At 45.7% G+C, this 144,179-nt stretch overlaps 1 protein-coding gene across 2 annotated transcripts; it reads left to right on the top strand.

The window, feature by feature from the left end:
• Positions 1–40,882: 40,882 nt before the first annotated feature.
• Positions 40,883–138,585, top strand: SEZ6L2 (seizure related 6 homolog like 2). Of its 2 annotated transcripts, none has more exons than XM_068243790.1 (18): positions 40,883–41,270; positions 85,040–85,189; positions 86,379–86,633; positions 89,805–89,938; positions 91,675–91,867; positions 93,949–94,134; positions 98,527–98,692; positions 102,095–102,258; positions 105,876–106,070; positions 111,336–111,474; positions 113,590–113,786; positions 116,822–117,016; positions 118,519–118,710; positions 125,760–125,951; positions 132,325–132,363; positions 132,625–132,742; positions 134,783–134,885; positions 137,242–138,585. In XM_068243790.1, the coding sequence occupies exons 1-18, from the start codon at positions 41,207–41,209 to the stop codon at positions 137,269–137,271; spliced, it is 2,712 nt and encodes a 903-aa protein (XP_068099891.1). In that variant the 5' UTR covers positions 40,883–41,206; the 3' UTR covers positions 137,272–138,585. The 2 variants fall into 2 exon arrangements, with proteins under 2 accessions (XP_068099891.1, XP_068099890.1); XM_068243789.1 differs by having other exon boundaries at positions 98,524–98,692.
• Positions 138,586–144,179: the final 5,594 nt, after the last annotated feature.

Genomic DNA, 144,179 nt, shown 5'->3' with positions numbered 1-144,179 from the left:
TCATCCTCCCCCTCCGCAAACATGTCCTGCTGGGATGACCCCACAAACTCCCCTTCTGCATGCATGGGCTGATGGACACTCACCACTGTCTGACTGTCCAAAGTATCATCCCCCAAAGTGCCCATCAGCATTTCTTCCTCCTCCAATTCTGCCGCAACAGCACTCCATACCCTCACTGTGCTTGGGGATAAGAAGGTGCTGAGTGACAGGGTGCTGGTGTTGCCCGCTGGGGCTGGAGAACTGCACTCCTCCTCCCCAGGCAGTGCTGGGCGGCTGCTGCTGCTCTCGCGAACAGGAGTGGTGGCGGGGGTGGAGGACTCGGTTCCAGAGCTAATGGTGGCCTGCTCATCCACTATCAGTTCCACCACAGAGTCTGCGTCCTTCTCCTCAATAGGACGGCTACGACCTGGCGGTGGGAGGAACATCTGCGCCACACGCTGCTGCTGTGTCTCTGCAGCGTGACTCCCAGCTGTTGGGCGGCCAAGGCGTCCACGGCCAGTGGCTAATGGCGGAATAGCCACTGGTGCAGACGCAGAACTGCGCATGGTGGTGGTGGTGGCGCGGCTGCCACGACCTCCTCTCTTGCCGATGCCCTTGCTGCCCTTGCTGCCCCTGCCCAAACCGCGGCTGCCAGTGCCAGACATCGTATATTTTTAAGATTATACAAATAAAAAAAAAAGTTATGCATGTAAAGGCGGGTGGGACAAGTGGGGTACTTTAGAATAGAATAGAAAATCTTTATTGTCATTGTGTCAGGAATATATTGGGGTGCTGATGCTGTTAAGGATAATACAGTAATATATTTTCATTTTCCCATTTTTATATCTGCTGTGGTATGTCAAAGGTGTAGATATGCAGGCTAGATTCATGGACTGTTCATGTATTTGTGTGGGTGGGTCACCAGACCTACATTTGCATCTAAAGAGGACTTCAGTGAATAGTGCTTCAGTAATCAGACAATGGCAGAAGTGAAGTGTTGAAGTCCTTGACCCTTGAAACATTTACACTTCTGTTAAGGAAGTGAAGAACTCTAGACTAAGTCAGGAAGAGTCGCTGCACCAAAAGTTGACATGTGTGTTAAACACTATTTCATTGTGAGGAAATTGAATTATTGGTGGAGGTGCAAACTATACCCTGTAAATCACATCTATGGGAAGGGGGTGGAAATCTCTGCAGACTTTAAAAACGGAGACAGGAAAAAGCCTTAATCAAGTTTCCACCTGGAGTTGAAAGCCTCACTTCACAATCTTTTGATGTATAGACTTTTACCTGGAAATGGAATATGTCTGAGATTTAATTAAAAACTAGTTCCTCCCCTCCCCAAGGAAGTTGCAACCTCCAGGCATATCTCACAGTATAAGACAGCAGCTAGGATAATCACATCTTGTAGTTCTTGGAGGTAGCACACACGGCTAGAACTAACCTGGTTCCTGACCAGAAGTGCGTACTCCCGCAACAACGCCAGATCGATACGCTGGTATGTTTATTTCCCCGTTTATTTTGGTAAGCAAAATCGCTTTGTGTGTATTTTTGTAACTTGTATTTTTGCAACTTTTATCTTTGTAACTTTTTTACTTTGATTTTGTACATCTCTTGTATAAATTAAGTTCTGCATTGTTCCATGTTTTTTTATGGAATGTTAAATCGTTATTTAATAAGCTTGACTTCTGCTGTACCTAACTAACACTCATAGCCTAGAAGAGATTGAAGTGTGTATAAGTCCATGCCTAATTGTATGCTTGAGCAACACTACCATATGAAATTGTAATTGCATTGTGTGTGGGGGCGTTTGTCATACGTTGGCCTAAAGCGCGCAGCTGACCCAACGTACGAAAAACGCCAGTGCGAGTAGCGACAGCAGAGTGGCTAACAGTATCATTCGGAACGACTGTTAGTGGTTTTTTGCTTCACTACAGTGTAAGATTGCAACTGTGTGTGTGTGTGGGTGCGTGGCGTTCCCATATTCGGCCTAAGCGCAAAGCTGACCCGAATACGAAAACGCAGAGTGCGCGCTGAGGACTCGACAGCAGAGTGGAAGTGTCTAGCGAACAGCTAGTGGTGGCAGTGAGAGGTGTTCTGAGGGGTCCCAGCCTTGTTTTAGCTCGAATAAGGCTGCTCCCCGCTTGATCTGGTCAAACCCGCAGTCGGGATCCGTATACGCAGGCGTGCCGCGGGCCGGTTCCTGACATAATTGGTGGTAATTATGATCAGCGCAGAAGTGCCTCATACACACAATGCAATTACAATCTTATATGGTAGTGTTGCTCAAGCGTACAATTAGGCATGAAACTTATACACGGTTACACTTCAGTCTCTTCTAGGCTATGAGTGTTAGTTTAGTACAGCAGAAGTCAGGCTTCTGGAAAAAAGGTGGAACAATGCAGAACAGAATATATACAAAAGATTACAAAAAAAACAAAATAAAAAGTTACAAAAGTAAAAGTTACAGATCTGGGACAATTAAAGGACCACTATTGCGAAAAAAAGTAGGCAGTTAAAATCTGACAGAACCAACAGATTTAGGGCCAGTCCATCTCCTCATGGGGGATTCTTTCTTTGTTTTCAACAGCATTTCCTGAACAGCAGTTTAACTGCCAAAATAGTAAGATACCAGCCAGCTTCCCTACTCACTTGCACACTATTTTGTCAGATAGACTTTGCAACTGCTGTTCAGGAAATGCTGTTGAAAACAAAACAAAAATCCTGAGAATCCCCCATGAGGAGACGGACTAGCCCAAAACCTGACGGTTCTGTCAGATTTTGACTGCCTATGTTTTTTGCAATAGTGGTCCTTTAAGTGACAAGACTATGTACTCTGTACAGCGCCGCGGAAGATGTTGGCACTAAATAATAATAAATAATAATATTGGCCACACGGGCTGTGTCCATTGCAGGGTCAGCTGCATTTTGGTCTGATCATACTGAAATCTATACAGACTACTTTGTGACTGCAAATACACTTTAAAGAGGAACTCCAGTGAAAATAATGTAATAAAAAAGTGCTCAATTTTTACAATAATTATGTATAAATAATTTAGTCAGTGTTTGCCCATTGTAAAATCTTTCCTCCCCCTTATTTACATTTTGACATTTATCACATGGTGACATTTTTACTGTCGGCAGGTGATGTCACTGGAAGGAGATGCTGTTTGCTTTTTTGGCATTTAGAAACAGCTGTTATTTCCCACAATGCAACACGGCTGCCACAGTGTGATGTCAGTACCTCTGTACTCTACCTGTATAGGCAGGGCTGTCATTATTCTTGCTGCACAAGTACCTTATGTCACAGGACCCCTGAAGTGAGAAGGATATGGAGGCGGACATATTTTATTCCATTTTAAACAAAGCACATTGCCTGGCTGTCCTGCTGATCCTCTGCCTCTAATATGTTTAGCCATAGATTCTGAACAAGCATGCAGATCAGGTGCTCTGACTGAAGTGTGACTGCATCTGCTGCACGACACTACTGCAGCCACATAGATCAGCAGGGCTGCCAGGCAACTGGCATTGTTTTAAAGTAAATAAATATGGCAGCCTCCATATCTTCTCACTTCAGGTTCCTTTTAAGCGCATACTCATCATTGAAAGCATATTTAAAGGGGAGCTTCAGCCTAAACAAACATACTGTCATTAAGTTACATCAGTTATGTTAATTAAAATAGATAGGTAATATAATCTCTTACCCACCCTGTTTTAAAAGAACAGGCAAATGTTTGTGATTTCATGGGGCAGCCATCTTTTTGGTTGAAAGGAGGTGACAGTGAGCATAAGACAGTTCCAACTGTCCTGTGTCCTGATCACCCCTGCCAGCTACACATGCTAGGCTTCAAATATCAAATTCAAAATTTAAAAAAAAATTGCACCAAAACAGCAAAAGGAGAACAACAACACCATAAATCCCATCATGCTTTGCACAACATCAGGGGAAAAATGCCCAGGCAGTTTTCTTCTGTGCAGCTAAAAATGAGGCTTGGGTAAGAAAAACAAAGTTCTGATGCTGTGAAACTGTTAAAGAAACACCAATCCTTTTTGAGTGCTGCTGAGTAGGTTGTTAGTCTGGAGGTTCACTTTAAAGCGGATCCGAGATGAAAAACTAACTATAACAAGTAACTTGTCTATATAGCTTATCTAAAGTTTAGATAGTTTACACAGCAAATCTAGCTGCAAACAGCTTTAATAGAATAAGAGCGAGAAGAATATTTCTTCCTGTGATACAATGACAGCAGCCATGTTGTTTGTAAACATTACACAGAGGCAGGCTTATCTGCATCTTGAGCAAAAAAAACGAATCCCTCCTCTGTTATAATTTAAGTAGGCCTCAGTTATTTGGGACTGAGTTAGTCAAAAAGGCTTAGAGTGCAGATCGGCCCTTTAAGGGGATTTTCTCTGAGAGAGATAATCTGCAGTTCTGTCAGCAGAACTAGAACCTACCAAGAAGCTGTTCTGTGGACAAGGCCGCAGGTCTCCCTGACCTGGGCATGTACCGCCACTAGAACAATAAACATCAGCCATGTTTTGTAAATATCCACATTCCTGCATATAGGTCAGAAGCCTCCTTGAATATTAATCGAGTAGGTGTGTATGATGACACCACAAGTGGGTCCACCAATAGACTGATATAGGGGATGGCGAAGATGATGTCATATTTAACTCTTTCCTAGTCGGTATTAAACCCGGAGTGAGCGATGGAGAGGGCATTCTGCTTCTTACTTCCGCACTAGCTCGCAAGGCTGACTGGGACCTCTAAGTATGTTCTTCCTTTCTGTAATCTGATATAATGTATGCTGTACATAGGTAGTTTAGTGTAACGTAGTTAGGAAGAAGGTACCTGATTGACTTCAGCAGGAAGTCTAATCAAGAGCTTGTAACGCAACATGAAGATTGGCATGGCTAGGATATGATGAATGTATCTATCTGTATTTCTGTTTCCTGAATAAACTACATAAACATTGAAGAAGCCTGAGAAAAGTCTATCTCCTGCTTGCTGTGTGGAGAGTCAAGTGATCTCACAGTCTGTGAGACGCAACTGTAAGAAGTTAATGGTGTCGAAGCAAGGTGATATAGAACAGTTTATAACAATGGTGCCGAAACCCGGGAGGGAGGAGGGGCTGGGGCATCCACGTCACGTCAGGCTGTGCTCGCGGCTCCGGGCAGAGCAGCTGAAAGGGAGGGGGAAACATTTCCTATCCGTGACCATGCTAGTCTTACAGTAATAGCTTGGTGCACGTATTCTGGCATTCCCCCCTCCCTTTCAGCTGCTCTGCCCGGAGCCGCGAGCACAGCCTGACGTGACGTGGATCCCCCAGCCCCTCCTCCCTGGTGCCGAAAGCCGGGACCTTTAGGCACCGCCACTTCCTTAGTTCCCACCTCAACACATGTCTTACACCATGACCTGAGAGGTCAAACTTTTTTGGTGCTAGACGGGGAGGTGAAACGAGTAGAGTTGTCCTCATGCGGGCAATTCTCACAGAGGTACCTGTGTTTGCCGGGGCAAATTTAGTGAAGAAGCCTGCAGGCTCCATAACGCAGAAGGCGAGGCCCCCATTCAAAAGATCCACCCTGAAGCCCAACCGATAGTTCCGGTGGCTGAAGGAAAGGTTTGTTTTTTTAACATAGTGTCTAATGATACATTCAAGGTATATTCTCATAATTGTTCCGATAATGGGGATTTTCCAAGGGGAACATATTGTGTGAGTGGAGATCCCATATGGATCCAGTCATCCAGGTTGGATGACGTTGTTTCTCAAATTGTTAAGAGAACTCTAAAGGTCAAAGGTTCACGGGTAGTTCCCGTCCTAAAAGAGAACACAACATGGGACGAAGGGGAACAGGGGTTGATCCAAGACGACCACACGTTGATACAACGGTTAAACAAACAGTACACTAAGTTAGAGGTAAGATTTCACCATGATACAGGTGATCTTAACGAGGTAGAACACAAAAATAAGCAGGTGAGTTCCAGTCTGACCTGGTGGAAAAGGTTTCCGGTGATGTTCCAGGGACACTCGGACTGGGCCTCTGCAGTTCCAAAGTTCTTTCTACACCCACTGGTCGTCTGGATGGGGATGACAACTTTAGGCATCATTATCCAGGTGAGGTTGTGTGTCAAATTACGCAAAACAAATTAACCTGGTCAAGAGATTGGTGCCTCATAAACAATCTCCTGAACCAATATTTCCAAATTAAGGGATATACAGGGTTACGGGTATAGGTTTAGTAGTACCGGTGATGGAGCTGATTGTATAAAGGCGCTCTTTTAGAAGGCACCTGGCACTGCTCCATTGTGTAACAACCAAACAAGTTTCACTTTTCTGTGGTCATGCAAGTTTGTGAGTGATACGCAAGTGACGCAAATGCTGAGCATGTGGTATAGAGGGATTTAGAAGTAGGGCCTACCCAGAGAGCCTGGTTACAGGAAGACCAAGAGGTCTTGCTCTCTCTTCCAGGGATAACCGCCGAGAGCAGAGAAGTTGTGTGAGCACGAACATCGAAAAGTAAAACATAAAGGAAAGAAACCAGGTACGATTAGGTTCATAAATTGGGATCTGCGGATCAAGCCTTTTTAGGGGGGATTGTTATAATTTAAGTAGGCCTCAGTTATTTGGGACTGAGTTAGTCAAAAAGGCTTGGAGTGCAGATCGGCCCTTTAAGGGGATTTTCTCTGAGAGAGAAAATCTGCAGTTCTGTCAGCAGAACTAGAACCTACCAAGAAGCTGTTCTGTGGACAAGGCCGCAGGTCTCCCTGACCTGGGCATGTACCGCCACTAGAACAATAAACATCAGCCATGTTTTGTAAATATCCACATTCCTGCATATAGGTCAGAAGCCTCCTTGAATATTAATCGAGTAGGTGTGTATGATGACACCACAAGTGGGTCCACCAATAGACTGATATAGGGGATGGCGAAGATGATGTCATATTTAACTCTTTCCTAGTCGGTATTAAACCCGGAGTGAGCGATGGAGAGGGCATTCTGCTTCTTACTTCCGCACTAGCTCGCAAGGCTGACTGGGACCTCTAAGTATGTTCTTCCTTTCTGTAATCTGATATAATGTATGCTGTACATAGGTAGTTTAGTGTAACGTAGTTAGGAAGAAGGTACCTGATTGACTTCAGCAGGAAGTCTAATCAAGAGCTTGTAACGCAACATGAAGATTGGCATGGCTAGGATATGATGAATGTATCTATCTGTATTTCTGTTTCCTGAATAAACTACGTAAACATTGAAGACGCCTGACAAAAGTCTATCTCCTGCTTGCTGTGTGGAGAGTCAAGTGATCTCACAGTCTGTGAGACGCAACTGTAAGAAGTTAATGGTGTCGAAGCAAGGTGATATAGAACAGTTTATAACACCCTCCTCCTGCCTCCTCCCCTCTGGCTCTGAAATCTCTGGCTAGTAATTCCTCCCCCTCCTCCTGCCCAGGCTGAGCTCCATGAGCCCTTGCTACTGTCTGAAAGTGCCTTGGCTCTCTGAAAACCTGTGGGCGTGGCTTATTTACTTTATAGGGAATTAGAGCATTAAAACAAAAACAAAAAAGTATTTGGCTTGAGGAATGCCCTATAAACAATAGAAAAAGGAACACAATTATGCAATGAGTAAAAGTTCATCTCGGATCCACTTTAAAGGGGAACTGAAGAGAGAGGTATATGGAGGCTGCCATGTTTATATCCTTTTAAGCAATACCAGTTGCCTGGCAATCCTGCTGATCCTCTGCCTCTAATATTATTAGCCATAGCCCCTGAACAAGCATGCAGCAGATCAGGTGTTTCTGACTTGAAAGTCAGATCTGACAAGACTAGCTGCATGCTTGTTTCTGGTGTTATTCAGATACTACTGCAGAGAAATAGACCAGCAGGCCTGCCAGGCAACCTGTATTTATTAAAAGGAAATAAATATGGCAGCCTCTGTATACCTCTCACTTCAGTTCCCCTTTAAGTCACAGGTGAAATGGCTTTGCTTCTGTGTACCTAAAACTAGACATCCGTCAGACGTCTACCTGCCTCTGTTCAGAGGAAGAAGGCATCTGATGCTCTTATCTGGGTGAACTACAAGTACCAGAGACCCGCATTTTCATATTTTCATGAATCATTCATTACCAGTAACAAATGCTAAGCAAGAGTGACATCTGCTGGCTGAAAATAAGTATTGTTAAAATCACTAATGATCTATACATAATTCATACAGTATGTATTTGAGTTAGTTACTTAGGACTGGTTTACACTGATTGAGTTGTAACTTGACGAACAACTGAAGTGAAGGAAATGTCCATATTTCCTAATGGTTCATTCCCCATCTACGCATTATAAAGGGCAACTGAAGCAAGAAGTATTTGGAGGCTGCCATATTTGTTTCCTTTTAAACAATTCCAGTTCCCTGGCTATCTGATCTGCTGCATGCTTGTTCAGGGTATCATCAGTCGGGGTTCAGTCTGGGTCTTCTGCACATGCGCAGACCTCCCGGCGGGACTGAGCCAGTTATGGCTGAACAGCAGACCGCCGGAGGACAGCGAGGGACTCACACGTGTTCATGCTGCTGGCGGAAGCCGCGGGTGAGTATCAAATCTTCTTTTTATGACAGCTCTGGTTTACTTTAAGTATAGGATAGAACACACAATATACATCAAAACACCATGTCGCATATAAAGATAACAAGGTGGCATAATACACAAACGCAGCAATTTAAAGGACAACTGTAGTGAGAGGTATATGGAGGCTGCCATATTTATTTCCTTTTAGGCAATACCAGTTGCCTGGCTATCCTGCTGATCCTCTGCCTCTAATACTTTTAGCCATAGACCCTGAACAAGCATGCAGTAGATCAGGCGTTTCGAACATTATTGTCATATCTGACAAGATTAGCTGCATGCTTGTTTCTGGCCTTATTCAGACACTACTGCAGCCAAACAGATCAGCAGGGCTGCCAGGCAACTGGTATTGTTTAAAAGGAAATAAATATATGGCAGCCTCCATATCCCTCTGATTACAGTTGTCCGTTCCTCTCCCCGGGCCACCCTCTGTGTTCCCCTCTCCGATGCAGAGTAATGCGCAGCAGGGAAAACCGGCGGCGATTGGAACGCAGGGAGGTGAGTTCCTGTATACAGCGCTTCCCTGCTTCGCATTAATCTGCATCGGAGGGGAGAGCATGGAGGGCTGCCCGGGGAGAGGAAGGGAGGGAGAGGTCGGGCTGCTCTCCCCGCGGCTGCGGCTCCCCCTCTATTATGAGGGAGGGGGGGCACTTTACCTACCTATCTATCTAACCGTCACTGGGGGGGTACCTACCTACCTAACCTATACTGGGGGACAGCTACCTACTTAACCTATACTGGGGGAAGCTACCTACCTAACCTATACTAGGGGGCACCTACCTACCTAACGTAGACTGGGGGGCACCTACCTAATGTAGACTGGGGGGCACCTACCTACCTAACGTAGACTGGGGGGCACCTACCTACCTAACCTATACTGGGGGACACCTACCTACCTAACGTAGACTGGGGGACAGCTACCTACCTAACCTAGACTGGGGGGCAGCTACCTATCTAACCTATACTGGGGGGCACCTACCTACCTAACCTATACTGGGGGGCACCTACCTAATCTAACCTATACTGGGGGGCAGCTACCTATCTAACCTATACTAGAGGGGACCTAACTAATCTAACTTAAACTAGGGGGCAGCTACCTATCTAGCATATACTGGGGGGCAGCTACCAATCTAACCTATACTGGAGGCACCTACCTATCTAACCTATACTGGGGGCACCTACCTATTCTAACCTATACTGGGGGGCAGTTACCTATCTAACCTGTATTGGGGGCACCTACCTACCTAGCCTTTACTGGTGTCAACTATACTGGCTACCTACATTGGAGGCACCTACCTAACTAACCTATACTGGGGGCACCTACCTATCTAACCTATGCTGGGGCCTGGGGGCAACTGTTCTGGCTACCCATTTTAGAGGCACCCACCTAGCTATCCTGTACTGGGGGCACCTGCCTATCTAACCTATACTGGGGGCACCTGCCTATCTAACCTATACTGGGGGCACCTACCTATTCTAACCTATACTGGGGGGCAGCTACCTATCTAACCTGTATTAGGGGCACCTACCTACCTAGCCTTTACTGGTGTCAACTATACTGGCTACCAATATTGGAGGCACCTACCTAGCTATCCTGTACTGGGGCACCTACCTATCTAACTTATACTGGGGGCACCTGCCTATCTAACCTATACTGGGGGGCAACTATACTGGGGCACCTATGCCTGGCTACCTATACTGGGGGAACCTATAGCTGGCTACCTATACTGAGTGCAACTAGACCTGGCTAACCTATACTGCAGGCACCTATACCTGGCTCCATGGGGGGGGGCAATTTTTCACCCTCGCCCTGGGTGCATTTTAGCCTAGAATCTGCGGTGTGTGTGTGTGTGTGTGGTGTGTTTGTATGTATAGTGTGTGTATGTATGTATAGTGTGTGTGTGTGTGTGTGTGTGTGTGTATATGTATGTATAGTGTGTACGTGTGTGTGTGTGTGTGTTTGTATGTATAGTGTGTGTATGTATGTATGTATGTATGTATGTATGTATGTATGTATGTATGTATGTATGTATAGTGTGTGTGTGTGTGGTGTGTGTGTATAGTGTGTGTAGGTGTGTGTATGTGTGTGTGTGTGTGTGTCTGGTGTGTGGTGTGTGTGTGCATGTATAGTGTGTGTGTGGTGTGTGTATGTATGTATAGTGTGTGTGTGTGTGTGTGTGTGTGTGTGTGTGTGTGTGTGTGTGTGTGTGGAGTGTGTATGTGTGTGCCTGGTGTGTGGTGTGTGTGTATAGTGTGTGTGTGGTGTGTGTATGTATGTATAGTGTGTGTGTGTGTGTGTCTGGTGTGTGTGTGTGTGTCTGGTGTGTGTGTGTATGTATAGTGTGTGTGGTGTGTGTATGTATGTATAGTGTGTGTGTGTGTGTCTGGTATATGTGTCTGGTGTGTGTGTATGTATGTATAGTGTGTGTGTGTGTGTGTGTGTGTGTGTGTGTGTGTGTGTGTGTGTGTGTGTGTGTGTGTGAGACTGGTGTGTGTGTCTGGCATGTGTGTATGTATAGTGTGTGTATGTATGTATAGTGTGTGTGTGTGTGTGTGTGTGTGTGTGTGTGTGTGTGTGTATGAATGTATGTATAGTTTGTGTGTATGTATGTATTGTGTGTGTGTGTGTGTATGTATATATGTATAGTGTGTGTGTGTGTGTGTATATGTATGCATAGTGTGTGTGTATGTATAGTGTGTATGTATGTATACTGTGTGTGTGTATGTATGTGTGTGGGTGGTGTGTGTGTGTGTGGTGTGTGTGTGTGTGGTGTGTGTGTGTGTGGGTGGTGTGTGTGGGGGTGGTGTGTGTGGGTGGTGTGTGTGGGTGGTGTGTGTGTGTGTGGTGTGGGTGTGTGTGGTTTGTGTGTGTGTCTGTGTGTGGTGTGTGTGTGTGTGTGTGGATGTATGTATAGTGTAGTGTGTGTGTGTGTGTGTGGATGTATGTATGTATAGTGTGTTTGTGCGTCTGGTGTGTGTGTGTATGTGTGTGTGTATGCGTATTTATGTATATTGTGTGTGTGCGTGTGGTATGTGTGTGTGTGTGTGTGTGTGTGTATGTATGTATGTATAGTGTGTGTGTGTATGTATGTATAGCGTGTGGTGTATGTGTGTATATGTATGTATAGTGTGTGTCTGTATGTATAGTGTTTGTGTGTCTATATGTATAGTGTGCGTGTGTGTCTGTATGTATAGTGTGTGTGTATGTACAGTATGTATAGTGTGTGTGTGTGTATGTATGTATAGTGTGTGTGGTGTGTGTGTGTATGTATGTATGTATAGTGTGTGTGTGTGTATGTATGTATAGTGTGTGTATATATGTATGTATGTATAGTGTGTGTGTGTATGTATGTATGTATGTATGTATGTATGTATGTACAGTATGTATAGTGTGTGTGTATGTATGTATAGTGTGTGTGTCTACTGTATGTATAGTGTGTGGTGTGTGTGTGTGTGTATGCATGTATAGTGTGTGTGTGTATGTATGCATGTATAGTGTGTGTGTGTGTGTGTGTGTGTGTGTGTGTATGTCTGTATGTATGTATAGTGTGTGTGTGTCTGTATATATAGTGTGTGTGTGTGTATGTATGTATAGTGTGTGTGTGTGGGTGAGTGTGTGGTGTGTGTCTGTATGTATAGTGTGAGTGTGTCTGTATGTATAGTGTCAGTGTGTGTGTCTGTATGTATAGTGTGAGTATGTTTGTGTGTGTGGTGGGTGACTGTATGTACAGTGTGTGTGTGTGGTGTGTGTCTGTATGTATAGTGTGTAATGTGTTTGTGTGTGATGTGTGTGTGTGTGTGTGTGTGTGGTGTGTGTGTGTGTGTGGTGTGTGTGTGTGTGGTGTGGTGTGGTGTGTGTGTGTGTGTGTGTGTGTGTGTGTGTGTGGTGTGTGTGTGTGTGTGGTGTGTGTGGTGTGTGTGTGGTGTGGTGTGTGTGTGGTGTGTGTGTGTGTGTGGTGTGTGTGTGTGTGTGGTGTGTGCGCGCTCACGCTGAGGAGGGTGGGGGGAGGGGTCTCCCCCACCACCTCCCTCATGCAATATTCTGTGATAATAATGCTAATATTGATTACATGTGCTCTCCCCCTCCTCCCAGTAACCACTGAAGCCTGCAATGCAGTGCACAGGGAAGAGGGAGGAGGGGGAGGGGAGGAGGGAGGGGGGCACAGAGACAACACAGAGCGGGGAGGAGACATCTTACATCTGTTTCAGAGAGAAGACAGGAGCAGCGCTTGAGGAACTACAGGGCCCAGCATTCCCGTCTGACCATCAAAATTCTAAATTCTCTTCCTGAAAATGTGCTCTCCCTGCCAATTGTAAAGCTAGCAAAATGTAAAGAGAACCCTGTAGTGACATATAGCAGAATGCAGTAAAGAGGCCCTGTAGTGACATATAGCAGAATGCAGTAAAGAGGCCCTGTAGTGACAAATAGCAGAATGCAGTAAAGAGGCCCTGTAGTGACATATAGCAGAGTGCAGTAAAGAGGCCCTGTAGTGACAAATAGCAGAATGCAGTAAAGAGGCCCTGTAGTGACATATAGCAGAATGCAGTAAAGAGGCCTTGTAGTGACAAATAGCAGAATGCAGTAAAGAGGCCCTGTAGTGACAAATAGCAGAATGCAGTAAAGAGGCCCTGTAGTGACAAATAGCAGAATGCAGTAAAGAGGCCCTGTAGTGACATATAGTAGAATGCAGTAAAGAGGCCCTGTAGTGACATATAGCAGAATGCAGTAAAGAGGCCCTGTAGTGACATATAGCAGAATGCAGTAAAGAGGCCCTGTAGTGACATAGCAGAATGCAGTAAAGAGGCCCTGTAGTGACGTATAGCAGAATGCAGTAAAGAGGCCCTGTAGTGACATATAGCAGAATGCAGTAAAGAGGCCCTGTAGTGACATATAGCAGAATGCAGTAAAGAGGCCCTGTAGTGACATATAGCAGAATGCAGTAAAGAGGCCCTGTAGTGACATATAGCAGAATGCAGTAAGAGGCCCTGTAGTGACATATAGCAGAATGCAGTAAAGAGGCCCTGTAGTGACATATAGCAGAATGCAGTAAAGAGGCCCTGTAGTGACAAATAGCAGAATGCAGTAAAGAGGCCCTGTAGTGACATATAGCAGAAAGCAGTAAATTACTCAGGAGACCCGCTTTAAAATCATTTATACTGGTTTCAGCATCCGAAACCCTTCCTATATCTACAGTATATATTGCTTTATGTTGGAATCTAACTCCGCCCTCCCACCAAGGCTCCCACTAGGCTATTATGTGGAATTCTTCCCCCTTCCCGAGCAGGGCCGGTTTAAGCAACAATAGGGCCCCATGGCAAAATAAACCTGGGGCCCCCCCCCCCCAACATATACCCCGGAACAAAAATCGGCATTAGGGGACCTTTTTTGCATCTGGTATAGTCAGGGTGTGAAGTCGCAATCGGTCGGAGCTCCACATTCTGGCTATCCCAGCCTGCATGGGGGACAAGGGGTTAAAAAGTATCAGGAGGGGGGACCCCACATAATTTTTTTTCAAAAAAAATTTCCCACACTCTAAACATAAAAAAAAAATTGGGAAAATAGGAACAAATGCCAGGGATCTTCATGCAGCTATATTGCGGCTGTACAGCGATCCCTGGCCAAAGCGCTGCGGCTGCGTATGGACCCCCTGGAAACCCCCCCAGGAAATTTATTGCTTTCTTTTGATGCATGTAAAATTACACTACCGTTAGGTTTGCTACTAAAAGTGACATTTACTGCATTTAAAGGTATACTTTTTTCCTCAGAAACTTTAAAATCGATTTTCTCAAAAACTATAAGGTCTTTTTGAAAAATTGTTTTTTCCTCTTATTCCTAATGATCTCCTTAACATATCCTGCAAATTTAGGGTTTCTAGCATTTAAGGTGGATTTGCTATTAACCATTAAAGTCGGCAGGTTTTTAAATGTGTATTTTTTTTTTCCTTTGAATCTTTAAAATCGATTTTCTCAAAAACTATAAGGCTGATTTGAATTTTTTTTCCCTCTTGTAGCCACTGGGGGCCCCTACAAGCTCTGGGGCCCTGGGGCAGCTGCCTCCTTTGCCTTAATGGTAGCGCCGGCCCTGTTCCCGAGAATTCTGGGAGACCACAGATCTAATCTACTGGATTTAGAACTCTCAGTAAGGCCGGATCCACACTATAAGCGCTTTTGTGAGTGCTTACGTTTGGTTAGGAAAGACAGGAAAGATGTTACAATGGGCAAACACTGACTAAATCATTTATAAATTAATATTGTAAAAAGAAAAAAAAAAGCTACTTTATTCAGGATGTTGTTTTCACTACAATTCATCTTTACGTAAACAAATGTGACTTGGCTCTTGCGGCCTGTTCTGTACTCAGGGGCGTATCTGGGTAATATAGCGCCTATAGCAAACAATGAAATTGCGCCCCCCCCCCCCTCCACAGTCAGAGCCCCCTTCCCCTCTAAAAATAGCATCATTTCTCATGTACATGTGTTATGGTTGCTTTTGTTTTTTGGCTCAGGATATTGCTGAGGTTACTTTTTTGGAAATAGCTCTTATTATTCACTCTCTGTCCTCTGTTCTAACACTAAGCCAAGTGCGCTCTACATGCATAAGTTAAGTAGCCATGTTCCCCAGATAACAGCATTAATCTGATCTGAGGTCTGAATGACAGGGAGGCATGGAGGAAGGCAGGCTGGTGCAGCACAGGGGCAGGCATGGCGCCCGTGTCACAAGCCATGCCTGCACCCCTCTAGATACGCCTACTGCAGGCGTTTGGTCCCAGTGACTCTCCCTAGAACTGGATCACCCCAGCCCTGCTTTTGCTTTGCAGAGCGGACCGGCGGACACGCAGAACAGACTCCACGTTTTCCTCCTTCGTACGCGTTTGCCTGCATCATGTTCGGGTTTATGCACTGTGTTTCTGCATTGCACAAACCTGATGCTTTTGGACAGTGGATGCATCATCAATGCAGCGACAATTTCCTCCTAATAAATGCAAGGTCATTTCTTGTTGTGGACGCCGCAGTGACTGCAACTCTAATTCACTGATGACTCAGGGCTAGAAGCCACTACAGCGATTTTTTGAGCGTTTAGGGAGCGTGAGAAATCGCTAGCGATTTCCCTAAACGCTCTGCCAATGTAAATGGATGGTGCAAATTCCACAGAAGCGATTGCGATTAGCAAAATCTCAAACGCAGGACATGCAGCATTTTGTTAGCGTTAGCGCTTCAATGTAAAGTATATAATCGCTGGCGTAATCGCTCATCAAAACTTGCACGGAGCGATTTTACTAGCGTTTTGAAGTTAATGTACACTGTAACAAAATTAAAATTAATAGAAAGGACCAATCACACTTTAAATCGCTAATCGCTACACAACCGCTAGCAAATTGATACACTTTTTAAAACCGCTCCCTAAAACGCTCACGGAATCGCTTACAAACTGCTCATACGAAACGCTAGCGATTGCGATTACCGATTGCGTTTTGCAGTGGGTTCCAGGCCTCAATCATTATTATGTTCTGATACGACCCCTGTGGGGCCTGCAATCTTTATCCACCTAATATAATTTTTATTGTTTTATAACGTATACCATTGTCTATATTATTATGTTCCCCATGGTTGTTTCTTACTTTGTACAGTAACACAGCATATGTTGGCACTTTACAAATCAATAACAATAATGGTGTTAAAGTTGTATTATACCCAAATATCACCTATGGTCTAAAACACAGCACGGCATGGCATTAAAGGATACCCAAACTGACATGTGACATGATGAGATAGACGTGTGTATGTACTGTGCCTAGCACACTAATAACTGTGCTGTGTTCCTTTTTTTCTTTCTCTGCCTGAAAGAGTTAAATATCAGGTATGCAAGTGGCTGACTCAGTCCTGACTCAGACAGGAAGTGACTACTGTGTGACCCTCACTGATAAGAAATTCCAACTATAAAACACTTTCCTAGCAGAAAATGGCTTCTGAGAGCAAGAAAGAGGTAAAAAAGGGGAATGTCACTTCGGGTATCCTTTAACCACAACATAAAAATAACAGCTAAACCCATCTGACTGCTTTCAAGGTACTAGAAGGGATAAGGCTGAAAGTGTAGCTGAACTCTTGCACAGGACAGAAGGAAAACAGAGAGGAATGCACCCTGTATGTATTTAGAGAGTTTAGCCTTCTAATTCCTTCTCATCTGTGACTAAGCACAAGTGTAATTTTATCTCTCAGCTGGTTCAGCTCAGGAATCTCCTCTGCCTCGGCAGAGCAGCTAATTTGTAAACGCAGGATGTTAACAATATGTTTCCATGAGAGCAGGAAGTAGACACACTTCAGATTTATTGCAGGATTTGTATCAGCTGTAACAAAGAAATGTTTTTCATTAAAAGTGATTATGCTGTTGCCTATCTTTTAGAGCAGAGAGGAAGTTCTGAGTTCAGGTCTACTTGAAGCATTTCACCACATTTAGCTACTAATTAATAAGCTTACCTTTGCCCACCAGACTTATCAGATTTTGTTGGAAGTGTAATAAACTGTGTAATAAGGCAGAAAAGTTCCTGCTGTATCCAGGGAGTAAGCAGAGAACTTTCTCTCCTTTATTTGCTCAGTATTTACTCAGGACTCTCAGGAGTCAATCTGATAAATGATGTCAGTCATCTTTGTGTAAATATGCATTCAAAAGACATCAAAGCAGTCTTAAAGTGTTTTATATTTATTTTTACTGTGTTTAATGCATTAGAGCGAAAATGTAATTTTGAGTATAATCCCACTTTAAATAAAATCCAGTCCAGGTTTTGCCCTCTCCCTGATTTCCACAGCATTAGTGAATTTAGTATCCATCTCTCTATCTTCCTGTGCTTTCTCTAGGGGGCGCTGTGTACTATACATCTTGTGCTTGCCCAACACTAAACCGACATAGGAAGATCGATTGATTTCAGACAATGCGCAACATCAGCAGTTGTCAGTAAACCGATTGAAAGTGAAGGATGAATTGATCATTCATCTAGTGGCTGGAAGGGCTCTGCCTCTGACACGGGAGACCTGTGTTTGAATCTCGTCTCTGTCTGTTCAGTAAGCCAGCACCTATTCAGTAGGAGACCTTGGGCAAAACTCCCTAACACTGCTACTGCCTATAGAGTGTGTCCTAGTGGCTGCAGCTCTGGCGCTTTGAGTCCGCCAGGAGAAAAGTGCAATATAAATGTTGGTACTTATCCGTTAGCCGGGCGCATCCTCTAGGTGGCGACAAAACTCCACCAGAGTTACATCTTTCCCTACTATCCATGTCGGCCTGGAGGGGGAATAGTAATTAGCGCCACCTGCCGGATGCGCCCTGCTAACGGATAAGTACCTAAATGTTATTTGTTTGTTAGTGTGTTTCCATTTTTGATTTTTCATTGATTGTGACAGTCCAATCTGTTATAAAACAATGATGGAAAGGATTTTTCTACAATCAATCTGCTCTTTTGGACTATTGATTCTTTAACAGGGGATCAAAATGTTCCCATATATACATCATAACTTATCAATTGGGACATTAATTCGTATAGGTAATCATGTTATCGATTTGATTGTAAAATTGATTGTAAGTACAATTTCGTGTTGTGTACGGCTGCTATATTGGAACTCATTGATAGAGTTTTTCAGTTTGATTCCATACTTTGATATGATATTTTGATAAAATTGTTTGGGAAAAGATTTGCTCGACTCGGTCGATAAAACAATCATTTAATTGATCGAATGCTCTCCCCAGCATCATTCTTCCATCCATTGTGATTGGATGAAATGATAATTTGTATTTTGGGTAGCAAAAATTTTAAAAAGTAATGTTTCAGGCACCGCCATAGGCGTCCATTGAAATAGTGGCATTGAGGGCTAATTTGGGAGGCCAAACTATTTATTGTTTGGCGCAAATTTTCCCTCATTACTGCTATTTCAATAAGTGCCTATGCCACTGCCCAAATTTTCTCCACTAGCGGGCGCCCCACTGCCTGCTTCGCCGTTCTCCAGCTGTCAGTCCCGGTAACTGAACCTGCACAGTTACAAGCCTTAACTACTGCACCTGTGCAGGGCCGGTCCGCCCATGAGGCGGGGTGAAACAAATGCCTCAGGCAGCACTTTCGGGGGGACGGCACCCGTCTGTCCGTGGGTACGGGAGGGGGGAGCGGCCGCCGAGCTCGAGGGGTAGCGGGCAGGAAAGGGGTATTGGGCACAGCGGTGGGGGAGGGGTCGGACTCGGACCCCCTCCTCCCTCGCCTAGGTCCCCTGATCTGCGCTCCCCCTCCAGCTTTTAAATAAGCAACAGCCCCTATTAGTAAGAGGCAGCGGGCGGGGATGACTCACCTCTTCCGCGTTCCAGCATGCATTCCACTGTCGTCCCTTCCTGCAATGCCGCACACTTATAATACAGTGGGCGGCATTGCAGGAAGTGACGACAGTGGAACACACACTGGAACGCAAAAGTGGTGAGTCATCCCCGCCCGCTGCCTCTTACTAATAGCGGCCGGGCTGCTGCTTATTTAAAAGCTGGAGGGGGAGCGCAGATCGGGGGACCCAAGCGAGCCTCCCCGCCGCTGTGCCCAATACCCCCTTCCTGCCCGCTACCCCCTCCAGCTCAGCGGCCCCCCATCCATGGCTTTGGGGGGGGGAGATTTCTCCAAAGTTTGCCTCAGACGGCAAAAAGTCTAGCGTTAAATTCAAAATTGGCTTAAAGCAAACCCAAACTCAGAACTTCCTCTCTGCTCTAAAAGATAAGTAACAGCATAATAAACTTTAAAGAAAAACATTTCTTTGTTACAGCTGATACAAATCCTGTAATAAATCTGCAGTGTGTCTACTTCCTGCTTTCATGGAGACATAGACAGAGTTAACATCCTGCATCTACCAATTAGCTGCTCTGCAGAGGCAGCCAGCTGACACAGATGTGAGATCAAATTACAGTGGTGATTAGTCACAGATGATTTGGAATTAGACAGGCTAAACTCTTTAAATACACACAGGGTGCATTTCTCTGTGTTTCCCATCTGCTTTGTGCAAATGTTCAGGTCCACTTTAAAATCACCAGAAATCGCTCCGGAAAACACTGATAAAATCGTTACAAAAAGCGTTTAGCGATTGCGTTTTGCCATTTCTAGTGGGCCCCACCCTAACCCATAATTCAGATATAAGCATAAGCAATGGTTATAAGACAAGATAGAAGTAGTAATATTTTTGTAATAATAATAATAATAATAATAATAATAATAATAATAATAATACAATTAAAATATATCACAGTAAACCATAGAAACTAGATGTCAAGCTACTATAGAAACCAGTTTTATATTTTCTATAATATGAAAATAAAAAACAAAAAAAACATTATTCATTGGATGCCATGCCTACTGATCTTCTCGCTGTACTTTACTAATAAACTCCAATTATTTTATAATTCCAGAAGGGTCTTTGTCTGACTACAATCCCGTATTGCACTGTCTATGCCAAGCAACCAATCAGCTTCTCTTGTTTTGTGGTCTAGCCTGTCCTAGCAACAGTCAATGGAGGAGCTGATTAATTTGGTTGCTAGGAGGAAAGCACAGACATCTGATTGGTCAGACTCTACACACACCAGTCTGAAAGTGATTACAGGGCCTCGTAGCCTAGCAACCAACCATCGGTCACCTCACACTGATTTGATACTGCTTCCTGATTACTGCTGAGGTCTTGTTGCCATGGGATACAGCATCATAATGTTCTGTGTGCTGCCCGATTGTTACCTATGCTGTCTACAGTCTCATTCTTCAACATACAGTAGGGCAGGGCCGAGGCAGAGGCTGGAGAGGCTCCAGCCTCAGGGCGCAGTGTAGGAGGGGGCGCACAATTCATTCAGCTGTCATTCCCAATTGTGTTTGAAGCAGAAAGAAATAAGAAAAGGGGATACATGGCAGTGACTGCAAGCCATATAACTAGATATTAGGGTGTTGGGGAGGTTGGGGGCCCTGTGGCCCTCTTAGTCTAATAGCAATCAGTGTGTGACGGCCGGGGTGGGAGGGATGGAGGGGCGCACTTTGCTGTCTCAGCCTTGGGTGCTGAAGGACCTTGTCCCGCCTCTGCGTACAACATAGGGGGGTATGTATGGGCCTGTAGGCAATACCTCCCCCCCCCCCCCCAAACACTTATCTTAACACAACTAATTAATGACAATAAACGAGACTCCAGAGCTGGCATTTCAAAGGCTGTGGCCAATTTTATTTGGTAACTATAAGGTAATCCTACTAATATAATAAATGGGAAAGTTCGGATGTTTGGATGTTTGTTACTCGATCACACAAAAATGGCTGAACGGATTTGAATGAAATTTGGCACACACATAGTACATTACCTGGAATAAAGTATAGGATACTTTTTTATTCCCATAACCAAAAAGGGGGCGGAGACAAATACAAATTTCACTGGAAAATGAAAATTGCAGCCATTCTTACACTGTTAATGGCAGGGTTCTCACACTTTGCACAGTTGGTCACTGGGTGACTGGGATTAATATTCAGAAAAGAGGGTGGAGCCTACAAAAGACAATCCAAATTCATTTATTGCTTTTCAAGGGTAGTATTCAATTGCTGCCATTCCTGCACTGTTAATGGCATAAGCCTCAATCTTGGTACAGTTGATCATTGGGTGACTGGGGTTCAATTTCAGAAAGGGGGTGGAGCCACAAATAGCCAATTAGATTTGTTTAATTTCAATGCAAATTATTGATGCCAAACACCGCAAAGATCACACACTTGGTAATTGATTAATTGTGTGTTAGGGTTAGAAAAGTGGGCACAGCCAACACCAGCCAAATACATAAGCAGGCAACGCCGGGTCATAAGTGGGCGGAGACAAATAAAAATTTTACTGGTAAAATGTAAACAGCAGTCATTCTTACACTGTTAATGGTAGGGTTCTCAAACTTTGCACAGTTGGTCACTGGGGGACGGGGATTAATATTCAGAAAAGTGGGTGGAGTCTAGAAAAGCCAATCAAAATTAACCTATTGATTTTCTAGGGGAATATTTACATTGCTGCCGTTCATGCACTGTTAATGCCACAAGCCTCAAACCTGGTACAGTTGGTCATTGGGTGACTGGGGTTCAATTTCAAAAAGGGGGTGGAGCCACAAACAGCCAATTAGATTTGTTTCATTCCAATGCAAATTATTGATGCCAAACACCGCAAAGCTCAAAAACTTGGTAATTGAGTAATTGATTAATTTTGCGTTAGGGTTAGAAAAGTGGGCACAGCCAACACCAGCCAAATACATAAGCGGGCAACGCCGGGTCATAACTGGGTGGAGACAAATACAAATTTTACTGGGAAAATGTAAACAGCAGCCATTCTTACACTATTAATGGTAGGGTTCTCAAACTTTGCACAGTTGGTTACTGGGTGACTGACATTAATATTCAGAAAAGTGGGTGGAGCCTACAAAAGGCAATCAAAAATTACCTATTGATTTTTCAGGGGAATATTTCATTGCTGCCATTCTTGCACTGTTAATGGCACAAGCCTCAAACCTGGTACAGAGAATCATTGCGTGACTGGGGTTTACATTCATAAAACAGGGTGGAGCCACACACAGCCAATATGATTTGTTTAATTTTAATGCAGGTTATTGATGCCAAAGACCACAAAGCTCACAAACTTGGTCATTGAGTAATTGATTAGTTGTGTGTTAGGGTTAGGAAAAGTGGGCGCAGACAGCACCTGCAAAATACATAATCAGGCAATGCCGGGTCATCAGTAGGTGGAGACAAATGCAAATTTCACTGAGAAAATGTAAACTGCAGCAATTCTTACACTTTTAATGGTAGGGTTCTCAAACTTTGCACAATTGGTCACTGGGTGACTGGGATTAATATTCAGAAAAGTGGGTGGAGCCTACAAAAGCCAATCAAAATTCACCTATTGATTTTCAAGGGGAATATGTAATTGCTACCATTCTTGCACTGTTAATGGCACAAGTCTTAAAGAGAATCTGTATTGTTAAAATCGCACAAAAGTAAACATACCAGTGCGTTAGGGGACATCTCCTATTACCCTCTGTCACAATTTTGCCTTTCCCCGCCGCATTAAAAGTGGTTAAAAACAGTTTTAAAAAGTTTGTTTATAAACAAACAAAATGGCCACCAAAACAGGAAGTAGGTTGATGTACAGTATGTCCACACATAGAAAATACATCCATACACAAGCAGGCTGTATACACCCTTCCTTTTGAATCTCAAGAGATCATTGTGTGTTTCTTTCCCCCTGCAGTTCTCATGCACTGAAGCTTCAGGCTGCTCGTTTCTTCCTGCAAACAGCTTTGCCCTTGTCTAATTCCTCAGTATGTGAAAGCCCAGCCAGCTCAGAGGACGATTTATCCAGCTTGTAAAAGATAAGAGAGAAGAGAGAAGCTGCCCTAATCTAAATAATACACAGGCAGTGTGCAGAGAGGGGCCTGGAAGGTGGAGTTCATAGCAGAACCACAACACTGAAAAACTTGGCAGCCTTCCAGACACAGGCTGACAAGTCTGACAGGGGAGAGATACATTGATTTATTACAGAGACTGTGATAGTAGAAAGTGCTGCAGTAAGCCAGAACAAATTAGAATAGCTTTTGGAACTTGTAGGATGATAAAAAACAGGATGCAATTTTTGTTACGGAGTCTCTTTAAACCTGGTACAGTTGGTCATTGGGTGGCTGGGGTTCAAATTCAGACAAAGGGGTGGAGCCACAAACAGCCAATAAGATTTGTTTAATCTCAATGCAAATTATTGATGCCAAAGACCGCAAAGCTCACAAACTTGGTTATTGAGTAATTGTGTGTTAGGGTTAGAAATAGTAGGCTGAGCCAACGCCAGCCAAATACATACCTGAACAATGTTAGGAAATAAGTGGGTGGAGAAAAATACAAATTTCATTGTGCAAATGTAAACTGCAGCCATTCTTACACTGTTAATGGTAGGGTTCTCAAACTTTGCACAGTTGGTCACTGGGTGACTGGGTTTAATATTCAGAAAAGTGGGTGGAGCCTATAAAAGCCAATCAAAATTCACCTATTGATTTTTTAAGAGGAATATTTAATTGCTGCCATTCTTGCACTGTTAATCACCTGTACCTGGTACAGTTGGCCATTGGGTGTTTGGGGTTCAAATTCAGAAAAGGGGTGGAGCCACAGCCAATCAGATTCATTTTATTTCATTGCAAATTATTGATGCCAAAGACCGCAAAGCTCACATACTTGGTCATTAAGTAATTGTGTGTTAGGGTTAGGAAAAGTGGGCAGAGCCAACACCAGCCAAATACATACCCGGGCAACGCCAGGCGTCCAGCTAGTAATAAATAAATAAATAATTGAGGTCGTTAACCAACTTTATTAAAACTACACTTATCGCAAAAAACACAAAATACCATATTTTGCATATCTAACTACTACAGTTCACATATGATCTTTTCACCAACAAAAAACAAGACCCCAATAACTTGTCTTCATGCTTAAACTTCTCCAAATAAACTTGACCACGACAAATCCACGCAGAGAAGAGGGGATACTTCTGGGCATACTTCATTATAGCAAATTTTGACAATAAAGAAATTAAATCATATAAAAGATGGAGACCCAGGAATCGCAGGGTAAATCAGCCCTGCAACTTCGTTCCCTTCCCAAGGTGCTTAAAGGGAACCTGAAGCGAGTAAAACGATTTAATATAAACACATGACGTAGCAGCAAATGAATATTACATACTAACCTCACCGTCAGTTCCTCTCAGAAGCTCACCATTTTCTTCTTACAGTGATCCCTTCCAGTTCTGACAAGATTTTGTCAGAACTGCAATATACCAGTTGCTGTCAGTTACAACTGAATGTGCAAGGTAATGTCCATGTTTCCCTGTGGCTCAAGTAGGCGATATTACAGTTTAACAGTGTGCTGGCCAGGAAGCTGTTATGGGATAATGGCCATTTTCAAAATGGAGGACGGAGAATTCCATTGATCACAGTGGACAAACAGGACGCAGGAGAGGAGAAAGAGTATGAGGAGTAGACTACACAGGAGGTAAGTATGATGTGTGTATGGTTATTTTGACTTTTCATTTTCAGTTCAGGTTCTCTTTAAAGTGCACCTAAACAGAGGGATATGGGTGTTTCCTGTTAAACAATACCAGTTGCCTGGCAGTCCTGCTGATCTCTTTGGCTGCAGTAGTGGCTGAATCACACCCCTGAAACAAGCATGCAGCTAATCCAGTCTGACTTCAGTCAGAGCACCTGATCTGCATGCTTGTTCAGGGGCTCTGGCTAAAAGTATTAGAAACACAGGACCAGCAGGAGAGTCAGGCAACTGGTATTCTTTAAAAGGAAAAAGCCATATCCTTCTCAGTTTAGGTTCCCTTTAAAAGACCGCTCCAGCGAAAAAAGTAACCAATTAAAATATGTCAGAACCAACAGGGTTTGGAATAGCCAATCTCCTCATGGGGGATTTTTAAGGGTTTCTTTGTTTTCAAAAGCATTTCCTGAATGTCAGTTTAACTGTCAAAATAGTAAGATACTAGCCAGCCTTCCTACTCACCTGCACACTATTTTAGCAGGAAATGCTTTTGAAAACAAAGAAAACCTTGACAATCCTCCATGAGGAAATGGATTAGTCCAAAACCTGTCAGTTCTGTCAGATTACTTTTTTTGATGATGCAGATGACACACTAGGCTGGGGCCCACTGTAAATCACGATTTGCAATCATAATCGCTGAGCGCCTTTGGTAGCGATTTTGATGAGTTTTCCAAAGTGATTTCCAGTACTTTTAAAGTGTCTCTTTATTTTCTTGCTGGCAATTTTTACAGCGATTATGATTTTTTTCTCTTAGTTCTGAGCAGTAAAATCGCTGCAAAATCGCTTTGTACAAGTGACTGAAAAGTGATTTTGCAGCGTTCCAATACTTTGTGTTGAAGCGCAATTGCTACAAAAATGGTGCAGAACCCGCGATTGGGATTTAGAGAAATCGCAATCGCCCCTGTGGACTTTCATTAGGATAGCGCTTTTGGAATTTTAAAGCATGGCTGAAACAGTTCCTATGGGTCCTCGCCCCAGAGGCTTGCAATCAAAGCTGTGTTCGTTTAATTGTTGTTATGATTATTATTTAATTAAAGTAATAATATTAAAATAAAGATATGGAAAGCTTGCAGTTGGAAATGAGTAGGGGCTGATACGCCAAACTGAAGTGGTTACACCTAGTAACTAGTCAGGCCCTTAAAGAGGAACTCCAGCGAAAATAATGTAACAAAAAAGTGCTTAATTTTTACAATAATGATGTACAACCAGGGGCGCAGCAATAGGGGTTGCAGCGGTAGCGACCGCATCGGGGCCCTTGGGCCAGAGGGGCCCCAAAGGGCCCTCCCTCAAATTCAGTATTAGCTCTCTATTGGTCCTGTGCTGATAATAATCACTTCTATAGACACTTTGAATAGTGGTAATAATTAACAAGCTGTTCCCAATCCCCTTCTTGCACCTCTGACACTGTAGTTGCTATTGGCAGGTTTTGGTGCGCCGTATCAATTATGTATAGAGTGCTTAGGGAGCCCCAATGTAAAACTTGCATCGGGGCCCACAGCTCCAAAGCTACGCCACTGTGTACAAATGGCAAAATTAGTCAGCGTTTGCCCATTGTAAAATCTTCACTTTCACAGATTTACATTGTGACATTTATCACATGGTGACGTTTTTTTTACTGCTGGCAGGTGATGTCAGTGGAAGGAGATGCTGCTTACTTTTTTGGCAGTTGGAAACAGCTGTAAACAGCCATTATATCCCACAATGCAACAAGGCTCCCACAGTGGGATGTCAGAACCAGGGTCCTGACATCACACTGTGGGAGGGATTTCACCACAATATCAGCCATACAGACCCTCCTGATGATCCGTTTGAGAAAAGGAATAGATTTCTCATGGGAAAGGGGGTATCAGCTACTGATTGGGATAAAGTTCAATTCTTGGTTACGGTTTCTCTTTAAAAGATGAATCCTGATTGGTTGCTGTGGGTAACAGTTTTTCAATGTGGTTGTCAACAGCAACCAGTGAGATGATATGGTTGGCAAAAGCAGCCAGTGAGATGTCTGTTCACAATGTCTAACCTGCATTATAAATCTGACATGGGATTGGCTGCTACAGAAGTATTTCTCATTCTCAGCATTATTTTTTATCTTGCAGCGTCGCCTGTCAGCAGGAGAACTGGTCCTGTCACAGCGCCCCTGCTGGGAGAGCTCGGTATAGAATCAGAGTATCAGGGAGCTGTCCACAGGTTGTGGTGCTGAAGCTGGATTCTCAGTGCTGACCTCGCTATATACAGTATTACAGAGCCCTGTGGCGGCTGGAGTCACAAATCGTCTGTGATTATTTTCTGACTGGGCACAGACTGCACTAAAAGTACTTTCCTGGTCCCTTGGAGTTTACTACAAAGCAGGGGTCAGGAATCTTTTTGGCTGAGAGAGCCATAAATGCCACATATTTTAAAATGTATTTCCGTGAGAGCCATAGAATAAGTTTCAAACTGGGACAGTGCACATGCGCAGCGGAGGGCAGTCCCTGTTGCCATGGTAATGTGTGCACAGTTGATCCTCCCGGCAGCAGAAGTGTCAGACACGTCTTAAGCTTCTCTTGGGTTTCAGCAACATCAGCAATTTCCCCGAGAGCCAGACAGGGGAAAAACCAACTAATAGCTTGTACAATTCACTAGCTGACTTGAGAGTTGATTCACTTTGTAGAACGAGATCCCCGCGCTTTGGCCCAATAGGCTGCCTCAAATGACAGGCAGCCTATTGGACCAATCAAAGTGCGGGTATCTCATCCTACAAAGTCACTGGACCTGGCAGGATCCAGGGTGGGACAATTGGCGCAGCTGTTAGTTTTGTGGGGAGCACAAGTAAGTTAGTAGTGCATACTACAGCAGTAGCGTGCCTACCTTGAAAATGTTACTTGCACTGCCACAGTAAGCTGTGCTGCTTGAGCAGTGTAGCTTAGTGAATCAACCCCTACTGATTTGTCTGTGACCCAGATGTAGCCATCAAATGAGCCACATCTGGCTCCTGAGCCATAGGTTCCCTACCCCTGCTATAAATGGATTCTACTGTATCTAGTTTGTATTTCAGTCTGTGTCACTGTAAGGCCGGTTGCCCGCTGGGAGCTTTGGTTACCGTTTTTGGCCATGACTTGCGGAATGAGTTTGCTGGCGTTCACAAGCGGTTTGTACAGTGTTTCAATTGATATTTTCAATAAAGCTTTACATACATGTCGGGTTTGTGTGCCGGCTACCGAGGTGTCGCCCTGCCCCCTTGCATGTAATGTCATCGCTTCTGATCAAGAGGAAGAGGCTACGCACCGGAAGTGCTCCGCTCCCTCAGTGTCTGTCTGTTCCCGCCCGTTCCGTCACTGGCAGTGGCAGCCCAGGTAAAGTCCCCAACTACTGGCTGGGAGCACTCTGCGTCTGCGCAGTTATAACCTTAAAGGGAACCTGAAGCGAGTAAAATTATTTAAAATAAACACATGACGTAGCTGCAAATGAATATTACATACTAACCTCTCAGAAGCTTACCATTTTCCTCTTACAGTGATCCCTTCCAGTTCTGACAATATTTTGTTTGAACTAAAATATAACAGTTGCTTTTCAGTAATATATCAGCAGCTGTCAGTTACAACTGAATGTGCAAGGTAATGTCTATGTTTCCCTATGGCTCAAGTGGGCAATATTACTGTTTAACAGTGTGCTGACCAGGAAGCTGTTATGGAGTAATGGCCATATTTAAAATGGAGGACAGAGAATTCCATTGATCACAATAAACAACTGGGATGCAGTAGAGGAGAAAGAGATTGAGGAGTAGACTACACAGGAGGCAAGTATGACCAGTGTATGGTTATTTTGACTTTTCCTTTTCAGTTCAGGTTCTCTTTAAACTTACTGCACAGACACAGAGAGCTCCTGGCTACTACCAGGGAGGCCCAGGGCTGGCTACAGAGGAGACCGGGAAGAGGACTAAGAAGCTTGCAGACTGCAGGGGGCTGGAGGAAGCCACAGGTAAGTATACATCCTTGTGTTGTTTTTATCTCAGGTTTACATTAAATGGTTTTGAACATCCCGATGACATCATCATTCTGGTCCCACAGTGTTATCCAATCATTCAACAGGGTTATTGGGAGAGCTAGATGGTGCCACAGAACTACACTTTTAAGCTCAGTTCACACATAAATCTGTACATTTTCCAGTCCAATTTTGTCCTATCCTGTCCGTTTTGCATCAGTTTTCTATCAGTTTTACCTGACAGGATTAGAAATATACGCCTTTTATGCAGTGGCGGCTCCAGCTTCAGATTTTTGGGGGGGCTCAAAGGGGGCACAAGGGCTGGCAGACGGGCCTCACTGGGTGGAATTTGCGCCGTGGTCATGACGTCATGTGGGTGGGGCTAACTGTAATGTAGGTGTACCAGCTAATGTAGTTACATAAAAAATGAAGTAAATGCACATAATGACAGACAGCGTTTCCCCAGTAAATACATGTAATGACAGACAGCGTTTCCCCAGTAAATGCATGTAATGAGAGACAGCCTTTCACCAGTAAATGCACATAAGAGACAGCTTTTCACCAGTAAATGCACATAAGAGACAGCTTTTCACCAGTAAATGCACATAAGAGACAGCTTTTCACCAGTAAATGCACATAAGAGACAGCTTTTCACCAGTAAATGCACATAAGAGAAAGCTTTTCACCAGTAAATGCACATAAGAGACAGCTTTTCACCAGTAAATGCACATAAGAGACAGCGTTACACCAGTAAATGCACGTAATGACAGACAGCCTTTCACCAGCAAATGCACGTAATGAGAGACAGCATTTCACCAGCTAATGCACATAATGACAGGCAGCATTTCCCCAGTAAATGCATGTAATGAGAGACAGATTTTCACCAGTAAATGCACATAATGACAGGCAGCCTTTCACCAGTAAATGCACATAATGACAGACAGCCAGTGCCCCCAGTATAGGTAGCCAGGTGTATAGATGTCCCTAGGATATGTAGTCAGGCTGCTGGTGGTGGGCTGGGGGCCCCAGGGCACCTCAAGCCTGGCTGGTGGTGAGCTGGATGCCTCAGGCCTGGCTGGGGGCCCAGGGCAGCTCAGGCCTGGCTGGTGGTGGGCTGGGCAGAAGGCCTCAGGATCAGACCTGGCTGGTGGTGGTGGGCTGGAGGCCCCAGGGCAGCTCAGGCCTGGCTGGTGGTGGTAGGCTGGGGGCCCCAGGGAAGCTCAGGCCTGGCTGGTGGCGGTGGGCTGGGGGCCCCAGGGAAGCTCAGGCCTGGCTGGTAGTGGTGGTCTGGGAGGCCCAGGACAGTTCAGGCTTGACTGGTGGTGGGCTGAGCTGAAGGTCACAGGCCTGGCTGGCCTGGTGGTGGTGGGCTGTGGGCCCCAGGGCAGTTAAGGCCTGGCTGGTGGTGGTGGGCTGGGGGCCCCAGGGCAGCTCAGGTCTGTTGGGAAGGCCTCAGGCCTGCCTGGTGTAGGTGGGCTGGGGCCCCCCAGGGGGCACTCAGAGTCAGGCCTGGTGGTTGGTGGTGGTGCCGTGCCGGGCTCAGCTCAGGGGGGCAGCTCAGGCCTGGTTGGCTGGGGGCCCCCAGGGCAGTTTAGGACTGGTAGGTGGTGGGCTGGGGGCCCCAAGGCAGCTCAGGCCTATCTGGTGGTGGTAGGCTGGCGGCCCCAGGGCAGATAAGGCCTGGCTGGTGCAGTGGTAGGCTGGGGGCCCCAGGGCAGCTAAGGCCTGGCTGGTGATGGTAGGCTGGGGGCCCCAGGGCAGCTAAGGCCTGGCTGGTGCAGTGGTAGGCTAGGTGCCCCAGGGCAGCTAAGGCCTGGCTGGTGGTGGCAGGCTGGGGGCCCCAGGGAAGCTAAGGCCTGGCTCCTGGCTGGTGGTGGGTGGGCTGGGGCCCCCCAGGCCTGGTGGTTTGTGGTGGTGCCGCCTGGCCGTGCTGGTGCTAGGCTCAGGAGGGCAGCTCAGGCCTGGGTGGCTGCTGGCAGTGCCTACCGGTGCAAAAAACAATTTGTCAGTTGGCTGGCTGCCGGAGTAGTGATCAGGACAGCAGGACACCCACCTTGAGCTGCAGACTGCAGTAGCCTCTAGTTGGACCTGTGTGCGCTGCCCCTGACCACTGTGGGTGCCATCGTGCCTGCCTGGGCTGGGGGGTCACACTCACTGCCACTGGGTCGGTGTGACCACTTACCGGCGACAACTGAGTGTGGCCTGGGCTGGCTGGCCTGGTTGCCGCAGCGCAACTACTAGCTGCGCGGGCGAGGAGGAGGGCACGCTGCACGTCACGTGATGCCGGCATGCCGCCGCCGGATGTCGTTACGTGACATACGCGTACTATACTGCAGCAGCAGCACCCGGGCCGGGGCGGCGGTGACTGATCGCTGGTGGTGGGTGGTGTGGTGACAGTCAGCGCCAGCCCAAGCCCTCCTCCCATTCAGACTCCCAGGCTCGTCAGTACTGAGGCTCGTCCTTGTGCAGGCAGTACAGCCAGTAAGCAAGGTCGGGTCGGGCGCGGCGGGGGGGGGCTTTTAGGGGGGCTAATGTGTCGCCAGCTGGGGATGAAGCCTGGGTAAGCCCCAGCATGGCGCCGCCACTGCTTTTATGTGTGAACACAGGCATAGAAAACTGAATTGAAACTGACAGGACTGCACTGGAAATGTACAACTTTTATGTGTGAACCAAGCCATAGAAAACTCATACAAAACTGATGCCAACTGTCAAAAACTGACAGGACTGAACACCTTTTATGTGTGAACCAATCCATAGAAAACTCATACAAAGCTGATGCTAACTGTCAAAAACTGAAAGGACTGGGCACCTTTTATGTGTGAACTCAGTCTTCACACTTAGGCAGCTTTTTGTTAAATCGTTTTCACGTTAGCGTTTCGGCTTCCGTGCACTTTGTATTTCCGCCACAGGAAGTGAGCGCTAGAGAGACTTACTTCCTGTTTGTCTGTCAGCCAGAAGGGGGATTAACGATTGCACCGCACCGATTACACCGCACCCGCTACCCCCCGGTTTACAGCGTGAAATCGGCCTGAAGCAAACCTAAACTCTTGTACAGGACAAAAGGAAAACTGAGAAATGCTCCCTGTATGTATTTTGAGAGTTTAGCCTGTCTAATTCCCCATCATCTGTGCCTAATTACAAGTTGTAATTTGGTCTCTCAGCTGTGTCAGCTGGCTGCCTTGGCAGAACAGCTAATTTGTAAACACAGGATGTTAACCCTATGTCTGCTTCCATGAAAGCAGGAGGTAGACACAGTGCAGATTTATTGCAAGAATTGTATCAGCTGTAACAAATAAATGTTTTCTTTAAAGGTTATTATGCTGTTGCTTATCTTTTAGAGCAGAGAGGAAGTTCTGAGTTCAGGTCCGCTTTAACTGCTCCTCCCCACCACAGTTCTGCCGCAAAAAAACATAAAATATCTCCATAATGACTCCATAGGCACCCATACAGATATCAACAAGCGTCTGCTGTTTGTAGCCGCGTTTTTCATTGCGGGCGTCCCCGGAGCCCGCTTTTTAATCGGCCCCCAAATTTCATACCGATATTTGAACGGGTGACTATGAGGCGTTCAAACTCCTGCCGCTAATGGGCACCCAAATTTCCTGCCTCCCCTTTAAAGAGGAACTTTGACCAAGAATTGAACTTCATCCCAGTCAGTAGCGGATACTCCCTTTGCCACAAGAAATCTATTCCTTTTCTCAAACAGATCATCAGAAGGTCTGTATGGCTGATATTGTGGTGAAACCCCTCCCACCGTGTGATGTCATGACCATGGTCCTGACAGTTTGCTGTCTGTGAACCTCAATGTATTGTGGGAAATAACGGCTTTTTCCAACTGCCAAGCAAGCAGTATCTCCTTCTGTGCATAGAACTCTCAGTAACGAACATTTCGTACAGATCACCTGCCAGAACTAAAGATGGCGCAGACAGTTTCCTGTCTGTGAACCTCATTGCATTGTGGGAAATAACAGCTGTTTCCAACTGTAAAAAAAGCCAGCAGCATCTCCTTCCACTGACATCACCAGCCTGCAGTAAAAATGTCACCATGTGATACATTTCAGAATGTAAATCAGGGAGAGGAAAGATTTTAAAATGGGCAAACACTGGCTAAATAATCTATAAATTAATATTGTAAAAAATAAGCAATTTTATTAATTGTGTTATTTTTACTACATTTCACCTTTAAGTGGTGATACTGAGGGCTTGTGATGCGTCTTGTTGCACACAGGCAGGTTCTGCTGTTCTCGGTGAGGCACCAGCCCGTCTGTGGCTTTCCAGAGAGGTGTAAAGGGGCATAGGGCAGTGCAGTCACCCAGAACCACCAATCAGAACACTTCTTCTTTCCCTGCAGAGTAGGCAGCACACTGAAAGCTGATTGGCTGCCCCAGGTGACAGCTCTTCACAAGCTGCTTTTTGCCTCATTAAATACGTGTTAATAATTAAGACTGCAGCCGTTGGCGGGGGATGCATTAGACTATTTTAAGCTTCAGTTCTGCGCTTTCCTCTGGGGTCAAACCGAGACGTTACGCAGGATGCGTAAAGCTTGTCGCTGACGCTGAAATATGTCATTCGCAGGGTCGTGCGAGCTGCAGTGTTTCATGTATGATTATATCTCTATCTCAGTGCTTGTTGTTAAAGGCTACACATTAAACAGCGCTAAGTAACTGGACCCTCCCTTTTCTGTAAGGCTTTTTATAGGGTTAGGTGTCCCCCAACTATCATCACAGGGCAGGTTCTAGATAACAGAGGGCATACCTCCCAAATTTTTGAAATGAGAAAGAGGGACACGTAGGCCACGCCCCTGCCACACCCCTGAACTCGCCCCCGTCACACCGCTGGTCACGCATACCATAACTTTTTCATAAGAAAAATATGTTGTTTTATAATTCAAACCACACTGGTCCTTTCTATCCTGGTTCATTTTCCTTCATATTAATTAACATTTTAAAATGAGTAATATATCAATTTAAAGGATGGGAATAAAGTTTAGAGTCAATCAAACACATTTTTAGTAGAGAAATATATATATTTACATAGAAAGAGGGACAAAGTCCTGAAAGAGGGACAAATGAGGGGGAAAGAGGGACAAAGGGACTGTCCCTCTAAAAGAGGGACAGTTGGTAGCTATGCATGGGGTTCTAGGCAAAAGTATGCATGGGGTCTCCCAAATGCCCCAGTATAGTGTTACTTCCCTTTCTACCCAGGGCTTGTGCTACTGTTGAAGCAAATGGGGCAATTGTGCCAAGGCCCTTCAGCCCTGCTGCCCCCCCTCCACCCAGGTTGTCCTGGTGCACTGCTCCATCCATGCTCCAATCAATGCGCATATTTAAGGGCCTTTCACACTGGTGCAGTGGGTCATTTTACCGCACCTATGGCAGTGAAAGCCTATGGGTGCTTTCATACAGGGTGCGTTGTGCCGGAAGTCGGAATTTTATATCAGTTGTGGAAAATTCCGTTGCTGGTTTTCCACACCTGCACAAACTGAATGACTGGCAGGAAGATCTGACGCTTTTACCCCTGACAGAGTGAGGGCCACTTTCCACTAGTAATCGCTAGCGCTTGCGATTCAGCAAGTCCTAATTTTTTTCCGTGATTGCGATCGCAATTTTGTTATGCCACGCACTGCATCGCAAAATCACGGTAAAAATTGCTCCGAGGCGTGATCGCGCTTTAGTAAAAATCGAATCGTGGTAGGGGAAAATACCTCCCGAGATTCCTATGTTTTTTGGCAAACCCTAGCGATTTAAAAATCACTAACAATTTGCAATTTTACGATTCAGCATCGCAAACGCACACAGTGTAAAAAGGCCCTTAAAGAGAGCCAGAGACGAAGCACCCTCATGTATTTTACCATATATATCAATGGGAACATGACAGTAAACACCTACTCTGCTCTTTGTTTCATCCTTCACTTCTCAGCCTGCCTATTATCAGCTCTGATAAAATCCCCGACTGAGCATTCAGTCTAGCTTTGCCCCCGTAATGATTATAGCTGAGTCTGTCTTCTGTGATGTCTTTTCAAGCCCAAGTCTTCCCCCTCGTGGCTCTGCCTTCCTGCTATGTATCCTCATAGCAGGAAAGCAGAGCCAGAAGGGGACAGGCATGGGCTTGAAAAGACATCACAGAAGACAGACTCAGCTATAATCATTACGGGGCAAAACCAGACTGAATGCTCAGTCTGGGATTTTATCAGAGCTGCTAACAGGCAGACTGAGCAGTGAAGAATGAAACAAAGAGCAGAGTAGGTGTTTACTGTCATGTTCCCATTGATTTATATGGTAAAATACAGGAGGGTGCTTCATCTCTGGTTCTCTTTAAGCTGAGTACACAGGTAACATAAAAGTCAATAAACTTGCAATTAATAATCTTTGTAAAAAATGTTTCAAAAGACCTTCAAAGATAGTGATGAAAAAATGTTGTCTCTAAATCTTTCAATGATTTTTCGTTAACCTCTTGAGGACCACAGTGTTAAACCCACCTAAAGACCAGGCCATTTTTGTAAAATAGGCCACTGCTGCTTTAAGGCCAAGCTGCAGGGCCGCACAACACAGTACACAAGTGATCCCCCCCACCTTTTCTCCCCACCAACAGAGGTTTCTGCTGGTGGGGTCTGATCGCTCCCCTAGTGTTTATAGTTTTTTTATAAATATAAATATTTATCTGCTTTATTTTTTAATTAAAATGTGGCATTTTTTTTAAATTTCCTCCCCAGCCTACCCTTCCTCCCCCCGCCAGCCAATCCCCGTGATCAGCTGTCATAGTCTTCAGCCTATGACAGCCGATCACCCCTGAGCCTCTAGAGGGGACAGCCGTGTCACACTGCTGTCCCCAGTACAGTGCTGCCATAGGCTCAACACACACCATACAATCTTGGTTGTACAGATTTACCAAATCTATGTAGTATAAGGGCCAACAGATTGAAAATACCTTGAATGATTAATTGGATAATCTCTTATACTACATGGTGTGTGTTGAGCTTTAGATCGCAGTGCTGTGCATGCTAATTAGAGGGCGGTTTCCCCGTCTACCAGGTGAGTAAGAGCTGCAGGCAATATGGGGGACACCTATCTATACTGGGGACACAGCTGCCTGGCTATGTAAAGACCCTCCCCCGCAGGCATGCTCCGGTCCCTAAGGGGGGATAGGCAGACGGTCACCACAAGGTTAAACAAGCATGCACCGTTAGATTTGTCATAAACATCTGATCTGCATGCTTGTTCACTGTCTATGGCTTAAAGTATCAGATGCAGAGGGTCAGCAGGACAACCAGGCAATATGCATCATTTAACCACTTGAGGACCACAGTGATTAACCCCCCTAAAGACCAGGCACATTATTGTGAAAATGGCCACTGCAGCTTTAAGACCAAGCTGCAGGGCCACACAGCACACAAGTGATTCCCCCCCCCCCCCCCCCCCCACCAACAGAGCTCTCTGTTGGTAGGGTCTGATCACCCCCAGGTTTGTTTGTTTGTTTGTTTATAAACAAACATTTGCTGTGTTGTTTTTTTTTTATTGTTTTTTTTAATATGAAAATTACCCTCCCTCCCTCCCTCCCTCCCCCCTTCTGCCTATCACAGGGATCGGCTGTGATAGGCTTCAGCCTATCACAGCGGATTGCTTCTGAGTCTCCCAGGGGGACAGCCGTGTCACACGGCTGTCCCCAGTACAGCGCTGCTGCTGATCGCAGTGCTGTACACTGTGTAAAGACGGCCGTTTGGAGACTGAAGTCGGGGCGGAGCTCCGCCCCTCAAGCAGGAGATGCGAGCGCAGCCTGCGCGCGATCTCCTGCAAATCCCAGCCCCAGGACTTGACGCCAATTGGCGTTAGGTGGTCCTGGGGCTGCCGCCGCGACCACGCCCATTGACGTGAGGCGGTCTTTAAGTAGTTAAAAGGAAATAAACATGTCAATCTCCATATCCCTCTCACCTTGGGTCCCCATTAACAATATGAAAAGCTAAAATGATGGGATTGCTTATTTCTCAACAAAAAAATCTCATGTTAAGCACAGCCAAGTATAATTACACTAACATTTTAAAGATTCTGATATTTCTTGTGCCACAGACCTCCAGAGCTGCAGGCTGCGATGATCTCAGAAAGCTTTGTCTGTGCTCCACCTCCCCCCCCCCCCCCACTGCTAGAACTGCATTATGCTGCTGAACCAAACAGCCCCGCCCTCTTTCCATTTAGTCCTTTGACTTATGGCATGCTGCCACATCTGAATAGGTTTTTTTTTAGTTGCAGAAGCCTCAGTTTTAAACAAGAGGTTAATATCTGAACTATTAGTCAATTTAGATTTTAATCCCGAATCTTTGATTTCCAGATTGCACGACCCTCTTGGAAGGGGATTAAGCCTGCCGTACACATATCGATTTTCCCAGTCAATTCAATCGACATGATCGAATCTGTTATCTTCCCAAAACAGCCTGATAGCTTTCAGGCAGTTTATCAGTAGTGATTGCGATCGGACATGTTTAAAAATCTGAGATTGGCCCTACACTATTCAATCATCACTCGATTCTATTTTTGATCGATATACTAATTAATTATTTTATGACTGACAAAAAAGACTGACCGAATGTTTAAATCCACTTCAATTTACGAACGATCATAAGTTTTGTCTAGTCGAATGTGTAATTGGGCGAAAACATTGTACAGTGTATGCAGAGGCCACTGGCGAACTGAGGGGGCTGTTCCGAGTGTCTGGAACCTCCCCCCTGCACTGAGCTGTGTATTCAGCCAGGGAAGCTCGCATAATATAAACAGCCTCATTCTCCCTCCCTTCTTACTTCTGGTGCTTCCCTCCAGCTAATAGAATGAGAGAGGCAGCCCAGCTTCCCTCACAAGAAGATGTAGCCTGCAGTGAGAGAATGTTGGTTATGGAGTCCTGGACTCTCCACAGCACAGAAGTGTCCCACATGATGAAATTAGAGTGCAGGCAAGCTGGTAAATATGCACAGCATGATGCAGAGATTGCCTGGACTCAGGGTCCGTGGGCAAACATCTGTCTGGTCTCTCCCCATTGTTATAATGACTGCATGTGTGGGTAAGGTGTTTAACAAGCTGAAAAGTTTTTGACAGTCCCTAGACTCCAGGAGGGCTTCTTTCTGACTTGTGTGAGAGACTGACAGGGACAGGAGTCCGATTACAGGCAAGTAGCCTGTCTGATGTGGGACTGCAATACAGATAAGTTCTCTGCTCCATCTCAGGCTATTCTCAATTTCTCCACTCCTCTCTCTGGGCTAGTGCAACGCCAAAATGACAATAGCAATCGCTAGCAATTTGTGAGTGTGATTTTGTGAAGTGATTTTCAGAGCGATTTTTGAATGAATTGCTCAAAAACATGCTACATGCAGTATACCTGCGATTTTGAAAAAATCACAACGCTGCTGTGGGAACACCCACATAGGGTAACATTAGCCAAGCGCTTTTCAAATCACTGTTGATTTGAAAAACGCTCAGAAGCACTCTTGGTGTGCACCAGCCTCCTTCATTCACCTTTGTTTCCCTCTTCTCCTAGAGCTGACTGTGTGTTCTTGTCATACAGGAAAGCTAAATAAAAGTGCAATCCTGGTGAGGCAAAATATTATTATTTAGTATTTATATAGCGCCGCCATCTTCCGCAGATGCATATATCCCTGCATCATATGGCTATCGCTTGCGCTATGTGACACTATGTAGCATATTCCACTGAATTGTCCAAACTAAGTCTATCTCCCATTCCTCTCTCGGGGAGTTGTTCCAGCGCTGTACCCCGTTCACATTTGCTGCTACCAGAAGCCCTCAGAAACACTCGTGTCCTTGAGTACTTCCAAAGATAGGCAGCTCCGTAATACGCCAGCGCACTTTTGTGCATGGGCAGTATGGAGCCACCTGTATTCGGAAGCACTCGGGGACATACGTGCTTCTGGACCTTTCAGGAACCCCCCCTTAAAAATCCTGCGTTTGCCCCTGGAGGCGGGACAAGGTCCTCCAGCACCCAAGGCTGAGACACCTAAGTGCGCCCCCCATGTCTCCCACCCCAGCCGTCATACACAGATTGCTATTAGACTAAGAGGCGCCACAGGGCCCACAACCTCCCCAACACCTTAATATCTAGTTATCTGGCTTGCAGTCACTGCCATGTATCCCCTTTTCTTATTTCTCTCTGCTTCAAACACAGTAGGGAAATGATAGCTGAGTGAGTACACTGCGCCCTGAGGCTGGAGCCTCTCTCGCCTCTGCCTCGGCCCAGCTCTGAGTGTATGGCTAAGTCGGTTTTACATTTGTGTTTTGCGGTGCAGCGACAGGTTCAAATGCCCTGTCTGGGCCCTGTCTGGGCAAGAAGTACGTCATTGGGATTCCCGTTGTTGCATGCGCGTCGCAACTCGAAAGTGTCGTTTACACTTACTGCGTCGCCCATTGACTCCATAATGCATGTGGTAGCAGAGATCATGCGGCAACACGCTGAAGACTTTGCGCCAGGAATGCGGCCGTTTAAATATTTCTCTCGCTCTGTGTCACATTGCGTTAAAGAGAAACTCTGACCAAGAATTGAACTTTACCTCAATCAGTAGCTGATACCCGCCTTTCCCATGAGAAATCTATTCCTTTTCACAAACAGACCATCAGGGGGCGCTGTATGGCTGATATTGCGGTGAAACCCCTCCCACAAGAAACTCTGAGGACCGTGGTACTCCTGGCAGTTTCCTGTCTGTGAACCTTGTTGCATTGTGGGAAATAACTGTTTACAGCTGTTTCCAACTGCCAAAAAAAGCATGCAGCCACTACATCACCTGCCAACAGTAAAAATGTCACCATGTAATAAATGTCAGAATGTAAATCAGGGATTTAAAAGATTTTACAATGAACAAACACTGACTAAATCATTTATACATAATTATTGTAAAAATGAAGCACTTTTATATTACATTATTTTCACTGGAGTTCCTCTTTAAGTGTGCAAGTCTCCATAGACTTGCATGGCCGTTGCGGCGGGGAAGCGTAACGTAAAGTGTAAGAGGGTGGGGGAGGAGCGATGGTGGAATCGATGGCCACATACATAGCTCATCGAACGGTATCAAGTTAGCAGTTTTAGCTAAATAGTAGTAAAAAGGCCCGCCCGTTAAAAAACGGGCGCTAAGTCACAGCCGCTACCCCCGCAATGCGCGCACGTACGCATCCCGCTTGCTCGTTCCCCACCGCTGTCTGAAGTATTTGCACACAGAGAGCTAGTTGCTTGGCAGTTGGAAAAAGCTGTTATTTCCCACAATGCAATAAGAACCTCTGTGAACCACACACAGCAAACTGTCAGATCCGGCCCTGTGTCCTAACTGCCCTGGCTGCGCACATGCTCAGTACAAAAAAGCCAGGGACACACAACCATTCAGTTGATGACGCAGGGACACTTGCATTTTATTGTATAGGACTAGTAGACCCAAGCCCGTTTAAAAACAGGCTCTAGGTCTTTTTTTTTTTTTTGCCACCGACACCAGTGCGCATGCGCGCACGCAACCGCTGCGCGCGCACCCGCTCCCGCCCCCTTGCTCGCCCGCCCACCTTGCTCCCCGCCTCGCTCCCTGGTCCCGTCTAGCTGTCCGTTACTGCGCAAATGCACAGTAACAAAAAATCCGGGACACAGGGACAGCTGCTGGACGCAGCGACACTTAGGGTTTTACTATAGAGGACTAGTCTACCTAAGCCCGTTTAAAAAGGTTTTATTATACAGTATTTCTACTGAATGTGATGTGTGGCGTTTTGGAGAATCGACCGCTATCTGATCAACTTGCGATCGGGGAGGGTCGATTGACGATCAATTGGCTTGCCCTGTCGGTATGTCATTTGCCCGTGTATGCCTAGATTGAGGCGCCACAACATGATAGTAGCCTTTGCGATTTACAAACGAGATGAGTTTTTTCATTTTGAAAAGCTTCTGACAATTGTTCATTTTTAATTTTTTTTTCTTAGCGCACGCGAATGTAAAACGCCGGCGTGTGAGAAGCCTCGTTTATAATCACGCAGCCATTCTCTTCCTCCCAAGACTTGAAACGCTGGAGAGGAGGCAGCCGCCCATCACCGAGGAAAAGCGTGAAGAATGTGGTCGTTAATGGGATTAAATGACCTGTGAGGGACTCCAAAGGGTTAATCCCCGGTGCCTATCCACATAGGGGACACGGCTGATCCAGGGTCCCATCTGTCTGCACGTTTCCTGTCCATCCCCCACTCTATACGCCTCCCCCCCTTTCTAAAACTCATATTGATTCTGCTCTTGGGCACGGCATCACCTTCATCTATTCAGAGAGCCCACCGATGAGCCAGCATCTTCCCCCTTCACCGAGCACCCAATAGCCAAGGTTCCCCCTGCATCCCATCTCCCCCAAGAGGGGACTGGAGCTGGAGGAGAGGGGGAGGTACATCTTGTAGGTGGGAGAAGCCTGCACCTTTCCCATAAGGCACAAGGAGGTGGATGTGATCATCGCAGCATCAGCCTCCCTCTCACCAGTCAGGGGACCACTGCCTGTCTCTGCCTCCCTGGGTACCACTCAGCATCCCTCCTGCTCAGCCACACACACAGCCCTGCCTGGGGTAGATCTGGAGGGCAGGATGCCTGTCGCCCGCCCCGTCCCCAGGATTCTCCTGCCTCTGCTCTTCCTGGCTTCAGTACAAGGTGAGGGCTGGAGACCAGCAGTCTGCTGCAGTGCTACATGTGTACTCTGCGTACCTCACCTTCCATTCCATACATCACCCAGACAGCCTTTGTAGGCTGCAAAAAATGACATATTTGCTTGTATCCTGTAGTGTGGAGGAGGGGGGGGGGGAATGGGGGGAGAGGGTGTCTTAGCGCCTGGCGGCAATCCACACGTATGGAGATATATTCAGCTCTCCATGAAAATGTGCGTTCTGTTGTCTAACGATGCATAGGAATTGCAATGCGATGTATCATTTATATATAGGTTGGGTTTTGTTTTACTGCCCTTAGTGAATGTGTATAAGTCGTACAGATATCTATTTGGTGATATTTATAAGTCTATGTGTGTCTATCAGTGCATCACGTGTAGGCGGGGTGGCTATACTGCCTGCAGTGTACATGAAAAAAAGAAACAAAAAAGGGCCCTTGATTCCTTTTGTCTTTGCCTGTTTGCCTGTGTGGTGTTTATAATGCTCATTGCTGTCTCCTGGTAGGATAGAGGTGTACAGAGACCACGCAATGGAATGTTGATAAGGAAGGAGCGGTTGGAAAGATATAGGAATAGCTACAGATGAACGTATAGACGGCGTTGCAGCTGTACTCCAGCTCCTGGCTCCCTGCATGGTTGGGAGGGGGTGTCGGAGGGGGTGCTGGGGGTGTCAGGCCTGCACAGCCAGGATGGGGTTAATGCTGTGCGGCAGAGGAGTAGACGGTGCAACGGGTATTGCCCCCCCCCCCCAGGGCCCTGTCTCCCCGATGTTAGGTAATCTTGCAGGAGGCTGCGTCTTCTGGCCTGCCTCAGTGAGGGGTTAATTCGATCAGCCCCCACAGTGACTGCTCAATCATGTCTTTATTGCTCAGTCATTTTCCTGCTCTTCCTCCTGCTCCGATGTTTGCTTTCTCTGTGGAATGACAATGTGTGTGCTGGTGTACCACCTCCGCCCAGCGACGCCTGCCTGCCTTGCCTGGCACGGCGCCGTCTCCCGAGCCAGCCCCACGAGGTGAGAAGGAAGATAGAAATAGTACGAGCTAGGAGGAGGAGGTGGGGGCCTGGAAACAGGTGACACCTCCAGGTTCAGACTTATGACTTGTGCTGGGTGAGGGGGAAGCCATTTTGTGCTGCCACATCCAACCACAGGCCTATCGGCTCACCAGGAAGTGATGACATCACGGAGGTGTTTGATTTCTCACTGATGCGGTTGTGGCCTGGCCAAACACCGATGGTGGTAAATAAAACAAAATGGCTGTTGTTGAGTGAACTGTACAAAGTTAGAACCTCATAATTTCTTTTTTTGCAGTCAACTTCTAAGATATCTATCAAAAATCTCTGAAAGGTTTTATTATATCATTGAGTGGCTTTCAGGGTCCGATGTGTACTTTTTACTGCTCAGGCCCACTATCACCAGCTTCCCCCTGACCGACAGAATCCTAAACTCCCCCCCAACATGGTTAGATTGTAAACTCCTTTGAGGACAGTTAGTGACTTGATGGCAGGGATTACATTATAAAATCCTCTGAGGACAGTTAGTGAAGTGATGGCAGGGATTACATTATAAACTACTCTAAGAACAGTTAGTGACATGATGGTGGGGATTACAATATAAACTCCTCTGAGGACAGTTAGTGACATGATGCCAGAGATTACATTATAAATTCCTCTGAGGACAGTTAGTGACACAATGGCAGGGATTACATTTTAAGATCCTCTGAGGACAGTTAGTGGCAGGATGGCAGGGATTAGATTGTAGGCTCCTCTGAGAACAGTTAGTGACATGATGGCAAAGATTACATTATAAGATCCTCTGTGGACAGTTTCGTGACATGATGGCAGGAATTACATTATAATCTCCTCTAAGGACAGTTAGTAAAATGATGGCAGGGATTAAATTGTAAACTCCTTGGTGAGCGGCAGCACATTCGGTGAGTGACAAGCATCTTAAAGATCACTGTAAGTGCCAGTTCCCTGCCCCTTCATCCCCCGAGTGCCAGATCTGGCTGTATGTGTCAACTCTGTGTAGCAGGATGAATATTCGTCAGGCTAACTGCTACTGCCACCCAGCTGCCCACAGCCCGCCCCTTGCTTTCCTGGTGCCCTAGGCCATGGCCTTTGTGGCCTTGCCTGAAATCCGGCCATGGTGGCCTTATGACGTCACTGGTTCCTAATAGGGCTGCTCAAATCCGGATCCGGAAGACATCCGGATAGTTCTATCCGGATATCTCCCAGTTACCTGTGCGAGGTGGGAGGGGGGGTCAATCTTACCTGTCTGACGTCTTCTTCAGTCCGTCCCTCGGCGCCTCCTGCGATGCGGTCCAAGCGGCGGTCACGTGATTACAAACACTTCCTCCATCTGGGATGAAGGAGGAAGTGTTTGTAATCACGTGACGCGCGTGGGGCGCATCGTGGGAGTCGCTGAGGGACGGACGAAGAAGACATCAGACAGGTAAGATTGACCCCCCCGCACAGGTAACTGGGAGATATCCAGATAGCAACTATCCAGGTATCTCCCGGATTCGGATTTGAGCAGCCCTGGTTCCTAAGTCTCAGAAAGAATGGTTTGGGATGCAGTATAGCTATTTTTTGAGGAGGATCCTCTGTGCCAAGGCAAGAAAGTTGCCTATTTGATGGTCTTGTCTTGTTTTTGGCCGATGAACCAAAGGAAATGAACCAGGCCCAAGATTCAAATCTGAGAACAGAGTAGCCAAAGTAACCGTTAGATAGGACCTGTTTTCAGCTCAACAGAAAGTGATGACATCACTGAGATGTCATATTTTTTTGGCCACCCTCTACGAATCTCCTTGCTGAGTCACTTCATGACATTAATGGCATCCAGCTGGCTTTTCGTAGAGAAAGGTTGGAGAACATGACTAAGCATGACTAAGGTCTTATTTTTGAATTCCTAACTTTATTGTTTTCAGAAAGCGGGGACAGATTTTTGCAAAGCCACATAGCCTAGAGCATCTGCGGCCCAAGGTGGGATCAAAATGGAAGAGTGGGGCTGATAGACATGGAACAGGAGGCTGCAAATGGAACAGGAAGGATGCATTTAGAGTGTTGCACCTGAAATTGGCGTTCTGCTAACTGACAGGGGAAGGGGTTGCACAAAAAATAGTATAAGGACTGGCGTTTATAGAAGGGGGGCAGAGCTGGATCATCCATAACAGGCAACTTAGGCAAGTGCCTAGGGCCTGGCAAGTGTCAAGGGGCCTGGCTGACCCCAACCTCCACCAAATATAAAAAAGCCAGGTTTGTAAGCAGGAGTGGGCCTTATCTATTGCTGGAATGGGGGCTGATTGAGGGAGTAGGAGCTTAAGAAAGTTGGCCTAGTAAAGCAGAAAGTATAAATACAGCCTTGCAAGGAAGTAATGGCATCACTGAGGTGCCTCATGCCTCAATGACATCACTAGCTTGATCCCATCATTACTAGGGATGGCCCTGCCTAGGAGAACTCATTGAGAAGCATACGAGATAAAAAGAGGAACACCAAGAGCCCCAATAGTGTAGTATGTATTGACAAAGGGGGTAATGACAAAGAGTAATAGTTGTTATACTCACAAACATGGGTCACCAATAGGCAACCACTGTAAAGGCAGGTGGGGAGATTATTCTGACCCCACTCAGGAATAAGAAGTCGCTCTCTGTAGATAGTAGAAAGGGTCGCAACCCTCCACCAAGGGTGGATACAATATTATATAAGAGAGAATAGAGGCGCCAAAAGTCTAAAAAGGGGTTTTAAAGGAGCTTAAAAGCCAAACATTTTTGGTAATTAGAGGAGGCAGTGGTGGACTTACCTCCTCCAAGCAGACACAACACGACTGTACATTCAGTCTATTTATTAACGAACTCCAGATAAAGCAAAGCAACGCGTTTCACGGGTCAGCGCCCGCTTCCTCAGGCAATAGAAAAAGGAGTTACAGCATCCTGCAAAACAAACAACACTCGGTGCCTCTGTATCATTGAGAAGCATGTGATCAGTTTGGTCAGCTGATAGATTTATAAGGTTCTGATTTGCTGTGATGACTTCCTGGTTTAACACATGATCATGACCAACAAATCAGAGCCTTACAAATCTATCAGCTGATCAAACTGATCACATGCTTCTCCATGAGTTCTCCTAGACATCATTACTATTCTGAATGCTGGGTAGGGGACCCACTGTATAGCTCATGCCAACAACGAAGCAGCAAATCTCCACTCAGCCTAATATTATTGATCTATAAAGTGCCAACATATTCCGTGGCACTGTGGCCTGTCAGCTACTAAGCTGGTAGTTACATCACCACCAAGCTCCTCAATAACATCACTTGCTCCACCGTGACCATTCAGGATCAGGCAAAATGACCACCTCACTGCAAAAAGTTATATGAAAAAGAGGAAACTACTGTATATTGTGTGGTTATTGTGGGGAGGCTGCCATATTTATTTCCTTTTAAGCAATACCAGTTTCCTGGCTGTCCTGTTGATTCCTTTGGCTGCAGTAGTGTCTGAATCCCACACCTAAAACAAGCATGCAGCTAATCTAGTCACACTTCAGTCAGGAACATCTGATCTGCATGCTTGTTCAGGGGCTATGGCTAAACGTTTTAAAATGAGAGGATCAACAGGACAGCCAGGCAAGTGGTTTTGTTTAAAATTAAATAGATATGTCAGCTTCCATATCCCTCTCACTTCAGGTTCCCTTTAAAGTGAACCTGAAATTAGAGGTATATGGAGGCTGCCATATTTATTTCCTTTTAAACACTGCAGATAGCCTGGCTGTCACATAGTTACATAGTTATTTGGGTTGAAAAAAAACATATGTCCATCGAGTTCAACCAGAGAACAAAGTACAACACCAGCCTGCTCCCTCACATATCCCTGTTGATCCAGAGGAAGGCAAAAAACCCTTACAAGGCATGGTCCAATTAGCCCCAAAAGGGAAAAAATTCCTTCCCGACTCCAGATGGCAATCAGATAAAATCCCTGGATCAACATCATTAGGCATTACCTAGTAATTGTAGCCATGGATGTCTTTCAACGCAAGAAAAGCATCTAAGCCACCTTTAAATGCAGGTATAGAGTTTGCCATAACTACTTCCTGTGGCAATGCATTCCACATCTTAATCACTCTTACTGTAAAGAACCCTTTCCTAAATAAATGGCTGAAACGTTTTTCCTCCATTTGCAGATCATATCCTTTAGTCCAGTGTTCCCCAACCCTGTCTTTAAGGCCCACCTACAGTGCATGTTTTGTGGAAATCCACAGAGGTAGTCTACCAGCTCTGCTGAGACACTAATTACCTCACCTGTGCATGTCTGTGGTTTTCTGCAAAACATGCACTGTTGATGGGCCTTGAGCACAGGGTTGGAGAACTATGCTCAGTCTAGTCCTTTGTGAAGGCCTAGGGACAAAAAGCTCATCCGCCAAGCTTTTATATTGCCCTTTGATGTATTTATACATGTTAATTAGATCCTCTCTAAGGTGTCTTTTCTCTAGACTAAATGAACCCAGTTTATCTAACCTTTCTTGGTAATTGAGACCTTCCATCCCACATATCAATTTTGTTGCTCGTCTCTGCACCTGCTCTAAGACTGCAATATCTTTCATGTAATGTGGTGCCCAGAACTGAATTCCATATTCCAGATGTGGCCTTACTAGAGAGTTAAACAGGGGCAATATTATGCTAGCATCTCGAGTTTTTATTTCCCTTTTAATGCATCCCAAAATTTTGTTAGCTTTAGCTGCAGCTGCTTGGCATTGAGTACGATTATTTAACTTGCTGTCGATGAGTACTCCTAAGTCCTTCTCCAAGTTTGATGTCCCCAACTGTATCCCATTTATTTTGTATGGTGCTAGACCATTGGTACGACCAAAATGCATGACTGAGGCCGATCCTCTGCCTCTAATACTTTTAGCCATAGACCCTGAACAAGCATGCAGCAGATCAGGTGTTCTCAGAAAAGGATGAAAATGAAACGGGGCCCTAAGCAAGGTGGCAGTTTTAGCCAAACACTGATGGTCACCTGGCTTTTGCAGTAAGGTTTGGTGTGGGCTAGTGTCCGCCAGACCCCTAGACTCTCCCCAGGCCCTATGATCTGGCTCTGGGTACTCTGACTCACGTCTGACTGGATTTGCCAAATGCTTGTTTCAGATGTGTGATTCAGACACTATTGGTGCATAAAAGGAAATAAATGTGTCAGCCTGTATATTCCTCTTACTTCAGATTTCCTTTATAGAGGAACTTGAACCCAGGATTGAACTTCACCCCAATCAGTAGCTGATACCCTCTTTCCCATGAAAAATCTTTACCCTTCCCAGGGCTGGATTTAGGCCAAGGCCACTTAGGCAATGGCCTAGGGCACCACAGGATCAAGGTCACCAAAGCTGCAGGCTAAACTGGTGCAGCATTGCTTGCAAATGCTGCAATGCAGGGAGATCAGGAGAGCGTCTGACCGTACACAGAGAGCAAGGTGGCTGCTGCACAGGTGGCTAGCAGCAGCCACCTTGCTCTCTGTGTACGTTTGCGTTGTTGGCTGGCGGCTATGGAGTTGGGCAGCATTGGAGACGGAAAGGAAGAGGAAGCTTCTGCGCTTGAGACGAGCTGTGAAATGAGTGACACTGATGGTTGCTGCAGTATGTGAGCTGGCTACCCATACTGAAAGGAAGGGAGTGGGGGGAGGGATTAAGGGAGTCAACTGGCTATATATACTAGAGGGAAGGGGTCATCTGGCTACCTATACTGGAGGGAAAGGGGACAGGAGTCATCTGGCTACCTATACTGGAGGGAAAGGGGGGAGGAGTCATAGGAGTCATCTGGCTACAAATGCTAGAGGGGAGGGGGAGGGGTCATCTGGCTACCTATACTGGAGGGAAAGAGGAGAGGAGTCATCTGGCTACCTATACTGGAGGGAAAGAGGAGAGGAGTCATCTGGCTACCTATACTGGAGGGAAAGAGGAGAGGAGTCATCTGGCTACCTATACTGGTGGGAAAGAGGAGAGGAGTCATCTGGCTACCTATACTGGAGGGAAAGAGGAGAGGAGTCATCTGGCTACCTATACTGGAGGGAAAGAGGAGAGGAGTCTCCTGGCTACCTATACTGGAGGGAAAGAGGAGAGGAGTCATCTGGCTACCTATACTGGAGGGAAAGGGGGAGGAGTCATAGGAGTCATCTGGCTACAAATGCTAGAGGGAAGGGGGAGGGGTCATCTGGCTACCTATACTGGAGGGAAAGAGGAGAGGAGTCGTCTGGCTACCTATACTGGAGAGAAAGGGGGAGGAGTTATCTGGCTACCGATACTGGAGGGAAAGGAGGAGGAGTCATCTGGCTACCTATACTGGAGGGAAAGGGGAGAGGAGTCATCTGGCTACCTATACTGGAGGGAAAGAGGAGAGGAGTCATCTGGCTACCTATACTGGAGGGAAAGAGGAGAGGAGTCATCTGGCTACCTATACTGGAGGTAAAGAGGAGAGGAGTCATCTGGCTACCTATACTGGAGGGAAAGGGGGAGGAGTCATAGGAGTCATCTGGCTAAAAATGCTAGAGGGAAGGGGGAGGGGTCATCTGGCTACCTATACTGGAGGGAAAGAGGAGAGGAGTCGTCTGGCTACCTATACTGGAGAGAAAGGGGGAGGAGTTATCTGGCTACCGATACTGGAGGGAAAGGAGGAGGAGTCATCTGGCTACCTACACTGGAGGGAAAGGGGGGAAGAAGTCATCTGGCTACATATACTGGGGGGGGAGGTCATCAGGCTACCTATACAAGAGGGAAAGGGGGGAGGAAATCAATATGGTAGCCTCCATATACCTTTCACTACAGTTCTCCTTTAAGCAACCTAATGGTTCTATTGCATTGAGCATAAATGTTAAATTTTAGGCTAGCTTCACTTACTTCTGTAGTGGTACAGTGCTTAGGGTGATGTGCCCACCACACAGTGAGATCTGGGTTCAATTCCCAGCTATGGTATGATCTGGTGTTTGACATTTTTGTAAGATCTGACAAGATTAGCTGCATGCTTGTTTCTGGTGTGATTCACACTACTGCAGCCAAATAGATCAGCAGGGCTGCCAGGCAACTGGTATAGCTTAAAAGGAAATCAATATGGCAGCCTCCATATACCTCTCACTACAGTTCTCCTTTAAGCAACCTAATGGTTCTATTGCATTGAGCATAAATGTTAAATTTTAGGCTAGCTTCACTTACTTCTGTAGTGGTACAGTGCTTAGGGTGATGTGCCCACCACACAGTGAGATCTGGGTTCAATTCCCAGCTATGGTATGATCTGGTGTTTGACATTTTTGTAAGATCTGACAAGATTAGCTGCATGCTTGTTTCTGGTGTGATTCACACTACTGCAGCCAAATAGATCAGCAGGGCTGCCAGGCAACTGGTATAGCTTAAAAGGAAATCAATATGGCAGCCTCCATATACCTCTCACTACAGTTCTCCTTTAAGCAACCTAATGGTTCTATTGCATTGAGCATAAATGTTAAATTTTAGGGCTCGTTTCCACTAGGGCGAATCCGCATGCGGGCACTGCATGCGGATTCGCATAGCTAATGTTAGTGGATGGGGCTGTTTCCACCTGTGCGGCGTGCGGGAGCGATTTGGCAGCGGGCCAAATCTGCACGGCGGGACCCACAGTTTTCGCCTGCGTCGGGAATCCGTGCGAATCGCCGCTAATGTATTTAATAGTAAAAACGCATGCGTTTGGTACATGCGTTTTTACCCGCGATTTCGCGTGCGATTTCGCACCCTTCCCAATGTTATTTTGTCCTGGCAGTGTCATGGTTAATTTCGCATGGCACCCTGCCATGCGAAATCGCACGCGAAATCGCGGGTAAAACGCATGCGGAAACGCACCCGCATGCGTTTTTACAAGCGTCGGAATGCCGGCGAAATCGCGTCGCACTAGTAGGCTAGCTTCACTTACTTCTGTAGTGGTACAGTGCTTAGGGTGATGTGCCCACCACCACACAGTGAGATCTGGGTTCGATTCCCAGCTATGGTATGATGTATACTCATGTATGTATCCCCAGCTATGGTATGATGTATACTCATGTATGTATTCCCAGCTATGGTATGATGTACCAGCTATGGTATGATGTATACTGTTTTTTAAAATAGTATAATTCCCTGGCAGAAGAGACCCTCGGTAGGAGGGAGGAGGGAATAGGTAGAAGGGTAGAAGGGTGGAGGCCAATTAAAATCTCCCTAGCAGAGTGTGTAGCAGCTGTCCCATAACTAATTAGTGTAGGCAGGCAAATGGTATAAAGGACCTTGCTTGGAGGAGGGTGGGCGGGTCCTCCAGCAGTGATGTGTATTTCACTCAATTAGGTGGGGCTCCAGGTATTAGAGCTTTTGAAACATGTTTTCTATCATTTTTCCAGTTGATAGAATTTTTTTAAACTTTCAAAGTTCGCCTCCCCATTGAAGTCTATTGCGGTTCGCGAACTTTTTCGCGAACCGAACCTTTCGCGGAAGTTCGCGAACAGGGTTCGCGAACCTAAAATCGGAGGTTCGGCCCAACTCTATCTGTCCCTCACTGCAGCGCCGCTCCCAGACAGTGTCCCGGGGGCACCTCCGTTGCAGATGCCGACCTCGCCAGCTCGGCATCTTCTGCACTTGCGCTCTTGCAGCCGGGAGCTAACTGCACAGGCGCAGTACTTCCATGCCTGCGCAGGACGCTCCAGGCTATGTGAGCGCAATCGCGAGACCGGCATCTGCAGCGCAGGCGACCTCGGGACAGGTGGGAAGAGCAACAGGTAAGTAAATCCTGTTTGTTTATATATTTTTTTTCAACCCCGGATGTATCCTTTAACCACTTTAGCCTTCAGTCGTTTTTCACCTTATGCATCCGAGCAATTTTCACCTCCCATTCATTCGCCAATAACGTTATCACTACTTATCACAATTAATTGATCTATATCTTGTTTTTTCCGCCACCAATTAGGCTTTCTTTGGGTGGTACATTTTGCTAAGAATTACTTTTTCTAAATGCATTTTAATGGGAACATTAAGGAAAAAAGGGTAAAAATTCATTATTTCTCAGTTTTCTGCCATCATAAGTTTAACACAATATATGCTGCCATAATTAAAACCCAAGTATTTTATTTGCCCATTTGTCCCGGTTATTACACCATTTAAATGATGTCTCTATCACAATGTATGGCGCCAATATTTTATTTGGAAATAAAGGGGCATTTTTATTGTTTTGCGTCTATCACTATTTACAAGCTTATAACTTAAAACATAATAGTAATATACCCTCTTGACATGCATATTAAAAAAGTTCAGACCCTTAGGTAACTATTAAAGCTTTTTTTTTTTTAATTGTAATTTTTTTTATATATATAGTTACACATTTTATTTAGGTATTTTTGGGAATGTGGGAGGTAAATAATTAATTTTAAATGTAATTTATTGTGTGTATTTAAAAAAAAAGGTATGTAAATGTACTTTTACTATTTGGCCACAAGATGGCCTCAGTCAAATTTTTTTTTTCTTCCTGTAAGCGAGCGATCACGCTTATAGGAAGTGAAGGGAGGACATGAAACTTTTTTTTTCTTTAGAAAGATCACGGCTTCTCATAGAAGCCATCGGTCTTGTAACGGGGACTTAGATCAATGAAAGGGAACTGCGTTCCCGTTCATTGCTCTCCGGGCTAATGGTCGGTGGCACGGGAGCGTGCACGATCGGCCGCAGATACATCCAAAAGGTTAAAATGGTTAAGCTCAGCTCGGGGTAACCTGCGCAGGAGGATTTCTCAGGCCCCGCTGGGCCAATTTTCACAATTTGTTTTTATTGCACGCAGCTAGCACTTTGCTAGCTGCGTGCATATCTCGATCGCCGCCGATTCACCACTACCCGCCGCGCCGCCCCCCCGCCATCCAGACCCTTTGCGCAGCCTGGCCAATCAGTGCCAGGCAGCGCTGAAGGGTGGATCGGGATCCCTCTGACGTCCCGACGTCCATGACATCGGTGACGTCATCCCGCCTCGTCGCCATGGCGAAGGGGGAAGCCGAGCAGGAAATCCCGTTATGAACGGGATTTCCTGCTTGCAAAGATCGCCGGCAGCGATCAAAGTAGGTAGGGGGATGCCGCTTGTCAACGGCTATCATGTAGCTAGCGCTAGGCTAGGTACATGAATTTAAGAAAATAAAGTAAAAAAAAAGTGCTGCGCCGCCCCCTTGCCGACATAATTGGAACGGCAAGGGGGTTAAAGGCTGATACCCACTTTCAATTATGATTTGCCAATTGCCAATCACTGATCAATTTTACCAGCTCCATGTAGTATGAGGATCAACAGATATTGAATACTATGAGCAGATTGTGTAGGTAAACCCTCATACTACATGGAAGTGGTGAAATTGGTCAGTGATTGGCCAGTCATAATGGAAAGTGAGTGCCAGGCTTAAAGTGAACCTCCAGACTAACAACTTACTCAGCAGCACTGAAAAGGCTTGGTGCTTCTATAAACAGTTTCACAGCATCAGAACTTTGTTTTTCTTACCCAAGCCTCATTTTTAGCTGCACAGAAGAAAACTGCCCGGGCATTTTTCCCCTGATGCTGTGCAAAGCATGATGGGATTTCTGATGTTGTTGTTCTCCTTTTGCTGTTTTGGTGCAAATTTGTTTTTTTAAATTTTGAATTTGAGATTTTGGGTTAGAAATTGTTTGAAGGGATTCCAGGGGGGTCAATTTTATAGCAAAAATGTCCAGGAAAGAGAGCCAATGGATTTTTAATTTAAACACCATGGTACCTAGAGGCTTGAATGAGGAATGAGAGATGTTTGGCTTTTTAGGGTGATATGAATGGGAGCCACCTGATAGTAGGACCACCTGGTTCTTTATGCAGTGGGAGGGATGGATATGTAGTCCAAGGTGGAATGCAGGAGCCCGGAGGGAAAGTGACGTCACTCCCAGCTAGCCACCTACCTGGAAGCCGCGCGAGTGGATTGAGCAGAGCCGCGAGAGGACTGCTGAAACTATGCGGACTAGCCTCTTCACCGGAGGAGTAGGTGTTTAAACCTGAAGCAGGACCCTGCATGCGAGGCTACCGGCCGGAGCCCGCACTAAGGAACATTACAGCTGCAAGATCCGTAAGTGCCTGCGGATCCTGATTATATGGAGTATATTGCATTGATAGAGAAAGGGGGAAGAATCCCTGAACAGGGAAGGACTTAAAGAGAACCTGAGGTGGGAATTTATTATGTTAGTGGGGCACAGAGGCTGGTTGTGCACAGTAACACCAGCCTCTGTTGCCCCATGGTGTGCCTTCAGGACCCCCCTGCGCGCCGCTATACCCCCCGCAGTGCTGGCGACAATGTTTACCTAAGCGCTGTCTGTCAGCGCCGCTCCCCTGCCTCCTCCTTATTGGCGCTACCCGCCTGTGTCCCTTTCCTCCGGCTGATTGGAGGGAAGTGACGCGGGCGGGTAGCGCCGATACGGAGAAGGAGGCGGGGGAGCGGCGCTGACAGACAGCGCTTAGATAAACATTGTGCTGGCGACACGCTGCGTGTCGCCAGCACTGCGGGGGCTATAGCGGCGAGCAGGGGGGACATGGAGGCACACCATGGGGCAACAGAGGCTGGTGTTACTGTGCACAACCAGCCTCTGTGCCCCACTAGCATAATAAAATCCCACCTCAGGTTCTCTTTAAACAGTCTTTTTAATCAGTCTGGACATAGAACTACCCAACGTTCTGAGTTAGATAACCGTTAGGTCAGTAGAGGACCAGGTGGCTCCATTGTATGTGTGGTGGTGTGTATGTATACGGGATTGAGGCATCCTAATATCATCTAGTGGCATTGCAGACGATTATTGTGTATGTATGGGATCTCATAAATGGGATTTGCATATAATATTTTATTATGCAATTTTTAAGCATTTATTGGCTAAAAAAAAGCTTATTTTAACTGCAATAAATATCATTGGTGCATTAATACTGAGACATTAGCGCTGTCCTCTTTTTGAATTTTTTGAATTTGAGATTTTAAGCCTAGCGCGCGCAGCTGAGAGGGGTGATCAGGACACAGGACAGTTGGAACTGTGTCTCATGCTCCCTGTCACCTCCTTTCAACCAAAAAGATGGCTGCCCTTATGAAATCACAAACATTTGCCTGTTCTTTTAAAACAGTGTGGGTAAGAGATTATATTACCTATTTTAATTAACATAACTAATGTAACTTAATGACAGTATGTTTGTTTAGGCTGGAGTTCCTCTTTAAGGAATATTTACACTACATACTAATGTGGTAATGCACCCTAAAGCCTGGTACACACATCCAGTTTTGATTGGGTAATGGTTGGCCAATTTTACCACATGTAGCATGAAACCTTACCTACACAATCTGTTGATAGTATTAAACATCTGTGGGCCTTCACACTACATGGAGATGCTTGCACTGGCTTATCACTGGCCAATCAGAACTAGATATGTCTAAGCACCCCTAACCTGTTTTAACAGATAGCGCAGTTCCTATGACAATAAATCGTTTTGGATTAGCTTTCTCATCACCTTGTATAAAAATAAGTGCATACGATGTTCAGAAATAAGGCGTTTTTCCGTAAAGAGATGCTGCCACAGGTGAACGTATCTGTAGGAATCCATAATATCCACTCTTAAATAAATTAACACCATAGTGAACTTTTTTTAGTAAATGTTTTCCCCTTTTCATTTAAATTGTCTTGCCATTTGGGGGTATGTAAGTTGAGGAACTTTTTTTTTTTTACAATATTAATTTATATATTATTTAGTCAGTGTTTGCTTATTTTAAAATCTTTCCTCTCCCTGATTGACATTCTGACATTAATCCCTGGTGGTGACAGCTTTAGCTCTGCCAGGTGATCTGTACGGAATGTTCGTTACTAATGCTGGGAATACACAATGAGATTTTTCAACAGATTTACTGTCCGATCATTTTTCCCATCGATTTTCTGAGCATTTTTCGATTTCCTATCACTGCTATGAGAAATCAATCAGAAAAGCGAGCGAAAATCAGATCGGACATGTTGGAAATCTATCTATCTGCCAGAAAATCTCATGGGGAATTTACAGCATTAAAGTTCTATGCACAAAGGGAGATGCTTTTTGCTTGGCAATTGGAAACAACAGTTATTTCCCACAATGCAACAAGGCTCACAGTCAGGAAACTGTCAGGACCATGGTCATGACATCACACTGTGGGAGGGGTTTCACCACAATAACAGTTATACAGACCTCCCCCTCCTGATTATCTATTAGAGAAAAGGGTATCAGCTACTGATTGGGATGAAGTTTCATCCTGGATTGAAGTTGCTTTTTAAGTAGAGTGACCATATTTTTGTGGGTCCAACCTGGGACGGGGGGACGGGGGGGGGGGGGGCGTGGGGGGGGGGGGGGGGGCGGCGCGCGGCGAAAAGTGGGAAGGAGTGAGGAGCACGCAGCGGCGAAGACTGGGGGAGGGGGGCTGCGGCGCGCGCAGCGCGCCGCGCCGAGAAAATGGGTGTGGCCATGACATTGTATGGGCGGAGCTAACGTAATGATGTAACAGCGAGGCATAAGAAAGCAGTGTTTACGCCATGATGTGGACAAACGAGACTTTGTATCATGGGTGTGCAGAAACTGTGTGATGCTAATAGTATACCGTAACCACAAAGCAGCAAACATAGCCATCTATGACCATTAAATAATAAATGCAGTAACAGTTACCCCGGACACCAGAAAATAAACGCAATAGGCAACATGTCAGTATAAAATAAATGCAATGCGGGCAACATGTCAGTACAAAATAAACGCACTGCGGGCAAACATTTCACCAGAAAAGAAACGCACTGCGGCCAAACATTTCACCAGAAAAGAAACGCACTGCGGGCAAACATTTCACCAGAAAAGAAACGCACTGCGGCCAAACATTTCACCAGAAAAGAAACGCAATGCGGGCAAACATTTCGCCAGAAAAGAAACGCACTGCGGGCAAACATTTCGCCAGAAAAGAAACGCAATGCGGGCAAACATTTCGCCAGAAAAGAAACGCACTGCGGGCAAACATTTCACCAGAAAAGAAACGCACTGCGGCCAAACATTTCACCAGAAAAGAAACGCAATGCGGCAAACATTTCGCCAGAAAAGAAACGCACTGCGGGCAAACATTTCGCCAGAAAAGAAACAATGCGGGCAAACATTTCACCTGGAAAAGAAACAATGCGGGCAAACATTTCACCTGGAAAAGAAACAATGCGGGCAAACATTTCACCTGGAAAAGAAACAATGCGGGCAAACATTTCACCTGGAAAAGAAACAATGCGGGCAAACATTTCACCTGGAAAAGAAACAATGCGGGCAAACATTTCACCTGGAAAAGAAACAATGCGGTCAAACATTTCACCTGGAAAAGAAACAATGCGGGCAAACATTTCACCTGGAAAAGAAAGCATTTACTCACCTGGCAGAAGTGTCCGGCCTCTGGCGCGCTGCTCCGTCCCGGGACCGTCTTCCTCCTCCTGCTCTTCTCTCCCGCGCTGAGAGGGCTACGGCAAGATGGCGCCCGAAGCCCTGTACTAGTGACACAAATAGGTCTCCAGTACAGGGCTTCGGCAGCCATCTTGCCGTAGCCCTGCTCGCCTGCCGGTGTCGGAAACAGACACCGGAAGAGGAGGCTGGAGCGGGGCTGCAGGCAATGAACTGGCACGGCGTCTATAGACGCCGCTGCCAGTTCATTGAGGAGAGAGTGGCCAGAGTCCCGAGGCCGGGACGTCCCGCTGCTGAAAGCGGGACGTTTCCCGGGACCTCATTAAGCCTGGGACAGCGGACCCCGAATCCGGGACGTGTCCCGGGCAATCCGGGACGTCTGGTCACTCTATTTTAAGTGTCTTTTAGTGATACTCTGGACTAATTGAAAAACATGGCATGTTGAATTCATGTAAGTGTAAAGCTAAATTAAGATATTTTAGTAGTGCTGCTGATCTGTATTCTGTTGTGATTCTCTGCAGAAGTTGCTGAAAAAAAAATCAATATGACTACACTTTATGTGTTGCCATGGCAATGGAAGTTTTTTGCTGGGATTCTGTTCCAGCTGTTATCACCCAATGGCTGGCAGAAGTACCAGCTGACCTCATCAGACAGTCCTGAAAGGCTATAAAATAATAGACTTTAGGTATATTTCTTGCTCCATAGGAAGGAAACTTGCTCCACAGAAAGTAGAATTCTTGTAGGTGGAGCCAGTTCTTTGAGGAGGGCTTAAAGTGCACCTGAACTCTTGCACAGGACAGAAGGGAAACAGATAGAAATGCACCCTGTATGTATTTAGCGAGTTTAGCCTGTCTCATTCCCCCTCATTTAGTGTAATCACAAGTTGTAACTTGATCTTTCCCCTGTGTCACATGACTGCCATGGCAGAGATGGCAGATAAGCTCATTTGAAAGCGCTGGATGTTAACAATATGGGCCTGATTCACAAAGCGGTGCAAACTTTTTCGCGGACGTTTGCGCGCGCGATTTGCTGCGATTCGCGCGATCGCGGACTTAATCACGGCAAATTGCGCGCGCAAAAGTCCGCGAAAAAGTTTGCACCGCTTTGTGAATCAGGCCCAATGTCTGCTTCCATAAAAGCAGGAAGTAAACACACTGCAGATTTATTGCAGGATCTGTATCAGCTGTAACAAAGAAACGTTTTTCTTTAACGGAGTTATCAGGCTAATATGGACAAAAAAAGCGCTACTTACCCGGGGATTCCTCCAGCCCCAAGCTCCCAGCATGTCCCTCACCACAGCTCTGCACGCAGCCGTTCGCCGCAGCTCCCTCCCGGTGCAGTAGTTCTGTGCCTGCGCAGTCCGCTCCGGTTATTGGCGGTTATTGACAGCGCCGCTTGCACAGGCGCAGTACAGGCCGACCTGGGGGTTGGCCTGACGTCATCACCGGGGACTGGGAGGGAGCTGCGGCAAACAGCTGAAGGGAGAGCTGCGGCGAGAGACATGCTGGGAGCTTGGGGCTGGAGGAAGCCCCGGGTAAGTAGCGCTTTTTTTGTTCATATTAGCCTGATAACTCCTTTAAAGGTTATTATGCTGTTGTGCATTTTTCAGAGCAGAGAGGAAGTTCTGAGTTCAGGTCCGGTTTAAGGTGCGCATTAACAACAGTACAATTTTTAGCAAACAATTGTATTCTCAATTTATTTAGATTGCATTGTATGAAAACAGGGCAGCTGGTCAGCCCAATTGACCCAGAACAATCGCATTATTGACCAATGACCGTACTAGCCAATTGGCATGGCTCATTTTTTCCATACAGACGATCATAACTGGTTTCAATATCGGGAATGTTTTGGGTATTTTAGTGTAGTGGATCGGTTAACAGGGCCGTTTCTAGACTTTTTGCTGCCTGAGGCAAACTTATGAGGATGCGCCCCTCCCTTCCTGATTTAGAATGATCGCACAGCACCCGACAATTTGCTCTGCTTCATTTAATGTTCTCCGTCAGTAAGGGCAGGGCTGGACTTTAACTATTTACTGCCCAAGGCCACTGTTACCAGTTGTCCCCCTCGAGTATATGTAGCAAGATGACCCCTCCCCCCTTCCCTCCAGTATAGGTAGCCAAGTGACTCTTTTAATCCCTCCCAGCCCCCTTTCAGTATAGGTAGCCAGCTCGCCTTTTTCCGCTCATCTCCACAGCAGAAGCTTCTTCTTCCTTTCTGTCTCCAATGCTGTCCAAGTCCATAGCCACTGGCCACAATGCAAACGTGCACAGAGAGCAAGGTGGCCGCTGCACAGGCTGCAAAGTACCGCGGTTAGGCACTCGCCTGATCTCCCTGCATTGCACCATTTGCAAGCTTGCAAACGCTGCACCAGTTTAGCCTGCTGCTTTGGTGCCCTTGCTCCTGTGGTGCCCCTAGGCCATGGCCTAGATGGCCTTGGCCTGAATCCAGGCCTGAGCAAGGGAGCATATGCAACAGCTTGAGACATGCAGCTCAAAACAATAACACATTGGCTGGCTGCGAGTCTGTGGCAAACTGCCCACCCTCAGCCAGTCGTCAGGATAGCAGTGCCATCTCCTCCCTTCTGCTGTGCAAGTCAAATGCTCTCCTGCCTCCTCCATCCTCCATCATGGTCAGACTCCTCACACAGAACAACAAGCTGCATTTCCCCAATGATGACCTCTCCACCTCGCTCTCCTCTCACTTCTCCTCCTACTCTGACTGCATGCTGTTAGTGTAAACACAGTACAATCATGCCGCCCCTGTAATCTCTGCACCTGATGCAAGTGTTTCACCTTGCTTCATGAAAGAACCTGCCCTGTTGGTTAAATACAATCTTTCCTACCGATCTGAATGATCTGATCGAAAACATGATCACTCACTAAAAATTGTTCTATTACCTCATGTTTTAAGCCCCCTCTACACCATGCAATTTCATGTGCGATCGATCGAATTCGATTGCATTGAATTCAAATAGATTGATTAAATCCAACATGTCCAATTGGGGTTCGATCGATCGTGTGATAGATTTTGGTTAGTTTTCAATGCAAAATCGATCACACGATCGATCAAATCCCGATCGGGAATGTCGGGTTTAATCGATCTAATCAAATTCGATCCAATCGAATACTGTCGATCGTATGTAAAATTGCATGGTGTAGAGGGGGTTAAAAGGCAAATTTATATCTAGTTACAGTTTCTTTAGGACTTTTTGGTCTCTTTTACCCTCTGTACTTTCCTAGTGGTTCTGGGACATCATGAGATATCTGGGTATTTCTTAGTACTACTGGTTCAAGCCCTATCCCATAGAGCCACACCAATCCATGACAAATACCACGGACGAGCAGAAACTACGCCAGTGTGAACCTACGTGTCGTATTTCACGTCTACGCATCACAGTTCGTAGGTGGAGTTTCAAAACTACACTTACGCATTTACGCGTAGCAAAGTACCGTTATGCGAAGTTTCGTCCACTATGCGTAGTTGCTGTGTGTATTGCGAAGTCAGCTACGCGTGCAGTAACCGCGTCTATTTTTCCGCGTATGGATCATTGTTTTAGCTTGCGCATGCCCAGAAATATTATTGCTCCTTCTATGCGTATACAATTCCACATTGGAAGGTGGAATGTACACATATAAGAGTTCAGGCAAGTGTATATTTTTGAAAATATGGTCAAATATGGTGCCCAATCTATGGATCCAGAAAGCTTCACGTTTTAACAACAATCGTTGTATATCGCAACCCCTGGCTGGACAAACCACCCGCTCCACCCCCTGAAAACTGAAGGAAGATAAATCCCCCCCATGCACAGTTTCAAAGTGTTTTGAGACAGCAGATTTATGAAACGTATTCCAATTAGTGCCACAATAGTGTTCCGCTATGCGGGCTCTAAGGTGGCGAGTGGTACACCCCACATACTGTACAAAACATGTCATACAAGAAATGACATAAATAGTACATTTAGTGTTGCAGTTCACATATTGCTTGATGGGAAAACTTTTATTTTGTGCAAAAGAAAATATCGAATTGCTTTTTTTGTGACACTGACAATATTTACTGTATTTTTTGGACTATAAGACTCACTCTTTCTCCCCCAAAAGTCAGGGGAAAAAGTCACTGCGTCTTATAGTCCGAATGCAGGGAGTTCCTGACTTCTGAACGCCTGCCAATTTGAACTTGTACCTGCTGCAGTGTCGGGGACTCTCTGTACTGTGCCCATGCAGAGGAGGACACAGGGGGACAAACAGGGGACACAAAGGGGCATAGAGAAGGATGCAAGGAGGACACAGGAGGACACAAGGGGGACAGAGGAGAACACAGGGCGACACAAGAGGTACAAGGAGGCATGAGGTGGGGGCATAATCCACAAGTATCCCCTTGTTCCACAAGAATGCACCAGGTTTAGTATATATATTTTTCCCCTGGTTTTTGTCCTCTCAACCTAGGTGGGTCTTATGGTTAGGAGCGTCTTATAGTCCGAAAAATACGGTACATGTAGAGAACCCACAAGGGTAGGAGCCCACTGTGGCTAACCAAGTGGGGGTGCGGGAGGGAGAAGGAGACTGAAAAAGACTGGGTGAAAGAATGGACCCCAAAGTACGGGCCCTTCCAGCAGAAAAACGACACCCTCTATCCAAAATAGTTTTAAAGGGAACCAGAGACACCAGCATTGAAAAAAGAAATATTACAATGTTTGTAATCTTTTTAAACTCGAGGCTGTAGCCGGTGACAAAAGTAACCCGCTCATCTTTGGCCTCACTCCACACCCTACCTCTCAGTAAGTCTGAGCGTGGTCTCCTGGTACCCGTCTGGCGTCCCACAGACAACTGTCTCTTAGTGTAACCTCTTTCTCTGAGTCTAGTCTCTACCAAATTGCACTCCTGTTCAAGATCAGCTTGATCCGAACAGTTATGCGCGGCCCTAGTGAATTCCTCTGTAGGGATAGCATTTATGGTGTGTCTGGGATGGCACGAGTTGGCGAGTAGAATCGAATTGCCCGCTGTAGGTTTCCGAAAGGTACGTGTGGAAACTGAGTGTGATGAAGAGTCCCCTATAAGGGTAAGATCTAAATAATCAATTTTAACCACTTGCCGACCAGGGGATGTTACACTGATCGGTGCTGCGTGGGCTCTACAGCCCGCAGCACCGATCAGCAGTGCAGCAGGGCGATCAGACTACCCCCCTTTTTTCCCCACTAGGGGGATGTCCTGCTGGGGGGGTCTGATCGCCGCCGGCTGCAGTTGCTTAGCGGGGGGGGGCTCTTCAAAGCCCCCCTCCGCAGCGCTTTCAGCCCTCTCGCCAGCTCCCTCCCTCTCCCTTCCCCTGTGTGCTGCGCAGGACGGATTTCCGTCCTGCGCATTGAAGGATAGGCTTCAGCCTATCATATGCCGGCGATCCCCGGCCAATCAGAGGCCGGGGATCGCCGATCTGCCTTACGGCGCTGCTGCGCAGCAGCGCCGTATGATGTAAACAGCGGGGATTTCTTCCCCGCCTGTTTACATTTTGCCGGCGAGCCGCCATCGGCGGCTCTCCGGCTGTTCACGGAGACACCCTCCGTGAACTGACATGGAAAGGCCGCTCGATCGAGCGGCCGTTTCCATGGTAACCCGCAGACGACCAGTTTACGCCAATCGGCGTTAGCTGGTCGTCAAGAGGTTAAACGGGTCTGAACTCATAGTAAATTTTCAATTTAAATCATTGTTATTGACATAGACCAGGAATTCCCCGAAAACGGCTATTTAGCCGCACAATGAAATGGACGCGCCGGTTCATCCTAGTGTATCTTCCATACCGTTATGATCCACATTACAAATCGGCGCATATCGTTTTTGCTACGGCGCCGTATCGGTTTTGATAACGCCGCGGCCAATATTCTCGTACCGACGAGAATATTGGCCGCGCCGTTATCAAAACCGATACGGCGCCGTAGCAAAAACAATACGGCGCCGATTTGTAATGTGGATCATAACGGTATGGAAGATACACTGCGCACTGTATCAGACACTTGCCACTTCCCAGTGGATGCGAGGTGACCCAGCCGGGGTTGCACTGGGGATGGGCGGACAGCAGAGCAGCAGCCCGGCCTTGGATGGTCAGACACGAGCGAACTGAGGTTCGGACATCCCCTCCAGCACGGGCCGGGGAGCCATCAGAGGCCCAGCTCGGGTAAATGCCTCCTCCTCCCCTCCGCTGAGCAGGTACCTCCAGGCAGGGGCAGCTGGCCCCAGGGTGTCGGAGCACACGCCGCCTGCTCTCAGCTCCCGGAGCCGCTCTGTAGGGGGGATCCGAAGCCAGGCCCCGCACTCGCAGGCCGCCCTGAATATCCTGGGAGCAGCTCGGGACTCTGGCAGCAGCACACCCGAAGAGGGAGGCAGAGAGCGCCCGCCGGGGGGAGGCTGTGGTTCTAGACTGCTCATTGGATCTGGACGCGTGTGTTGCCGCAAAGCTCATGTCTAACGGCAACCTTCAATGTTTCATAGCCGGTTGATAGCCGTATATTAAAAAGTAAAATATACGGCTATCAACCGGCTATGAAACATTGAAGTTTGCCGTTAGACATGAGCTTTGCGGCAACACACGCGTCCATTTCTAACCACGGCTAATATTCTCGTACCGGAATTCCCCTAGGAGAGCAGGAGGACCCCCCACACCAAAAGTAAATCATCTATAAACCTCCCATACCAAATGATATGGGAGGCAAAGGGGTTATCGTCCCCAAAGATGCGGAGCTCCTCCCACCACCCCATACAGAGGTTTGCGAGGGAGGGGGAAAATTTTGCCCCCAAAGAAGCTCTGCATCTCTGGAGATAAAACCCCGAATCAAACATAAAATAATTGTGTGTGAGGAGGTACTCCACAGCCCTCCCCAGGAAAGCCTGTAGAGGCGCATTAAAAGAAGAAGAATTTGCGAAGGTGAAAATCCATAGCTTCCAAAGCTAGATTGTGTGGAATGGAAGAATAAAGTGATGTGACATCCATAGTTATCCACATAAACCCATCCTCCCACACAAAACCATTGAAACTTGAAAGAACATGGCAAGTATCCTACAAGTAACCTGGAAGTCTAGTGACAAGGGGATGTAGATGTGCATCGACCCACTCACCCAGACGTTTATCCACGGAGCCAAAACCGGCCACAATTGGCCGGCCCCGCGGGGGAACGTCCGGTTTATGGATCTTCGGGAGATGATGGAAGACGGGCACAACCGGGTGCAGTGGACATAGGTACTCGGACATCCGTTTAGTTAAAACACCCGTGCTGTGCCCGAGGTCCAGCAGCACCTGAAGATCCCAAAGAAAAACCTGTGTGGGTTTTAATTACGGTAGCATGTATTATTTTAGAATGGCTGAAAACTGAGAAATAATGATTTTTTTTCTTTTTTTTCTTATTATTCCTGTGAAAATGCAATTCTTAGCATAATGTACCACCCAGAGAAAGCCTAATTGGTGGTGGAAAAAACAAGATATAGATCATTTTGTTGTGATAAGTAGCAATAAAGTTATTGGTGAATGAAAGAGAGGAGCGCTGAAAGGTGAAAATTGCTCTGGTTCACAACGGGAAGAAACCGTCAGTGGTAAACAGTGATGATCATAATCAGCTAATTACGATTACGCAAATTTTCACGTAAATTTTCGCAATTATGCCTATACATAATTACGATTTGTACATTCAATTGATTTCGTATGGTTATTTGTAATTTCGCATAATTTTATGCTTACTTTAACAATGAATAGCCAAGCTCCCATACATGCTGTCAGGGCTGCGAGTCTCACCTAGGAAGGGTGTCAGCTGACAGCCAGTCAGCTGACACGCAGGGATCCACCTCTCCATCCTGATTTGCGGGGCGTGCGGGGGGCGTGCCTAATCTCTCACCTCGAGCTTCATAAGGCTCCCTCTGTCAGTACCACGTTGTCCGCTCTAGCTAACACTCCACAGTGAAGGCTTCAGACCTTAGTCAGATCCATGTGTGCTTGAACCAGCAGGGGTTCGCACTTAGCTCAGGAATAAACATATTATTGTGATTGTATTATTGACCTTTGTCTTGCCTCTTACTACTCTTCTGCCTAACGATTCTGTACCTTTGCCTATCTGATCTGTTGCCAACCTCAGCCTGAATACTCACTACCCTTTTGCCTATCGATTTTGTACCTCTGCCTATCTGATCTGTTGCCAACCTCAGCCTGAATACTCACTACCCTTTTGCCTCACGATTTTGTACCTCTGCCTACCTGATCTGTTGCCGACCTCTGCCTGTATACTCACTCTGATTTTGCCTCACGATTTTGTACCTTATCTGTCAGATCTGTTAACGACCCTGCCTGTTGACCATTCTCATAGCTGTATCAGTGACTGTACTGCCTTCTGCTGTCACTGACTGTTAGACATTTCCCCTGTCATGGAACGTCTATTTTCTGTCTGTCTGCTAGTGCCCACATACACTAGCAGAATCGTTACACATGCTAGTGACACCACAATTGCTTGTTAAGGACCATAGTGGGTACAAGTCAAAAAAATAATTTTCCAAAAAGACTTTGTCGTTTTTGAGAAAATCGATTTTAAAACTTCAAAGAAAAAATGTTTTTTTTTTAAACTCAGAAAAATGACAGTTTAAAAACCATTTTTCTTTGCATTCTTAAAATCGATTTTCTCAAAAACTACAAGGTCTTTTTGAAAAATTCTTGGTAACAATAGCATGTATGGGGGGCGTTGCTATTAACCTCCAAAGTCGACACAAAATTGTGCAAAATTTATGCTAAAAATTATGCAAAATTATGAAATATTACTATTACATACAAATCAATTACGATCTTCTCTGAAATTTCACATTACGATTCAGATGCGTAATTGCAAATTTCGATGCGAAATATCACATACGCAAAATTTCGGCCCACCATTGGTGGTACTGGTAAAGTGGTTAATTTGTGGTTCTTGTTGTCCCAGCACGGTTAAAGGGGTACTACAGCGAAAAACTGTAAAATTGAAAATCTGTGAAAACATATACAAATAAGAAGTACATTTTTTCCAGAGTAAAATGAGCCATAAATGACTTTTCTCCTATGTTGCTGTCACATACAGTAGGTAGTAGAAATCTGACAGAAGTGACAGGTGTTGGACTAGTCCATCTTTTCATAGGGGATTATCAGCAAGGCTTTTATTCTTTATAAAGATATTCCCTGAAAAGGATTTAAACAATGATGCTGGCCAGCTTCCCTGCTCCCTACACAGTTTTTTGGCAGTTGGACAGAGCAACTGCCATTCACGAAGTGCTTTTTATAAATATATATATCCCTGAGAATCCCCTATAAAGAGATGGACTAGTCCAAAACCTGTCACTTCTGTCCGATTTCTACAACTTACTGTAAGTGACAGAAACATGGGAAAAAAGTAATTTATGGCTCATTTTACTCTGGGAAAAATGTACTTCTTATTTGTATATGTTTGCTCATATCTTACAATTTTACAGTTTTTCACTGTAGTGCCTCTTTAAATGTCGAGGTTACTTGGTGTCAAGTTCTGTTCTGCAGATTCCTTTATTCTCACAGGAGACTCTTGTGAGCTCTTAGCAGCAGGCTGACATACGGAGACCTCACTTCCGGAAGCCTTTACAGCAGTTTTTCCACTTAGGAGGGCACAGCGGTGTCCAGGTTTTCCAGCCAAACTTATACTAAACTATAAGAGGCTCAGATGTGAAACTACTGACTATTATCTCATTACCACCTGAAACAGAGATTAAGGGATTTCCAAATACCGATTTTACAGTAAATAACCTACTTATCCACCCAATTTCTAAGAGCTTACTGTAAAAAATCACCGGGGAAATCGCAATGGCTCGCAGCTTTAAGCAGATCCCAGAGCAGGCAAACAAAAGAGCAAGAAAAGTCTGGCACTATGGTTTATTCTATGCAGCAAAAAACAGATGCGTGATATACAATGCGTTCAACTTGCAACAAGTGTGGCTTGAACAGGCATCAAGAAAAAACATCATACAGTGTTGAGCTGTACCTGGGTGTGGGAGAGGTAGCAGGTGTGGGCGCCAAGAAGGTGCACGGTCCTTACGACCGTTTCGCTAGGCGGTTGCCGAGCTTCATCTGAGGTGTGCACAAGTGACTGGAACGCCGGTGGGGCTTTAAATGCGCGCTTGTTGCAAGACGCGCTTCCGTGTCTCTGGGAAGACCCACCCACCATCAGATCCCAGAGCAGAACTGTGAAGATTTCCCCCAAAACATCATTAACAGATCAAGACCTCTCGGACCGCTCCCCTGTGCGGACTGCATTCCTTTCAGTGAGGATTGTAATCAGCTAATTACCATTACGCTAAATTTCGCATTACGACTATACGTAATTACGATTTGTAAATTCAATTGATTTCGTATAGTCATTCGTCATTTCGCATACATTTTTGCGTAAGTTTCGCGTAATTTCGAGCCGAATTTGGCAGTGAATAGCAAAGCATGCTTTTAGTGTAAATAGCATGGTTAATGGAGAATATTGGGTACAAGTGAGAAAAATAATTTTCCAAAAAGACCTTGTAGTTTTTGAGAAAGCCGATTTTTAAAAATGCAAAGAAAAAAATGGTTTTTAATCTCAGAAAAATGACAGTTTAAAAAACATTTTTCTTTGCATTTTTAGAATCGATTTTCTCAAAAACTACTTTTTGAAAAATTATTTTTTGTTAACTGGTACACACTATTCTGTTTAACATATGTAGCAATTTTGGTAGCAATAGCATCTGTGGGGGCTTTGCTGTTAACTGCTAAAGTCTGCACAAAATTATGCAAAAATTACACGAAAATTTTCTCTGACATTTTACATTACGATTATGATGCGTAATTGTGAATTTCAGCCCACCACTGATTACTTTATCTGCCTGAAAGAGTAAAGCTGGCCACTAACTGTCCAATTTCTATCGAAAAATCTTTCGAGCGATCAGAAATTCTGATCGGAAGTGAAATATTGTAATACATCGTTCACTACACCATCAACGAACCAATCTTTGCTTCCTATCTATCACAACCAACAAGAAAATTCAAATTTTGGTTCGACGAAAATTCATTCGGACGACATTTTTTTTCACTTTTCATAATCGATTGTGTCCACCAATGGAGATTATTTACAACCAATCCGATCAGAATTTCTGATTGCTCGAACGATTTTTCGCTAGGAATTGGACAGTTAGTGGCCACCTTAAGGCTCTGGCTGTGGCCGGTTCCAATGCTGGAGCATGCTGTCCAAAATCGCATCGCAGTGCGTTCTGGACGGCAAGCCGCTAGATTGATAGGCCTCTTTTCATTTGGCCTGGATTTGGGCGTAGTGGAAATTAGGGATGGGCTCTCGAGACCAGACGGACTTGAATTCGGAATTCGAATGAAGTCTACTGACTTCAGGTGTGACCATGGGATTGGGGGGGGTTAACTTACCCAGAAGTCTTTGGGATGTCTGTGTAACATTACGCCTCATAGGCATAATGAAAGCCGCATTCCACCACTCACTACCGCGCTTCCTCCTTCCGGCTTGAAAGAGGAAGCGCGGTAGTGAGTAATGCAACGCGGCTTTCATTATTCCTATGACACGTAATGGAACGCCACCGTCCCAAAGACTTCTGGGTAAATTAAACCCCTCCCCCCCATTCCGCTGTCACACCTGAAGTCATTAGACTTCATTAGAATTCCGAATTCTGGTCCGTCTGGACTCGAAAACCCATGCCTGGTGGAAATAGGCCCTTAAACATTCAGGTATGCAAGTGACAGTTTATCTCTAGTTGGGACATAGTCAGACTATAAACCCTAGCTGATAAATAATTACCGTCATAAAACTCTTTCCTGGCAGAGAACAGCTTCTGAGAGCAGGGAATAGATAAGAAAAAGTCAAAAGTCTGTAGATTGTGGCTGACAACTCTGTGAGAATGTGTGAAAGACTGTCATTTAGCTGAGACAAAAAAAATAACAAACAAAAAACAGTAAAGAGATCCTGAAAGAAAAAAAGAGCCCCGGGGGTACTTACTTCAGGAAGGGGAAGCCTCTGGATCCTAATAAGGCTTCCCCCTTCCTCCTGTCCAGCACTGGGACCCCTGGACAGCAGCAGATAGCCATATTTACCTTCGTGTTCCAATGCAGGTGCGGTACCACCTACCCCCTCGGGCTCCGACGGAAATAGCCGAGACTGATTGGGTCCGCTTTACTGTGCAGGCGCCTCGTGCCTGCGCAGTAGATTGGACCCAATCGGGCCTGTGTGCACATTATGGGGAGCCAGGGCTGCATTGGGGCTACACAGGATAATGGGGAAGCCTCATTAGGATTCAGAGACTTCACCCTCCCGAGGAAAGTACCCCATAGTGGAACTTTTTTTTCCTTACAGATCCTCTTTAAAGTGGACCTGAACTCTTGCTCAGGACAGAAGGGAAACAGAGAAATGCACCCTGAATTTATTTAGAGAGTTTAGCCTGTGTAATTCCCCCTCATCTGAGTCTAGTCACAAGTTGTAATTTGATCCTCCCCTGTGTCACATGACTGCCTCAGCAGATAAGCAGATAAGCCAATTTTAAAGCACGTCTGCATCAGGAATCAAGAAGTAGAAACTGTGCAAATTTATTTTAGCTGCAACAAATACATGTTTTTTTGTTTAAGGCTGCTTACACACTAAGACGTTACAGGCGCACGTTAGTGCGCCTGTAACGCTCCCCCAACGCACAGCAATGTAACACAAGTGGGCTGTTCACACAGCCCACGTTGCGTTACATGTAACGCTGCACGTTCTCCGGAAAGTGCAGCATGCTACGGCGTTACAGCGGCTATAGCCGCGTTAGACTGTTTGCACATGCTCAGTGGGGGGCGGAGAGGAGGCGGGGAGAGCCAGCTACAGTAGCCGTGCACATGGCTACTTTATATACACTGCACTGGCGGCCACTGATTGGCCGGCGGGACCACGTGATGCGGAGTGTCTCGCTCCGCATCACATGGTCCCGCTGGCCAATCAGCGCCACTCTGGGAGACATTATAGGAATCGAGCCGCCTAACGCGGCTCACTCTACCGTCCTCACTTGCAGCACCATACGTTGTGTTAGGTGCACGTTATGCGACCTTAACGTGGCACCTAATGCAACGTCTTGGTGTGCAAGTAGCCTAAAGGTTATTATGCTGTTGTGTATCTTTTAGAGCAGAGAGGGGTTTTGAGTTCAGGTCCGCTTTAAACCTACTATTTTAGCTTTTAAACAAAAACTAAGACAGTGGGATTCTAAAAAAAAAACTAGTCATTTTTAGGAGTAGGAGGCTAGATGCAGTTGTTTATCTCATTGTGGATCAGCCTATCCCCGAGTAGATAGATACAATAATATTTTTAAAAAATATGCAATTTTATTTAGCCATTTCAGCCTGCGTGTATTTTTCACCTTATGCATCAGAGCAATTTTCACTTCCCATTCATTCGCCAATACATTTATCACTACTTATTACAAGGAATGGATCTATATCTTGTTTTTTACGCCACCAATTAGGCTTTCTTTGGGTGGTACATTTTGCTAAGAATTATTTTTTTCTAAATGCATTTTCACAGGAGTATTAAGAAAAAAATGGAAACATTCATTATTCATTATTACCATAATTAAAACCAATGTTTTTTATTTGCCCATTTGTCTCGGTTATTATTACACCATTTAAATTATGTCCCTATCACAATGGATGGCGCCAATATTCTACTTGGAAATAAAGGTGCATTTTTTTCAGTTTTGCGTCCATCACTATTTACAAGCTTATAATTTAAACAATTTTCATAATATACCCTCTTCACATGCATATTAAAAAAGTTCAGATCCTTAGGTAACTATTTATGTTTTGTTTTTGTTTGTTTTTTTATTGTAATTTTCTTTTTCCTTTAAAAATTTTATTTGGGTCATTTTCATTTTAAATATAATTTTCAATGCAATAATGTCTGTTTATTTCATGTAAAATGTATGTAGATGTAGTTTTACTATTTGGCCATAAGAAGGCCACAGTCAAAAAATTTTTTTTTTAATCCTGGAAGCAAATGCTCTCGCTTCCAGGAAGCGTAAAGAGGACGGAAAACTTTTTTTTTTATTAGACGGCAGTTTCTGATAATAAGCCATCGGTCTTTCTACCGGGGACTTAGATCAATGTTCCCATTCATTGATCTCCGGGCTAACGGGGGGCAACATGTGCGCGTGCGGGAGCGCACAGCAGCGATACAGCAGCCGCCTGAACGTGACAATCATCATAAATGGTTAAGTTATATTCAGTAAAGTTCCTTTGTAATATGATCCATAGGTAGGAACATTACAAGTTACAAAGCGTGGTGGGATAGTATCAAAAAGCATAACAAGTGCATCGGATGCCTGAGAATTCATAAACTATGAAGGGCAGTGAGGTAACTACAATTCATGCCCCCCCCCTCATCTAAACTTTGATTGGCCCCCCAATGGTCACACTTCTTCCCTTGCCTCCCCTTGGTGCCCTTTATGGCTTTGAGGTCCATCTCACAAGGGTCATAAAACAAGTATGGCCATCGTGATCTTCACACCCATAACAGGTGTAGCCACAAACACACCTGATCTGAAGTATAGTCCCCTGTATCAGAGGAGGGGAAGGTTAGTAGTTGGGAACCCCCCACAGGTCTGGGCACCTCTGCGATCGCAGGAGCTCCTCCCCTCTAGTTACACCCCTGCTAGTGAGGCCAAGCAGATTCTGCAATTGATACTGATGCTACTAAAGGTGGCCACTAACAGTCCAATTTCTAGCGAAAAATCATTTGACACTAGACCCTGCAAAGGGATGTAGCCGCAGGGGGCCCCAGAGGGCCCAGTCCTGAGAGACTGACAACTAAGGTCAAGGAAAGGAAAAGCTTTCTGCTCTCTGCACAATTGTTCTAATGACTGCATCTGCTCAGCCACTGATAAGGAATCATATAAAGTTTTGCAGACAAAGATTTGTAGACAATCCGTATTCAGTGTTCAGCAGGGTCTTGTGTACAGCTCTTTTCTACCCCCAGCCTCTTTACCCCTCCCCAAGTGCTGCGTCCTTTAGTGCTGCTTGAGGAGTCTGGGCGCGGAGAGAGAAAGCTTTCTATTCTCTGCAGGTTTGGCGGGAGGGGGCCCCATCCAAAGTTTTGCAGGGGGGCCCAGTGATTTCTAGTTACGCTCCTGGTTGTAAATAATCTCAGTTGATGGGCACAATCACTTATGAACGATTATAAAAATAATCGTCCAATTCAATATTCGTCAAACCAAAATGTGGAATTTCTTGTTGGTTGTGATAGATAGGAAGCAAAGAGTTGTTTCGTTGATGGTGTAGTGAACGATTCTTCTTCTGATCAGAATTATCTGATCGCTCAAATGATTTTTTGCTAGAAATTGGATCGTTTTTCATCCAATCTTACCATTTCTATGTAATATAAGGGACTGCCTATAGTATCCATTATATATATATTCACTCAATTTTCCCTTCTACTACGTAGATTTGGTAAAATTGGATGAAAAAGATTGGATCATTAGTGGCTACCATTACACAAGCCTCAAAAAATGTTTACTGATTATAGGTATACAGGTAGTCCCCGACTTAGGAACGCCTGACTTATGAACAACCTGCCGATACGAATGGCATGGATTCTGTGTTTCCATGGCAGCAAGTCAAAAACGGTTTTTCAAATTGGACATGTAGTTCTTGAGAAAATCGATTCCCCCAGCACGAGTATGTACATCCCTGTATTTACACAATTATAAACAAATACAAACACTTGGTTCTGTTTCTATTTTTAGAACACACTAACTCTGTATCTCCATCTTGTGGCCAAAAAGTAAAACCACATCCAAATACCCTATTATACACCTTCCCATAGAAAAATGAAATACATTTTTATTATTATTTTTAAAAGCCCTTCGAGGTGAAATGGTTAAAAGAATTCTAAGAAAAAAATGGCTTTTAAACTTATATAAGCAGGTACAGAGGGCAGAGGTGACACCGAGGGGGGCACAGAGGGGGTACAGGGGGCAGAGATGGCACAATGTTCCGACTTAAGAACAGATTCAGGTTAAGAACAAACCTACAGTTCCTATCTCGTTTGTTAACCGGGGACTACCTGTATTGTTTCTTCATAGCTCATTGTGTAGTGGTACTGAGAGATCTGGATGTCATGTACTGTAGATCTTATTATATCAATTAAAACGTCGTATTTTACAGACCAATATCTCTGCTTCAGACAAGTAAGCCTGCTGTTGTTGTTGGGGTTAAGCAATGCGCTTGTAATATAGTCCTAGTATCAAGGATTCGTCCCTGATGATGGTAGGGATATCTATGGGGATGTTGAAGGACATCTCACTTAAATAGGTACTGTATGTCCTTTATGAACTTACTTGCAACTGGCATTACGTAGCAGATTTATTGTAAAGAAAAAAAGGTCATTGTACAACCTTTAAACACTAACATATCCAGCGGGATAGCACTTTCGGCTGATTTTCTCTCTTAACTTACAACAACAGCAACAAGTAAACATTTGTAAAGTGCTTTTCTCCCTGAGGACCCAGAGAGTATAAGCTTGTCTTAGATCAGTACACAGTGATGTGTACAGAGGAAAACGTTATGTGATCATAAATGCCAGACTAAACAGGTGGCCTTTCAGTTTTGATTTAAACGTGTCCAGGGTTGGAGCTGTCTTGATTATGTTTGGCAAGGCATTCCAAATGGTAGGAGCAGCATGACAGAAAGCTCTGGCTCCAAAGGTTTTTAGTTGGACTCTGGGGCTGGTCAAGTTATTGGATCCTTTGATCTGAGGTTGTGGGCGGTGTGATGCAGTTGTAACAAATCCTTCAGGTATCCAGGGCCCGGGTCGTGTAGGGACTTGAATGTTAGCATGTCAATTTTGAAAAGGATTCTCCATGTTATGGGTAGCCAGCGTAGTGAGCAAAGGATTGCTGTTCTGTGGCAATGGCGGGGTTGGCTTGCTAACAGTTGCGGCAGCATTCTGTACTAGCTGCAGGTGGTGTAGGTCTTTATTTGGAAGGCCAGCATAGAGGGCATTGCAATAGTCCAGCCGTGATGTGATGAAGGCGTGACCTAGGGATAGAAGATCTTCTGAGAGAATGAGGTGCTTCACTTTTGCAATATTCCTTGGGTGAAAGAAGGAATGTATCACAACAGCTACCCTTTGTCAGGACCGGTTTAAGCAGCGTGGAGGCCCCAGGGCAAAATAAATAAATAATTAAAAAAACTGCGACTTTTATTAAAAAAAATAAACATAAAAATATTTGTAAAAAAATAAATAAACATCAGGGGAGCGATTACAGCCCACCAACAGAGAGCTCTGTTGGTGGGCAGAAAAGGGGGGGGGAATCACTTGTGTGCTGAGTTGTGCGGCCCTGCAGCTTGGCCTTAAAGCTGCAGGGGCCTATATTGTACAAAATAGCCTGGTCACTAGGGGGGTTTAAGCCCAGGGTCCTCAAGTGGTTAAATGAGTCCCCCTGCTCTTTTTTCCATTCACGTTTCTACTGGTGGAGTACTGCTAAGAGGGGTGATAAGGGAGAGACTCGGAGTGTGGTAAAAGATCTATAGATTGCATGTGGAAGCTGATCAGCCTCCTCAGAGCTTTCTTAATGATCTGAGAAGGCTGGACTGGGACAGCTGTGATCTACTGTGTCGCATCGGGCGCCTGGGCTCGTATTCAACTTGCTAAAGCTATTTAGCTACTTATCCACCACATCGTTTACATTTTTAAATGTGTAACGATTGTGGATTTATCTCCGTGGTCAGTGCACAAGGTGTGCGCTGACACGGCGGAAGTCCTCCACAAGCGAATAAAAGAGAGAACCCAGCTTTGGTGCAAAGCACCAGTAGAGAGGAATTCCCACTGGCAGATGGAGCTGTGGAGTGCAGAAGAACAACCCCTCTGCACTGCCACAGATGCCAGATGAGAATTGTACGAATTGCAACAATGCAGGGCAAGAAAGCCCTCAGAGAGAGAAAGAGTAAGTGCAGAGACAGAATGTATGTGTGTCCACCAATCTAGTCGCCACCCGGCGACGGTGAACACACAACAGTGGAAACAAAGCAGGAAAGCAATCGCAAGAGATGGTGATTGCTAACAGCGACATGAGACTGAATAAACACAAAAATAGAATGTATGTGTGTACACCAATCTAGTCGCCACCCGGCGACGGTGAACACACAACAGCGGAAACAAAGCAGGAAAGCAATCGCGAGAGATGGCGATTGCCAATAGTGACACAAGACCGAATAAAGACAGAGCACAAGTGTAGCAAGAAAGACACAGCAATAAACAAAGATCAGAACGTAAGGAAAACAACAAACGCTAGCTAAACGCGAACACCGCACTCATTCGCAACAGCGAACGCGTTTGAGACACGATCACCGCGCGTTAGGCGCCCAGTGATAAGCGTGCCACCCTAACTAACCAATGTAACACAAACACGAAATAGAGAACGCGAACACTTGCTAAACAGTTACCTCACCGAGCCCACACCAAGCGTTCGTACCAGACAAGACAGACAGAAGGAGTAGCCAGTAGCAACCGCAGCTCTGGCCTACACTCCCAGACAGAGTACAGACGGAACCACCTCTACTAACGCTATAGTGGATGCAATCCAGACAGACAGAGCGATTTCCTGTCGACCGCCGCTGGCGACAAGACAATCGCAAGACAGAAGGAGTAACCAGTAGCAACCGCAGCTCTGGCCTACACTCCTAGACAGAACAAAACAAAACAGATAATACAACCTGACTACACTAGCAGGGATGCCTAGTGCAGTCCCAAGGAATTACTCTAAGATAATCTTTAGCAAACAATAGCAAAGGCTGATACTCCAGGAGAGTTTAGCAGGAACAAACCATCATGACCAGCAAGGAATTCTGGGAGCACAAGGTATTTATACTGTAAGTCATCAAAGGAGGCAGCTAGGCAATTTGCATGACAAGTGTATGCAAATTCCTGACCAGCAGAGCAACTCTGAAACTTGCAAAGTGAAGACAGGTCTCTTTTCCAGAGACCTGCAGCGCTCAGACCTAAAGAATGGTCAAACAGCTGTCTATCTGCGCAGACAGCTGAGCGGATCATTACAAAATGTTTTTATTTAACTGGGTAGCTGCAATTTAACCATTTTAGCCTTTTGGATGTGAATGTCACGTCCAAAAGGCTGCTGTTGCGGTGATGCGTGGGCGCGGAAGACCACGTACCGCCCCCCGTTAGTTCCCATTCATTGATCTAAGTCCCCGGTAGAAAAACCGACAGCTTCTCATCAGAAGCTGCAATCTTTTTGAAAAAAAAAAAAATCACGTCCTCCTTATAGTTCCTGTAAGCGAGCGTGCTTGCTCACAGGATAGAAAAACAAAAAAATCACTGTGGCCATCTTGTGGCCAAATAGTAAAACTACATGCACATACATTTTTATCAGAAAACGACACAATAATTTACATTTAAAAGTAACTGTTTACCCCCCACACCCAAAAAATACCCAAATTTTAACTAAAAAAAAAATACAATTTAAAAAAAACAAACAAAACATGAATAGTTACCTAAGGGTTTGAACTTTTTTAATATGCATGTGAAGAGAGTATACAACTAATATTTTTTAAATTATAAGCTTGTAAATAGTGATGGGCGCAAAACTAAAAAATGCACCTTTATTTCCAAATAAAATATTGTCGCCATACATTGTGATAGGGACATAATTTAAATGGTGTAATAACCGGGACAAATGGGCAAATAAAGTACATAGGTTTCAATTATGAAGGCATGTGTTATTTTAAAACTATAATGGCCAAAAACTGAGAAATAATGAATTTTTTTCATTTTTTTCTTAATATTACTGTTAAAATGCATTCAGAAAAAAATAATTCTTAGCAAAATGTACCACCCAAAGAAAGCCTAATTGGTGGTGGAAAAAAAAAGATATAGATCAATTCATTGTGATAAGTAGTGATAAAGTTATTGGTGAATGAATGGGAGGTGAAAATTGCTCGGATGCATAAGGTGAAAAACTACTGAACGCTGAACTGGTTAAAGGGAACTGAAGTAAGAGGTATACAGAGGCTGCCATATACCAGTTGCCTGGCAGCCCTGCTGGTCTATTTCTCTGCAGTAGTATCTGAATAACACCAGAAACAAGCATGCAGCTAGTCTTGTCAGATCTGACTTTAAAGTCTGAACCACTGAAACACCTGATCTGCTGCATGCTTGTTCAGGGGCTATGGCTAATAGTATTAGAGGCAGAGGATCAGGCAGGGCTGCCAGGCAACTGGTGTTGCTTAAAAGGAAATAAACATGCTAGCCTCCATATACCTCTCTTCAGTTCCCCTTTAAGCAGGGACGGATCTAGGGGGGGTGGGGGCGTTGGCAAGCGGGTATCTTGCCCCAGGCGCAGTATGTTGAATAGTTAAAAAGGCGGCAAAATGAATGGCAGTTTAGGCGCCAAAACCTGACCTTTAGGCGCCAAAACCTGACCTTGCCCCAGGCGCAACTTGGTCTTGATCCGTCCCTGCCTTTAAGGGATACTGCTTTGTGTAGGACCCCATTTCTTCTTAATCCATCTCTGACTGTAGGTATTTAAATGAAAGTACTTCCAATATATCTTCACAAAATTGCAAGAAGGGGATGGGGAACAGTGTGTTAAGGATTACTATTATTCAAAGCATCTATAGAAGTGATTATTACCACCTCAAGACCAATAAACAGCTAATACATTGGTTGAGGAAGGGCCTTATGGGGCCCCTCTGGCCCAAGGGCCCCGATGCGGTCACTACCTCTGCAACCCCTATTGCTACAGTACTGTATATATAGATCATCTGTACACCACAGCTGACACAGGAAAGTAATTAGTGGAACAAGAGAATATAAAAATGCAAAATACTGGAACAAGTGAATACCGGTAAGTAATTAGCACTTCTAAATCCAGTACCCTTTCTAGGGATGGAAAAGATTGGGTGTAAATCTTCTTGGCCAATACCTTATTCCCAGGTATCTTTGAAAAGATCCTACAATGAACTCCCTGCCCCAGAACTAGTGTTGGGCGAACATCTAGATGTTCGGGTTCGGGCCGAACAGGCCGAACATGGCCGCGATGTTCGGGTGTTCGACCCGAACTCCGAACATAATGGAAGTCAATGGGGACCCGAACTTTTGTGCTTTGTAAAGCCTCCTTATATGCTACATACCCCAAATTTACAGGGTATGTGCACCTTGGGAGTGGGTACAAGAGGAAAAAAAAATTTAGCAAAAAGAGCTTATAGTTTTTGAGAAAATCGATTTTAAAGTTTCAAAGGGAAAACTGTCTTTTAAATGCGGGAAATGTCTGTTTTCTTTGCACAGGTAACATGCTTTTTGTCGGCATGCAGTCATAAATGTAATACATATAAGAGGTTCCAGGAAAAGGGACCGGTAATGCTAACCCAGCAGCAGCACACGTGATGGAACAGGAGGAGGGTGGCGCAGGAGGAGAAGGCCACGCTTTGAGACACAACAACCCAGGCCTTGCATGAGGACAAGAAGCGTGCGGATAGCATGCTTTGTACCACCATGCAGTCATAAATGTAATAAAGATAAGTGGTTCAATAAACAGGGACCACGCGGCAACGCTAACCCAGCAGCAGCACACGTGATGGAACAGGAGGAGGCGCAGGAGGAGAAGGCCACGCTTTGTGAGACACAACAACCCAGGCCTTGCATGAGGACAAAAAGCGTGCGGATAGCATGCTTTGTACCGCCATGTAGTCATAAATGTAATAAAGATAAGAGGTTCAATAAACAGGGACCACGCGGCAACGCTAACCCAGCAGCAGCAGCAGCAGCAGCACACGTGATGGAACAGGAGGAGGCGCAGGAGGAGAAGGCCACGCTTTGTGAGACACAACAACCCAGGCCTTGCATGAGGACAAAAAGCGTGCGGATATAGCAGCAATGCTTTTTGCCGCCATGCAGTCATAAATGTAATACAGATGAGAGGTTCAATAAACAGGGACCGGAAACGCTAAACCATCCCAGATGTTCATCGGTCATGTTACTTGGTTGGGGTCCAGGAGTGTTGCGTAGTCGTTTCCAATCCAGGATTGATTCATTTTAATTTGAGTCAGACGGTCTGCATTTTCTGTGGAGAGGCGGATACGCCGATCTGTGATGATGCCTCCGGCAGCACTGAAACAGCGTTCCGACATAACGCTGGCTGCCGGGCAAGCCAGCACCTCTATTGCGTACATTGCCAGTTCGTGCCAGGTGTCTAGCTTCATGCCCGGTTTCAGGTCCAGCGGTGCCAGCCACAAATCCGTCTGTTCCTTTATTCCCCTCCAAATTTCCTCCCCTGTGTGCTGCTTATCCCCAAGGCAGATCAGCTTCAGCAACGCTTGCTGACGCATGCCAACAGCTGTGCTGCACTGCTTCCACGATCCTACTGCTGCTGGTGCTGGGTTAGCATTTCCGGATGAGGTACAGCTTTGAGATGCGTTGGAGGAGAAGGAGTCAGAGAGGTAGGTGCTGCTGTTGTTATCCAGCTGTTTGCGGCGTGGGCAACACCCGCGCCGTAGCAGGTGAGGAATCGCTGCCAGGCTCCACAAGGTTCACCCAGTGCGCGGTAAGGGAGATGTATCGACCCTGGCCGAACGCACTCGTCCAGGTGTCAGTGGTGAGGTGAACCTTGCAGGCAACGGCATTCTTCAAGCTTCGGGTTATTTAGCTGACCACGTGCTCATGCAACTCAGGCACTGCAGAGCGCGCAAAGTGGTAGCGGCTGGGAACCACGTAACGTGGGATGGCCACTGACATCATGCCCTTGAAGCTGTTTGTCTCCACCACTCGATATGGCAGCATTTCGCAGGCCAGAAGCTTGGCTATGCTGGCTGGCTGTTACTGCCACGGCCCGGGGGTCATTTGCTGGCAATTTCCTCTTGTGCTCAAACATCTCAGAAACAGACAACTCAACCGTAGCGCTGCACACCGAAGGGCTGTTGGTTGTTGTGTTTGATGAACACTGGGAGACCTCAAGAGCACTAGTCCGGAAAGTGACAGTGTCAGCATCGTCTGATGTTTGTGAATGTTGTGAACCACGCAATGGCTGGGCTACTGCTGCTGCTGAGGCGGGTCTGGTGGTGAGTCTGGTGAACCCAAGGGAGGCAGTGTTGCTGGTGGTACCCTGTCCTGCCGCGTTTGCCCACAGAGTGGGATGTTTGGATAGAATGTGGCGGCTCATGCTGGTGGTGGAGAGGTTGTTAATACTTTTCCCCCTGCTCAGGCGGGTCTTGCACACCTTGCAAATCGCCATGGTAACATCCTCAGTGCAGTCTTCAAAGAAAGCCCAGACTTTAACTGGCTGAGGACTCGGACCTCGTGCGTGATGTGCTGGTGCTGCTTAACCCACTGCTGGACGCTTGAGAGGTCATCCAAGTAATTATCTGGTCCTGTTCTTTTGGATCTGTGAGGGTTGTTGTCCTGGACAACATGGGCAGTATTGAGTGGGTTTTCTTGGGTGCTCCCCTGTGGCCTGTACGTGAACCGTCAGGGGAAACACCTCTTCCCTTGCCCCTCCCTCTTTCACCGGATTTCTTCCTCATTTCACTTATCCTTAAAGTACACGCTGACTGGCAGCAGTACAGTGGCAGTACAGAAATGCTATACAGTGGTGGGTGAGCGGTGTACCACTATTGTCAGCAGTGACACAGAGCACAATGCTATACAGTGGCGGGTGAGCGGTGTACTACTGTTCCCAGCAGACACAGAGTGGAAGTAAACACAATGCTATATAGTGTGGCTGAGCCGTGTACACAGAGTGGCATTAAACACAATGCTATATAGTCTGCTATATAGTCACCCCGAACAGGGTGATGTTCTGCAGAACCCGAACAGTGGCAAACACTGTTCGCCCAACACTACTGGGAGGGAACGCAGATTTTAGTACCTAAACACACGATACAACATGTTTTCCGGGGTCGGACTCTGAGGCACATACAGATGGTCCCGATCATCATCCTCATCATACAACTCTTCTCCTGAGTCTGACCCACCCACCACCTCTGCCACCCCAACATCCCCAGACACAGACCCCTCATCGTCCTCAACATTAACTTGGGATGCTGGCCTGAGCCAGACCTCCTCCTCCACATCAGGCCCCATCATCTCCTCAATGGCAGCCCTCATTAATCGCTCTGGCGACGGACTGATGGACACAACGTTCTCCTCCGGGGAGGGCTGCTGCTGACCACTGGCTGCTGGGGTGGATGTTATAGCTTGCGTGGGGCGTTGGCTGTTGCTGTTGTTGGGAGTGCTGCTCACAGCGGAGGTCTCTGGGGAACTCATGTTGAGCTCATATAGTGGTTGACGGTGAGTGGAGTATTACTGATCCCAGCAATATACACACTGACTGGCAGAGTACGCAATGCTATATAGTGTGGCTGAGCGAGGTACACAGAGTGGCAGTAAACAGAATGCTATATAGTGTGGCTGAGCGAGCGGTGTACCACTATTCCCAGCAGACACAGAACAGTGAACAGAATGCTATATAGTGTGGCTGAGCGAGCGGTGTACCACTATTCCCAGCAGACACAGAACAGTGAACAGAATGCTATATAGTGTGGATGAGCGAGCGGTGTACCACTATTCCCAGCAGACACAGAACAGTAAACAGAATGCTATATAGTGTGGCTGAGCGAGCGGTGTACCACTATTCCCAGCAGACACAGAACAGTGAACAGAATGCTATATAGTGTGGCTGAGCGAGCGGTGTACCACTATTCCCAGCAGACACAGAACAGTGAACAGAATGCTATATAGTGTGGCTGAGCGAGCGGTGTACTACTGTTCCCAGCAGACACAGAACAGTACACAGAATGCTATATAGTGTGGCTGAACGAGCGGTGTACTACTGTTCCCAGCAGACACAGAACAGTACACAGAATGCTATATAGTGTGGCTGAACGAGCGGTGTACCACTATTCCAAGCAGACACAGAACAGTGAACAGAATGCTATATAGTGTGGCTGAGCGAGCGGTGTACCACTATTCCCAGCAGACACAGAGTGGCAGTAAACAGAATGCTATATAGTGTGGCTGAGCGAGGTACACAGAGTGGCAGTAAACAGAATGCTATATAGTGTGGCTGTGCAAGCGGTGTACTACTATTCCCAGCAGACACAGAGTGGCAGTAAACAGAATGCTATATAGTGTGGCTGAGCGAGGTACACAGAGTGGCAGTAAACAGAATGCTGAGCGAGCGGTGTACTACTATTCCCAGCAGCGACACACAATGACTGGGGGGGACCCTGGCTAGCGTGGCTGGAGCGCGAACTACCCTGCCTGCCTACCCAAAGCTAAACCCACAGACAAATGGCGGAGATATGACGTGGTTCGGGTATTTATTTACCCGAACCACGTGACAGTTCGGCCAATCAGAGCGCGTTCGGGTCCGAACCACGTGACCCGTTCGGCCAATCACAGCGCTAGCCGAACGTTCGGGGAACGTTCGGCCATGCGCTCTTAGTTCGGCCATATGGCCGAACGGTTTGGCCGAGCACCGTCAGGTGTTCGGCCGAACTCGAACATCACCCGAACAGGGTGATGTTCTGCAGAACCCGAACAGTGGCGAACACTGTTCGCCCAACACTACCCAGAACCAATCATGATAGATTCCTCCGCAGGCGTTTAGAAAGGGGTGAAGGGGAGGGGTTTCTCATTCTGTCTCTGTTAAAGCGGATCCGAGATGAAAAACTAACTATAACGGGTAACTTGTCTATATATCTTATCTAAAGTTTAGATAGTTTGCACAGCATATCTAGCTGCAAACAGCTTCAAAAGTGTATGCTTATTTATTCCTGTGATACAATGAGGGCAGCCGTGTTCTGTTTGTCACATTGTCACAGGCTGAGAGCTGGAGATGCTATCAGCTTGCCTGTGTGTAAATTCAGTCCCCTCTCCTTCTCCCTCCTCCCCTCTGCCTCTGAAATCTCTGGCTAGTAACCGCCTCCTCCTGCCCAGACTGAGCTTGAGGAATGCCATATAAACATTAGGAAAGGAACACAATTATGCAATGAGTAAAAGTTTATCTCGGATCCACTTTAAGATAAAAATGTGTAAGCTTTGTGAATCAACATCAAATTAGTATTTTAGCTAATTTAAAGCAATAGTACATACCTGGAAACTGTTTAGAAACTATAAACTGTGGACTACTATTAACCCTTTAGCAGCCAATTTATTTAGAGGATTGCAAGTGCTCCAGGCCATTTTATTTGAGTACTTTTTTATTTTTACATTTCTACAGCTGCTAATTAATACTGCTGTAGTGTGTATTTATGGCCACTTGTCACTAGGGGGCAGTGCGAGACAACAACAGAGGTCTTCTGCTTTCAGTTTCTATATTTTCTGCTCAGTAGAGAGAGATCAAAGCATTCCAAGAATTTACAGCACAAGAAGTTCTACCAACTGAAGTCAAAAGAAAAGCAAAAATCAGTAACCCCTCGCACTCTCGCATGCAAATGTTCAAACAAATGCATTCACAGATTCACTCATCCAGGCACAACTGTTATCCCTACAGCTAAATTAAAAGCTGGGGTCTTAGTTCACAGAAGAATGCATTCTTATGCTTAGTCACCAATACTGCGCAGAAGTACACAGGTAAACATAGGTGTCCTAACTCTGGCCCTGTAACATGCATAGTGCAGACATGCAAACACATTCATTGCATCAAACCTATCAATGGATTAAGAGCACACATCCTAACTTCCTCTCCTGGGAAAGACAGTGCATCTTACCAATCGCACAAGGGAGCTAACGTAATGTGTCCATGTGCACCATGCACATACACCAGCATAAGCTGTGTGCATGCTGACAAACACATACAGGGGAAGGAGGGAGTGCACTGAATTAGACCCTAGCCACAGGGGTCAGTAACAAGAAAAAAATACATATATCCAGGCACATCACATCTAGTTAGGACATTAAATAAGTTATTAAGGAAAGGGAGGTGCTGAAGGGGGTGTGGCTAGAAAACAGCAAAAATCTATTAACCCTTCGCACTCTCGCATGCAAATGTTCAAACAAATGCATTCACAGATTCACTCATCCAGGCACAACTGTTATCCCTACAGCTAAGTTAAAAGCCGGGGTCTTAGTTCACAGAAGAATGCATTCTTATGCTTAGTCACCTATACTTCGCAGAAGTACCCAAAAGAAGTGCACTTATCTCAAATGAGATAACGCTATTGAAGTTTCTAATGGGTTAAATATATCTGCATCAAGGAGTACTTGATATAGTATATACCATATAAAGGGGCACTTGGTGAGGACAGGCTTTCAAATGGGGCACCTGCCAAAATAATGTTGAGAAACACTGCCCTAGAGGGAAGTACTTTAGTAACAGCATTATGGTATCATCTGCCCCCTAGTGGTGTCGCCATTTTATTATTATTATTAATAATAATAATAATAATAATAATTTATATAGATTTATATGGTGTCATATTTTATATGGAAGATAAGACCGTAATAAGTTCAGAACACAGCAGCAGGGGCGTAACAACAGACCCTGCAAGGGATGCAGCTGCACAAGGGCCCAGAAGCCACAGGGGGGCCTATGGGGGAGAAGTTTCTTTTCCTTGTTCTGAGAGACTGACAACTGACTGTTCAGACTACTTTCTGCTTTCTGCACTATGGTTCTATGACTGCATCTGCTCAGCCACTGATAAGGAATCATACAAAGTTTTGCAGATAAAGATTTGTAGACAGTCCCTATTCAGTGTTCAGCAGGCTCTTGTGTACAGCCCCCAGCCCCCAACCTCTCTACCCCTCCCGAAGCGCTCTGTACTGTAGTGATGCTGGAGAAGTCTGCAGAGCCAGTTCTGCTCCATCAGAGATGGACAGAATGAGTGTAATAAGCAGGGGCTTGGAGCACACTCCCCTGTTGGTTGCCTGTATGCGTTTTCTACACACCATGTGTGTCTGTATGTGTGAAAACATGCATATTTTATCACAGAAGCTAATATAACTGGTAAATAAAATGTGTGTAGTGCTTCACTGCTGTCTGCTTTTATCTGCATGGGGAAAATACATTCAAGTGTGCACAGACCAACTGAATAACATTAGTTCTCAGTTTACCTGTGCAGAAAGTGAGGGGGAGGGGGGCATCCAAAGTTTTGCAGGGGGCCCAGTGATTTCTAGTTCAGCCCCTGCACAGCAGACACCAGCCCACCTTCAATTGGGCCTCATATTGCAGTACAGACTTAGTAGACTTTCAAACAGCAGGGTTGTGCTTTTCAATATCTGTTATATAAACCACACTTGCTGCATGTTTAGTGGTCCATTCAAGTGTCTCCATCTTGTCTCCATGCCCCAGGACTGCCTCTGCTGGAGGAGGAGAGTACTGACATCCCAGAGTTGCTCCACACCTCCTCTATGGGGCGCTCTGACCCCGTTTCCTTGGAGCAGCTGGTACATCAAGCTGTGATGAAGAAGGACTTCCTGGGCCAGGAGAGCTTCTTCACAGGTAAGAAGTAAGGACCTGAGAGTTAGTGATGGCTCTTGATGGAAATATCTTAACAAGATAAAATGACCTGTAGTGATGGTCATGTCTAGGAGAACTCATGGAGAAGCATGTGATCTAGGAGAACTCACAGAGAAGCAGGTGATCATTTTGGTCAGGTGATAGATGTGTAAGTCTCTGATTTGCTAGTCATGATCATGTGCTAAAGCAGGATGTGATCACAGCAAATCAGAGCTTTACAAATCTATCAGCTGATCAAACAAATCACATGCTTCTCCGTGACTTCTCCTAGACATGACCATCGCTAAAGACCAGCTACTGTTCTATTCATTATGTCAAGTTATGTGGCCTTTATTCATCTGACTTTGTTCTGGATTCTGCAGTAGTGCTCACCGATTGATCCAATGTTGTACCCAGAAATGTATCCACTGAGGGAGCATCTCCTAAAGCTGTAACAGGGCCCAGACTCTCTCCAGTATAGAGCCCTTCACTTGGGAGAAGCTATTGTTGTGGTCAAACTTGTTATTGGGTGGGAGTCGGGGCGGGGAATGGTGGCTGTGCTATTATAGGATGCTAATGGAATGCACAGTTGTTATAAAACCTCTCAGCTGGGACCCCTGCCCATGGGACTGACCACAAGCATGGGGTTGTGAATGTAAAGGCCTCTCCCATAAAATCATGGTAGATGGTATAGATGTGGTGACAAGTTCAAAAGGTCATCATCTCTCTGTGTGGAAGCTGAATAAACCAGTCATGGTATCTAGCTCAAAGCGCCTTATAGGGTGGTCTAAGATGCACTCTGAGCTAGATATAGCTGGGGACAAGGCTTATTTACTTGAGGAAGTGGCTTCAGACCACGAAACTTGTTGTTTTTTGTCTTTACAAATAAACAAAACTTTTAACTGTTTGTCATCATAGATGGTAAGCCTACATTTACCTTCCTTTTAAGCAGTTTTTAGATATTCACCTTTTTCACCCTTATTCACCCTTTAATTGTGCGCCCCCAGCTATTAGCTATAATTAATCGGCCAGTTAGAATGCTTTCAGTTGTAGACGTTACTGCGATTGGAGAACTGTACCCTAAGGACTTTCACTCTGCCTCACCTCAACCATACTAACTCCCAAACAACTTCATGAAATGTATGTACTTGATGTTAATTTGAATTGAAAGTTGGTCTTTGTGTTTACGCAGCTGGTACCACCTCCGTCCCTACCCGAGCCGTGCCCGTGTCCTTAACCGATGACCTGGCACTGGCTGGGGTCAGCGAGACCTCCGGGGTCCTCACTACAGCTGTTAGTGGGGCCTTCTCCCTGCCGCCGCCTCTCAGTACAATGACGCCTCCACCGCCAGTCCCGACAGGGGGCCCGGGAGCCGCTTCTGAGGGGGAGGAAGAGACAACGACCACCCTGATAACCACCACCACTGTGACCACTGTGCACAGCCCCGGTAAGGCTAGGACACTGTCGAAGTCACTACCATCTGCATTTGCCATATTTTACATTATCATCCTAGTCATACATCATTGGATATGGAAGAACAACTAGAACAGAGGCGCCAAAAGAATAAAAACAATTGATTTGAAATTGATAAAAATGGAAGGTAGTGCTGGACTTATCTCCCCATACAACACACACACACATATATATATATATGGTAAGTGCAGTTTAAAAAACTTAATGGATAACTTCACAATCATAGGAGTTGTATTGGTTAAAAAAATTGAGGAAAAAAATTCTTTGAGAAACCACAGCGATAGAATTAATTTCTAAGCTCAGTATCCACTTCATTATATCATAAATACAACAATTCAAACATTTTGGTAAAACGTGTCAATGATAACACGAATCTTCAAGGACTTCTAGTCATCAGCACACTTTCTCATGAAGATCATAAACTTGACGTTATTGGCTACAGATAATATAGGCTTTGTTTGCAAAAGATTTTTTCAGGCAAAGAGAGCAGTCAGTTTCGGGTCGATTGTAGACCCTTCATCAGGCCTTTACTAAGCAAAGGTCTCAAAAGAGCCAAAAATAGAATGCAAAAATACGTACCGGTAATTAAAACATTTGGAGACTCATTAGCAACTGCTGTACTTCTACTTTGTCCAGCAGGATGATGCAGATCGACATTTGCTTAGATCAGATGTCAGTAAAATTTGCTGCTTTAAAGAATTCCCCAGTGTTTTACATTTGAAGAATATTTTACAGGAATTACTCTATAACTCAATAATAGGACAAACAGTATTTTACAGGAGTGACTTTGCCACTCTTCAGATACATAGAATGTTTTAGAGAGAGTGTATTGCAGTGACACTGCTTCAGTTAGGCGCCGGGTGGTGCAGTTGGTAAAAAATATTGTTACCTTCAATTACCAATATTTTAGTACACACTACCCGGCACCCATTCACACTCGAGCCCTTCCTCACTATAAGTACAAGCCAACCAATCGTTGGCTTGTACTTATAGCTGAGAGGCTATACAGCATTACCATTGATATTATGAATGTATTTTATTGATTGTTTATGCAGTTTACGCACTGTTGCCCTTTGTGTGTCCCCTGACGAAGCCCCCGAAGTTTGTGGGGGTGAAACATGTTGGGTTAGGTGTGGGGTGATGCGTGTTTTGTAGACAAAAATTCATAGACAATGGGGAGCGGTGGAAATAGCCCTTCAGTATACTTAGACCTATGGGTCCGCATAGGGTGGCTTGATACATGAATCCTCCACCCTTTCAGTAGTCTTTAATTTATTAGTAGTACAGTTAACGTGCTGATTTTAAATGTTCTATTAAAAGTTTTTTTTTTTTTTTATTATTTAATATCCCTTACAAAAAGCATAGAGTTGTTTTTGGTTTGAATATCAGTATTGTGTATACTCCTCTTACCAACAGGCTTTGGCAGCAACATAGGAACTAATCATTGACAGTGCATTCACTCTGGGTCACATGAACATCTTCTATGTATGTGTACACATGGATTTTTTGTTTTTTATGATACCGGTGCTTTAGGGCCGCTTCCGGCGGGAAACTGCCGGTGTCTGTGCATGGCATTTACCATCGGGACCCGACGCATTAAGATGAATGGCAGTGTTCACTTCAATGCGTTTACTTTCAATTGCCAGTGTTCATATATTTTCTGAGACACTGCGTATAGCATCTAGCATCGACCACGTTCGCTGTTTCATTTCCCCCTAGGGCAGGGGTGAGGAACCTTTTTTGACTGAGAGAGCCATAAACGCCACATATTTTAAAATGTAATTCCGTGAGAGCCATACCATATGCTTCAAACTGGGACAGTGCGCATGCGCAGCAAAGGACTCACATCCCTGTTGCCATAGTGATGTGCATACAGTTGATCTGCCAGGCAAAGGAAGTGTCAGACACCTCTTCAGCTTCTCTTGGGTTTCAGCAGCATCAGCAATAGCAATATGCCCAAGAGCCAGACAGGAGAAATACAGACTAACAGCTTGTACAATTAGCTAGCTGACTTGGGGGCTGATTCACTTTGTAGGATGAGATCCCCGCACTTTTGCCCAATAGGCTGCCTGTCAAGTGACAGACAGCCTATTGGGCCAATCAAAGTGTGGGGATCTCGTCCAACAAAATCACTGGACCTGACAGGGCCCAGAGTGGGACAATTGGAGCAGCTGTTCGTTTTGGGGGAGCGCGAGTAAGTTAGCCTACTCATACTACCAAACTAAGCCATAGGTTCCCTACCCCTGCCCTAGTTGCTCAAAATGCGATGCAATGACAATGTGAACCAATGCCATACACTTTTCTGCTAAACACTTTTCGGTTGCAGCATTGACTAAACGAGTCACTGAAAGCTGTCCATCTAAACCGGCCCTTAATTAAACTTGGATAGAACTTAAACAGAAATCGAGGTGAGAGGGTTATGGAGGCTGACATGTATATTTCCTTTTAAATGATGCAGATTGCCTGGCTGTCCTCCTGACCCTGTGCCTCTAATACTTTAAAGGAGTGATCCAAGCTGTTAAAAAAAAAAAGATCCACTTACCTGGGGCTTCCTCCAGCCCGTAGCAGCCGTCCTGTGCCCTCGCCGCAGCTCCGGTGGCTCCCGGTTATCTCCGCTGGCACAGCTGACCTCGCCAGGTTGGGTTCTGGGACGGCCTCTTCTGCGCTCCACCGCGTGGGTCACGTGGTCTTTCCGACGTCATCAGGACGGTACTGCGCAGGCACAGAACTACAGGACGGTCTTCTCCCTCCAGTACCAGCGGAGAAGACCGGGAGCCGCCGGAGCTGCAGCGAGGGCACAGGCCGGCTGCTACAGGCTGGAGGAAGCCCCAGGTAAGTGGATCTCTTTTTTTTTTAACAGCTTGGATGTTTCCTTTAAGCCATAGACCCTGAACAAGCATGCAGCAGATCAGGTGTCTATGACAAATCTGACAAGATGAGCTGCATGCTTGTTTCAGGTGAGTGATGTAGACCCCACTGACGAGAAAGAGCAGCAGGACAGCCAGGCAACTGGTATTGTTTAAAAGGAAATAAATATGGCAGCTTCCATAGGTCTCTCACATCGGGTCCTTTTAATCCTTTGTGTAGTTGTACAGGAATGAGTGTATTAGTAAATATGTTCAATATTTTTTTTTTATCATGCCAGTTCTCTGTAACAACAACATTTCGGAGCTGGAGGGGATGCTGGAATCTCCGGAATATTCGGGTGGAAGTTTCTTTGGGGGTCTGGATTGCACGTATAGCGTGTCCGTGTACCTGGGCTACGGGGTGGAGATTCGGGTGAGTGCAAACAATCATTATCATGTGTTTCAAATCTACTGCAGCACATTACAGAGTACATAGTCATGTCACTGACTGTCCTCAGAGGAGCTCACACTCTAATCCTACCATAGTCATAGTCTAATGTCCTGCCATATTATTATTATGTATTTATACAGCTCTGACATCTTCTGCAGCACATTACAGAGTACATAGTCATGTCACTGACTGTCCTCAGAGAAACTCACCCTCTATTCTTACCATAGTCCTAGTCAGGGCCGGATTTAAGCCAAGGCCACCTAGGCCATGGCCTAGGGCACCACAGGAGCAAGGGCACCAAAGCAGCAGGCTAACCTGGTGCATTTGCAAACTTACAAATGCTGCAATGCAGGGAAATTAGATGAGTGCCTGACTGTGGTACTCTGCTGCTAGCTGCCTGTGCAGCAGCCACCTTGCTCTCTGTGCATGTTTGCATTGTGGCGAGCAGCTATGGACTTGGGCAGCATTAACCAGCTGAGCGGTCTGGACGAGCTCAGCTCGTCCAACACCGCCAGCGGCTGCCGCTCAGGCCCTGCTGGGCCGATTTTAACGAAATAAAAAGCAGCACACGCAGCCGGCACTTTGCCAGCCGCGTGTGCTGCCTGATCGCCGCCGCTCTGCGGCGATTCGCCGCGAGCTGCGGCGAAAGAGGGCCCCCCTAGCCGCCTGAGCCCAGCGTAGCCGGAACAAAAAGTTCCGGCCAGCGCTAAGGGCTGGATCGGAGGCGGCTGACGTCAGGACGTCGGCTGACGTCGATGACGTCACTCCGCTCGTCGCTATGGCGACGATATAAGCAAAACAAGGAAGGCCGCTCATTGCGGCCTTCCTTGTTTATTCTGGGCGCCGGAGGCGATCGGAAGATCGCCTCCGGAGCGCCCTCTAGTGGGCTTTCATGCAGCCAACTTTCAGTTGGCTGCATGAAATAGTTTTTTTTTTATTTAAAAAAAACCCTCCCGCAGCCACCCTGGCGATTTAATCAGAACGCCAGGGTGGTTAAAGATGGAAAGGAAGAGAACGTTTCTGCACTGGAGACAAGTGGAGAAATGAGTGACACTGATGGGTGCTCCAGTGTAAAGGCAAACTGGCTACCTATACTGAAAGGGGGGGTGGGAAAAGGAGGGATTAAGGGAGTCATCTGGCTACCTATACTGGAGGGAAAGGGGGGAGGGGTCATCTGGCTACCTATACTGGAGCGCAGGGGGGAGGGGTCATCTCGTTATCTATACTGAAGGGGGGCGGCTGGCGACAGTGGCCTTGGGCGGTAAAAAGTATAAATCCGGCCCTGGTCCTAGTCTAATGTCCTATCATATTATTATTATGTATTTATATAGCAGTGGCATCTTCTGCAGCACATTACAGAGTACAGAGTCATGTCACTGACTGTCCACAGAGGAGCTCACAATCTAATTATACCATAGTCATAGTCTAATATCCTACCATATTATTATTATGTATTTATATAGCACTGACATCCTCTGCAGCACTTTACAGAATACATAGTCATGTCACTGACTTTCCTCAGAGGAGCTCACAATCTAATATTCTACCATAGTCATAGTCTAATGTCCTAGCATATTATTATTATGTATTTATATAGCACTGACATCCTCTGCAGCACTTTACAGAGTACATAGCCATGTCACGTTATTTTTCCCTCATTTGTCAGGTGTATGCAGCTCAGTACATACATCGTAGTTTAGCATAATATATCCTTTCAGGTGGAGAAGCTGAACCTGTCTAAGGAGGAGGTCCTGAGTGTGGAGGGTGTGGAGGATGATCGCCGATTCCTGCTGGCCAATGAGACCCTGATGGCAGAGGGTCAGGTGATCCGCAGTCCAACCAATCATATTGTTGTGCGGTTTCAGACCTACCGTACCACCAGTCCAGGTGCCTTCAAGCTGCGCTACCAAGGTGAGTCCTCCAGGCCTGGCTCAGTGTCTACAGCCAAGGAGAGGGCAAATGTCACCATACTAAGGCTTCAAATACAAAATGCGCTTTTTGAATCCCTTGGTACATTACTATGGGCCTTTTTCCAATGCAATATCCTGATCGTGTCAGAGCAGAGTGTTCTGTACACACAGATAGGCACCCAGTATAACAAGTTAAAACTCTTTACTGAAGAAAAACATGCAGAGATATATCACACACACCACAGGAAATGCAGCTTCCTCAAAACAGAGAGAATACAGAGTGGATACAGGAAATGACAATCCCATTAAGATCATCATCAAGTTTTACAGACAGTGACATCTTGTGGTTGTTTTACTGTACTGCAGTTTAAGGTAACTACGTTGTTAAACCTCTAACAGATCGTTTTTTATTGAAAATTCATCCACTGGCGCTATTCACATCATATGACATGTGGTCAGCGTAATTCTGAATTAGGTGTGCGTTTCTTTATGGCAATATCACTGTAGTTAACACATACAGAATTATACGTACAGAAACACGCATTGCATTTTTGATATTTTGTGTGGTTTTGCATGTGAGTTTCAGCACTTAGGGGCTGATCCACAAAACTTATAAATCATATCACCTTACTTAAAGAGGAACTCCAATGAAAATAATGTAATAAAAAAAGTGATTTATTTTTACAATAATTATGTATTAATTATTTAGTCAGTGTTTGCCCATTGTAAAATCTTTTAAATCCCTCATTTACATCCTGACATTTATTACATGGTGACATTTTTACTGTTGACAGGCGATGTAGCTGCTGCATGCTTTTTTGGCAGTTGGAAACAGCTGTAAACATCTATTTCCCACAATGTAACAAGGTTCACAGACAGGAAACTGCCAGGAGTACCACGGTCCTCAGAGTTTCTTGTGGGAGGGGTTTCACGACAATATCAGTCATACAGCGCCCCCTGATGGTCTGTTTGTGAAAAGGAATAGATTTCTCATGTAAAAGGGGCTATCAGCTACTGATTGGGATAAAGTTCAATTCTTGGTCGGAGTTTCTCTTTAACCACTTGCCGACCGCACACTCATACCATGCGGCGGCAAAGTGGTAGCTGGAGGACCAGCGACGCAGATGTGCGTCGCCAGGTTCCTCCCTAATTAATCCGAAAAGTCCGCTTGCACGAGCGGCCGTTTCCTGTCAGATCACGGAGCAGGTCTCCGTGAATAGCCTGCGAGCCGCTGATTGCGGCTCGCAGACTAAATGTAAACGTAGGAGACTAAATGTAAACGGCAGCGCCGTAAGGCAGATCGGCGATCCCCGGCCAATCAGCGGCCGGGGATGGCCGCCATGTGACAGGGGACGTCCTGTCACTGGCTGCACAGGACGGATAGCGTCCTGTGCAGCCCGGATCACCGGGGGGGGGGGGGGGGGGGGGGAGCGGCAGGTAGGAGAGGGAGGGGGGGAATTTCGCTGCGGAGGGGGGCTTTGAGGTGCCCCCCCCCCCTGCAAACCTCAGGCAGGCAGGAGCGATCAGACCCCCCTGCACATCATCCTCATAGGGAGGGGGAAAAGGGGGCGATCTGGTCGCTCTGCCTGCACCCTGATCTGTGCTGGGGGCTGCAGAGCCCACCTAGCACAGATCACTAAAAACAGCGCTGGTCCTTAAGGAGGGGGGGTGTAAAGGGTGGGTCATCAAGTGGTTAAAGGACAACTGAAGCAAAGGACAACTAAACATATTTATTTCCTGTTATACAATACCAGTTGCCTGTCAGCCCTGCTGGTCTCTTTGGCTGCAGTAGTGTCTGAATCGCACCAGAAACAGGCATGCAGCTAATCCAGTCAGATCTGACAGTAATGTCAAAAACACCTGATCTGCTGCATGCTTTTTCAGGGTCTAGGGATAAAAGTATTGGAGGCAGAGGATCAGCAGGACAGCCAGGCAACTGGTATTGCTTAAAAGGAAATAAATATGGCAGCCTCCATTTACCTCTCACTTCAGTTGTCCTTTAGGAGTCACTACTTCTGTTGTAAACACCGTACTTTCCTTTGCCTTTAAGTAATGGCCGTGTGTTTCCACCTTTGTCTCCAGCTTACGTCTTGAGCTGCGTCTTCCCTCCCCGACCGGAGAACGGAGAGGTCACGGTGACGGATCTCCACCCCGGAGGCATGGCCAACTTCCACTGCGCCCCCGGCTTCACTCTGAAGGGCCTGGACATTCTGGTGTGCCTGAACATCACCCGTCCACAGTGGAGTGGTAAACCGCCAGTGTGTTCAGGTACGGCACCTTGTGGGCGCGGCATCGGGCTGTTGGTATAACCAGGTCACACTGTTATAATATTCAATGTTCAAGTGCAGCGTCCGGTCGTGCTACCCTATAGAGCTGCCTTCCGCACAGTAATACGCATGCTCAGTAGAAACTTCAAGCCACGCCTCCTACACTCCCCAAGTGTTGAAGGAATAGAGAAGATCTGCATAGCTCCCAACTGTCCCTCTTATGGAGGGACAGTCCCTCTTTAGGAGCAGTGTCACTCTGTCCTCTTTATTTGTCACTCTTTCTATGTAAATATATGTATTTCTCTACTAAAAAGTGTGATTGACTGCAAACTTAATTCCCATCCTTTAAATTAATATATCACTAACTTTAAAATGTTAATATGAAGGAAAACGAACCAGGATAGAAAGGACCAGTGTGGTTTGAATGATAAAACAACATATTTTTCTTTTGACATCTTTAGGTAGTTCCGAGGTAGTTCACTCAAAATTTGGAGAGTGTAGGAGGTGTGGCTGTTGAGAATAGAATAGAAATTTGGTGGTGCCTAACCTTAAGACCTCCCCCCGGTGATGCCTAACCCTAAGACATCCCCCCCGTGGTGCCTAACCATAAGACACCGCTAGTCCTAGTGGTGCCTTACCACCCTCAGACGCCCCTGATGGTGCTAGGGTTGAGCCGAAATTTTCGAAATTTCGCGTTACTATAATTACGCATGCGAAATTTGCTATTACGGCGCAAAATTATGGTAGCGTAATTGCCATTAAAATAGTAATTGATAATACCGTAAGCGTAATTTTCAACGCGTAATTTCGCGTTTCGTTCATAACGTAATTTCACGTACAACTATTATTATTATTATTATTATTATTTATATAGCGCCGACATATTACGCAGCGCTGTACAGTATATATATATATATATATATATATTTTTGTCTTGTTGCTAACTGTCCCTCAAAGGAGCTCACAATCTAATCCCTACCATTGCCATGTCTATAATGTAGTGTAAGTACTGTAGTCTAGGGCCAATTTTTTTAGGGGGAGCCAATTAACTTATCCGTATGTTTTTGGAAAGTGGGAGGAAACCGGAGTGCCCGGAGGAAACCCACGCAGACACGGAGAGAACATACAAACTCTTTGCAGATAGTGCCCTGGCTGGGATTCGAACCGGGGACCCAGCGCTGCAAGGCGAGAGAGCTAACCACTACGCCACCGTGCTGCCCCCACTATACCGTAATTTCAGGTTAAGCCATAACGTAATTTCGCATTTCTTCGTAATTTCGCGAATTTCGTAATTACTTGTTAGCTATAAAAAGAAATACATTTTAATTTTGAAAATGAAAGTAATTTCGTTTCTTTCATGCCTGGAGGGATTCTGGGAGGCATCTCTCAGTCACTTCTCGGCACTTCTGTCAGTCTCCTGTCCTCGCTGGTGCTGTAGCACGTGCAGGCAGCCTCTTCCCCTATGAGATTGCTCAACTTCCTGTTGTTTTTGTTCGCATTAGCCAATCAGAAGCGACTCAGCGGTAGTCAGACGAACGTTAACAAATTTTCGCATATGAACGCTTTTTCGCGTGTAAAAACTAAGCATGCGCAGTTCAAGGGTGTATTGACAAGAATGTTTCTACACATAGAGCAAGCTTTTTCGCAATAATTACACTGTGATCAATGAGAGTAATATGAACTATCGCGAAATTACGTTATGTAACTACGCTTACAAACGGCTGCATGCAAGGCAAACGTAATTTCGCGATACCCACTGTAATGCGAAAGCTACGCGAAAATTACGCTTACGCGGAATTTCGCGAAATCCTTCTTCATTACGATTATGTACTTACGGCCATAATCGTACTTACACTAATAACGCGAAATTTCGCGAAATCGTAATTAAGTCATTACGCTCATCTCTAGATGGTGCCTAACCCTAACCCTTCCCCCTCCCCCCTGGTGGTACCTAATCCTAAACCCTCCCTTCCTGATGCCTAACTCTAAAGCCCCCTTTCTCTGCTGCAAGTAATGTTACTACAAAAAACAATACATTTGTTTCTAAGATAATACATTTCAAAATGTTAATTTACAAAATTATATTTGTCAAAACGAATTTCAAAACTAAATGTTTCAAAAAACTTATTCTTGGAAAATAAAAGTTTGGTTGGATGGGCTCAGCTCCAGCAATTTATCGGGTGGCCACATTTCTTCTTTGACGCTCAATAGCTATTATTTTGCATTAGCATCTATGGGGTGCCCAAATAGTCCATTAGTCTATGGCAGGGGTCGGCAACCCGCGGCTCCGGAGCCGCAAGCGGCTCTTTTTCACCTTTGCCGCGGCTCCTAGACCGCGGCTCAGTCGCGGCTCCGGTGCTGCAGGGCTGCCCATTCTGACACCACACCGGTAGTGAGTGTCAGTGGCTGCGGCGCGCTTGTTACATGTGCGCGTGTGACGTGTGCTGCCAGCTGGCCGGCAGCCTATCAGAGAGGCCGCCGGACCAGTGCAGGGCTTCGGGCGGCCATTTTCCCGTAGCCCTGCAGTGTAGTGCAGGCAGGACGTGACGTCGGGAAGGAAGGAAGAGGAGCCGAGGGAGTTGCGCGCCACAAGGAGGTCGGGACCGGAGGTCGGGACAGGAGGAGATCGTGACAGGAGTACTTCTGACTAGGTGAGTAAATGGGTTTTTCTTTTCAGATCTGCTGAAGGATTTGTGCATATTGGGGTCCATATCTGCTAACGATTTGTGCATATTGGGGTCATATCTGCTAACGATTTGTGCATATTGGGGTCATATCTGCAAATTGGGGTCATATCTGCTAACGATTTGTGCATATTGGGGTCATATCTGCTAACGATTTGTGCATATTGGGGTCATATCTGCTAATGATTTGTGCCTATTGGGGACATATCTGCTAACGATTTGTGCATATTGGGGACATATCTGCTAACGATTTGTGCATATTGGGGACATATCTGCTAACGATTTGTGCATATTGGGGTCATATCTGCTAACGATTTGTGCATATTGGGGACATATCTGCTAACGATTTGTGCATATTGGGGTCATATCTGCATATTGGGGTCATATCTGCTAACGATTTGTGCATATTGGGGTCATATCTGCTAACGATTTGTGCATATTGGGGTCATATCTGCTAACGATTTGTGCATATTGGGGTCATATCTGTTAACGATTTGTGCATATTGGGGTCATATCTGCATATTGGGGTCATATCTGCTAACGATTTGTGCATATTCGGGTCATATCTGCATTTTGGGGTCATATCTGCTAATGATTTGTGCATATTGGGGTCATATCTGCATATTGGGGTCATATCTGCTAACGATTTGTGCATATTGGGGTCATATCTGCTAACGATTTGTGCATATTGGGGACATATCTAACGATTTGTGCATATTGGGGACATATCTGCTAACGATTTGTGCATATTGGGGACATATCTGCTAACGATTTGTGCATATTGGGGACATATCCGCTAACGATTTGTGCATATTGGGGACATATCTGCTAACGATTTGTGCATATTGGGGACATATCTGCTAACGATTTGTGCGTATTGGGGACATATCTGCTAACGATTTGTGCGTATTGGGGACATATCTGCTAACGATTTGTGCATATTGGGGACATATCTGCTAACAATATGTGCATATTAGGGTCATATCTGTTTTATAATGGCTTTGCGGCTCCCAGTTTTTATTCTCTTTTCGGAAACGGGTCCAAGTGGCTCTTTGATTCTTAAAGGTTGCAGACCCCTGGTCTATGGGGTGCCCACATTTCCTGGTGCCGCACCAATTTTCTCCCCTCTTCAGCAATAGAGATAGGAAAGAGAGACAGAGGAGTTTGTTTCTAGAAGGGGAATGGCTCAAAGCCTGAGGACCTTTTCACACTGAGGCGGTGCGGCAAATTTACACCGCAGCCTAATGAAAGTCTGTGGGAGAGTTCACACTCCCCACATTGTGGTACGCTGTGCCGGTAGGGCCCTATCTAATGCCCTTCCAAACTTACGTTGCCGCGCGGGTCCTGCGGCGACCTGTGTTGATCTGCGCCGGACTGGAAGTTATGTAAGTCTATAGTAACGCATGTGTTGTTAAAAACCTGCTGCAGTTTTCAGCGTTGCGTATGCGCGGAAGCACATTTTAACAATATCAATTGCATAACAGGAAGTTAGCGTCACTTCCTGCTTCGCCAGATGCCAGACGGACGCACCACACCGCCAATCTGCAGTGTGAATCCGGCCTGAGTCTACAAAGGTTAGGATTAGTTTTGCTGTATAAAGTAACTCGTATATTAGGCTGACTAGTCTTGGTATAACATACAGCACCCAATGTGCAGCCATACTCAGTAATAATGTACAACAACCTGCCCTGTAATCTGTCTTGTAGCAGCATGCGGTGGAGTGATACGTAATGCTACCGTTGGTCGCATTGTGGCCCCTGATGTCACCGGAAACCATGGTAACAACCTGAGCTGCCATTGGCTGATCGAAGCATCAGAGGGACAGCGGCTCCACCTGCATTTCGAGAGAGTCTCATTGGATGAAGATAACGACAGGTACGTCACTTCCGGACAACTCCTCTTATCCGCCCACAGGCTCACTGTATCAGATTTTGACAATACACAGGTAGATTTCAGTACAGCGATCTTAAAAAGAGATTATAAAGTCAAAAATAAACATTGCATGTATTGTGATCTCCTAAAAAGTTATTATGACTTTACTGGAGTCAGCCCTGTGAGCGCCGACTTCCAGCACTTAGCCCCGCCCCCTTGCAGAGGCGTGCTGTGGCGCTTCTGTAGCACACTCTATCAAATATAGAGAACGCGATGCTGTAAGGGGGCGGGGCTTTGCACTGAAAGTCAGCACACAAGAGGCTTGGAGGATGAGTAAGACAAAAAACTCCAGTAAAGTCATGATAACTTTTTAGAGGATCACAATACATGCAATGTTTATTTTAGACTTTATAGCCTCTTTAAAGTAAAAGTGAACTGAGCCTTTCCTCTTCATAGGAAAGGATCTGTTTTTTCCCCCAAGATACATTGGCTTTAAAGAGGAACTGTTGCGAAAATCTTAAAATTTAAAACACATACAAATAAGAAGTACATTTCTTCCAGAGTAAAATGAGACATAAATTACTTTTCTCCTATGTTGCTGCCACTTACAGTAGGTAGTAGAAATCTGAAATTACCGACAGGTTTTGAGCTAGTCCATCTCTCCATAGGGGATTCTCAGTATGAATTTTATTCTTTTAAAGACATTCCCTGAAAAAAATGTATTCAAAGATGCTGTCCAGCTTCCCTGCTCGCTGCACACTATTTTGGCAGTTGGACGGAGCAACTGCCATTCACGAAGTGCTTTTAAAAATAAAGAAAACCCTGAGAACCCCCCTATGAGAAGATGGGCTAGTCCAAAATCTGTTGGTAATGGCAGATTTCTACTTCTTATTGTAAGTAACAGCAACATAGGAGAAAAGTAATTTATGGCTCATTTTACTCAGGGAGAAATGTACTTCTTATTTGTATGTGTTTTACATTTTAAGATTTTCGCGACAGTTCCTCTTTAAATAGTTAAATTACTTAATAGTTACTTTTAAACCAGCCACAAAAGTAACTAATGAAATTGTTTGGTAGCTCTACTGCCCCAGTTCAGGAACAATATTTTGATATATATTTCAATAGAACATTTATTTAAACTAAAATTGTACATACTAGCATACTATGCTATTGTGTATCCATTTTTGCGTCTTTTTTGTGTAAAGTTTTTTTTGGGGTGGTGGGGGGTTATTATAGTATACATGAAGCCTATGATAGTAAACAACGGATGTCTACACACCCTGCATAGATTTTCCAGCATTTGGAGCCACAATTCGTTATCCTGCTTTCACCTGGCTGGTACATAGACAAGCATTGTACACACCTATACCAGGACACAACCTCAAAAACAACAACCCCGCGCTCTAACACAATATTTCTACTGTAGCGCCAGTGGCATAGCAATAGGGGTTGCAGAAGTAGCGACCGCATCGGGCCCTTGAGTCAGAGTCCTCTTTGAGAGAGGACTCTGACCCAAGGGCCCCGATGCACAATATTAGCTCTCTATTGGCCCTGTGTTGGTAATAATCACTTCTATAGATGCCCCTCCTCCGGTTCACTCACCGATGCTCCAGCCCCGCCTCCGGTTCACTTCTGTAATTTCAGACTTTAAAGTCAGAAAACCACTGCGCCTGCGTTGCCGTGTCCTCACTTCCCCTGATGTCACCAGGAGCGTACTGCGCAGACACAGACCATACTGGGCCTGCGAAATACACTTTTGGTGACGTCAGCGGGAGGGAAGGCGCGGCCGTGCAGGCGCAGTGGTTTTCAGACTTTAAAGTCTGAAATTACAGAAGTGAACCGGAGGCGGGGCTGGAGCATCGGTGAGTGGCTGCGTGGGCACAGGATGTCTGCGGGGGACCATTAGAAGCCCCGGGTAAGTTTAACGCATTTTCCCCCGGACTCCCCTACAGTATTCCTTTAAATAGTAGTAATCATTAACAAACTGTTCCCCATCCCCTTCTTGCACCTCTGACACTGCAGTTGCCATTGGCAGATTGTGGTGCACTGTATCAATTGCTATGTATAGAGTACTTGGGGGGGGGGGGGGGCATGTAAAACTTGCACCGGGGCCCACAGCTCCTTAGCTACGCCACTGTGTAGCACCCAGAGGCAATGCCATGTATCCTCAGAACAGGAAATAACCTAAAATATTTTTTATGTCACTCATTTAAGAAAGTAAAAATAGTGTATTAGCCCCCAGTAAATTTCAGCATTGAAATAAACTTTCTAAATATTTCTTTCATTTTAATTTGCATTGTAACTGTTCTCCTCTCATATTATTCTCCTACATGTAGATATGAAACATCAAAATAATATTAAAGAGAATCTGTATTGTTAAAATCACACAAAAGTAAACATACCAGTGCGTTAGGGGACATCTCCTATTCCCCTCTGTCACAATTTCGCCGCTCCTCGCCGCATTAAAAGTGGTTAAGAATAGTTTTTAAAAGTTTGTTTGTAAACAAAAAAAATGGCCACCAAAACAGGAAGTAGGTTGATGTACAGTATGTCCACACATAGCAAATACATCCATACACAAGCAGGCTGTATACAGCCTTTCTTTTGAATCTCAAGAGATCATTTGTTTGTTTCTTTCCCCCTGCAGCTCACTGAAGAGTTACAAGCTGATTGTTTCTTCTTGTAGACAGCTCTGCTTGGTTGTCTGTAATTCTGCAGTATGTGACTCATCAGTATGTGAACAGAGGATTTATCCAGCTTGTAAAAGATAAGAGAGCAGAGAAAAGCTGGCTAATGTAAATAACACACACACACACAGGGGAGTGTGCATAGAGGGGGCATGCATAGCAGATCACACTGAAGAGTTGGCAGCCTTCCAGACACAGGGCGACAAGTCCGACAGGGGAAAGATAAGCTGATTTATTACAGAGATGGTGATAGTAGAAAGTGCTGCAGTAAACCAGAGAACATTATAATAGGTTTAGGAACCTGTAGGATGGTAGAAAACACAATGACATTTTTGTTACAGAGTCCCTTTAATATAATATCCCTGTGGGCTGAGAAATGGTTATTCCTTCTTGTCACATTTGACATAATTAATTAAACACTGATATGATATAACCAGTGCACTATACTAGGATTCATCTGTTACACCTTGTTGGTAGGAATATACATTTTTTATCTCACGGGACGGGTACATGTCAGGTACACAGTATATCACCGGACAGATGCGCAACAGGCCCATTTTTGTGACAGGTACACTTTAACGAGCACAATTTTGCAAGGTTTTTTTTTTTTCAAAAAAAACTTTTCCTTTATTCTGTGGAGAGGAGATTTGCTTGGTGTGCCCTCCAGTTTTTGCTTTCCTCTCTGTATCTCCCTCTCCTGTGTCTCTGTCTCCTGCAGGTTGGTGGTGCACTCTGGGAGCTCCACCCTCTCGCCCCTCATCTATGATTCAGATATAGACGACGCCCCGGAACGAGGCCTGCTGAGCGACGCCCAGTCTCTGTATATTGAGCTGGTGTCAGAGAACCCCGCTGTACCTCTGCTGCTCAGCCTCCGCTATGAAGGTACAGATGTTCCTAAAGCCTCACAGAAATAAGAGGATTTTTCTTCCTTGGGCCTTCCTGGGGCTCCTCTGTAGTCTCTCAGCTCTCTGTGTGTCCTCTGAGTCTGATCCATGCTGCAGCCAAATTAAAGTCCGCAACCCAGGGGCTACTGCACATGCGCTGTTTCGGGACACACGCCTCTTGGATCGCACTCCTGAGGCCAGGAGTGTTCTGCATATGTGTGGTTACAAGTCTGTGCAAACTGCGCATGCACATTACACCATCGAGGAGGCGTATGCCTGGGACAGCGAGTGCGCAGTAGCCCCCGATTCAGATAGGCTGCGGACATCTCAGTAAACCTGAGATGGCGGTTATGGCTTTATTTATACTCAACTGGGGGCTTCCTCCAGCCCCATAAGGTGCATGTGGTCCCTCACTGTCATCTCCATGCTCTTGAAATGAAGATTCTCCGCAGAGGCATAGCCAGGGTTTTCAGCACTCAGGGACAAAAACAGTTTTTGCGCCCACCTCTGGACAAAGTGGGCGTGGCCATGCATCAGAATGTGGTTGTGGTCATGGGTGGAATCAAATGTACAAATGCTGTTTAGTCTGATGTGCAACTGCGTCCCCTATTACATAGCCAGGTGTGCCCCCTATTACATAGCCAGGTGTGCCCCCTATTACATAGCCAGGTGTGCCCCCTATTACATAGCCAGGTGTGCCCCCTATTACATAGCCAGGTGTGCCCCCTATTACATAGTCAGGTGTGCCCCCTATTACATAGCCAGGTGTCCCCCTATTACATAGCCAGGTGTTCCCCCTATTACATAGTCATGTGTTCCCCCTATTACATAGTCAGGTGTGCCCCTATTACATAGCCAGGTGTGCCCCCTATTACATAGTCAGGTGTGCCCCCTATTACATAGCCAGGTGTGCCCCCTATTACATAGTCAGGTGTGCCCCCTATTACATAGCCAGCTGTCCCCCTATTACATAGCCAGGTGTTCCCCCTATTACATAGTCATGTGTTCCCCCTATTACATAGCCAGGTGTGCCCCCTATTACATAGCCAGGTGTGCCCCCTATTACATAGTCATGTGTTCCCCCTATTACATAGCCAGGTGTGCCCCCTATTACATAGCCAGGTGTGCCCCCTATTACATAGTCAGGTGTGCTCCCTATTACATAGCCAGCTGTCCCCCTATTACATAGCCAGGTGTTCCCCCTATTACATAGTCATGTGTTCCCCCTATTACATAGCCAGGTGTGCCCCCTATTACATAGCCAGGTGTGCCCCCTATTACATAGCCAGGTGTGCCCCCTATTACATAGTCAGGTGTGCCCCCTATTACATAGCCAGGTGTCCCCCTATTACATAGCCAGGTGTTCCCCCTATTACATAGTCATGTGTTCTCCCTATTACATAGCCAGGTGTTCCCCCTATTACATAGCCAGGTGTGCCCCCTATTACATAGCCAGGTGTGCCCCCTATTACATAGTCAGGTGTGCCCCCTATTACATAGCCAGCTGTCCCCCTATTACATAGCCAGGTGTTCCCCCTATTACATAGTCATGTGTTCCCCCTATTACATAGCCAGGTGTGCCCCCTATTACATAGCCAGGTGTGCCCCCTATTACATAGCCAGGTGTGCCCCTCTTCAGATAGCCAGATGTGTCCTGCTTTTAACTGCTGCTGTTAACGCTTCTGCATTTCTCTTCAGAGGGAAGGAGGAAAGAAGGGGCACTTTGGGCAGCCAGCAAGCCACCTCTCACGCACGTGGCCATGCTGAGCGCCATCTAAGTGCTGCGCCGAGGGACATACTTATCCCCTTGCCCCCCATAGCTACGCCTCTGGGCTCGCCACACACGCACCACCTGTTATGCTTACGCAGCCAGGAGTGTTTAGAACACCCCGTGTATGGGAGGGTGGTGGTGTTACACACACACACACCATGTGTTCTGTCACTATGGTGGGCGGCCGATGTGCAGCACACAAGGAAGGGGGTGGAGGGCAGACTAAAACATTGCAGTCAGGCAGCATTTGGGTGAAATGATCCAACATGCTGGGACTGCCTTACACACACAAGATTCTCAGCATAGGTTATCATTAGTGGTCGCCTTGTCCGAGTTTAGTCTAGTTTGTATAAGCATGGACCTTCGTGGATCTTAGAATTGAGAAAAAAAACATTTTCCAGTTTGTTTGTTTTCTCAATATGGTATGTTTGGCAGTAAAAACTATTAGAAAGCTTATTATATTTAATATATAACACCATAGCTCCCAACTGTTCCTCTTTTGAAGGGACAGTCCTTCCTTCTTCCTCATTTGTCCCTCTTTCAGGACTGATGTACAGATCTATGGAAATATATGGGTTTTTTTGTTTGTTTTTACTGAAAAATGAGTTAATTAACTTGAAACTTTATTCCCATCCTTTAAATTGATATATTTCTTATTTTAAAATATTAGCACAAAGCAAAATGAACCAGGATAGAAAGGACCAGTGCAATGACTAGGGGTGTGGTGGGGGCGTGGTTAGGGGTGCGGCAGGGGCATGGCTTAAGTGACCTTTCTTATTTCAAAAAGTTGGGAGGTATGTATAACATAAATCATTAATAATAATAATCACAGCAAGTGTGCTCTGTATAGTGAAGGAAGTTATTCTAGGACAGGAAATTGCAGAATGACTCTAGTTACACCCCTGTGTTATAGTGTAGCTGAGCATGTATCTTACTGATATTATTCTTCTCACTCTCTCTCCTCCAGTCACCCATGTGTTGTAGTGTAGCTCAGCATGTATCTTACTGATATTATTTTTTCTCTCTATCCTCCAGTCACCCTTGTGTTGTAGCGTTTTATAAATCAATAATAATAATTCTCTCTCTCCTCCAGTCACCCTTGTGTTGTAGTGTAGCTGAGCATGTCTATTGCTGATGTTATTCTCTCTCTCCCCCATTCACCTTTGTGTTGTGGTGTAGCTTAGCATGTATCTTACTGATATTATTTTTTCTCTCTCCTCCAGTCATCCCTGTGTTGTAGTGTAGCTGAGCATGTCTCTTACTGATGTTATTTTTCTCTCTCCTCCAGTCACCCCTGTGTTGTAGTGTAGCTGAGCATGTCTCTTACTGATGTTATTTTCTCTTTTTCCTCTGGTCAGTGTCACCCCTCTGTTGTAGTGTAGCTGAGCATGTCTTTTACTGATGTTATTTTCTCTCTCTCTCCTCCGGTCAGTGTCACCCGTGTTGTAGTGTAGCTGAGCATATATCTTACTGATGTTACTTTCTCTCTCACTCCTCCAGTCACCCCTGTGTTGTAGTGTAGCTGAGCATGTCTCTTACTGATATTATTTTCTCTCTCTCTCCTCCGGTCAGTGTCACCCCTGTGTTGTAGTGTAGCTGAGCATATATCTTACTGATGTTACTTTCTCTCTCACTCCTCCAGTCACCCCTGTGTTGTAGTGTAGCTGAGCATGTCTCTTACTGATATTATTTTCTCTCTCTCTCCTCCGGTCAGTGTCACCCCTGTGTTGTAGTGTAGCTGAGCATATATCTTACTGATGTTACTTTCTCTCTCACTCCTTCAGTCACCCCTGTGTAGCTCAGCATATTTCTTACTGATGTTATTTTCCGTCTCTCCCCTCTAGTCTTCTCTGAGACTCGCTGCTATGAACCTTTCCTGGCTCACGGCAACTTCAGCTCCACCGACCCCCTCTTCTCAGTGGGGACATTGGTGTCCTTCTCCTGTAATGCAGGGTACATGCTGGAACAGGGACCCCCTGTCATCGAGTGTATAGACCCAGCTGACCCTCACTGGAATGAAAGTGAACCAGTCTGCAAAGGTAAAGTACGCCCCCTGGCCAACGTCCAATCCCGGGACCAATTATGCAACATACTGTTTATGGCGGTTAATATGACTGGAAGGATATCCAATATTTTGTGTTTATTTAACTCCATTCAGATCTTGGTAATTAATAATTACACTGTGTTTCGGACCTGTTATCCCTGTCAGGGCGTAGATTTCCGTCTTTCATGCTTCTGCTGATACCGTCCGCCGATCGCGCAGCCCTCCCATCACTGCAGCTCCGTAAGACGGTCAGGAGACGATTTCATTGGCTGTGACCCTGTGATCACTGCGATTGGCTCACGGTGATTACAGAATCAGGGGCCAATGATATCAGCTCCTGACTGGCTAACGGAGCTCTGCTGTCATAGCGTCGGCAGAGTGAGTGGGTTACATTTTATCATGAAGTCTCTGGGCCTTAGACTTCTGCTATGGAAGTGTTTAAAGTGTACCGGTGGATTGTGGTCTAAAAAACACATACGTACCCACAAATAGGGAAGCCTCGGGATGCTCCGTTTCCGACCCTGCAATACATCCGATAAGAGCTTGTCTGATATATTATCATGGCTGTTCTTCCTGCCATGTACGAGTGCTGTCGTGCTGTAAGCCAGAGCCACTTTCCCGTGAGTGGCTCCGTTCTACAGCGCAGGCGCGGTCATACTTGCACAGGTGCAGTATGGTCAGGGCCGGATTTAGGCCAAGGCCGGCCTAGGCCATGGCCTAGGGCACCACAGGAGCAGGGGCGTCAAAGAAGCAGGCTAAACTGGTGCAGTATTTGCAAGCTTGCAAATAAGGCAATGCAGGGAGATCAGGCGAGCACCTGACCGCAGTACTCTGCTGCTAGCCACCTGTGCAGCAGCCACCTTGCTCTCTGTACACGTTTGCATTGTGGCCGGCGGCAATGGTCTTGGGCAGCATTAGAGACGGAAAGGAAGAGGAAGCTTCTGCACTGGAGACAAGCTGAGAAATGAGTGACACTGATGGCTGCTGCGGTGTGGAGGTGTGCTGGCTACCTATACTAAAAGGTGGGAGTGTGGGAAAAGGAGGGATTAAGGGAGTCATCTGGCTACCTATACTGGAGGGAAAGGGGAGGAGTCATCTGGCTACATATACTAGAGGCAAGGGGGGAGGAGTCATCTGGCTACCCATACTGGGGGAGGAGGGGACATCTGGCTACCTATACTAGAGGGAAGGGGGGAGGGGTCATCTCGCTACCTATACTGAAGGAGGGCGGCTGGTGACAGTGGCCTAGGGCGGTAAAGAGTGCAAATCTGGCCCTCAGTATGGTCATGCTCATGACGTACAAGCGAACTTCAAGAGGGACCCTGGCAGCAGCGGTGGTTTGAAGGAGGACGACGCAGGAAGCCTCTGAAGGAACAAGAGGCTTCCCTCTTCCTAGGTATCTGTTTTTTTATGTCAGAATCTGTCTTTTCATTAAAGTGAACCTGTATTTTCCTCCACCCCCCCAAATGTGATACTTACCTCAGTAGAGGGAACCCTCTAAGTCCAGTGCCCCAATATTTCCATCTCCTTCTTTCCACCCAGTACTTCTCACAAGGGAAAAAGGCCACGTTTGCATTTTAACAAGCCTGTAAAGAGTACCTGAGATGATGAATAGTGGTGTATTTATACTTACCTGTGGCCTCCTCGCTGTCCTCTCGGGCCGATCCATTCTATCATTATCACCGCCGGTAATCTGGCCAGTCGCGGGCAGTCGGGGGGTTCACACACAGCTGTGCCATGCATGCGCAAAAAGAGCGCAACCTGCCAGATTAGCGGACAAGATAATGGGAGAATGCAGAGGCCCAGGAGGATGGTGAGGGAGCCCACAGACCACATGAGGCTGAAGGAATCCCCAAGTAAGTATAAATACAGGCTAGTAACCATCTCAGGTTTTCTATGAACTATTGACTTGTTTAATCTCTATCCTGCTCTCTGAAGTTTTTCTCTGACAGGAAAAAGCTTTATGACTGTAATTCCTGATTAGGGAGGGTTATAGCCTGACTAGGTCCCGACTGGAGAGAAATTGACACTTGCTTACATACATGTTAACTTCTTCAGGCATACAAAGAAAAAAAGGAACACAGAAAAGTTACAGTATTTGTATATTAAAGTCAGAACTTACAAGACTAGCTGCATGCTTGTTTCTGGTGTTATTCAGATACTACTGCAGAGAAATAGACCAGCAGGGCTGCCAGGCAACTGGTATTGATTAAAAGGAAATAAATATGGCAGCCTCCGTATACCTCTTACTTCAGTTCCCCTTTAAAGGAATGCCAAGGTGACATGTGACCTGAGAAATAGACGTGTATGTATACACTGCTTAAAGTCTGAAACGCATGCTTGTTCAGGGGCTATGGCTAATAATATTAGAGGCAGAGGACCAGCAGGGCTGCCAGGCAACTGGTATTGATTAAAAGGAAATAAATATGGCAGCCTCCGTATACCTCTTACTTTAGTTCCCCTTTAAAGAGGAACTGTAGACAAAATAACATAATAAATAAAATTGCTTTTTTTATTTTTTTTTACAATATTCTTTTATAAACTATTTAGTCAGTGGTTGCCCATTGTAAAATATTTCCTCTCCCTGATTTACAGTCTGACATTTACCACATGGTGACATCTTTGGTATGGGCAGGGCAGGTGATCTCTGCAGAATGTTTGTTTAATGAGAGTTCTAAAGTAGAAATATAGTTGGTCTCCCAGAATTCTCTGGTGGGGAGAATTTGGCATAATAAATAGCCTAAATTAAGCCTCAGTGTGAGGGTGGGGCTACAATATACAGCAATATAGAGCTATAGGAAATGTTTCTGATACTGAAACTGGAATATCTGACGTATAAGTGGGTATCCTGTATAATTTACTGCATTCTACTGTATGTCACTACAGGGCCTCTTTAATGGGTACCTTTATGATGAGCTGAACCTAGCGGACCGAATAGGCGACCTTGGCCAAGTGACAGCTACCTTATAAACACGTCTCTGCTATTGCACTACGCACACAGCTGTAGGGGGACAAGAGGGGCTCCGAGATATATATATATATATTTGTTGCTCTTGAGCTTCTCAACAATCTCCAGTTGCCATGGCGACTAATGTAGGACTCTGAAATAACTGTTTCCTGTCTGTGGAGGAGTGAGATCGGGCAGAGGTTTTTTTCACCAGCTTAGAACAGTCAGTAAGCCACTTAGACGCGCGTCTGCTGGAGTTAAATCCTAGCCCTACTTTCCCCTTCTTCAGAGCCACTCAGCTGATGGCTGAAGTAATGGCAAGCTTTTAAGATAGCGGAGTGTGAAGAGGCTGAAGTGTGTTTACTGTACAACTTGTTCCAAGGACCAGAGACAGAGGATGATGATGAGCCATGTTTAGACCAGTGCGGCGACCTATACTGAGATATTATGACAGCTTCCATTACTAAGCTTGATCTAGAAAATACTGGGTCCTTGGTTGTGAACTGATTCCCTGCATTTACCACTTCCTGTTCCTATGACGTGAAAATAAGTCTCTGCACTCTCTTCCCTACAAAATCTTAGATAACACTGTTTATTTATCTCTGACCTGATAACATCACTACAGAGTTCAAAAAGGAATTTCAGCAAACCTAACTCCTCCTTCATGGGAATTTAATGGCAGAGATAATTAGTAAACAAGTGTAAAATACACAGTCCAGGAGCAGACAGTAGCAGATTGTATACATTACTTAATTGTTACATATAATACATTATCAAAACAAATGAACTGTTTAAATAAACAGGAGGGATAGACAAATAAAATGTGTGAAAGTGGATAAATTGTGTATTTTTTCACTTTTTTTCTTATTTTCCTTTTAAAATGCATGGAAAATAAGGTTACACTAAAAAACTAATATCAGCCACAAAAAGCCTAATTTGTCCTGAAAAAAAAAAAACAGTAACACTATATAGATCATTTAGTTGTGATAATTATTGATAGAGTTATTGCTAAAGTAATCAGAATTGAGCTGAACGGGGAAAATTACTGGGGTAGGGAATTGGTTAATGTTATATAAAATGCTGGGTCCCTGGTTGCGAACTGATCCTCTGCCGTTAGGCTATGTTCCCCATGGTGCGTTGCGGCATAACAGCGTGCAGCATTGTATTATGGTGCCTGCAGTAGGTTACCACAAAACGCATACAATAACAGTGAGGCACACTTATCATTGACTGTATTCTTTACTTAATGCAGTGCAAAGTGCAGACAACATGCAGTGCCACTGCATTCCTGCAGTTACACTGTTATCCTAGCCTTAGTGGTGTAGAAAATGCTGGGTCCCTGGTTATGAACTCATCCTCTGTGTTTAGAGTCAGCCCGAGGCTATAAGGAGATTTCCATATTTATTTTCCTTTTAGACAATACAGTGCTTGGTGTAGTGCTGATCTTAAGGCTGCAGTACTGTCTGAGTCACAGCCCTGGAACAAGCATGCAGCTAATCCAGTCAGATTTGAGTCAGAGCACCTGATCTGCATGCTTTTTCTGGGCTGAATTTATTAAAAACACAGGACCAAGGGGATATTCAGACAACTTGCATTGTTTAAATGGAAATACATATGGCAGCCTCCATATCACCTAAGGTTCCCTTTAATGCAATAGAAAATGCTGGGTCCCTGGTTGTGAACTGATCCTCTGGATTTAATGTGATATAAAATGCTGGGTCTCTGGCTGTGAACTGTTTCTCTGCATTTAATGTTATAGAAAATGCTGGGTCCCTGGTTGTGAACTGATCCTCTGCATTTAATGTTATAGACAATTCTGGGTCCCTGGTTGTGAACTGATCCTCTACATTTAATGTTATAGAAAATGCTGGGTCCCTGGTTGTGAACTGATCCTCTGCATTTGATGTTATAGAAAATGCTGGGTCCCTGGCTGTGAACTGATGCTCTGCATTTAATGTTATGGAAAATGCTAGGTCCCTGGTTGTGAACTGATCCTCTGCATTTAATGTTATAGAAAATGCTAGGTCCCTGGCGGTGAACTGATCCTCTGCATTTAATGTTATAGAAAATGCTAGGTCCCTGGCGGTGAACTGATCCTCTGCATTTAATGTTATAGAAAATGCTAGGTCCCTGTGTTGTGCAGTGGGTAGGAGGCCACAGTGGCCAGATGACTGTATCCGGTTATATAAAGTAAGATGTACGACTCAAATTTTTCATCCATTTTGGAAGGGCAGACAGATTACTATAAATGTAAACAAGTTCAGGTACCCTTTAAATCTGTCTTTTAACAATGTATTTTCCTGCTTGTTACAGCACTGTGCGGAGGAGAGATCTCAGAGCCAGCAGGGGTGATCCTTTCCCCTGATTGGCCGCAGAATTACGCCAAGGGCCAGGACTGTGTTTGGGGGATTCACGTTCAGGAGGACCGGCGGGTGCTGCTGGAGATAGAGATGTGAGGACATCAGGATGTATAACATATTTGTTTTCTCTAATGCTGATACCCAGGCCGGTCCTACACAATTTGCTGCCTGATGCCAATTTTTTTTCTTGCTGCTGCCCCCTATGATTTCCCAACACCTGCTGGCAGAAGGAGGGGGCCAACATCATTCCTCCCTCCCTCTCCATGGGCCCCCCTCCTGTGTCCCCTAGCAGAGCTGGCAGAGTAGCTAGTTTTTGTAAATCTCTCACCTGTCCATGCAACACGTTCATGCTTCTTGGCAGCCAGCTCCTCTCTACTTCCTGTTTCCCTGCACGACACATAGGGAAACAGGAAGTAGAGAGGAGATGGCTTCTGAGAAGCATGGACACGTCGCATGGACAGGTGAGAACTTTACAAAAGAGCACCGCTGCGCCAGCTCTGCTAGGGGACATAAGAGGGGGGTACATGGAGAAGGAGGAATTATGTCTGCCCCCTCCCAACTTCTGCCAGCGGGTGTTGGGAAATGATAGGGAGCTTAATACTGGGGGTATGGGAAATCAGGGGCAGGATGAGTACTGGAGGTATGGGAAATCAGAGGGAAGTAAGTAATGGGGATATGGGAAAGCAGGGCAGTGTGAGTACTGCTTGTATGGGAAATCAGGGGGAGTGTGTGTACTGGGGTATGGGAAATCAGGGGGAGAGTGTGTACTGCGTGTATGGGAGATCAGGCAGTGAGTACATACTGGTGGTATGTGAAATCAGGGTGAGTGTGAATAGCGGGGGTATGGGAAAGCAGGGGCAGTGTGAGTACTGGGAGTATGAGTAATCAGGAGGGATATGAGTACTGCAGGTATGGGAAATCAGTGGGAGAGTGTGTACTGGTGGAATGGGAAAGCAGGGGCAGTGTGAGTACTGGGGGTATGGGAAATCAGGGGGGTATGAGTACTGCAGGTATGGGAAATCAGGGGGAGAGTGTGTACTGGTGGTATGGGAAATCAGGGGGAGTGTGAATATGGGAGTATAGGAAAGCAGTGGCAGTACTGGGGGTATGGGAAAGCAGGGGAGGTTAATACTGGGGGCGTGGGAAATCAGAGGGAGGTAAGTACTGGGGGTATGGGAAATCAGGGTGTGAGTACTGGGGGTATGGGAAAGCAGGGGGAGATGAGTACTGGGGGTATGGGAAAGCAGGGGGAGGTGAGTACTGGGGGTATTGGAAATCAGGAGTGTGAGTACTGGGGGTATGGGAAAGCAGTGGGGGGTGAGTACAGGGGGTATGGGAAAGCAGTAGCAGTGTGAGTATTGGGAGTATGGGAAATCAGGAGGGGTATGAGTACTGCAGGTATGGAGAATCAGTGGGAGAGTGTGTACTGGTGGTATGGGAAATCAGGGGGAGTGTGAATACCGGGGTATAGGAAAGCAGTGGCAATACTGTGGGTATGGGAAAGCAGGGGAGGTTAGTACTGGGGCGTGAGAAATTAGGGCATGAGTACTGGGGGTATGGAAAAATCAGGGTGTGAGTACTGGGGGTATGAGAAAGCAGGGGGAGGTGAGTACTGGGGGTATGGGAAAGCAGGGGGAGGTGAGTACTGGGGGTATGGGAAAGCAGGGGGAGGTGAGTACTGGGGGTATGGGAAAGCAGGGGGAGGTGAGTACTGGGGATATGGGAAAGCAGGGGGAGGTGAGTACTGGGGGTATGGGAAAGCAGGGGGAGGTGAGTACTGGGGATATGGGAAAGCAGGGGGAGGTGAGTACTGGGGATATGGTAAAGCAGGGGGAGGTGAGTACTGGGGGTATGGGAAAGCAGGGGGAGGTGAGTACTGGGGATATGGGAAAACAGGGGGAGGTGAGTACTGGGGGTATGGGAAAGCAGGGGGAGGTGAGTACTGGGGGTATGGGTAAGCAGGGGGAGGTGAGTACTGGGGATATGGGTAAGCAGGGGGAGGTGAGTACTGGGGATATGGGAAAGCAGGGGGAGGTGAGTACTGGGGGTATGGGAAAGCAGGGGGAGGTGAGTTCTGGGGGTATGGGAAACCAGAGGTAGGTGAGTACTGAGGGAATGGGTAAGCAGTAGCAATGTGAGAATGCTAGGAGTATTCCTTTAGATGACAGAGACTTACATGTAGCCAATCCATTATCTGTCCATCACAGTCTGAACATCAGGCGGAGCGATGCCTTGACAGTATACGATGGGGATGACCTCACAGCGCGGGTCCTGGGGCAGTACATGGGCGTCCACCAGCGATTCAACCTCTTCTCTTCTGCCAATGATGTGACCATCCAATTCCAGTCTGACCCCAACGACCCAGTGTTCAGCCTGAGCCAAGGATTCATCATTCACTTCAAAGGTAACGCCCCCACGCCACGCCCATCACCCTATAAGGCCACACCCACCTTGTACTAGCATCATTGGGCATGAGGAGAAATAGTGTTAATGTTGAAGATATAATTATATAACACCTGCTACACTAGAATATAAGCGGTGCCTTACCTCAATAGATGACACAATTAATGGAGCAAAAAGTGATTATTTTGGCAGTGGATGGCAATGCGTTTCACGGGCACTTGCCCATTTCATCGGGCCAATAATTGTGCCAGTGCAAGAGCAAAACCGAGCTCTGAGCAAAAGTGGGCCTGTGGAAAATGCTTCCAGTCACTGTCTAAATAAACAGTTTTTGTTCTATTAATAGTGTCATCTATTGAGGCAAGCTACCTCTAGTTCTAATTGCTTTAACTTAGTTTTATCCATTTCTTGGGTGCCTCTTCCCCTCCCCCATTGTTTTCAATCCCCTTCCCTGGAGAGCACAGTGCCCCAGCTTTATATGGTTTAACTGGGGCCATCACCTTTTTGTAAGAGAGCAACCACAGCAAGACACAGTTCCACCTAAATGGAGATGGGCTTAAAGGTCTCCACCTGCTCGTCTGGTTGGTTGCTTTTTTTTTTAGCAACCTCATCTTATAACAACATTTTTAACTACATTTTTATGAACTTTGATTTGATCAGCATCCTTTGGTCTTGTTTTTTTTTTTTTAAGGTGACCTGTCATCTTGCCTCTCCCCTTCATGCACAGTTGACGTAAAGTGGGCTTCAAATCAAATTAATGTTTTTGCTTAAATGCATTAAACACAGTAAAAAATGAAATGAAACACTATAAGACTGCTCTGATGTCTTTTGAATGCATATTGACATCCTAAGGTAGCCATACACTGGTCGATTTGCCACCAGATTCAACCAACAGATAGATCTCGCTCTGATCAATTCTGATCAGAGAGGGATCGTATGGCTGCCTTTAGTGCAAATTAGATTGTGAATCGATTTCAGCCTGAAACCGTTCACAATCTGTGGTGGTGGTGGTGCTGCCGCCGCTCCCCCCGCCCCCCCCTTCATACATTACCTGCTCCGTCGGCGTGACTCCCCAGGTCTCCGCTGTCTTCTTCGCCGCTCTGGTCTGGTCCCCGGGTCTAGCATGCTTCACTTCTTCCTGTCTGGGGGAAGTTTAAACAGTAGAGCGCCCTCTACTGTTTAAACTTCCTGCCGGGACAGGACGCAGTGAAGCATGCCGGACTCAGAGACCAGACCAGAACGGAGAAGACAGCGGAGACCTGGGGAGTCACGCCGGCAGAGCAGGTAATGTATTGCAGCTGTATTGCGTCGGTCGTCTGGCACTCGAACGCCGCTAGCGTCGTGCTCCCTACCCGTGGGCGATTGACTGTAATTTTCCGCACGGAGCGATCGACGGGATCGATCCATTTCGGGACGAAATAGATCGATATTGAACGATGTGACAGCAGATTTGATCCCAGTGATCGAATCTGCTGCCGATCGGCGGAGAATCGGCCTAGTGTATGGCCAGCTTTACTGAAGCTAACTGATATCATTAACTGCTGCAGGGCAAATGATCAGATTGACTCCTAACTATGTAATTAGTGATACAATTAAGGAGAGAAACTGGAACATTGTATACTTACCTTTAGTAATTTTCCTTTTCTGAAACAAACAATGGTGGCATACTACTGGATTCTGGCTCTGCACTTAATAAATGGAAAGAAACACCCTCCCCAGCCTCGAACGCACACAGAAGGAGAGATTTGTATGCCGCCATTGTAAGTTCCAGGAAAAGAAAATTACTGTTGGTAAGTATAACATTTTCCATTTTCCTGGACAGACATTGTGGCATCCTACTTGGACATTAAAAATGTACAGTAAATTCCATAGTTGAAATAACAGCTTTTCAGAAATCAAAGAGATGCAGAATGAATTCTACCTAATAAAAGGCAAGTGTCCCTGCGTCCTGTCCCTGTGTCAGTGCTTTTGCGCTAATGCGCATGTCCTGCACTGACAGCCGTTGGGACAGGACGCAGGACGGACCAGGGGACGGGCCAACCGGGCGGGTGCGCGCGTCGGTGACAGACCTAGAGCCCGTTTTTAAACGGGCTTAGGTCACTAGTATGATAATAAAATATGAAAGCATGAGCAGCCGACCAACTGGCTGCTTTACAAACCGTTTCAACTGACAGTTTTGAAAAAAAAGACCAGGATGCTGCCACCCTTCTCGTTGAGTGGGCATGCACCTCCTTTGGATCTTGCAGACTCTCTTAATGTGATGCAATAACTTTGTTGAATCATTTTGGCCAATCAACCGGCTATAGTTCTTACCGTTTGCCCTTTGCTGTGCCCTTAAGGGTTTATAAAGAGATGATCCAATGAGCTGAAGGATGCAATACTCGCCAGATAGGCTTTAAAACTCCTCCCCACGGCCAAGGGATGGTAACCTTCCTCTGGAGAAAAAGCGGGGAACGTTAGTGAAAGGCGGAAGTAAAGGGGAACAGCATCTGCATTAGCAGGGGACCCAGAGCAGTGAGGGGTTCCAACCTTCCCTTCCTCTGAAACAGGGGCCCATCCTTCAGATCAGGTGTTTTTGTGGCTACACTTGTTATTGGTGTTAAGATCATGATGGCCATAATTAATTTTTGACCCTTGTGAGATGGGCCCCGAGGCTGTGAAGGGCACCCGAGGGAGGCAAGGGAAGGGGTGTTAAAATTGGGCAGAGCCATCAAAGTTTCACTGGGGGGCGGGGGAGGGGGGGCATGAATTGTAGTTGTAGGTCTCTGAGAAGGAGACAAGTTGGTGCAACTTAATTTTTCTTTTTGTATTTTTTCAAACTATAATGTTGTAGTAAAGGCTTATATAAAAATCTGTGTCCATACTGGGGATTTCATGTCTGTGTTTGGATTTTGGGTGAGACGATGAGCATTACTTGGTTGGCAATATGGTAAGTGTTAGCGTTGGAGCCTTGCTTTACTCACGTCAGTATTTATATTCTGATTGGCTAGTTGCTTCATTAGTAAGAAATGATAATAGTAATACTTATTCTTCCTCTAGAGGTGCCCAGGAATGACACCTGCTCCGCCCTGCCAGATATCCAGTCTGGCTGGAAGACGTCCTCCCACCCCGACCTCATCCGCGGTACAGTGGTGACCTATCAGTGCGAGCCTGGCTATGACATCATCGGCTCTGACATCCTGACCTGCCAATGGGATCTGTCCTGGAGCAACCTGCCGCCCACCTGCGAGAAAAGTGAGTGAGCACCACCTGTCTGCCCTCTGTGTAGCTACAGGCAAACTCTCCAGTAGAGATGTAGACTTACCTCTACTGCCCCGTTTATATACTTACCTCTACTGCTCCATTTATATACTTACCTCTACTGCCCCGTTTATATAATTACCTCTACTGCCACATTTTTATTCTTACCTCTACTGAGGTAACTATATAAATGGGGAACTTTTTTCCCCTACAGTTACACTTTAAAGTCCATATACATATGCATAAAATGTACATTTGTTACATAGAGAATTGCACTATAAAAATTTTTTTCCTTCATCACTGTCACTTACAGTAGGTTGTAAAAATCTGGTAAATCTGACAGGTTTTTCGCTAGCCCATTTCCTCATGGGGGATTCTCAGGATTTCTTTATTTTCAAAAGCACTTGATGAATGATAATTGCTTAGCCGAACTGCTTGAATAGTGTGCAAATGAGTAGCGAATCTGGCTGACATCTTTATACCGGTGTTTTCCAGGGAGACTTTTGTAAAGAATAATACTGACAATCCCCATGAGGAGATGGACTAGTTCAAAACCTGTCAGATTTATACTGCATACTGTAAGTCACAGCAGCATAGAAAAAGATAATTAATGGTACATTTTATTTTGGGAGAAATGTTCTTCATATATGTATGTGTACACGTGTATTTACAATTTTTAGCTATAGTGGTCCTTTAACTGCCTGGAGGTGGTCAACAACATTATATTAATTCCAGCTCTAATTCTTGACAGTGAGGAGAAGCTCTTCCTCTGCGGCTCCTCTCTGTCAAGCTCTTCACTGGCTACCAATTAACCTGAGGATCCCTAACTTACAAAGCTCTCCACAATCTCTCTCCCTTGTACATCTCCTCACTAGTTTCCAGATACCAACCCAACTGCAATCTCAGATCTGCACATGACCTTCTTCTGTCATCCTCTAGAAACACCTCCTCGCATTCATGTATACAAGATTTCTCACGTGCTTCACCCCTCCTCTGGAATCCCCTGCCACATCACATCCGTCACTCCCCAACCTTTAATATCTTTAAACCCTCTCTCAAAACTCGCTTTTTCTGACAAGCATATGCACTGGCTCAGGCCATTCCCCCTTTGACCTAAGGCCAAGTTGTACTCCTACTAGATAACCTAAATCACACAGCCTCTGGGTATGCATATTGTATACTACCCCTCCTCTTGTTCCTTCCCTATTCCATTAGATTGTAAGCTTGCAAGGGCAGAGCTCTCTCACCCTTTTGTGTCTTGGAATTTATTACACATTTTATTCATCATGTTACTTTTCTCACTGTAATTATCAATTCTGTATTTTGTACCAATCCTGCATTTTGTATATTGGTGTATATTATTGCCTGTATTATTATGTACCCCATGTATGGTTCTTGCTTTGTACAGCACCACGGAATATGTTGACGCCTTATAAATCAATAATAATATCGCACATGGTATTCGTGTACTGATCAACCCCCCTGTCCATTTCTAGTACTAAACTGTGCGGACCCCGGAGAGATCGCCAATGGCGTGCGCAGGGCGTTTGATCCACGCTTTCCGATTGGCTCTCATGTCCACTATTCCTGCAATGAGGGGTACACGCTGGAAGGCAGCGAGATGCTCACCTGTTACAACCGCGACACAGGAACTCCCAAATGGAGTGACAGGATCCCCAAGTGTGTCCGTGAGTAACCCACCCCCACACACACACACAAATGTGACTGTATTATTCAGCTGTCCTCTGTATGTGTTTAGCATCTGGTGTGTGTGTAGTGTGTGTGTATGTGTGTGGGTGTTTGGTGTGTGTATGTGGTGTGTGTTTGGTGTGTCTGGTGTGTATATGTGGTGTGTGTGTATGTGTGTGTGTGGTGTGTGTGTTTGGTGTGTGTATCTATAGTGTGTGTGTTTGGTGTGTCTGGTGTGTGTGTGTGTGTGTGGTGCGTGTGTTTGGTGTGTGTGTGGTGTGGTATGTGTTTGGTGTGTGGTGTGTGTGTGTGTGTGTGTAGTGTGGTTTGTGTGTGTTTGGTGTGTATATGTGGTGTGTGTGTGGTGTGTGTGTTTGGTGTGTGTGTGTGGTGTGTGGTATGTGTGTGGTGTGTGTTTGGTGTGTGTGTGTGTGTGTGCGTGTGTGTAGTGTGTTTGTGTGTGTTTGGTGTGTATATGTGGTGTGTGTGTGGTGTGTGTGTTTGGTGTGTGTGTGTGGTGTGTGGTATGCGTGTGGTGTGTGTGTGTGGTGTGGTATGGGTGTGTGGTGTGGTACGTGTGTGGTGTGTGTGTGTGTGGTGTGTATGTGGTGTGTGTGTGGTGTGTATGTGTGTGTGTGTGGTGTATCTCTGTGTGTGGTGTGTGTATGTGTGGTGTATCTCTGTGTGTGGTGTATGTGGTGTGTGTGTGTGTGGTGTGTGCGAAGTGGGTGTGTGTGTGTGGTGTGTGAGAGAAAGTGTGTGTGTGTGGTGTGTGTGTATACAGTGTTTGTGTGTATGTGTGCACAGTGTGTGTGTGTACAGTGTGTGTACTGTGTGTGTGTATACTGTGTGTGTAGTGTGTGTAGGTGTGTGTACAGTGTGTGTAGTGTGTGGTGTGTGGTGTGTGTAGGTGTGTGTACAGTGTGTGTGGTGTGTGTGTTTGGTGTGTGTGTGTGGTGTGTGGTATGCGTGTGGTGTGTGTGTGTGGTGTGGTATGGGTGTGTGGTGTGGTACGTGTGTGGTGTGTGTGTGTGTGGTGTGTATGTGGTGTGTGTGTGTGTGTGGTGTGTATGTGTGTGTGTGTGGTGTATCTCTGTGTGTGGTGTGTGTATGTGTGGTGTATCTCTGTGTGTGGTGTATGTGGTGTGTGTGTGTGTGGTGTGTGCGAAGTGGGTGTGTGTGTGTGGTGTGTGAGAGAAAGTGTGTGTGTGTGGTGTGTGTGTATACAGTGTTTGTGTGTATGTGTGCACAGTGTGTGTGTGTACAGTGTGTGTACTGTGTGTGTGTATACTGTGTGTGTAGTGTGTGGTGTGTGGTGTGTGTAGGTGTGTGTACAGTGTGTGTAGTGTGTGGTGTGTGGTGTGTGTAGGTGTGTGTACAGTGTGTGTGGTGTGTGGTGTGTGTAGGTGTGTGTGTGGAGTGTGTGATCTTCTCTACACATGGATCGCACTTTACACTATCGTACGATCAATAGGCAGAAAACTCTCTTCACATGTTAATTATCCTCACTCAGGAGGAGGAAGTGGGGGTCATCAAATTTACTGCAGCACACCTCAGCCTAGTGTTAATCTATGGGGCAGTTCACACTCCCCACGTTGCGATACGCCGCGCCGGTAGTGCCCTATATAACGTGCTTCAATACCTAAGTTACGGCGTGGCTCATGCATGGTAGTATAACGTTCAGCCATATGGCTACATGTTCAAGTAGAACAGAGATAACAAGCACTAGGGGTGAAGCAGGGGGCAGAGTGGCATTGTGGGATGCGGTGCAGTGGATTGTGGGAGGAGATGGCTGGCCTGGAAATGGGACAAGAAGCTTTTACCTGAAGTGATGCAGCTGCTGCTCCTTTGTCATTAGTGACCTCCAGAATACACACGATTCAATAAGCCATCAGCAGAATGCTTTATTAATAGAATATCTTACATCTGCCCCAGCTGCTCCTCTGCCTTTCTCTGCCCTTCAGAGGACAAGCACAAAGGAACGCTTCCAGGTCATGTGCTCTGCATTATACTGTATATGGCACTATGACCCGCATCCTCCACCGGGTTAATAACCTGGGGGCCATTCAGTGACCTCGACTCTGCTCTGCCTTGTAATTGCATGGAACATTTTTAAAATCAGAATTACAGCTAACCCTTTAGCAACCAATTTATTTTGAGGCTTGCAAGTGCTCCAGGCCAATTTATTTTAGCACATTGTTTTAGTTCTTATTTGTTACGTTTCCCTGCTTCTAATTAGTGCCCATTACAGTGTAATGTGTATTTATGTCCACTTGTCACTAGGGGGCAGTGTGAGACAATAACAGAGGACTTCTGCTTTCAGTTTCTATATCCTCTGCTAGCAGAGTGACATCAAAGCATTCCAAGACTTTACAGCACGATATGCGTTCTGCCGCGACTGAGGTCAAATGCATTTATATTAAACGAGATACCGGTAACTCTATTGAAGCTGCTAATGGGTTTAAGTGTACCTGGAGGGAAACACATGGCCCAATTTTGAAATTTAGATACTTACCTCTGCATAATCCAGAATCTTGACTTCGCCGTTCCTGTGCTTGGATTCTCCCTAAACTTCATAAACAAGGGCTTCCCACTGCATTGTAGAATGGAGCTAATCTGGCTCGAATTTTATGGAGGATCCACGCTACTGCGTAGGAGTTAGCCGCCCTGCATTTGCGCAGTGCGGTTGTGCTTGTTCACGTACTGAAGCACGGACCACGAGCTTTCGGAGGGTGCCGGTAGGAAGGGGTGGTCTGCAGGAGGGTATGGAATTCCTCTGGAGAATCCAGTATCTAATTTTGAGTTAATTATCTAACTTTTCCTCCATCAATCTCATAGGTTTGCTTTAAAGCGGATCCGAGATGAAAAACTAACTATAACAAGTAACATGTCTATATATCTTATCTAATGTTTAGATAGTTTACAAAGCAAATCTAGCTGCAAACAGCTTCAAAAGTTTATGATTATTTATTCCTGTGATACAATGAGAGCGGCCATGTTCTGTTTGTCACAGGCTGAGGGCTGGAGATGCTATCAACTTGCCTGTGTGTAAATTCAGTCCCCTCTCCTGCTCCCTGCTCCCCTCTGAAATCATTGGCTAGTAACCTCCTCCTCCTGCCCAGACTGAGCTCCCATAAACCCTTGCTACAATGCCAAGGCACAAAAGGAGCTGTGGGTAATGCTTGTTTAGTTTATAGGGAATTGGAGTATTAAAACAAAACAAAAAAAGTATTGGGCTTGAGGAATGCCCTATAAACTATATGAAAGGAACACAATTCTGCAATGAGTAAAAGTTTATCTCGGATCCACTTTAAAGTCGTTCCCCTCCCTCTATAGATTTGCCATATGGAATGCAGAGCACCCAACCGCCCCATTTTCGGCGGGACGGTCCCGATTTTGGGGGGCCATCCCGCTCTGCCCCCCCTTTGTCCCGGCCGCTGGGGAGAGAGGGGGGAAAAACCCCGATCGAGGCACCAGCCCGGGATACATACGCGGCATGGATGCCCGCCGCTATTAAGCTTCTCCCTCCCTCCCTCCTAATGTGCCCCCAGTGTCCCATTTCCCCCCCGCCGCAGAGTAAACAAATGTGCAGCGGAGCAGGCTGTAACTCTTACCATTGCCTCTCCGCTGCGTACTGGGATCTCATCTGCTTTTCTCTCGGCTTCCTGTGACAGGAAGCCGCGAGAAAAGCAGATGGGATCCCAGTACGCAGCGGAGAGGCAACGGTAAAAGTTACAGCCTGCCCCGCTGCACATTTGTTTACTCTGCGGGGGGGGGGAGGGGACACTGGGGGGCACATTAGGAGGGAGGGAGAAGTTTAATAGCGGCGGGCATCCATGACGCATACGCATCCCCAAGCTGGTGCCTCGATCAGGGTTTTTTTTCCCCCCTCTCTGGCCACCCACACCCTCCTCCTCCCCACCCACCCACTTGCACCCTCATGCGCCTCCCTTTCGGGAGTAGTTAATTAAAAATATTAATTTAAAAAAAGAAAAGAAAAAAAAGGTGGGCGTGGCTAGGGGTGGGGGGTGTGGCCGGGGTGTGGCCTAAGTGTCCCGGATTCAACATATAAAATGTTGGGAGGTATGGGAATGTCATATGCAGAACTGATTGTGACAGCTGCACTGATCACAAGTTGCTGTCCCGGAGATGACATAAACATGCTAACCTCTGCTGCCAGCTCTACCTGTACTGTGAGGGGCGGGGTTAGAGGAGAGGGTGGGGACTATTGTTTTTCACACTGATGATATTTAGGGATGGCAATGCTTGGGAGAACTCATGGAGAAGCATGTGACCAGTTTTATCAGCTGATAGATTTGTAAGACTCTTATTTGCTGTTCCTGATCGTGTGTAAAACCAGGAGGTCATCACAGCAAATCAGGACCTTACAAATCTATCAGCTGATCAAACTGATCACATGCTTCTCCATGAGTTCTCCTAAGCAGGGCCATCCCTAATAATATAGGGTGAACAACAGATAGAATTATTATATGGGCATTACAAATTTGGGAGAACCAATTTGATTGAATGGTATGCCAGAATGTCATTCCCCTATACAAACCTTCAGTGGCCTACCTCTTACCTTAAAGAGGAGCTGTCAGCCATACTATCTCAGAAAAAAAACACATATAAGTAGATAAATACTTGCTGTTCACATTTTGATTTAAGTGATTTTTCTACAGTAAAAAAAGAGAAAATCCTTCTTAACATTTCCCATTTTAACTGTGGCTATTTTGAAGCCAATCCTGATGTCATTTCCTCCCCTACTCTCCTCTGCCTGTTTTGCCCTCTCTCCACTATAGAAAGTGCATTGTCTCAGCATGAGAAATATTGGCCAATCAGAAAGTAACAGAGGTGTGGGAGGGGAAAACAGGAGGGAAAGAGGCTTCAGCCAATCAGGCTGCATTACTTAAGTCTGAGGGGAAAGTAGAGAAGCAAAAAAGGACAACCCAGCATGCCCTGCAACTTCCTTTTTGTGTACAATATTTTGTGTGTACCAAATAAGAATCAGGTAAACTGGGGAATGATCATTTATCAACAAGAAAAGTAATAGTGAATTTAACTTTTGGATTGCCTGATTAGCATCCCTATTACTTGTTTACCAGATAAAAATAAAGAATTGATTTTTTATTTTAAGCCCGACCGTTACACTTTAAAACAGCTGTATTTTGTTTTATATCTATGCGCCAGTAGGAGAAAACATGACCGTCTGATTCCGAGCACTTGCTGTAGTAGGGAAAAGGGCAAAAGCTGTTTGAATTTCAAATAACTCTTCGTAAATTGATCTGAATATCATGCAGATTGGCAGTCTCGATGCTGATGGGAAGGAAGGGGGAAGGGAGGGAGTCTGGCAGCATCCAGGTGTCTGGCTGTGAGGATGAGGAAGGGAGGAACCAAGCTGTCTGCCATGGGTAGAAGCTTCTTGATTAGCTGATGTAAAAACAATAAGGGACACCGGCCACTTCCACTTCCTGCCCCACAGACTCTAACTGCTATAGGCTGTAATGTTCTCAGAGTGTAGTCTGTGCCCTGCCCCTTCGCAGTCTGGAGCAGGACGATGTAATCCAAGCAGCATCAGTCCCACGCACAGAGCATGCTGCTGACTGCCTCAGCTTAGCAGCTTCAGGTCATAAGATTATTCAAGACTGGACTTTTAATCTTTTAAAAAAGAAAACATCTTAACATCATGATTATTAAGCTGCTACATGGTATTATATATACACTTATTAACTAGTTAGCTTAAACTGGATGCATATAAACGTCCACTTTGAGCTGCAGTAACGCAATATGGACACACAAGTATGTCCTGTTAATCAGCAACGCATTCGCGAGTGCGCGAGCTTCCATGCTGTTTCATAGTGGGACTTACATGTGAGAGATTGGTGAACGGGAATATGTGTCTATGAGCCAATCAAAGGCCCTGTGTATGAATAAACATGGCTCCAATCAAGAGCATTGTTCATTTTAGTGTAAAAAAGTGATCAAAAATCTCATGGTAAAACAGGATGGTGTATACCGCCATCACATACCCAAAAAATAAAATAAAAATACATTTAAAAATTCCTATTCCCTATAGTTATTAACCCCTTGTTACCCACCCTGCCCCCTGTAGTTACCAGAATAAAACACTCGTTGAAAAAAAACCAAAAAAAAAACCCGAAGTGATACCATTAAAAAAAAAAACTTCTGAAATAGTTACCTTTGGGACTCAGCTTTTTTAATATGCATGTCATGGGGATATATTAATGTTATTTTTGCAAATAAGGGCTTGTAATTATGGATAGAGTACAATGAGAAAACCAAAAAGCACAAAGCAGATAAAATACACCTTCATTTCCAAATATTGTATTTGTTGCCATACATTGTACTAGGAACATAATTTAAATGTTGTGATATCCAGGACAAATAGGCAAATGAAATGTGTGGCTTTTATCTACAGTAAGATTGTTTATTTTAAAACTATAGGCCGGGGATGGAATTGGAGAAATAGTGTATTTTTTCTATTTATTTCCCTATTTTTTCTTCCTTTACAGTTCATAAAAAAGTAATTACCGAAAACAAATACCACCCACAAAAAGTCTAATTTGTGTCGAAAAAAGACGGGATATAGGTAATTTAGGTGTGATATGCAGTGATAAAGTTATGGCCTAATGAATGGGAGGGGCCTACTGAATGGGAGGAGCGCTGACAGGTGAAAATGGCTCTTGGCGGGAAGGGTAAAATAGCCTGTGGGTTGAAGTGGCTAAACAAGATTTAGTTAAGGGATAAACTGCAGTTTATTCTTTTGCATTCAATTTGCATTACATTTTCATACAATATGTAGTTATTTGCACCTTATCGATTATTAAACTTGCTGCATCTTTTAAAATCATATATTAATTTATCATAGTGTATTTGCAGTGGAGTAAATAAGTTGTGATTGACTGTGATGAGAGGAAGAGTCTTTGACTTGTCCAATTCCAAGCTGCATGCGTTTTGCATGAAATTTGCATACAAGGTGGGTAATTACCCTCTCATTGAGCGTTTGAAACTGCTGCCCATTTTTCAGTGAAGTACGAGCCCTGCCTGAACCCCGGCGTGCCAGAGAACGGGTACCAGACGCTATACAAGCACCACTACCAGGCCGGGGAGGCACTCCGATTCTTCTGCTACGAAGGCTTCGAGCTGATTGGTGAAGTGACCATTATCTGCGTCCCCGGACACCCCTCGCAGTGGACCAACCAGCCTCCTCTCTGTAAAAGTGAGTGCAAGTCCAGCTAGCTGGGAGTTTATTGTAAGCCAAGCATGAATACATCTAATATGCCCCTCCTGGCATATCCACAGCCACCCAATGTAAAACAGATGATTGTCAGGAGTCTTTGGAATAGGCCACAACAGAATGGAACACGAACATCGCCTTGCCGACAAACAATATATACAGTGGGTTGCAAAAGTATTTGGCCCCCTTGAAGTTTTCCACATTTTGTCACATTACTGCCACAAACATGAATCAATTTTATTGGAATTCCACGTGAAAGACCAACACAAAGTGGTGTACATGTGAGAAGTGGAACGAAAATCATACATCATTCCAAACATTTTTTACAAATAAAAAATAACTGCAAAGTGGTGTGTGCATAATTATTCGGCCCCCTTTGATCTGAGTGCAGTCAGTTGCCTATAGACTTTGCCTGATGAGTGCTAATGACTAAATAGAGTGCACCTGTGTGTAATCTAATGTCAGTACAAATACAGCTGCTCTGTGAGGGCCTCAGAGGTTGTCTAAGAGAATATTGGGAGCAACAACACCGTGAATTCCAATGAACACACCAGACAGGTCAGGGATCAAGTTATTGAGAAATTTGTATTGGTCTTTCATGTGTAATTCCAATAAAATTGATTCATGTTTGTGGCAGTATATATATATATATATATATAGAGAGAGAGAGAGAGAGAGAGAGAGAGAGAGAGAGACTACTTGCGTGGAAGTTGGAAACAGACGTTATTTCCCACAATGCAATGGGGTTGTTGAGACAGGAAACTGTTAGGGTCATGGCCTGACATCACACTGTAGGAGGGGTTTCACCACTATATCGGCCACACAGACACCCCAGATGATATTTATTGTGGTTAGGAAGGGGCGTAGCAATAGGGGTTGCAGAGGTTGTGACCGCAGGGCCAGAGGTCCCCAAAGGGCCCTCCCTCAACTGCAATATTACCTCTCTATCGGTCCTGTGCTCATAATAATCACTTCTATAGATACTTTGAATAGTGGTAATTATTAACAAGCTGTTTCCCATCCCCTTCTTGCACCTCTGACACTGTAGTTGCCATTGGCAGGTTTTGCTGCGCCGTATCAATTGTTATGTATAGAGTGCTTGGGGGGCCCCATTGTAAAACTTGGATCGGGGCCCCCAGCTCCTTAGCTATGCCACTGTAGGTAAGGGGGTATTGGCTACTGATTGGGATGAAGTTCAGTGCTGGGTTAAAGTACCTCTTCAAAAAATCACTATCTCAGGCTATCTCTCACTGTTTCTTGGCTGTGCGCCAGAAAACAGGACTGTATTTCACCCAGTAGGTCGAATAGCTCAGAGAAGCTATTTTTTTTAATTTTTTTTTTTTTTTAGCTCAGAGAGGTTTTTTAACTTTTGTTTCCTGTTCTGGAAAACAATATGAGACTATTTTCTTTGCTACTCTCTGTACTACTCATACGATTCATTATCTCACAAGTTTACTTTCACTTCAGATTTGCTTTAAAGAAACTCTGAAACAAAAAAAAAGTTCCCCTGGGGCGTACTCACCTCGGGAGGGGGAAGCTTCTGGATCCTATCGAGGCTTCCCCCGTCCTCCTCGGTCTCACGGCGGTCTCGCTGTGCCCCTCCGAACAGCGGGCATGTAAATATTTACCTTCCCGGCTCTAGCCCAGGCGCAGTATTGGCTCTCTGCTTGGAGATGGGCGGAAATAACCGATCGCTGTCGGGCCCTTTCTACTGCGACTTGCGCCTGCGTAGTAGAGCGGACCCGACAGAGATCGGTTATTTCAGCCTATTTCCGAGTGGAGAGCCGTAACAGCGCCCCCCGCTGGAGCCAGGAAAAGTAAATATTGCGCAGCCTGACAAATTGTCGCCTATGCATTCCGTGGGCTGCAGCGAGACCGCCGCGGGACACAGGAGGACGGGGGAAGCTTCGATAGGACCCTGAGGCTTCCCCCTACCGAGGTGAGTACACCACTGGGGAACTTTTTTTTTGTTAGAGTCTCTTTAAATGCTACGTGCCTATAAAGTAAAGGCTGGGTCCACAATTTGCGGTAAACGCTAGCATTTCCCCATTACTGAGAGAATGAGCTACCAGTGAGCGCACAGGGACCTCAGTGATGACGTTCACACCGCTGTCTGTGGTCGATCTGCATTGCGTCTGACAAATGTTGCAAGCGTCATCTTTCAGGTGTTTCCTGACCTTTCCATTAGGCAACATGGTAAATTCTCCTAACAATGGATCATCACTGTGCCCTATGCCAATATGAGGCGCTGCCCCAACAATATCAACACCATAATATATGCTTCAATATCTGAGCGAGACCATCAACTTGAAAAGTTCAAACGCTTATCCATATGTACCAGAGCAGGATCATCACCTGGGCAAACTAGGCAGGTGCCTGGGGCCTAGTGGGTGTCAAAGGCCACCTCCTCTGACCTCTCTCCACCTCAGCTGACCAAAAGGACCACCCAAATCTACTACCTTGCCTAGAGACTCATTACATTTTAGGATTGAGATGAAATGGGGCCCTAGGCAAGATGGCAGTTTTTGCTCACCGCTGATGGTCACCTGGCTTTTTTAGTAAGATTTGGTGGGGGGGTAGCCGGGCCCCTAGACACTCTCCCGGCCCTAGGCTTGTGGATGATCCAGCTCTGGTACGGCCCGGGCACTAAACATCTTCTGCCAATTCTTGACCACAAATACATACCGGTATATCAAACTTGACATAATAATATATTTTGTCCACAAGATGGCAGCAAAACACTGTGCATGGCACAGTGACTACTTACATGTATGTGTGCATAATCAAGCACTGGTTGTCACTGTCGAGCTTAGGGCCCGTTCAGATCACAAATGCGGATGGCCATGCGTGCGGAACGCAACACGTACGAACGCATGGCCATCCGCGTTTGTGTGCGTTGTGTGGCTGATCCCATCACTGAAAAGTGAATGGGACAGCCACGCGTTTTGTCAAAATCTGCGTGCAGCATGCGTTCCCGGACCGCACAGGTCCGGAACGCATGCAGTGTGAACATCAGACAGTGCAGTCTATGCACTGTCTGATGTCGTGCGTGTCGGCCTCCTGCACGCGTTTCCAAAACGCGGCTGGAAACGCGTGCAGTGTGAACGGGCTCATGAAATCTTTTGTATTATGGGCGGTTTTTTTGAGATGAGTAAGAGGGACACTTAAGCCACGACTCTGCCACACCCCTGATCACACCCCCATCACACCCCTAGTCACGCATGCCATAAATATTTCATAAGAAAAATATGTTTTTATAATACAAACCACACTGGTCCTTTCTATCCTGGTTCATTTTCCTTCATAGTAACATTTTAAAATTAGTAATATATCAATATAAAGGATGGGAATAAAGTTTAGAGTCAATCAAACACATTTTTTAGTAGAGAAATAGATATATTTACATAAAAAGAGGGACAAAGTCCTGAAAGAGGGACAAATGAGGAGGAAAGAGGGACAAATGAGGAGGAGAGAGGGACAGAGGGACAGGGCTCCCAAAAAGGGACTGTCCCTCCGAAAGAGGGACAGTTGGGAGCTATGAATAATATGTGAATTGAAATATTGCTTATGGTCTTAAAATAAATGTATATTGAAGGAAACCTGAGGTGAAAAAAAACTGATGAGATAAACAATTGTATCTAGCCTCCTACTCCTGAACATTACGTTTTTTGGGGGGTTGTTTTTTTTTTTTTTTTTTAGAATTCCAGAGTCTCATTTTCTTTTTAAAGAAAACCTGTACTAAAAAAAAAAAACATCCCCTGCGGGGTACTCACCTCGGGAGGGTTCCCCATCCCTTTAGCTGCAGGCAATCCAGCGCTGGCTCCCCCGAAGCATCCCGCACTAGTGGCTCTTCCTTCGGGTTAAGGTGGAAATAGCCGAACCCGATCGTATCCGCTCTACTGCGCAGGCGCAAAAGGACTCGCGCCTGCACAGTAGAGCGGATCAATCAGGTGCGGCTATTTCTACCTTACCCGAACGAAAAGCCGCCAGTGCGCCTGCGCTGGATTCCAGCGAGGTAAATATTTACATCGGCGCACTTCGTGGGACCCGGGCAGGTTAACAGAGGCACGCAGGACGACGGGGGAAGCCTCGTTAGGATCCAGAGGCTTCCCCCTCCCGAGGTGAGTACCCCTCAAGGCTGGGCTGAGACAGAGGCAAGATAGGCACCAGCCAAGGGGGCGTAACTGCAGGGGAGCAGCTCCTGCGACTGCAGGGGGGCTCAATAGCTGTAAGGTGGCCCCAACTACCACTTCACTTCCTCTGATAAAGGGGCCCATCCTCCAGATCAGGTGTTTTGTGGCTACCCGTGTTATGGGTGGGAAGACCATGATGGCCACACTTGTTGGATGACCCTTGTGAGATGCACCCCCAGGCTGAGAAGGGCACCCTGGAGAGGCAAGGGAAGGGGTGTGAAAACTGGAGGGCCCCATTTAAGATTTGCTGGGGGGGGGGGGGGGGGGGTTGGGCTCCATGATTTGTAGTTACACCATTGGCACCAGCTTTGGAAGCAGCAGTGAGGAAAGGTTAGGGGGGCTTTTTTTTCTCACACCCATCATAATCTACAATTGCACAAAATTTTGCATAAAATTTCACAAATACGGCCACATATAATTATACTATTGGAGTTCAATTGATTTTGCGCAATCTATTCATACTTTTGCATAAATGCACGTCATTTCGTAATTTACATTGAAGTCAAAACCACCGACTTTAGCAGTCAATAGCATAGTAGCCCCCCTACATGCTATCGTCACCAAAATTGTAAGGTGTGCTATGGGAGGGTTTTTTTTTTTCAAGAAGACCTGGTAGTTTTTGAGAAAATCGATTTTAAACATTCAAAGGGAAATATCCACCTTAGCGGTATGGACGAGCTCAGCTCGTCCATTACCGCCAGAGGGTGCCGCTCAGGCCCTGCTGGGCCGATTTGGATGAAATAAAGAGCAGCACACGCAGCCGGCACTTTGCCAGCCGCGTGTGCTGCCCGATCGCCGCCGCTCTGCGGCGATCCGCCGCGAGCAGCGGCGAAAGAGGGTCCCCCCAGCCGCCTGAGCCCTGCGCAGCCGGAACAAATAGTTCCAGCCAGCGCTAAGGGCTGGATCGGAGGCGGCTGACGTCAGGACGTCAGCTGACGTCCATGACGTCACTCCGCTCGTCGCCATGGCGACAGGAGAAGCCAAACACGGAAGGCTGCTCATTGCGGCCTTCCGTGTTACTTTTGGCCGCCGGAGGCGATCAGAAGAACGCCTCCGGAGCGCCATCTAGTGGGCTTTCATGCAGCCAACTTTCAGTTGGCTGCATGAAATAGTTTTTTTTTTATTTAAAAAAAACCCTCCCGCAGCCGCCCTGGCGATCTTAATAGAACGCCAGGGTGGTTAAACTTTTTGTGGTACACTTTAATATATACTAGTTCCGAGCACTGTATACACATTATACATTTTAAGAAATGCGTGGAGTCCCCCCTTCAAAGCCTCTTTAACCCCTTTTTTCTGTTTATTACCTCCAGTGCCCTAAATATCATGCACATTTACCACATTCTGAACACTTTTTTCTCATGTTCCCAATTAATCACGTCCCATTAGTTTTGCTTCTCTTATTGTGGAATTTATTGTCTTGTTTCTCCTCTCCATATTCCGAACAGGCGTACTTGGTACCTATTTTCTGCTTCCCACACCTTCAACACTTCAACATTTCCAGCACTCTATTTTCCCACACTCTGAACATTTCCTGCACTATGCCCCAAACTTTAGATTCCTTTCCACACTCAGTTTTGGGGAAAAAAATTGTGAGTGTGCAGATCATAACTGGGCAACTAGGATTGGCAGATGACATCTGTATTCCAAGGCAATGCATTTCAGGTGGGCTATGTGATACAAGCAGGGCAGTGCTGGTTAGCAGGAATCCTGTGCATGCACAGCGTGATTGAACTAGCTGCAAGCAGGGTCGGATGGGGGAGGGCGGGGCACTTCTCAATCTCACCCTGAGCAAATGATTGGAGGGACCTGGGTTTGGTTTGAGGCCCAAACGAGTAATCGAGGTTTAGTTGTGTGCCTTGGCAGCTGGCGGACCCAGAGATGGATTAACATGTAATGTGGCCCTAGGCAAGGTAGTAGATGTTTGGTTTGTCCCCTTGTGGTCTTTTTAATAAGCTGAAGTAGATAGAGTTCAGAGAAAGTGGCTGGTGGATGATCCTGCTCTGGGAGAACCTTGTCCTCGCCCTGCACTGACAGCGGATTTGATATGAATAGATATCCACCGGTATATCTGTGTGAACTCGACTTAAACCTCTGAATTAATTGATGAGTTTCTGAGCCCTTTTTATCCTTGGTAACCATTTATCTTGTCTTCTTGCTTCCAGTTGCGTACGAGGAGCTCCTGGATGACAGGAAGTTGGAAGGTCTGACTTTATAGATGTTGTGGATTCATTACTTTCTGCATAAACTGTTCATCACCATCATGACATGATCACCACTTGCTTCATTCCATTGTGCAGTCTGACATCATTGGGAGGCACCGCCCTCATCATTACTCATCATCAGATCCCACCCCCGAGGTTCGTGGTCTTGGTCACCTTCCATTTTGTAGGACATTACAGGAAATTCTGCTTTTTTTAGGTGACTGAATTGTCTTTGTGTATGTGTGTGTTTTTTTTGTCTAGTTGCCCAGACGACAGATCCCTCCCACCAGATGGAGGGTGGGAACATCGCGCTAGCCATTTTCTTGCCGATTATTCTGGTCATCCTTTTGATTGGAGGAATATACATCTATTATACAAAGTGAGTGTATCTCAGTCTCTAAACTCTGGCATTTTCTCAGGCATCTATGATGGTGGACTTAAAGGGAAACTGAAGTGAGAACAATATGGAGGCTGCCATATTTATTACATTTTAAACAATATCAGTTGCCCGGCAGCCCTGCTTCTTCTATTTGTCTGCAGTAGTGCCTGAATCACACCAGAAACAAGCATGCAGCTAATCTTGTCAGCTCTGACAATAATGTCAGAAACACGTGATCTGCTGCATGCTTGTTCAGGGGCTATGGCTGAAAGTATTAGATGCAGACGATCAGCAGGACAGCCAGGCAACTGGTATTGCTTAAAAGGAAATAAATATGTCCGCTTCCATATCCTTCTTGGTTCAGTTGTCTTTTAAAAATAAACTTTACTGACTATAACCTCATGAATGAAATTGCTTTTTTTTTTGTTTTGTTACCATATTACGTTATAAAATATTTAGTCAGTGTTGGCACATTGTAAAATCTTTCCATACCCTAATGTACATTTCAAATGTGGCATCATATTCAGTGCTGGCAGACAAATCACTGTGGAATGTTTGTGTGTTCCAAAGTCAGTAGAAATAGTACCTTGTCTCCCAGAGTGCAGTGGTAGAATAATTCTGCATAACAAAAAGCTTAGGCTGTGACTTCCCTGGGAGGGCAGTATTACATACCACTATACAGCAATATATATTGTAGATATAGGAAGAATTACTCACCGACATCCAGGCTCCACCATGTTCTGCATTGTGCAGCTCCCGTGGCTTTCTAGTGTCCTCAGTGTACCAGTCCCGGCGTATCTCCTGAGCCACATTGAGTCATGCGACATGCCGCTGCAATCTACATCGGTGGCACCGCATACAATGCAATCAAAACCATACTATAGTGTTAAAGTACTCTTAAAGTGAGTCTCAAACGAATAAAAAAAAGATACTCACCTAAGGAGAGGGAAGGCGCTGGGTTCTATAGAGCCTCCCTGTTCTTCTCCTGGTCCCCTCGTTCCACCGCTTGATCCTCCATTTAAATCCCCCGCCGCGGGAGACTTTGGAAGTCTTCAGGAGCCCGAGTGCTCCTTAAGATGAGGGGCTCCTTACTGCACATGTGCGGGAGAGAGGGCGTGAGCGCATGCACATTACGGAGCTGCCCATCTATGGGAGCAAGACTTCCTGAATACTTTCAAAGTCTCCTCAAGTGACAGACGGCCTATTGGGCCAATCAAAGTGCAAGGATTTTGTCCTACAAAGTCACTGGACCTGACAGAGTCCAGGGTGGGACAATTGGAGTGGCCATTAGTTTTGGGGGGAGCACGGTTAAGTAGTGCATTCTACAGCAGTAGCGTGTCTACTTTGAAAATGTTACTTGCGCTGCCACAGTAAGCTGTGCTGTTTGAACAGTGTAACTTAGTGAATTAACCCCTAACTGTGAGCCAGATGTAGCCATCAAAAGAGCCACATCTGGCTCCCGAGCCGTAGTCCCCCTGCTCTAGCATTTCAAGAGAAGGCAAGGATTTCAGGCAGAGTTAAATTTAACCTGTGAAGAAAAAAAAAGAAGGCTCCCTTATGGGGTATTTACCTTGGGAGGGGAAAGCCTGGCTCTGGATCCTAATCCTCTTCCGCCGTCCTCCTCTGTCCTCTTGATCCTGCACTGGGAGCCCCAAAAAGCAGTCTCCTTGTGCATGCATGCTAGCTCCATTCTGCTTGGACTCTGGCGGAGACAGCCGAGCCTGATCGGGTCTGTGCTACTGGGCAGACAAGGATAGCTTGCACCTGCGCATTGGCGTGCGCCATATCCAGCCTGGCTTTTTTCTAAGAAAGCCAAGCGGGGCGGAGCTACTGCACCTGCGCAAGCTGTCTACATGCAACAACAAGCTCTTTTTAGGTGGACCAAGTGCTGGAACAGAGGGACAAAGGAGGACGGGGGAAGCCTCATTAGGATCCAGAGGCTTTCCCCTGCCGAGGTGAGTACCCCATAGAGGCACTTGTATTCCTTACAGGTACACTTTAATTAACCTAACCAAACATACTTTATACTTCCATTCCCAGATTCCAAGGAAAGTCCCTGTTTGGATTCTCTTTCCCCGCCTCCCATTCTTACAGTCCAATCACAGTGGAGTCCGATTTCAACAACCCATTATATGAGGCTGGGGTGAGTACCTGTAAAGATTAAAATATTTCACCCCTCAGAACTTTTCTGCTACAAAAGTTTTTAAAGTATTTTTCTGGACAACTGCCTTATGCCCGGTACACACAATGCAATTTTCCGTCAGATTGACGGTCAAATCAATTATTTCTGACAGGTCTGATCTGATTTCTGATTGTTTTTCGAATTAATTTTCTGATCACTTTACAAAATTGATCAGAAACATGATTGGAAATCAGAATGGACATGTGGAAATAACGGATTCGACCGTCAATCTGACGGAAAATTGTATCGTGTGCACTAATCAGGCTTCTCAAATCAGTCTAAGTGACACAAACGCGGACGGCCACGCATGCGGAACGCAACGCATGCGAACGCACGCCATCCGCGTTTGTATGCGTTGCGTGGCTGATCCCATCACTGAAAAGTGTATGGGACAGCCGCGCATTTTTGCAAAATCCGCGTGCAGCATGCGTTCCCGGACCGCACAGGTCCAGAACGCATGCAGTGTGAACATCAGACAGTGCACTCTATGCACTGTCTGTCGTGCGTGTCGGCCTCCTGCACGCGTTTCCAAAACGTGGCTGGAAACGCGTGCAGTTTGAGCGGGCCCAAAAGGTGGCCACACACATTTCCATTTTTTGTTTTGTTTTCGACCAGATACATCTGATTGGTTTTTCTGCTTGATTGAATTACTTGAACAATAAAAACAATATACCATACACTTATGATCGATTTTTCCAAAACTTAAAATAAAAGATCAGATAAATCATTCAGTTTTTATATTCTGCTATCTGATTTTTCAACACATTTGATCAGATTTTTATTAAAAAAAAAAATTCTCAATCAGAAAAAAAAATATATTTTTGATGTCTAGTAGACTTGATAGTTTTATTTTTTTTTAAAAAGGGAATATTGATTTGATTATATCATCATCACACATGATACAATAGAAAAAGATTTGATTTTACGACAATTCGATAAAAACGATCAGTTGTACTGAAAAATCACCTTTTTTTTATTTGACTATGGGATCTGATCGAATTTCCCATTTCTATGGATATAAGTCAATCGGGAGTGGCTGATTTTTCTGATCAATTTTCATGAAAATTGAATGGTGTAGGGTAGGTTGTCAATATCTTGATTTACAGACCCTATCAAGGCAGGCAGCTGACGCAGCTGAGAGGTCAAATTACAACTCGTGATTAGTCACAGATGACTAATGAAAGCAGGAAGTAGACACACTACGGATTTATTACAGGATTTGTATCAGCTGTAACAAAGAAAAATGTTTTTCTTTAAAGGGGTTCTGTGGAGTGCTGCAATAAACAAAAACTGACACTTACCTGGTGCTTCTATCAGCCCCCTGCAGCTGTCATGTCCCGCGCCGTCCTCCTCCGATCACCTGTTCCCCGCCGCCGACACCAGTCAATTATTCGTCTAACAAGGTGAATAATGCGCGCTCCCGCTCGCGTCTCCGAAAGCTTCCTGCACAGTTCGAGGTTTTCTTGTACTAGGCCTGCGCAGTAAGCTTCCGGAGATGTGGACGGGAGCGCGCAGCCATGGCCTCGCAGACGCGTGACACGCGTGATTAGACCAGGACCGGCGGCGGGAAACGGAGCATCAGAGGAGGACGGCACGGGACATTCCAGCTGCAGGGAGCCGATAGAAGCCCCAGGTAAGTGTCAGTTTGTGTTTACTGCAGCACTCCACAGAACCCCTTTAACCACCTTAGCGGTAACCCCGTACTAGATACGGGTTAGCCGCCGCGGAGGATCACATGGCTCCAGGACGTCTTTTTTTTTTAAATCGGTGCATTACGCTTTAGCTAGCGGTTCGCTAGCTAAACGTATGCACAAAGTTGCTCTGGTCCCCCGCGATCGCCCGCAATAGCCTCCGTTATACGTACCCCCCAGTGTTCCCACGCCTGCGCAGCTGCCCAATCGGCTCCAGGCTTCACAATACCGGCGATCAGGATTGCGGATGACGTCAATGACGTCATCTCCGATCGTCGCCATAGCAATGCCGGAAGCCGATCGGGAAACTGCGCTTTTTGTGGGATCGTGGCGAGGTACGTATAGCTGGCGGCGATCGACGGGCATGTGGGGGATCGGAGCAACTTTGTCCATACGCTTAGCAAGCGAAATGCTAGCTCAAGCATTTTCTAAAAAATTTTTAGGCAAAAACCTCCCGGCGGACGCAGCCTCAGAAACTGCGTACCGCCAAGGGGGTTAAAGATAGTTATGCTGTTGCTTATCTTTTAGAGCAGAGAAGAAGTTCTGAGTTCAGGTCCGCTTTAACTGAATGTATAAAATTGCCTTTATGTGCGTCCCGCTCATTCATGTCTCTCCTCTGTCCGCAGGACACCCGGGAGTACGAAGTGTCGATCTGAAGATAAACTATGGGTACAACATGGGGCGGGTGGGGTTATACATGAGGGATATTCCGAATTATACACAGATTGAGGGTCTCAATTTCCAGATCGCAATCACAAGCTGCACAAATCCCTCACCGTGCGATCGTCTGTCATGTGACCTTTCACCATCAGCCACAGAGTTCTAAACACTCAAGGGCTATCGGACCTTGTCCTGTATCGTCTTGGCGAAGGAGCCGCCATCTTGGCGAAGACCACGATTGGCCTTCAGCTCCTTCGGAGAGCATGGGAAGTGTTTCTGATCAATCGTAGAAATAAAAAAAAATTATAAATACTAAAAAAAAAAATGAGAAAGAAGGAAAAGGATAGCCTACCATCATTTTAGGATATAATCTCGTAACTTTTACTTGTGTTGCAGGGCTGGTTTCTGGGAAACCCGGCCCAACGCGAGCCATGTTTATACCGCTTCGTCCGCATTCTGCCTCGCTTCATGGTAACGTGATGGAAAACGTGTAATAATGGACATGTATGTACGACAAAAACCATTGTGTATGTAAATGTTTCAGAAAAAATTCTTTGTAAAGTGCCAAATTTAGCCAGTTTCTTTAAAAAAAAAAATATTTTGAAGCACAACTCCATCGATGGGGAGATGTGTTTATTTGAGATTCCCCCCTCCCCCACCCTCTTCTCGCCTCCATTTTTTGAAGGAAGTGTTGTATAAATTTATAAGGGGCAGATTTAAAAAAAATAAATAATAAAGATCAGGGACTTATTTGATCTGTGTCTGTAGATACCATCCACTCTTGGTCTCCAAGAAAATGGCCGCCCTTGCCCAGCACCACACACACACACACACACACACACACTCTTTCTCTCGTTGGTGTCGAGCAACTCGTCTGTTTAAAACTCTGTGCCTTCACCCTACAAAACTCTCCATCTGCCATCCTGTGAGCCGCCACCCTTGTAAATGTCATTTGTGCCAAAGTAATACTGCAATGTCTGTGCTCTCTCGCGGGAGCGCCTCAAATACCCTAATGCCATTAAACTCCTCCAGCGCCCATTCGCCAACCTCCATCTTCCGCACACAGCGTCTTTCTTTTCCACTCCTCCACTGGGTCAGGGTTATCGCTCAGCTGTGCACCCTCCTCCCCTCCCCCACCCCCCTTATCATTTTCTTTTTTGCCATTGATTAATTCCACCCTGTTCAGGAGATTTAAACATGGCCACCAAAAACTACACTGAAAGCATTCGACTTAAGGGCTTGTTTTAATCTCCCGTGCTGTCTGTCTTTGTCAACTTTGCTTCTCGAACTGGCTTTATTTTCAGGCAATAAAGAGTGAGATTTGTAAAAACACCGTCTCCTGTTTTATGTTCATGATCAATTATAGTTTTTAAGCTCCCTGGCTGCATAATTACTTTTAGATTTTAGGGTCTAAAAGTGGTTTTTCACACGCTTTTAGACCCTAAAAGCAGGAAAAAATCATGCCACTATAGCACAGGTGTCGAACTCCAGGCCTGGAGGGCCAGATCCATGCCAGTGTTTAAAGGATACCCGAACTGACATGTGACATGATGAGATAGACTTATGTACAGTATGTACAGTGCCTAGCACACAAATAACTATGCCGTGTTCCTTTTTTTCTTTCTCTGCCTGAAAGAGTTATATATCAGGTATGTAAGTGGCTGACTCAGTCCTGACTCAGACAGGAAGTGACTACAGTGTGACCCTCACTGATAAGAAATTCCAACTATAAGACACTTTCCTAGCAGAAAATGGCTTCTGAGAGCAAGAAAGAGGTAAAAAAGGGTAATTTCTTCTTAGTGAGGGTCACACTGTAGTCACTTCTTATCTGAGTCAGGACTGAGTCAGCCACTTACATACCTGATATATACTGTAACTCTTTCAGGCAGAGAAAGAAAAAAAGGAACACAGCCTAGTTATTTGTGTGCTAGGCACTGTACATACACATGTTTATCTCATCATGTCATATGTCACTTCGGGTATCCTTTAAAGCAGTAGGTTTAGCCATACTATGCCAGGGAAAAAATATACTGTATATAAGTAGATACATACTTGATCTACTTACATAACACATTTATTGTACTGTCCGTGTTTTGATTTCAGTGAATTTTATATAGTAGATGAAGAGAATTCTGTTCCTGATGGGAACCATGTCTTTTGCACACAGTTTAGGCTAAATCCTGATGTCATTTCTGCCCTTTACTTTCTTTTCTCCTTGTAAACACAAGTGAGCAGGAAATTGTGTTTCAGATAAGCAGCTAGGCAGCAAAATAAATGGAAGAGGAAGAATATATTATAGATAAATAGAACCCCCACCATTCAACTGTTTGGCACTGACTACTAAAGGGCCAGTGCTCCTTAAAGGGAACCTGAACTGAACTGAGTAAAATTATTTAAAATAAACACATGAGGTAACTTCAAATGAACATTACATAGTTACCTCGCCATCAGTTCCTCTCAAAACCTCACCATTTTCTTCTGACAATGATCCCTTTCAGTTCTGACAAAATTTTGTCAAAACTGAAATATATCAGTTGCTGTCAGTTATAGCTGAGAGGACAACTGATGTACCAGGTAATGTCCATGTTTCCCTATGGCTCAAGTAGGCGAAGTTACAGTTTAACAGTGTGCTGACCAGGAAGCTGCTATGGGGTAATGGCCATTTTTAAAATGGAGGATGGAGAATTCCATTGATCACAGTGGACAGATAGGATGCAGAAGGAGAGAAAGAGATTGAGGAGTAGACTACATGGGAGGCAAATATGATGTATGTATGGTTATTTTGACTTTTAATATTCAGTTCAGTGGGTGATAACTCCAAATCATAACAGCAGAAAAAGTTTTGAAAGTTTTGAATGCAGGATTAGCATCTTTATCTCTTAATACACTCAGACCAATTGCTGTTGAAATTTAATTTTTATGGTGACAATCCCGCTTTAAATTAAAGAGACTCTGTAACAGTAAAAAGATCCCCTGGGGGGTACTCACCTTGGGTGGGGGAAGCCTCCGGATCCTAATGAGGCTTCCCACGCCGTCCTCTGTCCCACGGGGGTCTCGCTAGAGCCCTCCGAACAGCCGGCGACAGACGCGACTGTAATTTCAATATTTACCTTTGCTGGCTCCAGCGGGGGGCGCTGTGGCTGCTCTCGGCTCCGAACTACACGGAAATACCCGATCTCAGTCGGGTCCGCTCTACTGCGCAGGCGCCGGAAACTTGCGCCTGCGCAGTAGAGCAGACCCGACAGCGATCGGGTATTTCCGCCTACTTCGGAGCTGACAGCCGTCAGAGCGCCTGCGCAGGAGCCAGGAAGATAAATATTGACGTCATCTTTCTTGGAGGGCTGCAGCGAGACCCCTGAGGGACGGAGGATGGCGTGGGAAGCCTCATTAGGATCCGGAGGCTTCCCCTACCCGAGGTGAGTACCCCCCCCCAGGGGATCTTTTGACGTTACAGATCCTCCTTAAGGGCATGTTTCCACTTGTGCGGTGCGGAATCGCCGCTGATTCCCCGCTGACGAAATCGCATGCGGGTGCGATTCGGCATGCGTATTTTACCGCGATTTCGCATAGGTTAGTATTTATGCGATTTTAACCCTGTCACTGCCTGTGTGATTTAACATTAGTTTATATGCGAAATCGCATGCAAAATCGCGGTAAAATACACATGCCAAAATCGCATGCGATTACCCTATTAAATACATTAGCGGCGATTCGTATAGCGATGTGCGGGGTGCGAATTCTGACGGCTCTTCCGTGCAGATATCTCACGCACAGAAAAACAGGGCCATCCACTTGTATTGGCTATGCACATCCGCATGCGGACAACGCATGCGGATTCGTGATAGTGAAAACGGGCCCTAAGATGGACTGAGAAAGAGATGAATGTGTTCTACCTGATGGACCGCACCTTTCCTGATTCAGTCCCATAAATTCATTTGAGCTGTGTCAAAAATGTGTGAGGACCTCGGCCCTCGAAGGACTGGTTTGACATCCCTGCACTAGAGAGATCTGCAGCAGCCCAGGATTTACACACCTCCTCTGGATGACAACAGACAGAGATCTCCCCAGAGGGTTCCTAGAGCCTCCGAGGACCAGAAGGTCTGCCAGTGTCGGGATTTCGGGGGAGTTAAGTTAAAACACTGCCACGCTGCACTGTCTCACCATACCTCCCGGCGGCCACCACGAGTCAGGGTCGGGGTTACCGCTCTGAGCTGTGGATTTCTGGCCAGAGTCGGACTCAGGGCTACCGCTAAGGAGGTTAATGGAGGAGGAGGTGGTCCTGAACTACTACTACTAGACTACAAGACACCATTGTTATTGATCTGATGAAGTGGACTGGGTTCCGTGAAACGTGTTATCTTACTAGTGTCTGATTTCTATTCAAATTAAATATTTTTACTGCTACAGGCTTAGTCTTTATTTTAGAGGAAAGGCTTACCTGCCACTTACTGGCTACTGGCGATATTATTTTTGGGGCACCTCCTCCTCCTCCATTATTGCTATTGACAGCCCCCATTACATGGGGGTCGTATGGTTTTTGTCTACTTGCTTTGAACTATCACAAAAGCAATTTTTTTCTGGAGCATATCCTTATGACCTTACCACCTAAGATAGACGAACCCGAGTGAGGACGGGACTTTCTCACAAGACTACATACTGTGGTTGCTGGTCAAGTAACCATTCTTTGTAAGTACATTTTTAATGTTCACAATTTGCAGGCTCACAGCGGCCTAGTCAATAGTCATACTACACCAGGGGTCCCCAAACGTTTTGGGTGGAGGGCCGGGTCAACATACTTCAGACTGCTGGGAGGGCCGTAGTATACATAAAATGATGTAGAAGTCTTTGCGGGCCAGACTGTGAAGCTTACCCAGGTGACAACCTGCAGTCCAATTGGACAACCGTGTCACCTGATGTGAAATCTGATTGGAAACCAGTGAATTACTGCTTTCTGGCTTCCATGTGGATGGGTGGTGCCGCCAATGCTATTGTATATGCAGACCACCAATATTTAAAGATGTAGCTGACCGCATCTATATGTAATACATATCGTGTGTGGGGGCCAATAAAAAAGCCTCAGGGGGCCACATTCGGCCCGCGGGCCTTAGTTTTAGGACCACTGTACTACACCATAAGGGCTACCACTCTCTCCCTTTGTGTTTTTTTTCTGTCCAAGGACCCCAGAAGACCAAATTGATACAATTATAGATTTTGTAAAGACAAGAGGGGGAGGAAAACCGAGAGCCTAAGGTGACGCAGTATGTACTGTTGATGAGTAACGTTCAAGTAGCTGGAATAGATTAATAGTCACAAAGGTAGATTGCCTCCAAGCAGTGGCGTAACCACCATGTATGGGTCTCCCCTGCAAAAACAGATAGGTCCATAGCCCCTTACCCCAGGGGACCAAGCAGGCAGCCGATAAGCAAACATCTCCGCCACCCGCTCCCACCCTGCAGAGTAGCACAGGGAGTATTATATTTTCCTGTTTACAGTTCCACAAATTACCATGCATCACAACTGCAGCACTGCTGCCCTAATCTGAGTTCCAGATCACATGACTCGCATCGATCATGTGACAGGAAGCCAGTGAATGGCAGCAGAGAGTGTGCTGTGATGCACGGAGGTGAGACGCAGCGCTGGAACAGGTAGCGAGTGTAATATAAGCTGCTTCCAGTGCTGTACGGAGATTCGCGGCTCTAGAAGCAGGTAACTATATCCCTGCTCTAGTCTGCATGTGGATGGGAGGAAGAGAGGCCACCAAAGCACCCATGCCCCCCTGCAATGCCAGTGGTCACAGGGGCTATTGTTATCCCCCCTGTCTCAAAGGCCACCGCTGTACAGGCAAGTGGGGAGAATTAACCTGACCTCACCCGGGTTAAGAAGTCGCTCTCTGTAGTACAGGAAAAATGGGTGACACCCCCTCCACCATGGGTGGATATCAATAGGTATTAATAATCAAAACACAGGCACCAACAAGGATTAAAATACAATAAAAAGAAAATTAAAAGGGATGTAGTGGAGGACTTACCGGTAGGTAGTCAGACTTAATGGGTATCATTTGAAAAAAAAAAAACAGCTTTATTTTCACATACAAAACTCCACATGCAACGCATTTCGCAGGACAACACGCTTCCTCAGGAAAAAGTATTGGAGGTGCCAAACTCGTTACTATGGGAAAACAGATACATCAATATTTTGACTGGAGAAGCGGATTGTCCTATGAAACGCATCGCATGTGGATTTTTTTATGTGAAAATAAATCATGTTTTTTTTTTTAATTAGACCAATTGAGTCTAAATACCTGGGGTTAAGTATCCCTTTTAATTGTTTTTTTTTTGTATATTTTTGTATAAGTTGTTTAGGTAATACCATTAATGACTAACTCTACAAGATTTCCTTGCAAGCTTTCAATTATTTAAAGTGGTCTATGTATGCAGAAAAAAACAAAGTCTTGTAAAAGTAATACCTTTTAATGGCTAACTGATAAAGTAAAATGATGCAAGCTTTCTGGGATCAAGTCCCCATCTTCAGGCATATTTCCAGATGTTAGCTGAAGTAAAACACTGATGCAGGTAAATAGTAAACACGTAGATGGCAGTTGTGCTGGTTGCTGTTTAGCAGTTAGATGTCAGGTGATCAGCAGGCTGGAGCCAGTGAGCTCATGCAAGTAAACATTAAAGTGGTCTGAAACTCTGACATAATATTCAATAAAATGTGTTTTCCTACTTTTTATTACTCATACAGTTAAAAAAATGTTTATGCAAAAGTAATATTGTCTGTCTACAAATTACAAGTTTCCAAAGTGTGGTTTATCTTGCCCTGAAAGCTGCCATCGCCTTTTATTCCAGCTGCTTTTTATTATATATTAAAATCTTCCAATGAGCTGTTCTGAACTGTGTGTGTG

Source organism: Hyperolius riggenbachi, chromosome 7 (genome assembly GCF_040937935.1).
Source record: "Hyperolius riggenbachi isolate aHypRig1 chromosome 7, aHypRig1.pri, whole genome shotgun sequence".
NCBI lineage: Eukaryota > Metazoa > Chordata > Amphibia > Anura > Hyperoliidae > Hyperolius > Hyperolius riggenbachi.
Note: the sequence above shows the minus strand (reverse complement) of the source record. Positions and strands in the feature narration are given on the sequence as shown.

Excerpts from the sequence above, each read along its gene's own strand:
- SEZ6L2 (XM_068243789.1), top strand. The coding sequence starts at position 41,207 with ATGCCTGTCGCCCGCCCCGTCCCCAGGATTCTCCTGCCTCTGCTCTTC. Across the intron at positions 102,259-105,875 it reads GCTCAGCCTCCGCTATGAAG|TCTTCTCTGAGACTCGCTGC; the intron begins GTACAGATGTTC and ends TCTCCCCTCTAG. Across the intron at positions 132,364-132,624 it reads GGATGACAGGAAGTTGGAAG|TTGCCCAGACGACAGATCCC; the intron begins GTCTGACTTTAT and ends TTTTTTGTCTAG.